Below are 115,407 nucleotides of genomic sequence, written 5' to 3' on the forward strand. Positions count from 1 at the left end.
TTGTCGTTTCGTTAACGACTGTCACGATTCGACCCCAGTATTCGGTTAATTTGGCTATGCGACATCTTCTTCTTTTTGATTGGCGCGATTTTGCCCGAGTTTAACAAAGCGCGCCAGTCGTTTCTTTCTCGTGCTAACCGGCGCCAGTTGGACACACGAAGTGAAGTCAAGTCCTTTTCCGCCCGAACTTTCCAAAGCAGAGGAGGTCTTCCTCCTCCTCTGCTACCACCAGCTGTTACCACTTTCTTTCAGGGCAGAACGTTTGTATCCATTCGGACGATATGATCCAGCCAACGAAGCCGCTGGTTCGTTATTCTTACTTTAGCCTCTGCGTGCGCCTACTGTTGATCACGCAATCACTGTACATATTGAGTTAAAAAAAATGTATGGTATCAAATCCAAAACAATAAAAGTTTTTTTTGTTTTCAAAAGCCATCTATAACTACAAAATACAATGCAAATTTGTTGTTATTAATGTTCAACATAAACAAATAATAAAAAACGTAATTACAAATATTCTTTCACTTTGCCAACTCTCACTATTTCCTATCATTGGCTTCATCACTGCACATGCGCTTTTACTTCTTCTACAAAGTGGGAAATCAAAAGAAAACATCAGTGCGTGATAACTTTTGATTCAAACGAAAATCGTCGTTAATTGAACAGTAACAATTGTTCTGAGCAACTACAAAGCAATCAACAAATACGAAATTGGTCAAACGCCAATTGTCACAAAACGATCAAAAGCGCTGACAGCCATTCACACACAGCCATAAATGTGTGTGTGCAAATTCACTTGCAATAAAAAGCAAATATACGCGAAATCGCACTTCTCAGCGGCAATAAATATTTAAGAGATGCTCAGAATAAACCAAAACAAAACAGTGGCACACGGGCACCGATAATTTCATCTTTTGCGATGTGTGCATACTCACATACCTACATACATACACACATGCCTACATACCATCGCCGCTATTCTGTGTAGGAAATGTGCGCGTCTATGAAATGCAGGAAATGTAGTAAAAGTAAAATTTGTTTTGCTGCTAAATACATTCTTGTTGCGAGCGCTTTGTACTTGTTATTGCCGCAAATATATTTTATTTTATGTTGCTATTTTTGGGTTATTGTCGAGATTCGTGCTGCTCTGAGCCATTTCACGGCTGGCGCTTTCACAAAAGTCACTTTAAATGCGTTGTTGCTGAAACTCAGTAGTAGCACACACGTACATACATGCATATGTATGCGCTCATAAAGGAAGGTACATATATACACACATACGTATATCTTTTTAGGGCTATTCAAGTTTGATTTTTTCCTTTTTTTAATTTCAATTAAACACAAATTTTGTTTACTGACACACATACATACATATGTATGTATATTATTTAGCAGAGGGTCCACAATTTATGAACGACAGATGATAATTTGCATATGCCCCCGGGTGCTCGCTTACAGATTTCGATTCATTTAGGCATAATTTGTGCTCCATCCCTGCAATTTCGCGCGGAATATTATTTTTCAAAGTTTCAATTGAGTCTGTCTTATTCATATAAGCTCTATCTTTGAGATGGCCAGTCAAAAAATATTTCAAAGGTTTTGCATTGCGCGATGCTGGTGGCAAAATTGCTGCGAAATATCTCGAAATCACTCATGCCGGAAATTTCATTTGCAATATTATTTCGTTGGCTGTGTGGCAAGTCACATTCTCTTGTGAAATCACATGTTCTCATATTGAAAATCTCTTGTAACTGCATTTTTGAAGAAAAAGGCCCCAATGAATGACATCGGCGGTTCAAAATGCACACCAAATAGTAACAGGCGAGGAATTGTAATGCATGGCAGATCTCCATGCGGTCCATGCAATTGACAAATTTTTATTTTCTTCAATACTTTCCCTTATAAAGAACTTTCCCTATTAAATTTCAAGGGCTGATGTTGAATGTAAACCACACCTAAACGTCAAGGTTTTTTTTGCATTTCATTTAACATTTTTCAATTTCAGATTAACTCAATTTGAACCATGGAAATTACTATACTTAACTATTAGCTCACACAGTTTTTGCGCGGACTTGGGTCCTTTCGCAAGTATTTGTGGCGAATGGGAAAAGTGAGCCTACTAAAGTGCATATATGGAAATACTGAGTATGATGATGAGGAGCACATCTTCTTTAAATGCGATAGGCGGAGCATAGAGAGTACAGCTGTGCAACGAGCTATTGGTGTTTTTACACCTGAAGAAATAATCGAGAAAATTACGATAGACGAAGAAAAATGGAATGTCGTCTCAAATTTCGTGGAGGATATTATCCGAAAAAAGAAGCGTGAAGTGGAAATTTATGCTGAAGCATATTGAGCATGGGTTTCTTAAAACAGGCGACCCTGGACGCAGGGTGAAAAATCCCGGTGTGGAGGGAAAAATCCAAGATAAGAGAAGGGATATTTTAAGTGGAATCACCACACACCTAGTAGCGACGGTTACTATATGGTGCGAGGCATTTATAACCCAACCTCACCGCTAAAAAAACAAAAAAAAAAAAAAAACAAAAAAAAAGGTTTCTAGTAAAATTTCTTGTAGAAATCTGCGGTCTTGCGGGTACTTTTCGCAACAAAATATAAAGGCTATGAAGAAGAAGATTTCAACTGCAGGCTAAACAAACCAAGTGCAGCGTTTGGTCGAATTCATACAGTATGAGCGAGTTTGCATATCTCAAGGCGCACTAGACTGCGAATACTCAGCTCATGTGTGAATCCCATAATGCCTGTGACCAGGTACCCAATAGATATGCAGCCTACTGCTAGCCTTTCTATGGCCTCCCTGCTCCGTTGAACATTTTTGGACTTAATACAATATGAGCTTATTGCTTTTATTGCTGATTGACTGTAAACGTATATATTAATTGTTAAGTTCTTTCTTGTTCTTGTGTAGGCTAGCTCCGCAGCTTTCCCCACAGCAAAAACTTCCGCTTGGAAAATACTGCTCTGGTCTGGCAGCTTGATAGGTTGCCTAAACCCTGGTTTTGAGCAGTAAATGCCCGTTCCCATTCCGTCTAAAGTTGCCAGGCTTCATGTTTTGTGCGATCCCTCCTCTTCAATTGTAATATGAAACCTTCTCTCCCAATTAAAGTACGGAGCCATCTAGCCTGTGCAACCTGAACTCCTCTTTCCTATTGAGCTACGCCGGTAAGTTTTACAGATTTTCCGTCATAAGGTCAATAGGTAGCATGCTGAGTATCATTTCCAGCGCCGCCTTTGAAGTGGTTTTCATCGCTCCTGTTATGGACAGAGCAGCGAGTCGCTGAATCCTTTCCAGTGCCTATTAAGTATGTCAGTTTTCTTGTCGCAGTCCACCATACCAAGAGCCCATACAGCAATATCGGTCTAACTACTGCTGTGTATTACCAATGCATCAGTGAGGGTGATAGACCCCAAGTATTGCCCAGCATTCTTTTACATGCGTACAGCGCATTACTGGCCTTTTTCACCCTTTCTTCAACATTGTGCTTCCACAGCAATTTACTGTCCAGTATTAATCCGACGTACCTCGCATGAGCTTTGAGAAGTAGTTAGTTTTTGCCTAGCTTCAGGAGGTTCCACGCCGGGACCTCATACTTCCTTGGAAAAAAGCTATCACGTCGGTTTTTTCCGCGTTTATCCCTAGTCCTGCGCGAGATGTCCATTGGTATACCGTTTTAAGTGTGTTGTTCATCACATTACTGATGGTGTCCAGGTACTTTCCCGTAACTACTATAGCTACAGTCACTCACATTCAAAGTCGGGCACGACATAAAAAATCGAAAAAATTTGTACACAACGCAAAATTAATACTTCGTTGCTCCACCTTTTTGCTTTTCAACAGCTTTTAGCCGGCTTGGCATCGATTCCATTAACTTTTTGCAAACATCAGGGCTTATTTTATTCCATTCTTCCTGCAAAGCAATTTTCAAGAGTTGAATTGATATACACTGCCTTGCCTGCATCTGGCTACCTAATTCGTCCCACAAATGCTCAATGGCATTGAGGTCGGGACTTTGTGCAGGGGTTTTTATTACCTTTGGACAGTTATATAACAACCAGCTCTTGACGTCATATGCGGATTGTTTGGGATCGTTGTCCTGGTAGAATTGAAAATTACTTTCGATGCCTAGTTTTCTCACGGTTTCTTTCAAATTTTGTTTCAAAATTGTTAAATAAACGTGTTTATTCATTATTCTATCAATGAAATGTAATTTTCCAACTCCTGACGCCGCCATGCATCCCCAAACCATTACAGATCCACCACCGTGTTTAACCGTTTTTCTTAAATTCTTGCCTTCCAGCTCTTTGTTTGGTTTGCGCCAGACTTTACCCCAAATAAATTAAATTTACTTTCGTCAGTAAATAATACCTAAATAATGAAAATTAAAACCATGAAATTGTTATTTTTCCCCCCACATACAGTGCTCCAAAAATTGAAATCCTTAGTCATATATTGGCGAGCAAAAACAAGGCGGTCATTCTGGTTTTTCTTGCTTATTAGGGGCTTCTTCCACGCACTCGGCCGTGAAAATAATTTTTTCGAAGAAGTCTTCTTATTGTTTCGGGATTTACCTCCACCCCAGAAGCTTCTTTAACCATCGCAGTTAATTTTGAAACAGGAATGAACAGATTTTTCATCACTTCCCTTAGCACCATGCTCTCACCATTTTCATTGTATCTAGCAATAATATCGTTCACTGTTGACTTACTTTTTTTTATCAATTTCGATATTTCTCGCTCGGATTTTCCGTCTAAGTGCAGTTGAATTGCTATTTTGCGTTCCTCCAATGTAGACTGTTTAACATTACGCGGCATTTTGCAAAATACTTTTATAAACTCACCCAATGATTGACAAGGCAACAATGAACAATAACTTTTAAATACACTAAACTTTTAGAAATAACGGTATGCATATTTGCGAAACATGGTTTGCCCGACTTTAAATGTGAGACAGAGAAGTGGCCTTTTTCAGTTTCATATACATTAACATTTTATAAAGCAACTTGGAATATATTTTTTTTGTTGTTTTTAAATAAAACAATTTTTGTGAAAAAACAGAAAAAGGTAGAACGTGTTTTCTTTCATCAAAACATAGATATTATGACTAGAAGTTTTCGTATGCATCTGCCCGACTTTGAATGTGAGTGACTGTATGTCATCTGTATACGCCACTAGTTTTGGTTCCCCTACCGTCAAATTTCTTGTAGCAAATGAACTGCTCAATCTGTATTTCCGGGGTATCATTGGAGTTTTTGATAGTATAATATATCCCTATATAGGTCGCAGTTCGTATATAACCTGAAAGCTTATGTATCTGTGATTTTTGAACGATGAACCTCTCAGATGGTTGGTTTTTTTGTTGGTTTCAAAAACTATTAACTCAATAAATTGAATTTTAAATAATTTTGTATAATCAATTTTTGTATTGTAGCGTTTCAATTCAGTTTCGATTGCAAAAGTCGAGAAAGTAAAGATGAGAAAATTAGTAACCAACTTTGTCGCCTAATGAGTTTTTCGATTTGAAAACTTGAAAAAAGTGTCCATTAGAAAACCAATCACGCCCAACGGAGCGGTCGTTGACCGTTCATTGCAAAAAGTAGAGTGCACGTCTTGCTTAATGACAATTGTGTTGAAACTGCGAGTACAAGAAATCGAGGCTAAATAATTGGTTTTTATAACTTGGACTAATGTGCCAATCGAAAGCCCTCGTACAGTTGCAAATGTAAATAAAATGCATGCAAAAGGTATCATCAAAAAGTGTAGTAGTCATAACTGAGTTCGTACCGTTCATTATGTGCCGTCTGTTTTTCTTTTGTTTTTATGTTTTTTGGCTACTTTCCATCCCGAATGCACACATAAATAATTACATGCTTACGTATGTTGTACATTAATGCATAGCCTACAACTTAGTTGCATTCATAAATAGATATGTACAAGGTGGCGCAAAACTAAGCATCATTAATCATGTTTTTTAATCACTTTTTGCTGAATAACCAAATTATTTTGAATGATGGACATCTTTATTTTGACCTTTACGCGCTCCACTGCTTGTCTGTTTGTTGTATGCAGCAGCTGTCTAGTTCACAAGTGCCAAATATGACTGACGTGCAACGCCATTTGCAAAAAATTTAATCTTCCAAGAGGGTGATTAATTTTGCGCCACCTTGTATTTGTCCGTTGCGCTGCAAACGCGCCACGCCAAAGCGATTTTATCATCCAATTTAATGCTTATAATAACTTATATGCTCCTATTTGGAGGAGGGCAGGAGAGAGGGGGAGCCGTATGTCGGCGGTTACTCGCAAAGTACCACTAATTAACGCCTGCAAGCATATAAAAATACTGGAGTAATTTAAAATACGAATGCAAAAGCAGTCAGCGCATGCAAGCTATGCGCAGCGAGGCGAGCCATAATAGCGAATGAGTGAGCGCTTCAAGCGTTTTAAAGGCGCATGCGTGCCGCTACCATTGATTCGGAGCTTCGTTACACGTTAGAGGGAGGAAGGCGTGCAGGTAGGCAGGCAGGTGCTTGTACGCATTTTCAATTCAATATTAGCTTTTTTACATAAACTCTGCCGTGCAATGCGCACAGTAGCCATGCAACGCAGGGCAACGCAACGGAACGGTATGCGTGCTTCTGTTTTTTTCCAATTCGCTTGCATTTTTTTTCCACTACTCATTTTTCTTTCATAATCATAATTCATGTATGCATGTACCTGCGTACACACCCATGCCCGCATACGTTTTGACAAGTGTTTGCCACAAATACTCGCACTTTGGGTATTTTCGTACGCTCCTCGCCCCACTACTCGATTCAGTGCGGCGTTGATGTTGCAATAAATTGATTTTTTCAGCCCGTTGCACGTCTATTAGCGCTTGTGTGGAGCCCGCGCCTTTTGCAACTCATCCTTCTTCTTCGGTTCACCATTATCAGGGCTTATGAGCATCAGCTTCAGCAGCAGCGCCGGTGTTTCACTGTAAATCGCAGCATGCACTTCGATGCCGTTAAATTGCTCTTCGCTTGCTGTTGGTCACAATTCAATGCGTCTCTGCCTTCTCATTTTAGATATATTTGGTTTTACTCTATTTGCAGACGTTAAAATGGAAAGTAATTGCGTGCTATCCCGGGCTCGTATCATTATTGCGTGCCATCGGTTTATGAGCCATAGTATTAATCTGTGTTTATAGCTTTATTTCGACTGACGCTTTTGTGGCGGCTACTTGCGTGGGTGGTAATTTAATCGTTCACATTTAGAGTTGCCAGTTGCTAAACAAGCGAATCAGATTAGCCATGAAAGTCGTATCACAAACAAAATGGGACAACTTTTTTTCGCAATCGATGATTGTATTTTATTAAAATAAAAACCGTCGATGGTTTATGAGTATGCAAAAAAATGTGTATAAAAGTTGGAAAATGTAGCATTTAATTCGAAAGTGCAGGCAATATTTCTGCTTTCCATATTATAATTGGGCAGTATTGGGTCAAGTAAAAACTTCTGGCCATTTTCTGGCTTTATGATGAATTAATTATTGGGTGCGCAAGGAAGTTCTCTCTTTTTTGATGAAAATACAACTTTATTCTGAGAAAATGGTTCCACGTGAATCACTGAAAGTAATGCCCATCGCTGGCTACTACTTTTTCCCATCTTTCTGGTAGATGTCGTATACCATCGCGGAAAAACTGTTCATCTTTTCAGGCTATCCACGAATTAAGCCATTTTTTAATGTCTTCATATGAATGGAACTGCTGGTCAGCTAGACCATGTGCCATCGAACGGAACAATTGATAGTCGAACGACGCAATATCTGGAGATCTGGAGAATATGGCGGGTGTTGTAGGATTTCCCATTTCGGTATTTCCAGGTAGATTTAAACGGGTTTGGCAACGTGAGACCGAGCGTTGTCATGCTGTAGAATCAATTTTTCATGCCTCTCCGCGTATTGCGGCCGCTTTTCGCGCAGTGCTCGGCTCAATCGCATCAATTAATGTCGATACCGATCGCTTGGTTTTAACAGTTCATAATATATAACACCAACTTGGTCCCACCAAATACATAGCATAACCTTCGCAGCGTGATCGGGCAGTCCCCATGACTTTCTTTTATTTGGATTGCTGTAATGAGACCATTTTTCATCACCCATCACGATGCGATGAAGAAACCCCTTCCTTTTTTGCCGCTGGAGCAGTTGTTCACAGGCAAAACGGCGAAAAAACGACATTCAACATCCCTTGGTTTTAACTCATAACCCAAGTCCCCTGTTTCTGAATCATTCCCAAAGCAGGCGGGTAACTCCTAATACTGAAGCAAGCTCTTCTATATTAAAATGGCGGCCGCCGTAGCCGAATGGAGTGGTGAGTGACTACCATTCGCTGGACTACCACTGGTTCGAGTCTCTGTGCATGAAACATCAAATGATAGAAACATTTTTTTATAATAGCGGTCGCCCTTTGGCCGGCAATGGCAAACCTCCGAGTGTATTTCTGCCATGAAAAAGCTCCTCATAAAAAAATATCTGCCGTTCGGAGTCGGGTTGAAACTGCACGTCCCTACATTTGTGGAACAAAAGCAAGATGCACAACACAAATAGGAGCAGGAGCTCGGCCAAGCACTCGAAAAAGCTGTAAGCGCCAATTCTTCGCATATAAGGTTCTTGAGAGAATTATTTGTTTATTACAGCCTCTTCTTCATATTTCACAGAAGATACAAGTATTTTGTCCACATACTAGGAACTTCAGGAAATCTCGCTTAGCACCGGATACAATCAATTGCGTTGTGGAATTAGTAGCAGAAGCAATTGAGGGCAAGAGCTGGCTTGGCGGGAAATAATAATACTGCGCTATGATAACTCTGGACGTATACTAGAATCCCTCGTAACAGTAGGAGCTTCTACTTATAGTATCAGTAAGTGCTATTTTTCGGAACGTAAACTGATGTTTAGAACCGACAAAGGCATTAAGGACCAAGCCTTGATGCTTGGTTGATGTTCATGAACCTGGAATTAGCTGAGCACAAAACTGATGTGGTTCCAATAAGCAGCAGGAAGGCAGTAGAATCCATGAAGGCAAAAGTTGGGACTGTAACTATCAATTCAAAACCCATCATTAAATACCTTGATTTTGTTTTAGCTGATTGACAGACGTCCAAACTTTAAAACACTCCTAGAATATGCTGTGAAGAGGGCATCGAGTGTGCAATCCTATCTGGAACGAATAATGTTAAACAACGGCGGGCATAGTCATTGCAAAAGAATACTATATAGTAGGGTTGTCAGCTCGGTACTTTTGTACGCGGCCCAGATCTGGGCTGATGCCAAGAACATAAATAGCTACGCAAAAAACTAATAACTGTCTATTGGCTAAGCGCATTGCGAACTATCTAAAGAAATGCAGAGATTATTTATAAGGCTATCCGAACTCGACAATAGAGCAATGCGTAAAGAAATCGTTGAAGAAGAAAGGCGTCCTTCTATCGCCCACTACCAGAACTGGTGGAGCAGGCCACCTAAGTGTAGATGGACGCATGAGCTAATATCCATCCTTCCAACATGGTTAGGAAGAAACCATGGGGGAACAAACTACCACTTAACTCAATTCTTTCAGGGCATGCGAAATTTGAAATTATCTCCATAGAATTGGCCATGAGAGTTCACCAAACTGTCCAATGCCCACGCTATGCTCCCGAAACCAATAAAATATTAAACGAAGCCGGTAGGTAGGTTGGTGAAAAGGTTGAAGTGCCAGTTTGGTACTCCTCAAGTGGCACTAAAGCGCCGTTTTGATACCATTATGAGACCTCCAACAGGCAGATATCTACAACCAGCCAGAGAAGATTTATGGGATTTGGGTTGGCGCACTGCCCCAGGCTGTCGAAGAAAGAAGCACTCAGCGGTTTTAATCGTCTAGCTGCCAAACCCGGGCATTTACTGAGAAAGAGTCACCTTCTCAGAAAGGCCCCTACAGCCTCTGCAATTTGGGTTAAATGGTAACCCTAGCTTTTCCATCGTCCAGTGACCGGTAAACACAGCTACGAGCAGCAATTTCCTTTCCCTCTATGTTCCTGTGTCCTGGAACCAAGGACAAAGAAATGTTACCTACACACCCAATAGATTTGATCTCCTCCTTAGAGGAGCTTACGAAGTTTAAACGAGTTTAAACGAAGAAAATATTGTAAACTTTATGCTGAAGTCAGCTGATAACTCGAAAGGAAACGGTGCGCATGTAACACATATTCATAATGATATAAGACGCGTAGAGTTTCGAAGGCGTCAACAATAATTAGGAGTCTTTGAGCTAACCAGCCTCGCGAGGTAATACTTTTTTGGCAGCTCCGCGGTGTTTAGTACGTAGGTGTAGCTGTGAGGCTAAAAGTCATGCATACTAATTAGACGGTATAGCAGTACTCATGAGAGTTTGTTCTTCACGGGCGTCATCTCAGAAAAAAGTTTCTAGCGAGCGTATTGTGCGAAGGGCTGAAGTCCACCTTATCAGTGTGGCTTTGGACCTGGAAAATCCATAATCGACCCAGACATTCGCAATGCACTAAATCTTGGGAAAAACCCATGAAAGGAGAATCGATACAACCATCTTTCGACAGGAATTGACTATACGCCACGATGTCTGAGTTTGGATTCCCCGCAAAACTCAGAACCGTTTGATACCAAACGAGGTTTCAGGCATCGCTGTCGTGTGACTTCTTTAACCTGATGCTGGAAAAGATTGTGCGAGCTACAGAACTTAATCGCTCAGGCACAATTTTTTATAAGAGCGTACAATTGTTGGCGTATGCCGATGATATTGACATCATCGACTTCAACAACCGCGATGTTAGTTCTGCCTTTTCCAAACTGGATAAAGAGGCAAAGCGGAGGTTCTGGTGGTGAACGTGGACAAAACGAAGTACCTCCTGTCATAAAGTAAACAGTCAGCGGACTCGCGTATCGGCACCCACACCACTGTTGACAGTTATGATTTCAAGGTTGGAAGATACTTCGTTTGTTTAGGAATCAGCATTAATACCGATAACAATGACAGCCTTGAAATCAAACGAAGAATCTCTCTTGCCAATAAGTGCGACTTTGGACTAAGGAGGCAGTTGAGTAATAAAGTTCTCTCTCGACGAACAAAACTGACACTCTACAAGGCTCTCACCATTCCTGTCCTAACGTATGGCGCAGAAGCTTGGACAATGACAATATTCGACGAGGAAAGTGTGAGTGTGTGAAGATAAGATCCTGTGGAAGATTTTTGGACCTTTTCACGTTAGTGACGGCGAGCATCTTAGGCGATGGAACAATGAGCTGTGCGAGTTTTACGACGACATAGACGTAGTGCAGCGAATAAAAATCCAGCGGCTTCGTTGGCTGGGTCATGTCGTCTAAATGAATACAAATACGCCGGCTCTGAAAGTATTCGATGCGGTACCAGCTGGTGGTAGCAGAGGAGGAGGAGGGCCTCCCTATGTTGGAAAGATCAGGTGGAGAAGGACTTGGTTTCACTTGGTGTGTCCAACTGGCGCCAGTTAGTACTAGAAAAAGTCAACTGGCGCGCTTTGTTAAACTCGGCCAAAAGCGCTTCATTCGTTATCGCGCCAATCAAGGAGAAGAAGATATTAAAAGATATATGGTTATGGTTATATATGGTAATAGCTATACTGCCGCATAAAATACAAAATTACCATTCGCATCGCAGTACAGAGTATACCTCCTGAGCTCTAATTGTTGTACCAGAAAAAGTTCCGCTGGCAACGCTATTTTTATGCGCCGAACAACATAAAGTCATCACCAGATCAGTGCAATGCTCACTTCTTATGCAGCTAAAAATTCCTTTCCTAAAAAACAGTGTTTGCGAGCGATTTCTTTACTTTTTCCCTCCACCTTGGTTAGCCAACAGCAGCGCTGCTGCAGTTGTTGTTCATTGATGTGTACACTAAATTTTACCGTTGAATAAATTCACATTATTACAGATGCACATATGGATGTATGTATGTAGGTTTGTTCAAATATGAAATATTTGAAATGATTTACCACTCGACGCCATCAACCACAAACATCACTTTATGCGTCTATTTACCTGTGTGTGTGCGTGTGTGTGTGTACAAGCGCAAATCGGCCACCTCGGTGAGTTGGCACTTTGCTGCTTCTTCTGTGCTGCTTTGGAAAATTAAAAAAAAAAAGAAAAATAGATATAAATAACCACAACTTTGCCACATGCAAGGCGTTGCCGTTGTTGCATGTTGCAAGCTTCATATGAACCCACACATCGCAACGCGCCGTTAATTTAGCTTCGCACTTTCTTTGGTATTGTCTGTTGCCTTACTTAATTCAACGAATGAGTGAACTGACTCACTGGCAGACCGAATGGCTGACTCAGTGCCTTTTTGAGCTCGTTCAGTTGAAGATCTTGTGGCACAGGCTGTATTGATGCGCTCTAATCTAGTCACGGTGTTTCGTGACATAATGAATTTTTCGAAGTGCGGTTCAAGCACGATTTATATTAAAATTAGTTACTTTAATTTATTTAGAATTAAAAACTATGTCAATCTTCTTGTGGCTTATAAAATTAATTTTAGGTTTCCATTGTTTGTTTGTTGTACTTCGAATGTAGCTTTGAATCGTTACAGCTGTAGGTTTGCAAGTTGGCTGCCTTCGAATAATTGACCTACTGCAGAAACTTTCCTTACCAACTAATCGTTAAAATTTATTGTTTCCTCAAGTGACTGACAGTCATAAACTCCTTATGTAGTGCAAAAAACAAATGTTAAAGATACTATTGACCTTCTGTTCTCGAGCGATTACAAACTGAGCAGCGCTAAACGTGCAATATACGAGGGCACAGGTTCCGAGAAACCCAATGAAGGTACAATCTGTGTCAGAAAAAAGGAACCGCGATTATTCATGAAGTATAAAAGATATTTATTTAAACAAATTTTTACATGAAAGTATGAACAAAATTACGTGTCGCAATTACTCAATAAGCCGTGTAGTCTCCGTCGCTGTCGAGTATTGCTTGGCTTCTTCTCGGAATGCTTTGAACCAGCTTTTCTGCGTAGCTCGTCGACAAACAGAACCAGATTTTGCCAACTTGACGCTCGAGCTGCTTGAAATCGTGGATTGGCCTTCCGGCAAGATGCGTTTTCATAGTTCCCCACACATTTTCAATGGGGTTGGCGTCTGGGGACTAGGAAGTCCAGTCCAATATTGCGACGCCATTTTCTTGTTTTGTTGTTTTTCAAAGTGTTTTTCTGAGAGCATTGGTTTTGATGATGTGGGACGGTAAGATATGTTTGCCTCCTTCAGTCGACGTTCGATGGTGTTGATACTCACATCTATTCTCGTTTTAGCAAGAACTGATCGGGCTTGGCGTAGTCACAAAGAAGGGTTCCGCTTAAAAAGTTGGACAATCACTTTATCCTGCTTTTTTGTCGTCACTCGCATCAAGCTGCGCTCGGAAAAGTCATCAGCACTTTTGTCCACATTACACCGCTGATTCCACATCGCAACAATCTTGTTTGATTGTCTAATCAATTTTGAGGCCACAGCATAAGATAATTTCGGCCCTTTCGAATGCGTACATAAAAATACCGCCTCAAAAAGCTTCGCGTACTTCTCACTCATTTTTGATTGGTTGCGTTTACGGGAAAGTTTCGAACGACACTAACCTGAGTTAGCTCTGGCATCGTAGCCCTTGAGTGGGACTATTATGCAGCAATTAGCAGAACGAAATATATCTTGAAGTTATAAGAGAAAAACCGGTTCTTTTCTTCTGACACAGACTGTAAGACAAATTTTAGGAACACCTTCTGCACGCGCTCTATCTTGTCAGTGTGTGGAACTGGTGAAAAGGGCTCAGGCTTATTGTAGTATACTTCAGATGCGAGCGAACAAAAGAGGAATAAACCAGTTTTCAGGTGTACGGATCGGCAGATTCAGTGCTGAAGGGTGATAAATGTAGAGGTATCGGATTTTAAAATGAAATAAATCAACGAAAATGCAAATTGATTGGTAAGTTTTAATATTTTTGTGTAGAACCATTCATGACATTTATTTTTTAAAGAGTAAAAAATCGTACACGGTTCTGTGCTGTTGTTTTTGCACCGTCCCATGATATGTCGACATCTGCTAGTTCGCGTAACATCGTTCATCTCCAAGTGATTTTTGGTCGACCGCGACCTCTCCTCCCTTGCGGGTTCCAGTCCAATGGCATTCTTGGGATGTTATCTGGTGGTTTTCTAAAAGTGTGATCTATCCACCGCCACTTTCTACGTTTGATTTTCCTAAGGATGGGTTCCTCATTCGTTGATCTCCACAGTGCGCCGTTAGTGATGGTGTTTGGCCAGAATATCCTGCAGATGATGCGGAGGCATTTGTTGATAAAAAATTGTAGCCTCTATGTGAGGGTGTTAGGACCAGCCATGTTTCACTTCCGTACCACAACACGGGCTTCCCACATGAGCTGAGTATTCGCAGTTTAGTGCGTCTGGAGATTTGAAATCTCGCCCATGCTGTATGCATTCGTCTGAGGGGAGGCAGATATCATCGGCTAAGTCCAGGGCCTCAAGATGTCTGGTGGAACTCCATACGATGTCTTTTTTGTGCAGCTCATGACGTCATCGAGGTTGATGTCAAAGAGAAAGGGCGACAGGTGACAACATTGCCGTACACCTGCGTTGATAGTGCATGAATCGCTGATATCGTCTTTGTGAGGCGGACTATCTGGCGGGTACCCTCTTTCTTTTCAGTGCCAGCCATATTGTGTCTCGCTTGTGTCTAACGGCTTCTTAAAGTCTACAAACAGCATGTAAAGCGGGGAGCGCCACTCAACTGATTGTTCTACTATAATCCGAAGTGTGTTGGCTTGGTCAACACAGCTTCGGTGAGGGCGAAAACCAGCTTGCTCGTCTCTTAAGGAGCGTTCGATATTTTTTAAAGATATACCCTTTCAAATGTTGGCCGCAACTGCACCGTAATTCGGCCATCTGCACATACCAATTTTCAATCACTCGCTGGAGGACTTCGGTCGGAATAACTTAAGTAATTTTGGCATCAATGCCTCAATCGAAGCTGGTTTAGCTACATAGCATTTAGTCTTTACACACACTCACAAATAAGTGTCCAAAAGAGTGATATCACACGATCTTGGTTGCCAATTCACTGGTCCGAGACGAGGCATAAATTGCTCACCGAAAACCCAACGCAGTAAATCCATTGTTTCACGGGCTGTATGGCAAGTAGCGCCATCTTATTGGAATCAAATGTTGTGGAGACCACGGGTTTCGATTTCCGGTATCAAAAAGTCGTTTACTATGACGCGAGAGCGTTCGTCATTCACTGTTACATTGGCGCCAGTCTCGTTTTTGAAAAAATATGGGCCGATAATTCCTCCTGCTCATGAATGGCTTCGGGTTGCTCTTCAGCCCATACATGGCAATTTCGCTTATTGACGTAGCCATTAAGCCAAAAATGGGTCTCATCGCTTCACTGTTAAATACATAATAAGTTGAGCTGAGCGCGCGATGAACACTTTTCAGAGAGCGTCGATTTTCGAAATACCATTGGACGATTTGTAAACATTGTCGAGGCTTAAGTCTTTCCATGATGAAATGCCATTGAATACTGAAAAATTATGTATTTAGTTCGACAGCAGTCACGCGTGATCTGTCAAAAAACCCTTATTTAAAAAGTACCTCCAATCTGATCACCCTTTACTACATTGGAGTGTAGGTGTAGGTGCATTCATGTGGGTTTGCATTTACTTATCTATTCAACATCATAGTCTCCTTGATCCCGTGTCGATGAAATATTTTGATTTCGTGGTTTTCGCTGAATATCGCCGCACAGTTGTACAATGCAACATTGCTTGAACAGAGCGAACACCAAAAACATAATGCTTGCAGCATACAATTATGCATGTGCATAGGTATGTAATGTGGCTACAAAATATCATAATCATAATTTAAGCAACAACAAAAGCAATACACTTACTTGTTACAAGCGATCAGGAGAAACTGATGTGTATGGTTACGGCGGCTGGATGTGTTGAAATGCATCAGCAAACTTATTTATTTCATGGATTTATTCCCGCCCAACGGACGTTAAGCGGGTGTTGAAAGATGGCGCATTGTGGCGTGAGTGTGCATAAAAACTGCTTACAATGTTGGGCACTAAAAATTACAGTACATAACTTGGATGATACGTGACTTTGGCTTTTTGAGATCCACATAAAGCACATGGATTAAGTGACTTCAAAAATTGCGTGGAAGCATGGAGTCTATTTTTTCAAAAGTTAATTATTGTATTTTACTAAAACTTTTCCAGTGCTTAGAGTGCAATGTTTTTATTGCAATTTCTCTTTTTTATTGCAAGTAAGTGGTGACATGATCCGTTGTAAATATCAGGTGTTTTTTTAGCTGTATGAGAATTATCGATATCCATAATTGTGATTCGGCAGCTGAGAGAGCAAACTATGTTGTCATTTCTGTTCAGTAAGGTTTGGCAATGCCAAATGCATTTAAGGGGACAGATACCTGTAAACTGCAAAATTTTCCCTGATTTTCATTAAAATTATATAAAATGAAGAAGTAAATATATTTTTTTCAAAATTGGCATACAGTTTTTTTAAACATTAAAATAATATACAATTTTTTTTTATTTTAATCATTCAAAATGGCGAATGCACACTCAATTCTTCCAGGAAGGTCGCAGCGGGGCTTCACAATCGGCGGGCATTATAATATCGGCGTCAGTGACCTGAATACAAAAAACCAAAAATTTTTTGTTTATTAATGTGATAATTTCTATTTTTTCTACAATTAACAATAAGTGGAAAAAAGTTCGCGGAATAAAATGCTTAAAAAAATATGAATTTTGGGTCGAATTTTCCTACTATTTTTTCTTCGAAAAAATTATGTTTTTAAAAAATTTTCGAAATTAATAAATTATAAATTCACATAGAAAGTAATATCATAAAAAAGATGTGTTGAAAATTTCAGGGAGATCAGTCAATAACTTTTCCAGTTATGTGTACGCCAATTCGAAAAATATAGTTTTGAAAAAAACGCGTCTAAAGTTTGAATACAACGTAACTATACCTCTACCAGCGCTCGAACGCAAAGAATAGAGTCGTCACGGTTGACGATCTATAATATAAGAATTACTTAAATTTACGTTCTAAAAATTTTTTGACATATTCCTAAAGGATTATATTAACATTTTATGAAAAACAAAAAAAAATGTTGTTTTCGAAATTTTACTGGTATCTGTCCCCTTAACACAACTTGGCATACTGCGCGCTTAACAACCGATTTATTGCATTATTCAAGCCTCCAGTGACGCCATGCACTAGATTTACTGGGAAAAAACAGTCAAAAATTGGACTGATCGAATAAATTATGCATGTAACTGGTATGCACGGCGAACATGTGCCGGATATCATATTCAAAAAGTAAATGCCATGGAATTATCTATCAGATTCGATTAACAAAATTCATTCCCACATTATTTCTGTTTTGTGTTATCATTTTATGTTCTCAAGATTTTAAAAACACCCGCTATCTCACCATTAAAAACACCCGATATCTCTCCATAACATCTCCACAATTGGTTCCAATAAGACGGCCCTACTTATCATACAACTCGTGAACTAATTCTGGATTTACTGCGTCGTTGTTTCGGTGAGCAGTTTATGCCTCGCTTCGGACTAGTGAATTGGCCACCAAGATCGTGTGATACTTTTAGAAGCATTGGAAGCCAAAGTTATTCACGAGATACCAGATATCGACCGAAGTCCTCCATCGAGTGCGAGCCATTCAAAATTGGTGTTTACAGATGGTCGAATTACGGCGCAGTTGCGGCCAACATTTGAAAGGGTTATCTTTAAAAAAATTAATGTCATGAATGGTTTTATGTACACAAATATAATAAAGATTGCCCAATCAATTCGCGTTTTCGTTGTTTTATTTCAATTTAAAATAGGATACCTCTACATTCATCACCCTTTATATCTAGGTATGTATGTATTGATGCTAAAGTCATATTAAAAACGCCAAAACATATTAGTAAACTCTTTCAAAATACTAAAATATCAAATCAAATATCGATAGTAAAAACCTAATTAGATTAGCGAGAAAACAAAGTGTTTTCTATTTTTTGATGACCAGGCACCATCGCCTTCGTACTATGTTCTTTTATGCGTTTGTATCACCATTTCTTCGAACCCAATTTATCTTTTACCTGCAAGAGTGAGCAACTTGTTTAGGAACCGCTAGATGGCGCTCTTAATCAATTGATTTGAGCCCTGTTTTTTTTTGTTTTTGATAAGTTGCCACATCTTCGATTAAAATTTTCCCAAAATTTTATCGCAATTGCGTGACATTTGTAAAAGTTACGCCGTCTTGAGTACGATGAAACTACCATCTGTTTTCGGTGTTTACAGTTTAAAAAATGATTTTGAATTTGTAACAACGAGCTTGCTTTAAATTTTGCGTTAAAAATAGATTCAATGGATACGAAAACCTTAGAAATGTTGAGAAACTCTTTCGGTAATGATACACTAAAGAAAACAGTCGCTTACGATTGGCATGCACGCTCCAAAAGAGGTCGAGAATGACGATGTAGTGATAGACTGCCGACATCGAACACATGATTTCAGTCTGCAACACTCACCAAATGCATCATTAGTAAGTGGCGAGTAAGTGGCGAGCTCCAAATGAACCAAGACCAAAAAGACTACGTCGTTTTCAAGTCAAAGAAGGAAGCGTTGCTCACGGTTATTAAGAATTTCAATGGTATTGTACGCCATAAATTTTTGCCAGAAGGTCAGACAGTTAATAAAGACTATTATTAGGGCATTATGACACGATTACGTGAAGCGATTTGCTAAAAAAGAAAGGATTTGTGTGAAAATAACTCGTGGAATTTGCACCATGGTAGCGCTCCGTGGCGCATTATCCGTGAAGTTTTTACCAAGAACGAAACGAATACCATGGCTCGGAGCAAATGTCTATTTGATCGAGCCAAAAAACCATCACGGAGAAACACCTCGGCATTTTAACAGCCGAAAAGAAGTAATGGAAAATCGAAGATGGCTCTCATACCTATACCGTAAATAGAGTTCCAGGAATGTTTTGAGAGTTGGAATGAACTCTGGCATAAGAGCGCGGCAGTTGATGGGGAGTACTTTGAAGGCGATAGTTTCACTTTTGAGGAATAAACTTTTAATTGGAATTTTCTGAATATATTCCGGGACCTTTTTTATCAAGGTGGTATACATCCGTTTGAGAAAAAACCACGCTCTATATCTGATTATATTTTTTGCCATATAATGTCTTAAATTTATCTTTAACAAATTTTCGTTACATTCTGGGCTATTTTGTAATAAAAGCTATGTGAACTAAAATTCTAAGCTTTGTTCACAGTTCAACTCTTTTATCAGCATTTTTAGTAAAATTTTCCCAAATTAGTCTAATTTATTACAAGAATTTCTTTGACGCTTCAATGAACACCAAGAACGCGGTCACCACATCAAATATAGAGCACCAGCATCAAGCTTGAATAAAATACATTCCTGTGGATTGATGAGCTCAATGAATTTAGTAATTGCTGTTGAAAATGGGTAGCTGCCACAAAATCACGTTCGGTTGCATATTCGAAGCCAAGAAAGTCTAATTATTTGCGTAAAAGTGCACAGGAACGTATCGAAGCGCACTTGGCATTCAATAAAGTACCGTTAACTGCTGTGCTGATAGAAGCATACAAACACATACACATAGTAAAAAAAAATAAAATATAATACCAGTGTTTGCATAAATACTTCTATAAAGATGGATTAAAAAGGTATGCATTCCCAACAACAACTGAGCTGGCATTGAAGCGTAGCTAAGACAAATTGGCTCAAAGCCAGTAGCGTGTCGTAGCGGTTACAAATAATTGTGTATGCGCACGTATGTATGTGAGTAATGTGAATGGATAGAATTAAGAATAGGCCAAGAAGGCATTGAAGCTGAGTATTCTGGTAACTAGAACCACGAAGCCAGTGAGTTCGTATTAGAGAACGCGCAGAAATAAATTTAAGCAAGTAACTGGTACGCTTTGCATTGGGCCGGGTTCTCACACAACAAATAAAGTTTGTAACACCCTCTCTTGTTTGAAAACATATTCCATAAGGATCTGACGTAACATTTTTTACCCTAACTACGTCCAAAAATTGACAAAAATTAGATACTTTTCATAATATTTTTATTTCTCACCCGCCAACGAAATGGGATATATTGTTGAAAATGAATTTTTTATTAAATTAATTTTTACAATACATTAATTTTTACAGAAAAAACTCAATATACTTATTTTTTCGAAACCTAAAATTGTATTTTGTGAGGTGAGATTAGAAATTGAGATATTTACATGGGGTTGCCTTAGGCTGAGTTAATCTTAAAAGCATTTATTTACAATAGGCAAAAAACTGAGACGGTTGTTCTTAACACGCCAAACACCTTTCGAAGGGAGGTAGAAGAACCCTTCTGATTCATCCCCGAATAGAAATTAAAAGTCCACCGTATGAGTACCTTTTGGTCAACGCCCGTTTTACATCGGTTACACAGGAGTTAAAAATTTAGGCTTTGTTGGTTTTAAGAGCTCCCAAGAAGGCCTCTGACCACCTGCGGTCAGAAAGATTTTACCTCAGAGTACCCAAACCTTCCCTTTGACTAGAGAAACTATTACTCGGATTCCGTGCCCGTCCCAGCTGATGAGCAAAGTAGTTTCCTGCAATAGCTCTGTGACTAGGCAACTATATGAGTTTCAAATCAGCATCGCACCCAGGGCTCTGATTGTCGCTTGGGTGCCGAAGTATATGTTTTTATATTCTTCAAATTAGTTACACTCGTGATAACAGCGACCTTTGCTTGGAACCAACTATGGTATAAATATTTAGAGATGATAGGGAACTCTTCTTGACAGAAGACTGTTCCTGGGACTCAGATGAGCATTCCTAGCAAATTTAATTTCTCGGTACACTCAATCCATCTTCCAATTCCATCTTTTGGCCACAACGCCCAGAAAAGGTGTACGCGCCAATTATCAGATCAGTCCATAAGTTCGTGCGTATTTTACCCATAATTTCACTTTTGTACGAATTTTGCATACAAAAAGTTATTCGCGGAATATAACGGAACTATTTATATTTTCTGCGGTGAAAGATCAAAATTAAGAAAAACATTTTTCTAATAGCGGTCGTCCCTCGGCAGGCAATGGCAAACCTCCGAGTATATTTCGTCCATGCAAAAGCTCCTCATAAAAAATATCTGCCATTCGGAGTCGGCTTAAAACTTTAGGACCCTCCATTTGTGGAACAACATCAAGACGCACACCGCAAATAGGAGGAGGAGCTCGGCCAAACACCCAATTATATGTAAATATATTTATATTTTCTTTGACATATTGTGCATTCAACAAGTGATTTTAAGCGCGGATAGAAGCACGTGTTGTTAAAAAATATAACGGAATCTTCGAACGCGTATAAGAGGCATATTTTGCATTTTTTTTTTTTAAGTGGTAAAAATGCAACAACTGCTGCTGCAGAAATAAACACTGTTCACGGAGAGGATACCGTGAGTGTAAGGGCTGCGCAAAAGTGGTTTTCAAAATTCCAAAGTGGTAACTGCGACGTGGAGGATGCCCTGCGCGCTAGTCGTCCTGAAGTCTTAAACTCCGACGCCTTGCTCGAACTCGTGGAAGCTGAGCCAAATTTCACAGTCGATGTTATAGCTCAACGCATGGAACAGTTCACAGGCACCTGGTTCAGCTGGGAAAGGTTTCAAAGCTGGGAAAATGGGTTCCGCATAGATTTTCCGTCGCCAACCTTCAGCAGAGAGTGAATGTGTGTTCTCAGCTGCTGCAACGGCTTGAAAATGAAAGTCTTTTGAACCGTATCGTTACTGGTGATGAAAAATGGGTATTCTACAATAATCCTGTTCGCAAACGCCAATGGTTAGATAAAGATGAAACAGATGAGAACCGACCTCTAGAGATGGCCTTCACCCCAAGAAGATTCTCCAGTCCATTTGGTGGGATATGGCCGGTATTGTTTATGGAACCAAACCAGACGATAACTGCTGGTTATTATTCCCATCAGCTATCAAATCTGAATGAGGCACTTAACAAAAATCGACCGTCTTTAGTGAATAGACGCAAATTTTATTTCACCACGACAACGCAAGACCTCATACCACAAACCAATACCAAACATTAGGCAAGCTGAACGAGCTCGGATGGGAGCTAACGTCGCATCCACCATACTCTCCGGATATTGCACCTTGAGATTATCATCTTTTCCGTGGACTTCAATCCCATATGAGTAACGAGAACTACTCCTCAAAAGAAGCTATAAAAAACGATATCGAAGCGTATTTTGGCTCCAAGGACAAAAAATTGTTTGAGCAGGGAATTAAAAATTTGTCTAAGCGTTGGGAAGACATTGTAAATAATGAAGGAAAATATATTATTGATTACTAAATACTTTAAACATCTTTTTTATTAATTTTAAAACCACCATTAAAAAACGTACGAGCTTATGGACTGACCTGATATATACCTGTACATACATATATACCTATTTATCCGATATAGACGACACCGCTATCTTGTGAGTTGGAAATACGCAGATTGACTGAATTGCAAAACCGTTCATATTGACTTCACGTACAATAGAATGAGATATCTTCCTTGAGAATGAGTGCTCACGTAAAGAAGAAAATAGAAGAACTTGATATTATAATCGGTTCGCTGTAAGTCAAAATTTTCAAAAAAAGTTGTTTTCTTTTGCATTTTCTTAAAGTATAATATCTTAAAAACATTGTGTGAAAATTTAAAGTGAATCCGACAAATACTTTTCGAGTTGTTCAACAATTAACAAAGGGCGCTCAGGCGCACCGGAGCGTTTGAGAGCAAATATCAAAAACTTTGAATGCGTTTTTCTCAAAACTATGTTTTTTGAACTTGTGGGGATCATTGTAACTTAAAAACCGCTTGGTAGATTTCAATAAAATTTATACTGTTTTTGAAAACCATAAAAAAGCTCGTGCCTTATCGCAAGATTTTTTTTTGAAAAATGTCGATTTTTTTTAACAATTAATTGTCGGTTTTTTTCTCGAAAATCTGAAAAAGATTTCCTGAAGTCACCATATTGTTTGAAAAAAAAAAAGATTCGATCAGGCACAAGATTTTCTATTACTAAAACTAATTTCTCTTCTCTGATTGATTTTAGATGAATCTCCAACGACTTGAGCAAGGGGCTCCACACAAACAGCGATAATTTTTACAATTGTAATTTTTTCTTTTTTGAAATTTTGCTAAAGTCAAGTCGAATTATGATATATTAATGCTATGTTTTTATTTTTGTAAAATAAAGCAATTGACAAGCAAAACAAAATGATTAAAAATCATCATTTTTTCGGGCCTCTGCCTACCCTTATTATAAGGGGAAGCAAATACTTCTCCACAATCAAATGCTTAAACCAACTTTAAACGTATGGGATCCAACTATGGGGTTGCTCAAGCACCAGCAACACACTTCAAATCCAAAGGTTCCAACACGCGCAGGTATGTACGCATCAGTGACCTTGAGCGGGATGGCAACTGGCATCGTGATTCGAAAAAATACCAACAGCCCTCACCGACCAACATAAAGGTTGAAACGCAAAAAGCTACAGCATCTCATGCTGTAATCAACTCCTTTGCAAGTCTTGTGAAAAGCATCATCATATTATATTACTTGTATTGCACAAAAACCGAAGAAAATTGTTCGTTAGTTTATTTATTGTTAACCAGTTACAATGCAAATGAAATAAAAAAATATGAAAAAAGTTAATAAAAATATAAACAAATATGAAATACAATCACTCTACCTTAATCGGCATAAATTTGGTGTTATTTTCATTTATCACACGTATTATTATTTTATTGCCCGTGCTCGATATCAGTGACGATTTAGGTCGCTTGGCCAAAATCCAATAAATGTTCCAAATCGAGCAACAAAACGAGACTTGTGTTGGAAATTTATTGGTTGGCACATATCATTCACGCCGCACAATGGGCGGCTAGACAACAATAACATAACACCACTTCGTCAAAACATTGCCCCCTGGCGAATGATGGCACTGGTGGCACTGATGTAAATGTTGGTAATGAAAACTGTGAAGATGACGCTGACAAATCGCCAACAAACGCCAACTTGTTACCCCAGCCGGTTTATTTTGTTCGTTTTTGTTTTTGACTTTGTAATCAAATAAAATGTCTGCATATAAACGAGAAATAAATACTTACATAAATACAGTTGTTTATTGTTGCAATTGCAATGTCAGTGGTAAATCGTTTGCCAAGCCATACCGTCGACGTTAACGCTTTTCTAACAACTCAACAAACATAAATATTGCCAAGTAGCCTCTTAGCCAGACACTCACAGCTGGTAAGCGAGCCTGTTTTCTTGTATGTCTTTGTGTATTTACTTTTTTTGTTGTGTTTAAAAATTAAATATACCCACTTTTTATTGATTAAATTTTCAAAGCCACATCTAATAGTCACAAATGGCTATATCGCCAAAACGCAGGCTGGAAAGAAGTTGTTGCGACTCTACTTTGACGCTGCGCTTGCCATAATCAGTAATACCATAATAAATATAAACGATGTTATTAATAATAAGAAAATGTCTAAATGCAATGTTGCCGTACCACTCCAACACTCAACATTCAACACTCAACTCCACATGTCGGCTTAAAACCGCCCTATCAAGGCAAACTTGTTTTCGCAGTCATAACCTTTCGCGAATTGCATCGTTCAACTGCAATTTTTTTTCTACCCATTGCATTTCTCACTTCATTTGCAGTGCTGTTGCAGTTGTTGTTTTTGTTGTTGTTGCATTTGCGTTGGTTGCTCTTTTATATAATATAATTTCCATGGCTGGCAATTGCAAATTTTCTTACAGCAATATTTTCTAATTCAAGAAATGCTAATGGAGCATTCAGACGTTGAGCAGAATCGACCAGTCGTCACACACACCAATGCACACATATACACTCGTACTAACAATATGGTTTGTACAAATGTGGCTGTCAGCTGAGTCTGGCCATAGCAATAATTTGCATTTTTCAGCAAAGTAGATGCCACTGCTATCTCTATAAGAGTGCAAACGTTGTTGGTGCGCTGCTACCTTTTTGCCGCTATTGCATGTGCGCTTATGCAAGCGGCCTGCGATGGTGTTGTCAGCAGCAATTGGTACATCTTAGCACCAGCATCCGGAAGATTAGCAGCCATTGTAGCATCATCGATTGCATTCAAGTCAGTCTGTGGCACACACACATGCACAAAGTATGGGCGTATGCGAATGCGCTCTGCAAAAAAAAAAATACAAAATACTTGTTTCAAAATGATGGCCTTCAACCGCTGCTCGCTTTCATATACACTTAATGCCATAAGTCTGCGCTACTTCGTTTTTTACAAAAAGATTTTTTATTACTATTTTTTTTTAACTAAAGGGTGATAAAATGGGAGGTACTTTTTCCAATAGAGTATTTTTGACAGATCATGCGTAACTACTGTCGAACTAAATACATTTTTTTTTCAGAATTCATTGAAATTTCTTCATGGAAAGACTAACGTCTCAACAACGTTTACAAACCGTTCAATGGTATTAGGAAAATCGACGCTCTCTGAAAAGTGTTCATCGCGCGCTCAGCCCAACTTATGGTGTATATAACAATGCGGCGATGAGACCCATTTTTGGCTTAATGGCTACGTCAATAAGCGAAATTGCCATGTATGGGCTGAAGAGCAACCCAAAACTATTTAAAAAACATTCATTACATCCATTGTAAAAAACCGTTTGGTGCGGCCTAAGTGCTGAAGGAATCATCGACCCATATTTTTACAAAGACGAGGCTGGCGCCAATGTAACAGTGAGTGGTGGACGATATCGCGCCACTTTTTGATGTCGAATGCCGAAAATTGAAGGCCGCGATCTCCATAACATTTGGTTTCAACAATCGAATGAATGGATTTACTGCTCCGTTGCATCGGTGAGCTATTTATCTCTCGTCTCGGACCAGGTTTCATCTTTAAGATATAAATGTCATGAATGGTTCTAAACAAAAGTATTAAATCAATTTGAATTTTCGTTGTTTTATTTCTATTTAAGATCCGATACCTCCTCATTGACGAAAGAAGTACGTTTACGAATGTGGCTTGAAACGTCCTTGCAAAAATAAAAACTACTTGATTGTTTGATGGAAACTTTTCTGATTTTTCGACATAGTCTTCTTTTAGGCTTATGCACTTCGTCCAAGGCTGTTCTAGTTTGTTGATCCCTTCCTAATAATAGGATTTGTTCAAATCTCAAAAATAGCCATTTGCTTCTGCAATCAGCTCCTCTTTTAAATAAAATCTGTCTCCCGTCAGCCATTTCTTCAAATTGAGGAACAAATAGTAGTTCAAGAATCCGAGAGAGTCAAGTCTGGAGAATAGTGGGGATGTGAAACGTGTTGGAGTTCTACCTCTATTAATTTTGCGACCCCAACTGCTGAAGCATGAGCTGGTGCGTTGTCGTTATGAAAAAGGAAAATTACTGGACTCTTTCGATTCAAACGAATGCCAAACATAAAACAAAAGCCGATCTGGAGGAAACCTGAAGATGCTACTAACTAAACATAACCCGGATACGTGTCAGTAGTGCTATTCCTCTGAGTTCGCACGGGCTTTTCAAACGACCCTACTAAATAGAAGGCTTCTTCCTAGTAACTCTTGCATGAGAGCCTATTTGTCTTAAGGCTCTTCTTTCAGTTGAAGCATTAATATATTATACTTTTCAATTTTTTTACTTTTTCGTCTTTAATTTTTCAAGCAGTTATCTTTAAATATCTCTTCACAAGCCCTATTATATTGCACTCTTCCCTTTCCGTTAATTTACAAGGACGCCATGCTCCTTGGCGTTGAAGTTATAATTCCGGTATTTTCGTAATTTTGAATTACTTGCCGAAGTAATGCCCATGTCTGTTGTTTTTCTTATTTGTAGATAGACGGAAAGGGGATTAATTTTCGTAATTTTATTATGATTTTTCTCTCGCCAGTGCCAATTTCTTTTCACTTTGTTTCCATTGAATTCTATGAAAAACCGATAAGCGAATAAATAAATAAACTTATTAAATAAAAATAATAATTTTTCTTACCAGAAAATTGTCCTAACAACATAAAAATCGAATCCGTGAATGATGAGCGTACACTTCTGACACTCACTTTGCTATGCATTACCGAAAGTAAGTACCATTAGAATCAATGGGGACGCATTGCGGTGGTCATTTTTTATCGCCAGTATAACTACTACGGTAGTAAACGACGAAGATGATGAATTTGAATATGAATTGATCTTACCGATAAATTTTTATTGATAAATAGTATTTAAAAATAGGAGGGGCGTAGAATTATGACCTCAGGTGTATGTGAGCAACTGGTGAATTTTACTCAGCGATCTGCTATGAACTGGGTAATTATTTACCTCTGCTGCTTTGTTCTTTAATAGCTTGAAGGTGCATAAATAGCACTTGATTTGGCAATTTACATGTCTTTTAAGCAGTCGCTATAGATTTCTTAAGTATGGGCATGAAAAGTGTTTGTTGCAAATATCATTCAAGATGTAAAAATGCAAACTAAGGTGAAGTTCACGAACGAGCAAAGTTTGAAAATTATTAATAAATACTGCAAAAAAATGCTGAGTGGTAACTTTAGAAGAAGTTACTCCAATATTTAATTAAATATTCGTCCCACCATCAAACAGTGTATGTGCGCTGGAGTAGAAAAATTCCAGTCATCACACGAAGTGCGGGAATTAAATAACAATACGCGACAAAATGAAACTTTTTCTAAAATAACAAGGTTCTGGCAAATATTAAAACGAGTCCCAAATATGGTATGGTATTTCGGAAACCACATTTAATCAAAACTGACGTCTTGTGGGATACCTACTTCAGTCTCTTTGCACGAAAATATTGTTGAGAATCCCACAGATGTTGCTAATTTATTTGTGAACTACTTTAAGTCGAACTTTGTTCATGACGATACAGAATTTTTACCAAGTTTTCCTTCAGATATTGATTCGCATATTAATTTTGGTTCTTCAGTGCTAACTTCCGAAGATATTGGGAAGGAAATATTATTCCTTAATTATTCCGTATAGATTGATGTGAATGGTTTCTCTGCCAGCTATTGAAAAACTGACCGCCCCTTAAAATTTTTTTTTATAAAAAAATAAAATAAGAGAGGTTTATAGGTGAGCGGAAAATAACGTCCATTACGCCAATTCTCAAGCATGGTAAACAAATTATTTACGAAACTATAGGACCATCTAAAAATTTCGACAGTCTCCAACTTATTCGGGTGTGTTGATTATGAAAAAATTAGTTGAAAGACGAGTTGAATTTTTGTTAATCATTTCGTTTTTCGGGCATGAAAAAGGGAATTTAAAGCGAACAGGCATAAAACCCAGCATCGCATCAAGAAACTACCGAGCAACAAGGCTAATAAATTTATAAAAAGGCTGAAATATACGAGAGCGGTTCAATAAGTACCCGAGTATGATGACAGAGTGAGTTTCTGAGGGAAGTTGGTATTAGCATCGTATGCTGACATCTATCAAGTGACGATAAAACAAATCTCCGACTGATTGATAGATTACTTTGGATTTGGCAGCTATTAGAGTAAGACGTGTTTCGAGATTTTAGCTAAGATGGAAAAAGAGCGGTATTGTTCGGTAATTTGCCCAGGACGCCCAGGACGTGGTCACCGAGGAAATCATTCAAAAAGTCCACGCCATGATTCTCGTTGATCGACGAACGAAAGTGCGCGAAGTAGCAGAGGCCAAAGGAGTGTCGAGCGGAACGGCAATTAATATTTTATAAGATAAATGGCCATGAAAAAATGTTCAGCGCGATGGGTGCCGCGATCGCTCACAAGCAACAACAAGCGGGAATGGCTGTTAATTTCGAAGCAGTGTTTGGAGCAATTAAAGCGAGATTTGAAGGTATTTTTGAGTCGAGTTGTCACCGTTGATGAAACCTGGATTCATCATTACACACCAGAAACTTAACAACAATCAAAACAATGGATTTTTCCCGATGAATCTGCTCAAAAGACAAATCTGTTCCGAGACAAATGCTGGTAATGCATTCACATTTACAAAAATAAGTCATAAACGTCATACGTAGCTACCTTAGAAAGATTTCGGATTTAGGCACTCGAAAATTTTCAGAACTCTTCCCAGAATATATAAGTATAGTAATATACATTACACTGCTCCATAACCCTATTTTAAAAATAATTTCTCCCGCCGAATCTTTGAAAGATTTGAATGCAATAACATTAAAGACTTTGAAACAGGGCCAATGGATACTTTCACTGACGGCTGAAGACTAAATAAAAGGGTCGGGAGTGGCATCCACCCAGGAACAGCACGCTGAATCTAAGTCTAAGGCTTCTTGACTACTTCAGCGTCTTTCAAACGTAGGATGAATTGTAGGATGAATTGTGGGTCAGGGACTCAGCTGTCGCAGCACAACCAATTATAATCTACACTTAGAGTCGAGCCATATTGTAGAACAGCATTCAGACCCACGCCACAAATAGGAGGCTAAACACCTAACAGAAGTCAACCCTCCAATTATTTTATTTATTTATTTATGATATTATGGCAGCCAAGCTGTCGTTAAACTTCTACAGTGCAATAAGACTTCTTATAAAAAATCTATTGAATTCAAAGCTATTCTTAAAAAGCAGGCTATATGTTAAACTATGAACATTGTCTGGGTTCCTAGGCAGAGAAACTTTCATAGAAATTGGATCACGGATGAGCTGGCAAGAAGGTGAACTGATCTTGAGCCACTCAATAGGTATCCTTTTACCATACAGAAGGTTAGTCTACATTACACAGATCCACAGTAGACTGATCACGGAGCCCACTTGTGAGGTAACTTGACAAGTTTAGGCTATGTGAACACAGAACTAGGCCACTCATCAGTCTAGACTAGTCTTCCACTAGCACAGTGGGTGGCTTCATCATCTGCCATTGCCTAATGAGAATAGAGGAGAAACATATGGGGCTCTCGCGCTGTTAGTTCTGTATTTTTCAAACTAGAAAAATAAGCAAGGCGAATGAATGAAGGTGAACGAGGACAAAATGAAGTACCTCTTGTCATCAAACAGTCGGTGAACTCGCGTATCGGCACCCACGCCATTGTAGTGTTACGATTTCGAGGTTGTAAAAGGCTTCGTTTATTTAGGAACCAGCATTAACACCGAGAATAAGGACAGCCTTGAAATCCAACGTAAAATCTCTCTTGCCAGCAAGTGCTACTTTGGACTAAGTAGGCAAATGAGTAGTAAAGTTCTCTCTCGCCGGACAAAACTAACACTCTGCAAGGCTCTCATCATCATGCCCGTCCTAACGTATGGCGCATAAGCTTGGGCGATAGCAACATCCGATGGCACAAGAAAGAAACAAGTGGTGCGATTTGTTAAACTCGACCAAAATAGTGTAACCCCAGTAAGTGGTTATCGCCCCAATTAAGAAGAAGAAGAAGTATGGAGTTTCTCTCTAATGACTTCTGTCGCTGTGACAGAAATGAAGTGAAAGTGAAGAGTGTTAAAGACTTTCTTTGCCACTGTTCTGCTCTTGTCGTCGCGTTCTGATGGTCGCTCCCTGGGATCTGCACTCATCCACGATTGTTCCTCGATTACTAGAGATACCAAATGTTTCACCCCATCGGGACTTAGAGAGGATGACTTGTGTCTAAAATTATCAGAATGGATTTCCAAGTCTTAGATTCTCTTGGATAGTGACAACCTAACCTAAAATCTTATTTAGCTTAAAACATTTTTTTGTGTGTGTATGTTTTTTTATATGAGTACGCACATTCGCGTTACTTTAGGTTTTTCCTAATTTTATGCAAAACTTCAAAGCTTAATATTATTGTAAAATTTCCCACCTCATTTGAAAACAAATAAAAATCTCCCCCCAGGTTTATTGTCGTGGAGTTAAAAATAGCTAATTTACGTGTCACTGACAGTACAATTACGGGTAAAACAATAACAAACAATCATACAATGCCAACAACTATCGCAATTGCAATGCGCCATGCCGTGCCTCGTAATGCCCAGCCGGGCGTGTGAAACGCGTGGCGAGGTAAATGACACGTCTCTGCTATGCACGCAGAAACCGACACAAATGCACTTACATATGCACAATTAAATAGACACCCATACAAATTAATACATTGTTAAGGCCAACAACAGCAAAAACAATAACACTCGACCAAAAATGTGCGCATTCACGCAGTAAATCAATAAACTGCTATGAATTACAAGAAAAGCCACAGCGCCAGCATCAGCAGCACCAACAATTACACAGCAGGTGAAATGAGTGAAAAGCCAAACAATCCGAAATCAAAAAGCAGAAAACCAAAAACGCATGCAAAGAAAAAGCTAAACGGAGGAGGGGCAGGGCAGCTTTGTGCTGAGAAAAATCTCAACGAGCAGCGAAACCATGACAAACAAAAGACTTAAGTAACGAACTTGTTTGGCAATTCGCAAGCGAATTGAGCAGAAATGTACGCCACCTGAATACATATGTACGCCGTACACACATGAAGTGTGCGAATGCATAGAAAGTTACTGCAACAAAATAAAAAAACGCACCCCACCGCCAGATGGCAATAAACATTGAAACATAAAAATTGTTGCTGCAAAGAGAAAAACCTTCTTTTGTATGCAGCGCTGTGCCGCGCACGCCACTCATTCATAATTTCACTACTGTCCATGGTTTCTATATTCGTGTGTTAGATTGTGTTCCAGTTTGAGAATTTTTAGTACACAAAATTTGTATTTACTTTTTCTTCGGGTGGAACTTATTTAGTACATTTGGTGAGCAGAGCTGCACCCAGGAGGCAACAGTGTCCAAAAAACAGCGCCAGCGACACCCTCCACAAAATGAGTTGATCATTGGTCCGAACGCTGATAACCAGTTTCTATAACAACAAAGCAGACAGTGGGTCGTTGTGACTTAAAATGAGTGTAAAATCGTGTGCAGGTATTCGAAGATTTGATATATAATCAATCCACTTATATGTAGTGTAATATGAAAATTTAATCTTGACATGACCGAATTACAATGGGAATTTTTAAAATAATGAGTGGTGCAAAATTAATCACCCTATCGTAAAATTTATAATTTTTGCAAATGGACAAATGAACAAACAAACAAGCAATGGAAAGGATTAAGCTCCAAATAAGGATTTCCATCACTCAAAATCTTAGATTTTTCTTAATTACCAAAAAATTATTCGAAAAAAGTTGTGGTTGTTGTTATTGAAGTTGTTCAATATTTCTACTGAAATAATTCTAATTAGCGACCAGCACCGTTTTACTATCACTGTTCTCTTGTGACGATGTCTTGTATGTGTTTTTTTTCAGATCCATTTTGTGAGGTCCAAGTATATCGATGTATCTCGATGTCGGAGATCTCATTAATTTGTTGTAAGAAAGGCGGGCGAAGTCTTGCCCTAGATAGCCCTGGGTATTCACATAAATAGTGGAAAAGACTTTCATTCACCCCTTCTGCTTGATAGCTTCTGCAAATGGGATTGAAGGGGAGGTTGAGTCTGGCTGCATGATCCCCTAGCTTCCAATGACCTGTAAGGGTTGCAGTAATGCGTGAAAGGTCGAGGGCATCCTAACAGATAATTCGTCCTTTCGATTTTGTACGACGGCCATGCGTTTTTTGTTGTAATACATGTAGTTAATTGCTCCCACCTTCTTTCTGCTAAAGCATCAGTGTGAAGCAATGGATGTTTTTATTGTGTTGAGTGGGGCGACTGCCACCACCTCTACTATGTCTAGTGTCGAGCCGTTTTTCGCTGGTTCATCCACTATCTATGTTCCTATGACCGGGAACCCATATCAGAGTGATTTCAAGCCAATGGCTAAGCAATTCCATCTCCTCTCTACACTGTAAGACCAGTTTATAGAGCTTTAGTGATTTACATGCTTCTTTGATCGCTAATAATTCTGCCTGGAACGCGCTGGCATAGTCAGGAAATCTAATTGACTGAGATAGGTTGAGCGGCTCCGAATGGACGCCAGCTCCCACACCACGGTTCATCTTAGAACCGTCAGTATAGATTTTATTATGATTTTGCCCATTCGGCTCTCAGTGGAAAACGTGCCGCAAAATCTTTCTTGAAGTTGAGGTCGGGAAAATGTAGTCTGATTTGTTTTTGAGCAGTGAGGGTCCCTGTAGCAGGATCTTGCTGTGACCGTACGATCTTGTTATCCAGCTTCCTATAAATGAAAAAACCTTGTACTTTACCAAATTTCTGCATGTGTTAGAGGGTTTTTTCACATAATTATCCGTTTTTTATTGTACCGTATATTCCGTCCAATAATAATAACTGGCGCATACACTTTTTATTGGGTCTTTAGCAGAGCAGCTCCTCCAATTTCTGGTGGGCGTCTTGATGTTGTTCCTTCCACAAATTGGGAAACCAACAGTTTTATGCCGTTTCTGAACGGCAAATGGGTTTTTTTATTAGAAGCGTTATGAAAAGTACGCTCGTAGGTTTACCATTACCTGCCGAGGGGCAACCATTAATAGAAAAAACATTTTTTATTATTTCGTGTTCCACTATAGGAATGATAGTCACGCACCAACCCATTAGTACGGGTTATATTTAACGTGCATATGCAAGTACGAATACCCGAAATATAATTTCTCTAGTTGTAAGTAAATAGGGTTAAAATCTTGCTTGCATTTTTGGTGTAATGTGGGTTATGGGTCAGTTGGAGGATTTCTTAAAAGTTTCTGGTCTCATGCTTAAATTCAACAAAGTCTTGCAAATCACTTCTCACTAACAATTTCTCAAACCTTAGTACAAATTAATGCATTTGCCAACAAATTCAAAAGATTTTTTAGTGGAAACAGGAGAGGAGCAAAACACAGCAATCATATTGGATGAGCAGATAATGGATAAGTGATTGGAGGGAAGACGGAAATTGATGGAGCGTCTTTAAAAGTGTCTATGCAATAAAATTCATTTACATGACTTCTGCAACATTAAATTCGCAAGTAAATTTAGTAATAAAAACTTGAGTAATGAAAACTTGGCGAGCGAAATTAGTTTTTTTTGGGTATCCTAAGTACATTTTTTTCTTCATGAATAAGAAGATAAGTTTTTTACATATGGATATCTGAGGAAATGAAAGGAGGCGGCTTAAAACTGTAGGCTCCTCCATTTGTGGAACAAAATCAAAACGCAGGCCACAAATAAGGGAAGGAGCTCGCTCAAGGTAGGTAAATAGGTAAGTAGAAGTGGCAGTCAGTCTCTAGACCCTCGCCGATCCGTTGTGATACCAAAGTAGAGCGGTTCATCTTCTACTTCTCGTTAAACTGTTTTGGCATCAGTATCATTCAAGGTCGATGAGCCAAAGTATCTAAACTTAGTGACATGCAACGCGGGGTAGTAACAGAAAAAGTGTCTAATGGACTCTTCTTCCTCCTCCTCAATCTTGTAGCTTCGAAGTCGAATAGTCGAAGTGAGGTACGTTCAGTCCTTGTGCATATCAACACATATCAACACACATCAACGCGACGGCTTTTTTCCAAGAAATTTAGAGTTTTCGGTACCAAACGAGATTTGACTTTTCGTAGGCCCAAATGGTCTTTCAAAATGGTTTTCACAGATCCTTCTGATATTCCGATCATATCAGTAAGGTCTTTGACAGTCAACCGACGATTTTTGAGCACTAACTCCTTCACTTTATTGACGTGTTGGTCATCTGTTGACGTCGATGGTTGTCCGGAGCGCTCCAAATCATCAACACGTTCTCGACCCTCTTTGAAGTCTTTTATACTACTTACAAACATTTTTCTGCGACATGGTCGAATCACCAAATGCCTTTTGCAACATGCTAAGCGTTTCCGCAGCCGAAATTTCATTCCGCAAACAAAATTTGATGGCACTTCTCTGCTCAATCAAATCAGACATTCAGAAAAATGCACTCTTGGTCGTTTGGTAAACACAAGTAGGCCACATGAAAGTAGGCCCAGATGTTATTAACAGTGCTGCCAACTTATGAAAAAATAATGGACTATGAATAAGTTCGTGCGGTTTTACAACAGATGGCGTAACTTGATTATTATTCCATCGATCCACATTTCCAAACATTCATTGGAGAGCTACTGTCGTAAGGCACAAACGTCAGTATAAGTTTTTTATTTGAAGCGTAAACAACAATATTTTTACCACACTTGAAAATGTCGAATTTCGTGCCAAATAATGTGTTTTTGCGGGGAATTCTTCTTCATTATTTTAATATGAAGAAAAAAGCAGCCGAAAGTCATCGTATCTTGGTGGAAGTTTATGGTGAGCATGCTCTAGCTGAGCGAACGTGCCAGAAGTGGTTTGCACGCTTTAAAAGTGGTGATTTTGGCTTGGAAGACGAAGAACGCGAGGGTGCGCCGCCAAAGTTCATGGATACCGAATTGGAGGAATTGCTCGATCAAGATCCGGCTCAAACGCAAGAAGAGGTTGCAAAAACTTTGGGAGTTGATCAATCAACCATTTCCAAACGTTTAAAAGCCATGGGAATGATCCGAAAGGTAGGCCATTGGGTGCCGTATGAATTGAAGCCAAGAGACGTTGAACGCCGTTTTATGGCATGCGAACAACTGCTTCAACGGCACAAAAGAAAGGGTTTTTTGCATCGAATTGTGACTGGCGATGAAAAGTGGGTCCATTACGACAATCCAAAACGTCGGGCAACGTATGGATACCCTGGCCATGCTTCAACATCGACGTCGGCGCAGAATATTCATGGCCTGAAGGTTATGCTGTGTATCTGGTGGGACCAGCTGGATGTTGTGTATTATGAGCTACTGAAACCGAATGAAACGATTACGGGGGATGTCTACCGACGACAATTGATGCGTTTGAGCCGAGCACTGCGAGAAAAACGGCCGCAATACGCCGATAGACACGACAAAGTTATTTTGCAACATGACAATGCTCGGCCACATGTTGCACAAGTGGTCAAAACATACTTAGAAACGCTCAAATGGGATGTCCTACCCCACCCGCCGTATAGTCCAGACCTTGCGCCATCCGATTACTATCTCTTCCGATCGATGCAACATGGCCTGGCTGACCAGCACTTCCGTAATTACGATGAAGTCAAAAAATGGATCGATTCGTGGATTGCGGCAAAACCGACCGAATTTTTCACAAAGGGAATCCGTGAATTGCCAGAAAGATGGGAAAAAGTAGTAGCAAGCGATGGACAATACTTTGAATATTAAATTTGTAACCATTTTACGTCAATAAAGTTTCAAATTTCGAAAAAAAACCGCACGAACTTATTCATAGTCCTATTAACTAGAGCGAAATTTAAATCCCGCGGGGTTTGACAAATAAATTCACCTTACTTTTTGCCCACAGGTAGCAAGAAATTGTCAATTTTTTTCCTTTGTTACAAGTAGTTTTTTTACTTTAAACTAAAAAAAATCGCAAAAATTAAAATTTTATAAAAGTCTTACATCAGATAATAGCGAAATATTTTTTGGATATTTTTTAATCAAGCCTCCCAACACATTATTAGTAAAAAAGGAATTGTTTGGGAAATCGTGCTCAAAGATGTTCACCTACATTAAGGAATGTCATCCTGTTATTTTTGAAGCTCTTGAACACCAAAACTAATTAAGAAACCTTTTCTTAAATAGAATTTTTTTGTTTTCGAAAATTTCAATATTTCATAATTATTAGCTTCAAAATTTAATGCCAATTAGTGTTAATATATAATTTCCAGTAAACCACGGATGTATCTACTTTATAAAATCCAACCGATTTCACGATGCTACTTCACGAATTTCTTAGAATACTTCTAATCAGCTGCATTTATACAGACCACCAAAAGTGAGAGAAATGAAGAAACGTAAAAAAATCAGCTTAAAAATTGGCCACGTTAAACTATCTACTCAAAAAACAAAATAAAAAACCAAAAAAAAAAAAAATAACGCCTTTTCAAACAAGTATACATCTCGAAAATATTTTAGGTAGTGCAATTAAAATAGTTAAAACCATTAATTTTTGTACACATGACACAGTGCTTAGATGCCACCTGCCACCTGCGATCTTTAGACAACGCAGAGATAGAGAATTCAGAAACCACGTAGATGGTGTTTTTGAGTCATTTGCAGACTCTCACAACCACAAGCGCGGCCGCAAAAGTGGTTTACACGCTCAAGCCATGACTGGCCACAGCTGACTTGTTGTACTAAATAAGCGAGCACTAGATGATGCCCCAATCGTTGTTGGATGTTGTCGAGCTGTTCAGTTTGCGAGCGACTTTCATAGTGCGAACGACGTCAGCGGGTTGATTAGCAGCAAGGCAAGTCCGATTCAAAGTGGCTGGTGGTTTTTTGTGTTTTCTAGTTGTCTTTTTTTCCTACTCCTTTGATTTTGTTGCAAGCAAAGCAACTGTGGCATGGTGTAGAAGTGGCTGTAGTGATTTCGTGCTTGCAGTGAGACGGGCGCGTAACGCAGGGAAAATCTCTAAAGTTTACTTGCTTGTCTGCATTTTTTCGAGTTCGAGTACGCGCAGGCGACTTTCGTGGCGGCTCAGCGGTGAAGAAGAATAAAAACCTCAAATGTATGAAAAGTAAAGATGCCGAGAAGAAGTATAAGCAGTAAAAATCGTGTTTTGCTCAGCAACTAAGAAAACTAGAAATAAACAAATTAACATAAAATCAAAGTGCAAGAAAAACAAATAAAATAAAAGAAAAGCGGGACAAAAGAGGAGCACCCAAGAATTCTTTGGTAATTGAAGAATCACAAAAAGATCAAAAGGTGTGCAGTGCAAGTGTTAAAATAAAATTATGGGCAAGACGTACTACTTTGAACGAAGAAAAGAACAACAAGGGGCACATAACAGATAAATAAAAATGTATTTATTTACAAATAGTAAAAGAAAGTCGCGCATGAAAAACAGTGGACAACTTTATAAAGCGCAATACTACTAGGGTTACAGCATTGATAAGGGGGTGGGGAGGGAAGTTTTTGTTTTTTATTCAATGGTTAACGGCATGTGATAATGCACGAGCGAGCACGCTAAAAATGATACATATAGCCAGGGTCGTCTAGAGAAAATTCAAGTATTGTAAAGGAAGGTGTAGATGCTGTGCGAATACTAGAGAGCAAATGAAAGATTCAAGGCACGAACTTGAAATGCGAAGAAGACCGTTAATATTGTAGAGTTTGTGTAGAAGTTAATATTTATGAGTAGATGGAATGAAATTTTAATAAATAAAACTTTGCATTAGGAAAGGCATAAAAATATTTAATATTTTTGAATAAAGATTGGATTTAAAGAGTTCAGCTTAAGTTAGGAAGTTACGTGAAATGTTAACTGATAAAGGAGATGGATAATACCTTGTCTCTTTAAAGAAACTACTAAGAAGTGGTGGCTGCTGGGGCTAAGTGTGGCTGCGCATAGTTGCAGTAGATCGCATGTGAAGTATTCAATTTGAAGAAAAAGCTGCTACAAATAATAATCAACACACAGCAGGCAAAGGCAAATTCCCTACAGTTTTTCTGGCAAGAAATAATCTTGTCATAAGCACCTTCTGCTATTCGGATGCAGCGTAAAACTTGAAAAAAATTAATCAAGGAATGTATAGTAAAATAAAGTTTATTTAACCCTTGAGTAAGTCCCTTATTTTCACTTACTCAACTAATACGCTTTAAGCGTCATGGCTACGGATATATAAAGCGATACTTAAGGATAATAAAAAATATAGTACCAAATATAGTACCAAATCAAAAACCATGGTTCGACAGCTGAGAACGGTGAACTGTGTTGACATTTCTTTTCAGTAAGGTTTGACAAATCATCATGAACCGTTTAACGATAGAACAAGGTTTTCAAGTTGTAGAAACTTTCTTTGAAAAAAAAAACTTATTCACGAAGTTATCGAAGAAGACGCCGAAAATGTCGATTCCTCGGCGTTCTTAACTTGATGGTCTTTGTACTTCGAATAAGTGGAAAGTTTTACGTTAAAATCCTTGTTTACGTGTCCATAAAATACAGCTCATGCAAGAATTTAACCCAAATTACCAACATTTTCGTTGCATTTTAGTTGATTGGGCTCATTTAGATTTATTACTCAGATTTATTGGAAAAAGTAGACAAAAATTGGATTGATCGAATGGGCCATGTGACGGATATTATATTCAAAAATTAAATGCCATGAAACTATCTACCAGATTATGATAAACAAAAATCAATCCAAAAATATTTACATTTTGTATTACCATTTTAAGTTCTCAAGCTCTATACCAGTGATATACTACCACCCCTGGGTTAATTATTAGCCTACTTACCTGTGTGGACCAAGCCAATGATTTTCTTTGCGCTATGAATCAACAGTCCTCAAGTACTTGTGCTGCACTGAATATGATGGTGGTGGTGGGGAAGGTGTTGTCTGAGTGACACAGCCCAATCCCAATTAGCACAGGAGATGTAATGTCGAACTATCTTGATTTGACTTTGAATCTGCTTCTGTCCTCTATATCCTTTCTGCAATTCCTATGTCTGGGTACTCTAGACTTGGGCACTTACACAGATAGTGAAAGACTGTTTCTTTATATTGCTCTTGTTTGCAGCTTCTGCACCTATCGTTGTACGGAAACCTCGAGTTCTCTCGCAAAGGCCAGTGGCCGGTTATTGTTGCCGCAATTCTGGATATGTCTGATTGTGCTCTGCTTTCTTAACAGTTCGCCAGTTCTGGATTTGTTGAAATTGGGTTAGGGAATAGCGAGAAGATCTCCCTTTTGTGCACTCCTTGGGAATCGGCTATTTCTAGCATTTCAAATTCGTTATAGGATGCCCCCGTCCTGCTAGTTCATCAGCTTTCTCATTTCATGAATATGCTCAAAACATGATGCCGCTATCAATGATAGAAAAAAATATATAATATATATAAAAAGGATTCCGTGGGCGTGGAGTAAAAAATCTCCCCAGAATGTTACTTAAGGGTTGAACTACGTATAGAATTTAGAATAGAAATTTCTGTCATATTAGCTCTCCAATCGAAAGCTAACACAAGAGTAGGCTTTAATTACTAAAATAATTTATTTCCTATGGTAGTATTCAGCAAGGCACCTTAAAAAGATGGTCTCAGTAGAGCTACTGATTCGATTTTTTCTTATTTATTTGGTCTCTAAATTGTAAAATTTTATTTTAATTCCTCTAAACTTTTAATCTTTGCTTATATCTAGATTTCGAAATTTTTGATACAAAAACAAAATACATTGGCCTTGTTGTGTTTGCTTTACTACCACTACCTTCTCAATGTGCCTGCTGCATACTGAAAATTGAAAATAAATTCTTACAGGCTGCTTGCATGGTAATTTGTTAAAATATTTCTTCAAAAAGAAAGTCAGCAAAAAAAAAAAACAAAAAAAAATATGCACAAAAAGTTCACAGCCTACTTTGATTGTCCAGTTATTCTCAGCCATGCGACTCACTTTTGGCAAAATGGCAAAAATTGTCACACTTTAAGCGACACTAGTTCACATTTCACTCATCAGAGCTGCTCTCGTACGACATAAAATTAACAATTTCATGTGCTTTGCACGTGAGAGGAATAATTGTTCCACGATAAATGTAGATAAGAAATAGAAGTATGTACTCAGACCACAAAATCTATTGTGCCTTATCATTCTTCTATACTTCTCAGAACTAAAGATGATACCAACACTATCATTAATATTGAGTGCTAGAAGGACCTTATTCCTCACTTTTTCGTTCCCCGTATCCATACCAGTCATCTAAGTGCCAAATATTCCCACAAAAGCAGAGTCATATGCCTTGCAACGCGTGAAACTATCACTTTATTGGAACGAACTTTTGCTTATTGAAACATTTCCGAAATGGGCCGGTCAATTGATCAGCTCAGTTGTGCGATCCCAGTCGATTTTGCTAAGGTTTGTAAAAGTATATGCGGCCAAAACAGCAGCGACTGACTAAGGCTAAAGAAATTCGAATACAAAACTGTATGCTAACTTTTACTCCAGCTGTCTAGTTGACAAATGTCAAATATGATAGCCGTACGCCGCCATTTAAAAGTCCTCCGATGAGCTGATTAATTTTGCGTCAGCTTTTATGTGGTACCATAATTCTACATACCAAATGGTTTTATGCTTGAAATGTTTTATTAGCATTAAATACCAAACAAATTTCAAGTCAACAAAGCCAAAATATTAGTCACCCTCTTTAATCCTTTTCTTTTTTTTTCTTTAACAGTTATGCGCATACATACACACCTCTAAAAGTATTAGGAACTGCCAGTCTATTGTTCTAGACACCTAAAGCAGTTAGTGATTAAGAAGAAAAAAAATACTCATAAAAGGTATTAATTTTGTCACAAATATAGTAAAGCACAAAGGCCAATTCTTTGAAGACTTAACGAAATGAGTTACATAAATGAGACAGGAGAAATAGTTAAATTTTAAATTTCAAAAGGCCAATGACTTTATTTTCTTTGGATTGCTGTAATGAATCCATTTTTCATCACCCGTCACGATGCGATGAAGAAAACCTTTCCTTTTTTGCCGCTGGAGCAGTTGTTCACAGGCGAAACTTTGAAAAAACGACGTTCAACATCCCTTTTAACTCATAAGGAACCCAAGTCCCCTGTTTCTGAATCATTCCCAAAACATGCAATCGCTTGGAAATGGATTGGCAGGTAACTCCTAATACTTCTTGCGTTTGACACGGATCCTCATTGAGCAATGCCTCCAATTCAGCGTCTTCGAAGGTTTTTGCCCTTCCTTCACGCGGACGGTCGTCAACACTAAAATCACCGTCTTTGAAGCGACGGAACCAATCTCGGCACTTTGTTTCACTTAAAGCAGCATCTCCATAAACTTTTTGTGGCTCTCGATGCGCTTCAACCGCCGTTTTTTTTTATTCGGCACAAAATCAGACATTTTCACAACACCAAAAGTATATGATACCAAAACAATATTACTAATGAGTCGAAGCGGTTTGTGTACCATATGTCTAAGCACGTTTTATGACTTTTAGGTTATGTTAGAATCGACTAGCACACACTGCTGGCGGCATCTATTGACAAACAGCGGGAACTTAGTTGCGCACCTAATATTTCCTCTAAATTTTCGGGTACACTATTGGAATCTAGCGAACGATATTTTCTTTTACCGCTGAAAAGGTCACTGAGCTTCTTTTGATGTATCCTCATAGAAAAAAGTCCAAAAGTGTAAAATCCGGTCATGTGCGGCGTAACAACATCCTTCTGAAAACATGCCCGTGGACTGAAGATGAGGGATGTTCTCTCATTACTGGTAAAAAATAATCGCCCAACATGCGCCGATAAGAGAAAGATTCGTCCACAGAAATTGGTTGACCTAGACGATTTTCAAAAAACCTACGGTCCACTTCTTGGCGATTCACACTAAAGCGACTGTGAAGTGGATGTCCTTTAGGTGACCAAAAGTGACAAATTTGCTGATTTGCATTTCCATTCAAATAAAAATGTTCTTCATCACCCAAAATATAGTGTTTACCAAACGAAATGGTTCCCACATTATCTCGCAGGAGTTTTCACGCAAATTGCTAGGCTTGAGCGGTTTCACAATTTTGAAGGAGTGAAGTTTAAGATCCTTCCACAATAGTTCATATACACTAGTTTTTGGAAGTCACAGGCTATTGCCGATAATCTTACAATTTTGAAGCAACGAGTGTAATATTTTCATTTGATCTTGACGCCCAGCTGAGTCCCGGCCGTGGACTGTTTACCATCGTACTTATTACCCAAATCTTCACTTGAGGTGTCACATAAGCGTCAAATATTGTAACAAAATCTATGACGAGTAGTCGCACACGCATCATTTCTCTTGAAATACGCTTCGATTGCGAACGCAAAGCACGCCATCGTGACTAAATATCCCACCCGAATAACGGAGCTAATGCGGTTCCCTCCCCACTCACACGTTCAGCGGTCAGGGAAACATATTTAATTTAAAACTTAATTCTGCTAACGGACAGCAAACGCAATTTGGCAGTAGATTCATCAATTTCTTACTATTCCTGATTAATAGTAATACAATGGCGGGTACGTCCTGCGCATTACTACAGGCTGAGTACCTCTCTACTTTAAGGCACATGTGTTGATGATGCACCGAAAAATGGAATGTCCTTTTTTCCCAACGGAGTTGGCTTCAGAGCCCATCTTAGCTAAGGAGTCAGAGGTCTCGTTACCCACGATACCCACGTGTCCCGGGACCCATGTTAGCATCAGGCTATTATGTCTACCGACATAGTTCAGCCTAGATTTACAGGACTCGACTACCCCTGATGTGTTTGGAGGGCTGTCTAAGGCCATGAGCGCAGCTTGGCTGTCGCTGCAGACACATATAGATCTGCCTCTCCATCGGTTTTCCACAACAAAGTTCATCGCTTCTTCAACTGCATACACCTCCGCTTGGAATACAGATGCATGCATTCCAAGAGCAAAGTGCAGTTTTGTTCTACTGGATTCCACGTAGACCCCTGAGCCGGAGCCATGCTCGGCGCTGGAGCCATCCGCGAAAAAGCGAAAACAGTGTTTACCGGGCTCATTTTCTGAGTCTCCCCACAACTGAGCCTCTGGTAACACTACACTGTATCTCTTTTCAAGTACGACCCTTGATGGCGTGGAGTCAAGGGGCATGGAGAGAATCGTTGGATCGATGCCCATGCCTTCTCTGTTTCCAATGCCGGACAGGGGCCGTACCAGTTCCCATTGTGTTTCAGTCTGCAGATGGCCTTCAAGGCCTCTCCTTGGATGAAAGCATCAAGTGGTGGTAAACCAATCAGAGCATCTAATGCCGGACCTGAAGTAGTCGGAAAAGCTCCGGTGCAACAGATGGCCAGAGTGCTTTGTAATCTCGATAAGGTCCTCCTGACGCCCACGAGAGAGAGTCTACTCATCAAGACCACTGATGCATAGGTGATAATGGGTCTTATCATAGCCGTGTAGATCCATAGGACCTTGCTTGGAGAAAGACCCCATGTTTGAACAAAGACACCTTTGCACTGCCAGAAGGCTGTCAGTGCTTTGGATGTTTTTGTTTCAACGTCTGACTTCCAAAGAAGTTTAATATCGAAGATTACTCCAAGATATTTGATGTCTTTGGATAGCTGGATTGTGACTCCGTTTAGCTTAGGCAGAACGAGTCAATCAAGTTTCTCCTTCTGGTGAAGAGGACAATACCAGTTTTGGTGGGGTTTGCCGATAGCCCATTCGCACAGCACCAAGTGTCAATTAGCTTGAAAACAAACTGTGTCAATTATCGAATGTCCTACAAGTTTATGCTACTTTCGATTAGCAGACGATTTTTATGAAAAGTTTTTCCGAGAATTACACGCTGTTGTTTGCCACTACCCGCTGAGGGGAGATCGCTCTGAGAAACCACTTTTTGTTATTTTATATCCGCAAAACCAATCTCTCTATCTATTATACCAAGGTAGCCTAGGATCTACTGCCGATATGGATTAGGCACAAACACACTCGCCTTCAGCAGCTACTATGGCTCTGATTAGTTCATAAAAATTTATTGCGGAGATTGTTTACTAAAAAAACAAAAACAACAAGCATAGAAACATATTAAATAATTACTGAAAAAACATAAAAATCCAAAATGTTGGTATATAAAATTTTAAATAAGCGTAAAAGCATTAAAGTCTATAAATAAATAATTAGTTTCAACTAATATTGGCATAGAGAGAAATAAAAAAATTGCTGCTTACGAAATTGTAATAAAACTTATACTAGGCACCCAAACAGAGAACAGCAGCATTGAATTAAAAATAGCAATTAAAGTGGAAAACAAACCGACCCCTTCTAGTTGGCTACACTCGCTCAGAAATCCATCACAATATTAAACAAAAGCAAATCTGCTCACCAACACCAAACAAAACGAAATTATCAACGATCTATCCATTAAAATTTTGCTGCAGAAATTACTGTTTCAAATCATCAATAAAAATATTGACCACATAAATAAAAGATCATAATATTTTACAGCTTTGCGAGTTAACAAAAAAAGAAACAAAAACAAACATAAAGCAGAAAAAGCAAAGCAACGCAAACCTACAGCCGCGCAAAAGCGAAACAGATAAAAAACGAAAAAATCAACAACTCTTGGACGCAAAGCAATTAAAAGAAGGCAAAAAGGTACACTGACAAAGCGGATTTATTAGCGCGGTAAGTTGCTTGAGCGTTTATTTATACACTACTAAGCGAGCATAGCCAATTATTGACTTCCTTCAACAAAAAGTATTCTTAATAAACTTGGCTATTCAAGCAGTACATGCGCACACACACACATACACTCGCATACACATACACACACACACATACATGCCCACATAAATAGCAAACTGAAGACATTAATGCTGCTTTTGTGTTTGGTGTCATCGCTCCGAAAGAATTCAGCCCGCAGTTATGACAAAAGCCTATGGCAAAAAATTTATTCTCATGCCATTTCTAAGAATTTAAGGTGGTCCCAAGCAAACAAACAGCACTCACACATGAGCAACTTTTTTGTGGTGTGTATCGTAGTGAATACTAAAGCTAATTTAGCGCAATAACAGATATCCGCTAGAGCCAAAAACATAGAACGTACATTCTAAAGTTTCGCGCGCTCCGCAATCAACTCTAAATAGTAGTCTATGCCACTAACCTTGCTTGGAAATCTCGCTACTGCGGGCTTTTCTATATTAGTCAAAAAAATTTCAATATCAACACATTACCGGATTGACTAGTTCGCTTTGAGGCTTCAGGTGCCGCGTTGACATTCAGCTGATTCTTGGTGCTCATTAAATTATTACTTTTTTGTTTATTGTGAATTTTTTTCAAATAAGGAAATCCATACTTACAAAAAATTTATGACTTTTTCATTGAGTTTGACAATAGATTATCATCAACTTTTCCAAAAATTGTTGGAGTATTTAATTTATGCATTAATACGGAGTCTCAACCGATGAACTATGAGGGTGCTATGCCAACACTCAGCTGAGCTTTGTTCTTGGCTACTGAAGGAATTACAGCAAACGAGGTCGCCAATGAGCTAGCAAAAGAAGACCCATCAGCTGCTACATATTGTTGTTGTTGCTGTTTTTATAGCATTATAAGCAGTGATAGTCCGGATATCCTTAGCCGGATATAAATCCGCGTCATTCCGTTAACGTAGTGCCGACTACAGTGGCAACAACGTCATTTTGTGGTCTTAGCTGGTTCACGTCCAGCAGACTACTGGTGTGCGTTGGGGTAGCTTGCACAAGCAAAACTTATTTGATACCCATTTAGTAAAAAGAACGTAACGCTTGAGTAGAGCGGACTAAGGCTCCTTTAAGATCACGCCACTGGTGTTGCGAGCTGAATAGATCTTTTGTGTTTGCCATCAAATTAAGCTCACTCAAAGCATTCAGCTCTAAGACAACTGAGCTTTTCAAAGAGTGTCATGTTTGAGATATTCTATCGCATCATTTTGGAGTATGAAAAGCTCTATATTTTTGATGGAGATGATAGCTGTTTTCCAAAGTGTATAATTCCAAAGGCCATCTTTTGTGAGCAAACAAGTTTGGTGTTTCTTCAAGAGTCCACGAAATCTGCAGAGCATTTCATCGGCAAGTTCCAACCCAGATAGTATCTTAATCTGCAGTCTCCTGCCAAATAAAGGGCAAGCTCTCACGGTTAAGTCGTTCAGATATATTCTAAAAATGAGTCATGAACCGCTTCGCCTTGCTTTGCTTTTGACATAAGTCGGTGCGTTTTGAACTCAGGTTCATCCCATCTTTAAGTCGTTCAGATATCCTCCGAAAAAGAGTCTTGCTTTGCTTTTGACATCCGCTGATGAGCTACAAACTCCGATTTTTCCCATCTTATCTTATCATTTAGTATTGTAGTCTTAACACTTAAATGTCCACCAGAAAGGATTTGGGTCAAAGAAACGTTAGACTTTCATTGCCTTGAAACTCTTCATGCTCTGCGATCTACCAAACTTGTCTAGCAATTCACATGATTCTCGATGTCATTTTAGCTGAGTCTACGGCCTTTAAAGCAGCCCTACACTCAAAGTAGCACCTGTCCACTACGAGACACATGCAGACTCATAGCTTATTGTGATTTCACTTGGAGAACTTGTCTTAATCTCTTTAAAACCAATGAGAACTTCCCAAAAACTTAGGAAAATGCCTTATTTCTACAGTACTGAGATCTTCCCTCACTCATTAAAAAATCTTCTGATTTTGAAATAAATTTGCTAAAAAAGTACTGAGCGTTGAAGATCAAGTTTAAGAAAATTAATTGATGAGAGATAGAGAACAGGATAGTGGCACAGAAGGTGCAAGATCGTATCTCCCTCTTCTTTGTTTACACAGCTTCAGCATAAGTCACGTGTGTACACGCCTGGCCTTTGGGGGTCTGCCTATTTATAAGATAGTGACCCGTTAGAACGGAAATCAGTGTGCTATTGCTATGCTTATTTTGGCTTAGCAGGGATACTGTGCGACTACAATTCTTGGGCAATAGTGCGGGTGGGTTAATGGCGCTATCTTTCATTAGCTTTTCTTAAAAATACTCTCTGAGTTCTCTTACCACCCGTCCTTCTATGAAATTTTTTTCGGATACAGATTTCGGCTACGAAAATCTCTGTCTAGGATGTAATTGAGTAATTACCAATTGACTTTGTGTAAATCCAGCTCTAACCTCCAACTTTCATCTATCAGCATACCAGTTCTGGTACTGGCGTATTATCAACACATCTTCTCCATACACATCGGTTAATTTCTTTCTGGCTTGAACAACATGTTTCCCTTTTTTATAGTAAAAAAGTAAAATATAACAAAATTGCTCTCTCCATATTTCAAGGGCACCGACCCAAAACTACTGCGTTAAACAAATTTAACTTATTCACACACAACCCTTGCTATATCAGTTGTCAAAACATAGAATGACAATGCAACTTAAGTGTGAAGTTAGCTGTGAAAAAATACATTTAAATCTTAAGTCGCGAAAAACCAAAATTTCTTTCCCAACAACCCAATATAGTATTTTTGAATTTTTGTGTTTTGTATAAATTTATTAAAAGTAAAGGGTCTTTCAAGGGTATTTACTTGTTTAGTTGTTTTGTTTACTATTTACTGTTGTTTTAAAATAAAATGTGAAAAACTTAGATTCTTTAAAGTTTCACTATTTTTATCCAAAATGCGGCTCTTAACAATTATTTGTGAAAAACGACATCATTTAAATCCAACGACAACATTGTTGAGAATGTCAAGATAAGTTGTTCAGCTACACTTTGCGTTACAGCAGCAATATTTTTGACAACATTCCCCATTTTTGGTATGACAATCCTTTTTCTATCCTCGACAGAACCAGTTTCTTGAAATTCTTTCACCAAACTTTGAATTGTCGGCTCATTTGGACGATTATTTACCATAAAAAATCACGAATTTTGCAATTTGTTTTTCTAAAAGATCGACCATTTTTATAATAGGTGGTATCGTCTAGGAATTACTCCTAACTAACATCAAGACGTCACTTTTGACAGAACCTTTACTATAAAATAATTTTAAATATATAACTTTTTTTACTTGGAACCGATAAGCTGATTTGTATGAAAATAATTTATTCGGCCTTTCGCTTTACGCCCAACTTTTTGGGGACATATCTAGGCTGTTAACCGAGGTATGTATGGGCGTATTTCACTAACTTACAGCAAATAGGATATGCACCACATGCCTGTCTATTTGTGAGCAAATGAGGACAATGTCTGGATAGCAACTTATTATCAAAATAAATTTTATATGCGGATTTGACCGAATCGATACTGGTTTTCTTCAATAAATGTTTAGCTAATCATACTCTGTTGCGAATGGAAAAACCATGCAATTTTTAGCCTTCACTAGGGAGGGTGAAGATGCGTAATTAAAAAGTCAAATTTCAAAAGTCACAGTTTCCTTTTATGGTTATAGGAGCGTAACTGGTGGTCAAAAGTGAGATATGTCTTGAAAAAGCGACGTCCTATTTTACTTGTAGAGTCAGAACTATACTCCACTTTGCGGTGGTGGCTCATGGTAAAGAAGAAATCAAATCTCAGGGATGAAAATATGCGATGAAAAGGAAAACACTTTAATTTTTAGTGTGCGGAGTTAGCGGTTGTTTCATTAGTTGGAACAGCTGTACAAAATAGCTTTCATAGCTTTCTCATACATTTATTGTATTAATTTCGTACAAAAAGACAGAAAATATTAACAATCAAGAATGCATATTCGTCAAATAAAAGAAAATAATAATAAAATAAACAGCTTAACCCTGCCATTTACCTCAAACATAATTTGCTGTTTCCCATAAACTTATTTTCCATAATTTTGCTTCATCACAAATCAATACCAGCAACAGTAGAAAAATCAATGAAGGGGTTGATAGAACTAACTATCAAATTTACTACCTTTAACAAACATTTCTGAAGTGAAAGAAACTTCGAACTTATATGCTGATACTAAGCCTGAAAATTCATATAAACTAAAATTGAGCCATGAATATTTAACAACTATTTTCCTTGCTTTTTCACTTAAAGAAAAATTATTTTCTATGAAAAGAAAAATTATTTAGACGAATTTCGATTAAAGTCCATATGTACGTAGATTTGAATGATGGTTGCCCTGGTACCCTGGCAATATTAATTGATTGGTGTACTTTCCAATTGTTTTTTTTTTTTTTTTGGAATTCCAAATTTCAATAACCCAGGTATGGTATAACAATAATTACCATATTTCTACCGTGTTTATTTTTTTTTTGTACCACCAAATAAATTCTAAACTTATGAATGCAAACAAAACGAAATGTAAGAAAAATTAATTAATTATTTTTAAAAGCAGCAACGAAAAGACTAAAAACAGTATCCGATTCGTTAAGCTATCGAAGAGCTCAGCAAAGCACTTCATCGAAATGCAGTAGAAAGGCAATGAAAGTGGTTGACAGGCACTCGTTTTCTTGTAAAAGCAAAAAAACAAAAACAATGCCGCAGGCAAAGGTTAAAGAAATGTCGGCAGGCTGGGTGTGTATGCACATAAAGAAGCTCTGGATGACAAGACATAGCATCAGCTCCACTGCGGCATCGATTTCCAAAATTAAACAGCAACAGAGAAAACAAGAAATAACAGAGAACAGGCGATGGAAGATAAAATTAAAAAGAAGGCCGGCTTATCAGCCCAAATTGGGGCGCGTGGGAATTATTAAAGTCTATAAATTGTTGTACAATAAAAAAAAAAACAAATTTTTTTTTTTTAATTTTTATTCACTTAACATTTTTCGGCATTTGCGTGTCTGGATTTTCATTCAACATTTGTTTACTTTAATTAGCATGCAACTAGGAAGTGATAAAATGAAACTTGGCATTGTTAATTATGACCTAATTTACGTACTGATGAGTTGGTATGTATGAATGTGCACTACAGTTGGTGAAGAAAAGAACGCGTGCCGAGTGAGTAGAGAAGTGAAGAATGAGATCCACTTGCTGTGTTCTTTTTATTGGATCGTTAGTAATTGAAGAAAAACCCAGGTCTTCTAAGCCCAACATGTCCATAACGTGTAGAAGATAGAAAGATGAAAAGATAAAAAAATAATAATAATAATCTTGCATCAATCCGAAATGAGATTAAAATGTCTACGCAGAAACAAATTCATGAAAAATAAGTTGTTCTCACAAGATCGATAAGAAATTGATAAATAACGACATTTTCATACTTGAATCTTATAAAAAAAATAAATACATAGTTGGCGCGTACACTTCTATTAGGTGTTTGGCCGGAGAAGGACCTTCTATTTGTGTCGTGCGGCTTGTTGTTGTTCCACAAATCTTATAGATATTTGATATTTGCATCTCACGTTCTCAACAATTAAGCATTCATGAATCTACTGTTTGGCAGATTTTACCTATAGCCATTTAAATTATGTCATTTTTCCCATATTTAATTGTTAGAGCCGTAGTGAAACCGTAAAGAATCTAAATTTTTACATATTTTATTGGGTATGGGAATAAGCTTCCGCCCTCGTAAAAGAGGTGTCGCTGCTGATACTATTTTTGTGTTCGCTCTAGTAATATACTGGTGATTTGAAGGTGTATAGGTATGTGAGGCCTTGATCCCAGTAGTTGACATTCGTTCGAAGCGTAAAGATCTTTTTCTATCTGACGTGAAAAATGTCTACGTTCGTCCCGAAAAAACATCATATGCCGGAAGAAATGGCATTGATTCAATTTTTACGAGTGGTTTCGACATTTCCAAAGTGTTAATTCCGACGTGAGCGATAAAGATCGGGGAGAGGCACCGAAAAAATTCGAAGATACTCAACTACAACAATTATTGGATGAAAACGCATGTCGAACCCTTAAAGATATAGCTAAAGAGTTGGATATTGACTGATCAACCGTTGGTAAACATTTTCATGCGATGGGAATGGTCCAGAAAACAGGAAACTGGGTGCCACATCAATTGAAGAAGAGAGATATCGAGGGACATTTGGTGACTTGTGAGATGCTTCTTGAACGGCAGAAAAGAAAAGGTTTTCTACATTGCAGCGCCACTGGCGATGAAAAATGGATCTATTGTTATAACTCTAAGCGTCAAATATGTTGGAGCCTGCCAGGTAAACCAGGCCCATCAACAGTGAAAAAAAATTCATGCTTCAAAGGTTATGTTGTGCATCTGGTGGGATCAGAAGGGTGTCATCTATTATGAACTCCTTAAACCATCTGAAACCATCACTGGCAATCGTTACCGACTGCAGCTAATGCGTTTGAATCGAGATCTGAAAGAAAAACGGCCGGAATGGGACGGTAGGCTTGACAAACTGATTTTGCTGCTTGAAAACGTTAGGCCACACATTGCTAAATCGGTCAAGAAATATTTAGAGGGACTGAATCTTGCCCCACCCGCCGTATTCCCCAGACATTACACCTTCGGATGACCAACTGTTCCGATCAATGCAGTCAGCCCTTATTGGAGAGCGATTAACTTCTTGCGAGAGCATCGCAAACCGGCTCAATGAATGGATGAAGCCAAAAGAATTCGAATTTTTCGTCAGAAGAATCCGTATGCTGCCTAAAATATGGAGTAAAGTTGTAGCTTCCAATAGAACATACTTCACGTAATGTCAAATTTTATTTCATTGTTTAAATAATTCGTAAATTTAGCTAAGAAAGGGCGGAAACTTATTGCCATACCCAATATTTTAAAACAACATAAAGGCGCGTATTTTGAAAGACCCAAATATGAAGTAAAAAGTTCTGATCTTTTTCCGCCAAATGTCTTGTACCATACATGAGGAGGTATGTATTGCATCAACTCATACTATACGATGACTTAAAATATACATTCCTCGAAAAAACAATAATTTAATCTGATATGAGTGCATCGGGCCAGATCGCAAGAGGGCGAAATTGTCTAGTGATGCTCTGCCGATGCCTATCGAAATTTTTCATTGCTGAAATGAGCTCGAGACGCGCCATCCAGTAGTTAACACTTCTAAGCAAACAGAGTAAATCCTTTTTTATTTGAAGAGAGTAGTTTTATTGAAACGAACGTCAGTCAAATACTTTCCGAAGGGAAGTCTTTCTTTCGAAGACCCAAATGGAAATGGATCGGCATTCACTGCGTAACCCTAGGACGACTTCAATGGAGCTGCGTTGGATTGGAGTCGCATAGGCGGGAAATCAAGCAACACTTCCAGGTGCACACTTCCAGGTGCACAAGCAACACTTCCAGGTGCACAGAAGCATAGAAAGCAATTCACGGAGACAAATAAAATTTCTAGTTTCAAATAAATCAAAATTTAATCTGTTTGTTGAGACCCTATATTTTACCAAAGAAGAACGGAAATATATATATACTAGCAAACCCGGCCCCCTTCGCTGGGCACACTAAAATAGAATAGATATGGTTTAGAACAGAAAATATATGATTTTCATATTATTTATTTCTTTATTCTTTATTCAAGCGCTTTGGCATAAACAATATTTTTTGTTTTTCTATTTGTTTTTGAGTAAATATAAAATATAAATTGAAAATCTGGAAAAAAGAAGATTGTTTTTAAATTTCAAATCAACGCATATGAATAAACAATCGTCTTTTTCCTGATCATCCATGAATTTTTCGTTTCAATTTATATGTTTTATTAAGCATTGGAGCTTTTTTAACCATTATCCATTTATATTTTTCAAAAAAAAAAACGAAAAAAATTGTTTTTTCCACGAACACATAATTTCATTCGGATTTCACATTAAATTCTCAAATTTCGTAAGAAATTATTCACTGTTCCAAAATCCACTCCAAAAAAATTCACAAACAATTTTTACATGTTGCACTAACGTTTTTTCCTTATGGCATCCAAATCAGAAAGAAATATTGACACATTGTAACTCACACTGTCAATTTGACAGTTCAATTTCGCCCCAAGCGTTAAAAAAGTAAGCGACATTATGGCTGGCTCAAAAGAACGCTGTACCCGTTGCCAGTGCTCCGAATTACAACCAAACTTTACGAAACCCATTTTCAATACTTACTTAACAATGTGTGTAAGTTTGGTTTAATTCGGTGCAAAGACACGGCGGGTCCACGTTTTGGCATATATTTCGAGACTCTAGTCATTAATAGGTATGAAAATTACCCCGTATCAACAGCTTTCATTTGATACCCATATTGTACATACACAACCAAAGGTTACCCGGGTCCACGTTTTGACCTATATCTCGAGACCCCAGTCACGTAGCGGCATGAAAATTACTCTGTACTAAGGCATTCACCAACAGCTTCAATTTGATATCCATATTGTACAAACACATTCTAGGCTCCACGTTTTGGTCTCTATCTCGAGACCCTAGTCACGGAGCGGCATGAAAAATACTCTGAACTAAAGCATTCACCAACAGCTTCCATTTGATACCCATATTGTGCATACACATCCGAAGGTTACCCGGGTCCACGTTTTGACCTATATCTCGAGCCCTATCCACCAATAGGTATCCAAACTATACGGAAACCATATTCAATACCTTCTTAGCAATGTGTGTAAGTTTGGTTTAATTCGGTGCAGACACGGCCGGTTAGCGAACACACACAAAAAGTTGACTTTATTTTATATATAAGATTTTTTTCAGTTTGTGTCCGAAAAATCCAAATATCTTACGGAACCCTATTTTTTTCCAAAATAAAATGTAATCCATGTTACTCTTGGATAATGTAGTTTTCGAACGGTGAAAGAATTTTTAAAACCGGTCCAGTAGTTTTTGAGCCTATTCGTTACAAACAAACAAACAAACAAACAAAGTTTTCCTCTTTATAATATTAGTATAGATTTCAAAAGTTACAAAGGGAAGGACCCAGCAATTGGACCAAATGGGCTTAACCTAAGAGCAGTGTTAAAAGAAATGAAAAAATTATGCACAGATGGGTCACCACATTTGGCTATGTCACTGATTCACATCATCATTTTTAAGTAACATCATTGCTATTCTTATATAGTCTTGAAGGAATGGCTGAACGTGAGCGATGCCTTCAAATATTGTCAATGGGCGCTTTTTTCGATATCTTGAAATAGGCCCCAACGCAAAAAGGCTTTAGTACAACTTATTGTAGACATTTTTCTAGAGAAACTTTACCAAAAGATTAATTCTCCTAATTGTACAATGCCTGCAACCAGAAAATTCTAACTCCGCTCGGTCGACACAAAGAAGTAAAAAAAATGTAAATAAAAAAATATTGCCCATTCAAGCGCTTTGGTTGTACATTAAAATTTTATTGTGTTTTGAATATTTCGTACATTGAATAACCGATTGCCTATTTTGTACAAACAAGTTTCCTCATTTCGCTAACAGCATCAACACTCAGTCCGTGCCCATCATTCGTCAGTCACCCAATGGCTAAACTGTAAGGTAAATATTTGTTTACTCCATTAATACCCATGCATAGGCAAGCACACAAATATTTAGGTCGCACAAAAGACGTTCTAAAAGGTTAGAGTAATTTGTTGTTCAACAAATATACGGAAGGTCTACTTAAGCGTGAAAACAAACTGAAGTTGCCGAAGCAAACCTAACACCACAGACAGCAAATACATAAAAATAGGAGTAGAACAAACATTGTAATTACAGTTATACAAAAGTTACAACAATTCTAAAGAGTGACAACAACACTTTTGTGCAGTTATTCAGACAGTCGGTCACCTGAGCAGTAAAATAGAAACTATTTCCAAAAGTCATAAGAAACAAAGTGAAAAAAGGTGACTGAAAAGTGAAGAGTTGGGAGAAGCGGTCAACAAATTGTTGCGCGGTAGTATTTTTGTTATTTTTTTTTTAATTTTTAAGGTTAGGAAAATATGCGCCTTGCGCGGTGTGATGAAATCATATAAATAAATACAAACATACGTACATATTTACTCATACAATTTTCTCATTAGCTAAAGACTTGCGCCACAGAATTGGGCTGTTAAAAAGAGCTAACCTTTTTACTCTTATACATACACACACACATACATATTATATATACAAGTGCCATGTTGTAATTGAGCTGCATACTTGTTTTGCTTTCTTTTTAGTACTTTCAACTAAATAACTTTTAAAATGTCAATTTCTCCAACAGTCACTCAAAAATTTCATGCAAATTTCTATGAAACAATTTTCTTTTAATTTTTTCTTTAATTTCTTAAATTACTTTCATGCTGCTGTGAGTGTGCCATAACTTTTCACCGAAAAATAATTGATCCTTTAGGTTTTGCGCCCGCTTGTAAAGCACATTAAAGCTGCATTAAAAGCTAATTTAAGCTTCTGGTTGCTAAAGAGCGAACAATAGTTGCCAATTGTGTTAAATGCGCCTCATAAAAACAAGTAGCGACAACCATTAAATGCCATTAAATTTAATAGCCAAAAGCGGAAAAGGTTTCCCTTCGCTAATATACACATAACAAACACTTATGTGCTTACGAGGGTCGCTTTTTATATTGTGAGCTTAATATAGAGGGAATTTTAAATTGAGTTTATATTGAAAGATTAGGTTAGATTGACCTGGCTGGCTGAAAGCCGTCACACAGACCTATTGGTCCTTAGTGGTTCCAGATGGAGCTTGACCCTTACGTTTTCTTGTAGTAGGCTTCTTGTAATAAGCCTGCGTCTTTTACGAATCTAAATTAGCTCTGAAGCTCTAACCCCGAGAGATATTCTAACTTCTCATATTGTAGAACTCCTAAGCATTTCATTCGGATTCTAGCTAATGCAGGGCAACAGCGCTTTTGGCAATCTCATCCAGAATTTCGTTTTTCATTCGATTTAACTCTAATTACTAACAAATCTTTGGTAAAGTTTTCCACATTTTACAGAAGCCCAAAAACAGCAAACTGAAAAAGGTACAATGAATGTCTTTCGGCTAAGCTTAATAACAGCGTAAGCAAAATAACATCAACAGAGGAGCTAGAAAAGGCAGTAACAGACATGACTGACTCAATTATAGCCTCATACCAAGACTGTTGTCCACTAAAAATGAAATCCTCCACGAAGAGGGCTCCCTGGTGGAACAAGGAACTTGACAAACTTCGGAAAGCAACGAGGAAACTATTCAACACTGCAAAGAAAACAACTATAACAAAGAACTAAGGAAATCCAAACGAAACTCTTGGAAAAACTTCTGCGAGGATCTAAAAGATATTCCAGCAACAGCTAGAATCCAAAAATTACTCTCCAAAGGTGACTCAAGTCCCATAGGCACACTAAAAGGTCCAAACGGAACTATTACCAACACATTCGCAGAAACACTAGAGCTTCTTCTAAAGACTCACTTGCCAGATTGTAAAAGTCATGACCCATCAATCGACAATAGTCTAGACATGGTAACTCACCATCAACGGAGATCGACGGTCTCATTTGTCAATAAAATCATAAATTTTGAAAGGGTAGAGTGGGCAATTAACTCCTTTAAACCCTTTAAATCACCAGGCCCGGATAGAATATTCCCAGCACTTCTATTCAAAGCCACTGTGGAACTGATCCGAGTCATGGTGAAAATCTTCAGAGCTAGTCTAATATTGGAATACATTCCAAAGATATGGAGGAAAGTGAAGGTAATATTTATTCCGAAGGGAGGTAACAAACCCCCTGATTCTCCAAAATCCTACAGACCAATCAGTCTATCGTCGTTCATGTTAAAAACAATGGAAAAACTACTTGAATACCATCTAAGATAAGAAGTAATCTTCAAAAAACCCCTCCATAAGCTGCAATTTGCTTACCAAAAAGGGAAATCCACAGTCACAGCACTGCACACGCTCGTTGTCAATATAGAAAAGGCTCTAAATCAAAAAGAAATAGCCCTCTGTTCCTTTATGGACATAGAGGAAGCCTTCGACAACGCAAATTACAAATCCATGGAAACAGCACTCGAGAAAAGAGGTGCAAACCCTATATTAACACATTGGATAAGCCAAATGCTTAATCAGAGGATTATTAAAGCCTAGTTAGGCCAAGCTGAACTCAATGTCACAACAGTAAAGGGATGTCCGCAAGGAGGAGTTCTTTCTCCACTGCTATGGTCCCTACTAGTTGATGACTTGGTGCAGCACCTAAACAATAAGGGATTTATAACCATTGGTTATGCAGATGACATATCTGTTATAATAAAAGGCAACCATGAAAGGACACTAACAGACTTAATGCAAAATGCCTTGAACGCAACATGAGAATAGTGTAAAAAGGGTTGATCGACAGCCCCGATCAACCCTAACAAAACCACACTTATCCCCTTCACAAGAAAAAGAAAGTTGGAGTTTCCTACTTTATTGGCCACCAAATATTTATTTTTCGTACTTTTAATTTGTGAACTCCAAGTCAGTTTAATAACTAAAGAACAAATGAAATTATCGCTATCATTTATTTTCCGATATCTCGACCTCAATTGGCAGTCATCGTCAGGAACTCTTGGTTATGTCTGGACGACAGAAGCACAAGCAATTATAATTGAGCGCCAAATCAGAAGTTTACAGTGAGTGACCTATTAACTCGGCCCAAAATCTTTAAGTGGTTATCGCGCCAATCAAGAAGAAGAAGAAGATCTATTAACTCGATGTTGAGCCGTCAAAATCCACATTTCAGCAGGCTTTTCATAACACAGCTTAAATCGACTGAACACGAAAGTGGGCTAATTTTCTGAATTTTTTGGATAAAATAGCTTAAATCGACTTAGTATTTTCTAAAGCACTAAATTTCAGGGTTATATTAAAAAATTTAAATTATTAAATCCAGCTCTATAAAAATGTAATAAACGTATTGTTGTAACTGCTGTAGTAATTGTGTAAAACCCACGAAAAATATATAGCCGCTCAACATTTTGACAAATTTCGGTTTTTCATTTATTTATTTTTTAATTGAAATAATTTTTTTTTTTTTTTTAATTGGGTACGCAGTTTAATGGCACTAGTTTCCGTTTAATTTTTGATACCCTTTTTCTCTGACAGTGCTGACTATTTTCTCACTTTTATCACTCACTTTTGCCTCACATTTTATCACTCTTGGCCGTGATGCCTAGTTTCTCCATATAAAAAATCCAGGATTTTTCTTTTTTATATGGAGAAATTAGGCAACAGCGCCAAGAGTGAGAATCCAATCAACAAAATTAGGATTAAAAAATTATTTGGGTACGCAGTTTAATAGCCTATTCAATTTAGTTTAATAAAGGGTAACTTTGAAGATCTCGAAATTCCATTTAATTTTTGGTGCCTTTTTTCTCGGATGGGGTTGACTATTTTCTCCATATACGAAAAAATTTGTAGAATGTTTATGTGGAGAAATTAGGCAACACCGCGTGGAATAAAAATTCAATAAACAAAATTGTGTTGTAATATCAAAGTTTCACTTAATTATATCATACTAAAATCTAATGGGCTATAAAATTGTGTACCTATTGTTTTTTTTAATTCTGATTAATTCTAATTAAAAATTTTGAAATTTTTAAGAAACTTTTTCCAATTGTACTCATTTTTGTACAAAGTATGGAATTTGGATTAAAGCTGTAGTTCTCCCCATTTGTGGAGTAACATCAAGGCGCACACCATAAATAGGAGAAGGAGTTCTGCAAAACACCCAAAAAAGGGTGTAAGCGCAATTTTTTTATTGATATACATTTTTATTTAGATCTACATGGTTTTTTGTTAGTCACAAAAAATATGAACATTATAAAAAAATAATGAATATTCCAAGAAAAAGAGTCAAACCTGCTCAAAGTGGTAAAGTGCCATATTTTTCTAGCGGCCTGTAAAACAAAACCTTTATATTTCTGAGAAATGCTGATTTTTTTTATCGAATTCCGAGCCGTTTAGATCTCATAAAAAGGATTGTCGGCGGACGTTGCATATGAATATTTGATCTTTTGTTAAAAGATCGTAGTTTATTGGTTCAAAAGTAAAATCAACTAAAGTTAAATAGTTGTCTGTTAAAAGTCCACAGATTAATATAAGTCAATGTGAGAGAGCCGGATTTGTGTTGGTGAAGAATTTTCCATCCTTGGCGATAGGGTTTCCTCTTTTCAATGGCATATGTTGAATGATACTGTTTTATTCATAACTAAGGAATATATAGTGATTTAATGACAATGTTACCATATGATCAGTTTTTCAAAAAACATAAACAGTTAAAACAACAAAGGTCTATATTTCGAGGAGCTTAATATTTTTGGTGTTTTTTGCTCGTTTCGGAAGACTTCTAGCTATGCTTTGTTGTTTGTATTTACACTCAGATGCATAAATCCCTGATCTGTTTCCTTATAAACGATTTTTAAAGCACCTCGTTTAAATTGTTTCAAAACTTTTTCTTTACACTTCTAGACTTTTATCAAAAAATGTGGACAGGAATGATTTGTTTAGCTAATAAGTTATCAAGCTACATTTTATGTATTTACTATATGTATAGCTTCCAAAGCAATATGGATTTGTGTGTGTCTACCATTTGTGAAGCTCTGGACTCGAAACCCACTGCTGACCTACATCTCCTTACAAGAAAGGCTTTTAGAAAGGGGTCGGCATATCTGGTATATTTCAGAGATAAAAAAACTATCTACCTACGTCTGTCTATTTGTGTAACTACAACAAGACTTGCAACACAAAATGAAGAAAACATTTGGCCTTATAAGAGTTGTGGGTAATGAATAAGCCCTTAGCACTAAATACTGAAAAGTAGAATTTGCATTGAGAACCATGAGAAATCATCAAATAAAACTTTTTAGCACTCAGCTCCATATCTTTTAATAAAAATTTAAAAATTTAAAATTTCCATTCCAGTGCTTAACAGTACAAGTAGATAGTTGCCTAGCCTCACAACATAAATAGTCACCCTAGTGTTCGATCATAGTGCAGTGGCCGTAGCAAACAAAAGATTTTAGCAACAAATGTGAATTGGCAAGAAATGACAATTTAATAGTTGCCTTAATTTTATTGCTTTGGCTTTAATGGCTGTCATTTACAAGTACTTTAGCTCATTTTAAACAATACTACAACAAAATGACTGAAAAAAAGGCTTGGGAAAAAATCATTTATGCTAAAACGCATTTCTTTTGCAAATACCCACGCGCCTGTACCTTTACGCGAAATTCGCAGCTGCACTGCTGGTCAGACCTGATAAAAAATAAACGCATATTTCAGCATTTTTTTGTGGTTTGTTTTGTTTTTAGTATGAAAAATGCGCGAAAACTGGTTGTGCTACAAGGCTTGTACATTTTTTCAGATATTTTCGAAAATTATAGCCACAAGCAGGAGATGTGCCAAAGTAAAGCGTAAGCGAGTCCACTGTCCATTACACTTGTTCGACGAGAAATATTGTTGTATTTGTCGAAGCTGCGCTTTGGTAATTTTTATTTTTATTTTTATTTCTGTTTATTTTATTTTTTCTTATTTTGCTGCAATGAAATTACTTTGAAGTGATTTTTTTTTTGTTGTCAATGAAATCGCTTTAAAAATTCCACAGCGAAATGACGGCATAACACAAAAACACAAAAGTTTAAATAAACCATGGCTGCAAAGCGAAAATTAAGTCAATAAAATAAAATCTAAAAACAATAATAGCAGGAGCAAAGATATTTAAAGCAATTACATACATACACACATACAAGCAACCGCAAAGGTACTCAATAGTGACAGCGATTCCCGTCAGCGCCCCCGCCAATACCACCATTGCCATCGTGAACGCCGCCACCAGCAGAATCGCATGCGCAGACTAAACTAGTTTATCAACGCAGCCAACATTCCTCAAGTTTGGCAGCTGAATTGACTGTAGTTGGCGGTCGAATGCGAAAAGAACCGGCTGCGTGGGGGGAAAGTGACGTTGGGGACACGCGAGTGCCTATGTGCATATGTGTATCTCAGTATAGGTGCACAATGACGCGACTTCAACAATGCCATGCTGAAGTAGTTGAAATTCCCATATAGGGGAATGTTGTCGTACAGCGAGATACATACATGCACACACACTCACATATACCCGTACATAGCTACCATATATGTTCAACAAAAAACCCAGTTTTTTAGCCAAAAACTACTTTAAAGCCTCAATGACCACTTTGGCTAGGCCACCTTCTTCTACTTGTTCGTATACTATCACCTCACACTCTTGCATTGCGTTGCACTTTTGGTTGGCTCTTGTTCAGGTATTTTATTTGGTATTTGTTATTTGTTATTTGCTGTTCATTTGCTAATAAACGAGTGTTTTATTTTGAGCCTTTTTTGCTTCAACTTGTTTACAATTATTTGTTTTTTGTTTTGCCGTAATTTGAAATTTCATTAGTGACTTAACCGTTGATTTGTTTACGTTTGAATATCAGCAAATTTTGTGTGGGTGCAATTCCAGAGAGGTATTTTTTAATTAGGTAAACTCAAAAAATTGCATAAATTTTGTCCTCTTCAGAACGTACACTCTTTTACTATTAATTACCCACTGCGAAATAAATAGTTATACTTAAATATAATTACAAATAATTACATATAAATATTCACACTGACTGTGATTAATTTCACAAAGTGGTTATTACACGATAGCATCAGCATTAAGGTGATTTTGTTACATGGACTACATAGTATTCTCTGATTACATAGATTAGCTGACTAATGAGCTTACTCAAAGCAACTTTTAGATTTGCCAATATGAAATGCAACAGTCACTTGCTAGTTTAGCAGATTTTTTCATCGGAATAAAAGACTTAAACAACGAACTTGCTGGGAGGCTAAATGAAGTACCTCACAGAAATAAGTATATGTGCAAAGTTTTTTATACCCATATCTTTGTTGATAGTAACGGTACATTTTTGTTTGGTATGCCAAAGTCTGCATTTGCAGTCCAACTTAACTATTCGGTTGCAAAGTTCTTCTTTAGTCATTATTCTTAGTACCGTTATTACAAATTTGTATTGCGAGATTTGGTTTTCATATGAAATAAGTAGTTATATGTGCAATCAGAGATCACTATTGATTTGGCAAGCACTGAGAGCAAGTTATCAAAAAATTTTGTGTTATTTGCATTGGTATCATAAAGAAAAATCTAATTAAGTAAACTAGATGACTTCTTTTGAACAAAGAATAATTGAATTATTGATGGGTTAATCTGTAGAATGCCCCGTGGAAGACATTTATCAGGTGAAGAGCGTGGTCTGATTAAAGGGCTAAGCCAAAGTGGCAAAATTATTTATGAAATCTCAGTTAGAGTAAATCGGCATAGGAATACCATCAGCAACTTTCTTAAAAATCCAGAAACATATGGTCAACTCAACCGAAGCGCCAGATCAACTAACATCGACAGCACATGCAAACGAGACGACGAATTTCTGGCTGCTCAAAAAGAAACGTCTTGCAAGAAAATCAAACACCATTTAAGTCTTAAGGTCACCGATAGGCGAATGCATCAAGTTTTGGTCGAGGACGGAACACTTAAATATTGTTTGCGCGAGCCGGTACCAAGACTATTAGCACGCCACAATAAGGCTCCTTTTAACATTTGCCGGAAAATATAAATTTTGGACTAACGAATTCCGAAACGTTCTATTTTCGGACGAAAAGAAGTTCAACTTAGATGGTTCAGATGGTTGCCAGAAATATTGGCGGGACCTTAGGCAACCACGGCAAATGCGCCATAAGCGGAACCACGGTGGCTGGTCTTTGATGATTTGGGCCACTTTCGGACATGGTGGAAAGTCTAAAATTTGTTTTATTCCGACAAGAACCAATGCAGAATTTTATGTTGAAATATTAGCGAATGTTCGCATTGAGTTTGCGGGAAACATATACGGAGACGACTGGACTTTCCAGCAAGACAACGCCCCAATCCATACGGCTCGTTTTACTAAGGCCTTCCTATCGTCAAGCAAAATTTCAGTTCAGGAGTGGCCAGCACTAAGTCCCAATTTAAACTCAATTAACGACCTCTGGGGAATATTGTCGGCCCTTATTTATAAAAATGGTCGGTAGTTTGGGACAATCAAAGACCTGAAGGTGCTTTAGTGGAAGAGTGGGATAAGATAGGTGATTCCACTCTTCAAAACTTGACAGACTCTAAGTCTAAACGTATAAATGATGTTCTTTCTCAAAATGAAAAACATATTAATCATTAGAAAATCGAAAGTTATAGAAACGTTGAAAAAAAGTGTAAAGAAAGGCCAATGCACATATACTTATTTCATATGAAGTTATTTTAATTTCTTTTTTAATTTAATAAGTTTCGTCAAGTTGAATTTTTGTTGTATAACTTTTTGTTCCTATTTTTTCCTAAATTTAAACTAAAATTATTGGTTGCTCCTTTCTCCTGCTTCTTTATAGTTTTTCATTTGAAAATACCCTTGCACATATACTTATTTCTGTGAGGTATTAGAAAAGGAAAAATTATATTTGTTAAGAGCATGTGTCGAAACTTGATTGATGTAAACGCCGATTAAGTATTCATTACTCACCACTCTAAATTCAACCCTACTTGGTAGCCAAAACGGGACCAGTCAGAACACTAAAAGGCTAAAGGCAAACAGCAAAAGTAAAAATACTGTAGACGTGAAACTGTGCAAGCAGCTCAAAAGGGCCAATGAATCATATACTAAATTAAACTATGAACATGAACTATAACTCCATTTGTAGAACAACAGCAAGACGCACACCACAAGCAGGAGGAGGAGCACGGCCAAATACCCAGAAAGGGTGTACGCGCCAATTATGTATATATATATAAAGGGTGGTTAAGTTTCAAGGGCCGGTGTTGATTTGAAAAAAAAAAATTTTTTAAGAAATTATTATCATTTCTCCTTTTTAAGATAATACTGGTATTGCTCAATTACGTATAGAAGAAAATATCGGCTAAATAGCCGCCGCGACCTCGGCGGCACACCTCCATCCGATGGTACAAATTTTCGATGACGCTGAGGCATAATTGAGGTTCTATGCCGTTAATGTGCCGAATTATCTCATCCTTTAACTCTTGAATTATTACTGGCTTATCGACGTACTCCTTTTCTTTCAAATACCTCCAAAGAAAGAAGTCCAACGGTGTCAAATCACATGATCTTGGCGGCCAATTGACATCGCCGCGACGTGAGATTATTCGGTCATCAAATTTTTCCCGCAAAATAGCCATTGTTTCGTTAGCTGCGTGACAATTGACACCGTCCTGTTGAAACCACATATCGTCCACATCCATATCTTCCAATTCGGGCCATAAAAAGTTCGTTATCATCTCACGATACCGAACACTATTCACAGTAACTGCCTGACCGGCCTCATTGTGGAAAAAATACGGCCAAATGATGCCGCCGGCCCATAAACCGCGCCAAACAGTCACTCTTTGTGAATCCATTGGTTTTTCGGCAATTACTCTTGGATTATCATTGGCCCAAATGCGGCAATTCTGCTTATTGACGAATCCACTGAGGTAAAAATGTACCTCATCACTGAAGATGATTTTCTTCAAGAAGTGCGCGACATGCATTTTGATTTGAACGCCCCTTTTCATAATAAGCCTGAATAACTTTAACGAGTTGCTCGAGTGTGTATCTTTCCATGGCTCAAATTGAGTTAGTCTGAAATTGAAAAATATCAAATGAAATCCAGAAAAAAACTTGACTTTTAGATGTGATTTACATTCAACATCGGCCCTTGAAATTTATTTATATAGTTATATGAACTATAGAAAAGGATGTTTGTATGTACAGCATAAAACAATGTAACACTTTAACAAAAACACTTTTAAATAATATCTATAAATGAATTTGAATAAAATGTATTTGCTTATTAATATAAATTTAGTCTATGAAAATACAAGACTCTTACAAAGTATAGGCAAATGAAAAGTTTATTACTAAAAGCACTAAAAATGAATTAGAAAAACTTTAGCAAATTCACATTTCTTTAGAAAAAATCAATTGATATAAAACTCGAGATCTTACTTAAGTCACTTAGTTCACGCGCCACTGAGGTTTTACGTACATACTCAGCTTTCCAACTAGCAGCGTGAAAAGGGAAAATAGTACACGTAAGCTTTTTTGCGGAATATTAAAAATGATGCGATCTAATAAAGTAATACAATCTAAAGAGTCAATAACAACATTAAGCATAAAGGACAGTGAGAGTACTGTTCTCCTAGCTTCTTAGGTCTTAAGGCTTAGAGGCAAGCGAGAGTTATAAGAAGACGCCGGTTCAGAAAAATTCTAAGATTACAAAGCACATTTAGAAAGTCATTCTGATGCGATTAATAAAATTACTGTGAGATGATCTCCAAACGAACGTAGCTTATGCCAAATTGGAACGAGCGAAGGAGGTATATAAATACTGCAGCAGTTGAAGTGTAGAGGGGTCAGAAACTGTGACAGTTCCGTCTAATAGCCTACCAATATAACTATTAAATGTGAAATTCAATGAAAGAGTAATGGACATCTTTTTTTTATTCTTTTATTCATCAATTAAAGTACAACTCAAATGGATTACTAATACGAAAGCTTAAATATAAACAATACGGTGAGATACATAAGTTTTGACTTAAGTAAAACTTAAATGCAATTTATTTAATTTTTAATTATTTATTTAATTACTTAAATTAAAATTATTTATTTAATTACGTAAACATAGTAATTTTTTAAACAGGTGGCAACACTCTTAAAAAATATTTTCGAGATTAAGCACTTTTAAAAATTTTTTATTTGCCTCCTATATTCTTAAATTTCATTTCTTATTTACTCTTCAACTTTATTTTTCATGTTAATTTCGGAAATAGGTGGCAGCCCTTTTAAAAAATATTTTCAAAACTAGGCATTTCTAAATCTTTTTTATTTGCCACCTACATTGTTACATTTCACTTATTTAATTATTTATTCTTCAACTTTATTCTTCTAGTTAATTTCTAAAATAGGTGGCAATTTTTTAGAAAATATTTTCGAAATTAAGTACTTTTAAATCTTTTTCAATTCACGCCTTTGTTGCATTTCATTTATGTGATTACTTTTTATTCAAATTTATTTTTATGTTAATTTTTGAAATAGGTGGCAACCCTTTTATAAAATATTTTCGAAACTAAGCACTTCTAAATCTTTTTCGTTTGGCACGTGTATTGTTACATTTCGTTTATTTCATTATTTATTTGTCACCTTAGCTTTTGAAATAGGTGGTAACGTTTTTAAAAAGTATTTTCGAAATTTGACACCTATATTGTAATATTTGAATGAATTTACTAATTCAATTTAATTTAACTTTTTTAACAGAGAGTTGCACTCTTAAAATGATAACATATTTTTCAATCCAGGTATCAATCCAGCTATCTGTGCAAAATTTCATGCAAATCCCTTCAGTCTTTATTCAGTCACAAATAGCTTAACTCACAGGATCACAAACATACAAACTTTCACATTTTTAGCGTTACTAAGGCGACTGTATATATTTATGTACGTACGTAACTTCGCAGGATGTATGTATGTATACTGTGTATGTATGTATGTATGTATTTATGTATTAACTGAAAACGGTATGAAATGTAAAATTCTTCTTCTACTAATTAAATTGAAAACAATTAAAGCCTACTGCGAACTGAAAATGAAAGTTTATTTGTTTTATAAAAAACAAAAAACGACTACAAATAGCATGAATATACTTATATACATACATACGTATGGTGTATACGTACTTGTGTACAGATAAGTCACAATTATAATTGCGGTTTGTAAAAATAGTAAAATTTATTTATAAAATCGATTTTTTTACTTTTAGTTTTGCTATAAATAAAAGAAATAACTGATATTGTAATTAAAATTGTAATTAATGGATTTTTCAATTTGATGGTCACTTTCCAAAGACAAATTGGATTCGTTTATACGTACATACATATATAATATATACATTAAGCCAGGTGAATTGGTTTTCGCTTCTAGCTGCCGCCTTAGCCGAATAGGTAGCTACCATTCGGAATTGCACGGGCTCGAAACCACAGGCATGAAAAAATGTGATTACAGATTTGATAAATAATTACCAACAAGCTCTCAATATCATATGCGAAAAAAATTATCAAAAATCAACACGAACCTCTTCGGAAAGGCTATAATAACACTAAACTGGGGAGGGTGCAAGGGACTGCGTGCATGTGAAACTTGCCCCAGTGCTGCCCTGAATGTCCTTTTGCACTTACTTCCCATCAACTTTTCCGTTATTTCCGTCGCAACTTAAAGTGCAATCAGTTTAAAGCAAATTGGCCTCTGCAGGCAATCCCTCAAGGGACATGGTAGCATTTTCGGGCAGTTAACACCGTATTTCTCCGAAATTCAAACAGATTTCTCTATCCGCAAACTAGAGCTTGAAGGTCGTGCTAGGGCAATCTCTCCAAATAGGCAGGATTGGATCGAGGGGAAGCTTGCACCTCTGTCTTCACTGACGGTTCCACGATGGAATCAGGAGTCGGAGCGGAGGAACAAGGGAGATATTAACATTTTCTCCGATAGTCAAGTCGCGATCAAGGCTCTGACGATGCTATGGTGCAGAGCAAAATTAGTAAGCTCTTGTAAGGAGGTGATCAAATCTCCTGCGTGTGCAGGTAAACATTTCTCTAATCTAGGTTCCAGGACATAGGAACATAAAGGGAAATGAAATTGCTGATGAGCTTGCCAGGAAGGGAACTGAATGGGCCTCAGAGACCCCCTACCCGGTCATCGGCATTCCCCTGACAGTTGTTAAAGGGAAACCGCACAAATTATTTCTCAGGAAAGCGGAGAAAAGATGGCGCTCCATTTCTCCATGTGCTATTTCGAAAACCGTTTGGTTCCAGTACAATATACGAAGGACTCAGAAAGTCCTTTGGACTCTTCGCCATTCAATTTCTAAACTCGTAGCTCTGTATAGCGGTCACTGGACGATCGGTACACACGCGAAAAAGCAAAGGTTGCCATTTATTCTCCATTATAGAAGCTGTGGGGACCTTTCAGAGAAGGAGACTGTAGAGCATTTTTTTCTGTAAATGTCTAGGTTTGGCAGCTAGACGAACTGTGCTCTATAACAATTTGCTCCTTATAATTCCGAATCTTCATGAAACTATGTTGAAAAAAAATTCCATACAAATTGACCTGCCCTAATAAATGATTATATAATATGAATATGCAAACATACATACATACGTATATACATACACAGATATCTATGTGCATATGCATTTTCTTTTTTCAACTTCAACGAAATCAATTCCACTTGAAGCCAAAAACATCCCAAAAAGGACACTCAAATGGAAAGCGTTCATAATCTAATAAATGGGTGCAAATAAATGCAAGTAAATAAATATTTATGAACTACAAAACTACTACTACAAAATACTGCAAAATTAGTCATCCAATTTTATTTTTGAATAGCTTTTTCGTTATTTAAAATAAATAATTTTGTGTAATGGGAATTTTCATTTTGCTCTTTACGCGCTCCATTGCTTGTCTGCTTGCAGTTGTCTAGTTCAAAAGTGCCAAATCTGACTGACGCGCGACGCTATTTGGAAAAACTATAAATCTCCTGATAGGATGATTAATTTTACGCCACCTTGTACATACATACATATCTGTTATACTACCTACATACGTATAGGCACATGCAAGTCTCTATAAATATAATTACGATCAAAAACAAAAATTATTTAATTTATTTAATTTGAAAAATCGAAACATTACACGCAGTCGTTTCCAATTAACCAACAACTTTCTTGATTAATTTATACTTGTCGTAAATGAACATCTCCTTCATTTGAACGTTAAACGAACCTGCGTGCCAAATGGGCACACGCCAACAAAAATATAAATAAAACGGCTATTTAAGTGATTTGTATTAAAAATATTTACACAGACATTTTATATTTATTTTGTTATAGGAAAAAAGAAAAATAACATGAAAAGTCATGTAGGAAAGTGCAAATTAGATTTTTCAATCATGCCAGACAATTAGCAAAATAGAAATTCAAAATCATTTTACGTGACCGCGAAAAATCGTAATTAAAAATAAAAATAATATAAAAAAACACAGAGTTATTTTCAATTTAGCAACCCATTAAAGCATGAAAAATGTGCTAACAAGGGAAAGCAAACAAAATGGAAAGGTGGAATTGTAATGGGTGTTTCTTAAAGGTATAGAATTAAAAAAAAGGCAAAGGTTGAACTGGTTGATTTGCAGTCACTTAGAGACCGATTCGATCCGTACAGACCGGTAAGATAAAAGAAGACAAATGTTAAAAAAAGTTAATGGAACGGTTAATAAGCGGACTTTATAAGCTTGCATTTATGAGGATTATTTCTAAGACAAGTCCACACGCTCAAGCACAGCGCCTAAAGAATTCCAAAAAGGCACTGAGAACTGAACTAATTGTACTAGTTCCAAAAAATCGATGTTCGTTGTATGTAAGCTGAGCCTAGAAAACATAGGAAAAGAGCTGACAAAAAATATTTAGAGACGCTGCTGTTAACCTCCAGGTATGAAGGTCGGATACTCTTAACTTATATGGCTGTAACACCGACAAGTAACTAACAATGTCTGTTGCTGAGAGAACAGATAAATACTGAAAATTTATTGTCAATAAGTAAGGTAACTCTGGATATACTTATGCTGCAAATAACTGGTAAACATGTTGGCAAGGAGGATGTGGCAACAAAATGGTGCGGAAGCGCTAGTTGGATTCTGGACGAATCACCACTTAAACCAACCAACCAAGGTAACCCTGTCATCTGTACAGACTGTAGTGTCGAAGTTATTTAGAGAGAATCCCTTATTCCATTCTTCGTTAGATGGGAAGGGAGTGGCAAAATTCCTATTGAATGTTACCGTCTTGACGATGTAGTCAGTCGTCACCGAGGTTAACTGAGTTTGTCGCAATAGATAGAAGATAGACTGGCGTGGCCAAAAGTTTTTTCTCTCCGGCGATCCGCTTCATTTAACCTAAATGCACTCATGGTTGCCGTCTCCTTAACATGTAGGTCTCTAGGTCTCTTAATAGGTAGGTCATGAGCCTCTCCAGGACATGATCTGATTGCAACGATCGTTCTTGCACAAGCTGATCTTTGTATTTTGCCGAGTAATTTGATATTGTACTCTCTCCCTAGAGCCGACGTTTTTTCAAAACCATGTTTTTGAAAATGACATATAAGAATGAAGTTATTTAGTTCCATGAAAAATTGTCTTTGATTTTCTCAAAAAAATCCGCAATTACTTGGTTCCCAACTCAATATTTTATGAAAAAATTAAGTTATTTTATGACAACATTTTCTTGAAGAAATTAAGTTAAAGTCAATTTTTTTAATATTTTTTCTATTTATTGCTTACTCTCAAATAAATACATACAAGGAATTTAACTCAAACAACAATTTTTTATTTGTTTGGCTTGAGAATCAGTTAATTGCATTTTTCATTATTTGTATTATCTCATTCATTGACGCCTGCACTGTTTAAGCTTCCTCTAGAATCTTGAGTACAGATGGCATTCTAGCATTTGCTTTAATATTATATTTTCAAATGTACGCATGCATACATACCTGCACACATACATAGTTTAAAAATATATTGCCTACATACGTCTGCCAACATTGTCTATTGCCTTCTGTGTGTTGTCTTTGGGTTTTTATATTTCTTTCTAACTAATTTCGAAGTAACTCGATATTCAACTCAACTGCGTGCAAACGAGTGGTCTGCTATTATTTTGTCATCAGTTGACAAACTGCTATGAAATTTAATATTATAAATGACGTTTGTTGAGCTGCAAGTTCAAGTTCAGTATCTTCAAGGTATGAAAGCTATAGAAAGTATCATAGTACCACCTTGATCAAAAAGTTCCCGGAACAACCGCCAGATGACGCTCTAAGTCAACTGATTTGAGTTCTGTTTTTTTTTTTTGTTATGTTGACACAGTTGTGATTAACATTCCCACGAAAATTGTATAGCCATTGCTTGGCATTTGTAAAAGTTACGTCGTCTTGAAAATAAGAGAGTACACTCTTGGTGTGTTTGTGGATATTGAAGGTGCTTTCGACAATGCTACCTTTGACTCTATGTGCTCTTCTATTAGAAGTTATGGAGTAGAAGAAATCATTGTCAGATGAATTCACTCTATGCTATCCAAAATACTACTTACCATGGATAGAGAAAGCGATGAAGGAGTCATAGTTGAGGTTAAGAAGGGTTGCTCACAAGGTGGTGTACTCTCTCCCCTACTTTGGTGCTTTGTGGTGGACTCTCTTCTTAATGATCTGCAGGAAATTGGACACATTTAAGCCTACGCAGACGATGTAAAATTGAGTATTGATGCGAATTGCATGGTCTTTCGGCGAATCCTACAAAAAGTACCTTAGTGCTTTTCACTAGGAAACGCAATATGGAAGGCCTGTTACTACCCACATTGCAAGAAGTAACACTGCAACTGTCTTCTGAGGTTAAATACTTAGGAGTAAACCTAGATAGTAAGCTTACCTGAAAGAAGCACGTCGAGTAGAAGGTCTCTGGAACACTAAAAGTCTTCTGTCAGTGTAAGCGAACCTTTGGCAAGACATGGGGTCTAAGACCGGCGATAGTACACTGGCTGTACTTCACCCTGATTAGACCCATTATTACATACGCCTCTGTAGTATAGTGGAAAGCCACAATGGTTAATTCCAGAGTAAAACCCCTAAGCAGGCTACAGAGAAGTGTGTGCTTGGGCATCACAGGTGCCATGAGTACGACATCTGGTGATGCCCTTAATGCCATTCTGAATTTGCAACCTCTAGATCTTTAAATTCGAAAGGAAGTGATGAAGGTGATGTACAGGCTCAAGTTAAACGGAGTCTGGGGAAATGAAGTAAGCACTGACCACTGTCAAATATACCACCAGTAGTCGGAGCGGTGCACACCGTTCTCGATGCCAGTGGACAATCGGGTGCCTATCGTTAGCTTCGGTAGGAAGGTATGATCCCAGATAGAGATCAATGGTTAAGTCCAGAGAACCTATTAATGGGATATCAGCACACTTTCTACACCGACGGATCCAAAACCAGTGATGGTAGCGGATCTAGATCGTACTTAGACGAAGACACTAAGGACTCCTATGCCACAAGATAGATGGCCACGGTATTCCTTACGGAAGTCTATGCCATCTTGAATGTGGCGTATTGGCTAATTGAGAAAAAGTGGCGGGGCAGCAGTATTGAAATTTGTAGTGACAGTCAAGCTGCGCAATGAGCCTTTGCTAACTCACGCTGCTCTTCGAAGTTAGTAGGTGAATGTAAGACAAAACCGAACACTGTTGCAAAATACAACAAAATTTGGGTGCCTGGACATTGTGGTATTACGGGGAACGAGTTAGCTGATAAGTTAGAAAATGAAGGCTCTGGAATTACGCCACTAGGCCCTGAACCCTTTGTAGGTGTCAATTTCGCATCGATTCAACTAAGGATTGAGGACTTCATGAGGTCTACCCATAGAGGACGTGGCCAGCATATGACTACCATGGGGGTCCTAGACAGCCCGATATGCCTATCCTGTCTTGAGAATGACGACACTGCAGAGCATTTTCTCTGTAGCTGTCCGACGTTTTCCAGAATCAGACCTAGGATATTGGGTTGCGATATACTGAGTATGGATAAAGTTCATACTCTTCCTCTTCCGGATCTCTTAAGATTCAATGAATCCAAGAGATTTGTGGAAGAGTGACCTCAAACAAAATATCTGTCTTACCACCCACTTTTTATCTTCCCTATCTTTATTCATTCAACTAAAATCTATCCGGTTGCAGTACAATGGTCTCCTGACTGAGTGATTGGACTTCCGGGAACTTTTCGATCTAGGTGCTACGTATATAAAATAGCTTATAATTTCTCTAAAATAAAATTAAAAAATAAATAACAGTATTCTCTGATTGGATTAGTCAGAAAAACTAACACCTTTAATTTTCAATGAATTTGATGAACTGGTTCGTTAAATGCGACTTAAGTATATAAGCTCATACACACATATATATGTATTTGTGATATATTTGTATGTAGACACTCAAAATAGATTCACATTTTTAGAGTAGAGCTCTTTTCTTTTCCTTCTGGGTAATTTGCATTCTCTATGGCTAAAGTGATTGTATGCACACCTCGTTATTGAATTAATTATTTTGATTTCAAAATTTCTGCGGCTGAGTCATCACCGCAAAGAATTTGTGCGCGCTTTAATCACGCAACTGATTTTAACAAAAATTAAAAAAATAAGTATGCAAATTGGAAAACTGGTTTCAAGATAACCCAGCCGGATTTTAGAATGCTGATTGTAACTTTCATCGCAAACAAAAACATAAATTAATATTCGGCGTAAATACAATATTCATTGAAAGAAATAATAAATACAATTATAAAGGGTGCTTCAAATACATGTTTCTTTCTAAAAATTCAATTTTAATTAAAAGAATTTTAATTTTTTCCGGTTCTGCGTTGTTTCATTGGAAAATAAAAAATTGAATTGAATTCATGGAGCTTGAGCCTTATTGACAGTTACAGGCTTTATCTAACGAATGTAATGGGCAACACTCGTTTTACGTAGTGATTCGTTTCTGAATTGCATATACAAGGGGCGCAAAATTAATAACCGAATTTTGTTTTTGAATAACTTTTCCCTTAAGTAAAAAAAAAATTGTACGAAATTAAAAATTTTAAATTAAGAATGTAATTGTATTGTTTTATTCATAATTTATTTTCAAACAACTTTTTTCTTTATTTTCTCTTTATAAAGGGTTTCCAATAGGAGGTGTTATTTTGAAAAATGCTATTTTTTAATATAAATGATCGGATGTTTATTTCAGGAAGGTATGGCAAACATAGGGAATTTGGTTGCATCGGGCTTAAGAGCTTCGGCATAATAATCTTCATAGTTTCTTACATCAAAGAGCACAATCTAACTGATCTTATTCACTTTAGTAAGGCGATTTTATAAATTGAGTACATAACGACGTATAAAATTAATGACGACTAAGACTAATGATATGCCCATGACAGTCGGTTATACGTTACCAGAATGACCCTTATTAATATCCGGCCAAGGATTGCTGACTCCACACGTATGGAGAATGCTTATGCTGCTACAACAACAATTAAAGACTATGCAACATTTTCTTACATCTTCCACCTTCGATTGCCTTAAGAGGCCTCTAAGGCTAAAACGATAAATTTGTCTAAATTTTTTTTCTTATATAATAAGTAAAATATTTCATTAAACCTTTTTAACATATCCAAAATAAAGCTGTCACAAGCACTCTTTGTTTTATTTCAATTGCAGTTTTTTTTTCTAAAATTCAGCCATTGAAACCCCTGCGACTACTGCATAAAGTTCACTTGGCTAATTCATGATAAATTCATTGGAAACTGGAAACTATATTATGTTCTTATATATATATATGTCATAGTTCCCCAAACCACTATTAGTTCATAAACAGCATTTACACCAAACTCACTGTGTAGAAGTGTGAAAGCAGCGAGATCGAGTGAGCGAGCAATTGGAAATAAATGCTTCGGAAAAACCTTTATCTCCAAAGCCGTTAGTGTTTAGACTCATATTAAAACCTTTTGTTTCTTTTAGTCTATACTTTCCTAAATATTTTACAATACTTTTTTTTATAACACCCTATATCCAACACGTGCTCAGACGACAAAATTAAATTTGAATTTTTTGCATAATTGTGTACAAAAGCACTCAAGCACTAGTGCGAAAAAGTGTGTAAAATTTGAATAAGAATGGTTCACTTTTGAAAAATCATGTCAACTGATTTCAAAACTAGCGTTTTGATGAAAACGCGTTAAAACGTGAAGTACATACACCTGTGTTCAAAATAATAGTAGTGCGGCAAATTACCAAATTTTGTTTGTTTGTTTATAGTTAATCAAAGTTTAGTGAATTCTACGGCCAGTGACATCTGCCCTACCTGATACCTGGCTGCCTTTGCGAGTGGCCCATTTGTACATAAACGGCAAAAACCATATAACTCAGCCACAGCAAATCAATTAAAGGATGGTATCGGTAAATCAGATGGTTTTTTATTTTTTATTTCGCCGTGTCCATGTGGCTGTCAACCCAGAATGAAACAAGGCGAATTCAATATTTGTTTTTTATTTTGCCAATACTTTGCTCTGACAGTCAAACGTACAAAACTTTGTTGTTAGTCTAGTGCCACCACCTGTAATGAATACGCCTTGAATACAACGCTCAAAATTTTGTAAAAAATTAAAAAAAAAAACAAAAATTGTAAAATTCAAAACAAAAATACATACAAATATCCACCAATTTCTAGAAAAAATCTGGATATGCAGTTTTATAACCCATTCAATTTTAGAAGACTTCCGAACATGTAATTTTCATATATGGAAGGAAACTCTCAACACTTCAACGAAAAAAACTTGTCAAAAATCAAGGCGACTTACAAACAAACTTACACTTTATTACACGAAAATTCAATGAGCTACAAAAGTGCATACTATGAAATTTTTTAAGGATAATAGAAATTTTTATAAACATTTTTTATAATCTTGAGTTCTATTGCTTATGTTGTAAAATACACTAAACTTTTATAAAAAAAAAAAAAATTGTTGTGTATTTTTTTTTTTTGAAATTTTTTAAATTTTTATGAATTTCGTACAAAATTTGGAGCTTTGAGTTACATAGCTTTCGCCGTAGAATTCACACAACTTTTATAAAAACCTAAAAAAATGGCTTAAGTAAAAAAAAATATATAACTTGGAAATTCGTCACGCAGCTATAATTTTGAACACAGGTGTATATACCAGATCAGTATGATCTTCCTTTTGTTCTTGATTGGCGTGATAACCGCTTACGTGACTTCGGTCGGAATAAGCTCTTCTCATCCGAGGCTTTGTTTTCGTTTTCATTGGGGAAGAGTTTTTACGTGGCGAGTCCCAAACCCAGCACAAAACAAGATATCCTGGGATGATTTGCCTTTTCACATTAGCTTGTTCTCAGACGGATGATCGGGAGCTACCCGGAGGATACTTGTGCGAAGCCCGGAAGCTGTGAGCTGCTTGGAGCGTATGCAGAAGAATCGTCCAGGCTACTCACAAGTGAATGGTAATCAGAGACTTTCCCCATTTGCGTGGACTTCTACACACGGAATCATCCAACATTAATATGTCCTAATGAGCGGAAATCCTCAAAGCCGTATCTCCTAAACATTCTTTTCGAATTTTGTTGCTTGCAAAGCCTCCCTGGCTTTTCGCCAAGATACAAGTCGCTCTATAGTCGAAATGTCTGCAATGTGAAGTTCATTCAATACTCAAGTAAATAAGTGTAATTTTCAAAATCATAAGTAGTTTCACAGAAATACAAAAATTGTTTCTTTGTTTGATGAAAAGCTAAAATTAGAACAAAAATATAAAATTTCCCACAAAACTATAGTTACATAACTCGCCATAATGGGAATGTTTAAGACACTCTGCTCTGGTTAGTGCGGAAGTTGATGAATGATAAAAAAAAAGAAAATAATAAGTCCACGACATATTCAAGACAATGCAACTGAAACTGAAATAGCGCAAAGCAAGTTGGACCCAAACAAAAAAGGGCAGCGTCGTTATAACAACTCAAATTATCTGCTTATTTGTATTTTACCTAATTTTTTACTACATTCACTTCTTTGTTTGGGTTTAAAGAAACACTTTTGTTAATTTTAAAATTTATTTTATGTCGGTCAACGGCTTATGGGCAAAATGAATATAATTTTGAGCCACATTTCATTAATTTTTTTTTAAGTAGTACTTTGAAGTTTTATCTAAATTTTTTCTTACAATTTTTATTTTTTTTTTATGCTGCGGGAAATTGTTGGCGTTGGTTGAGGACATTACCTCATCTACGATTATAATTTGCATACAAACTTACTTATTTTTCTCATACTATTATTATGCAGATATTTATTTTGTATGAGTTGTGGTTTGTATCAAAGCTTTTTGCTTTGTTTTCACCCTTAACTACTTACCGAAATATTGTCTGTTCAAAAAATTACTACATATGACTTAATAAATAAATTGGCCAAATTTTTAATTAGTCTGTGAATTTTGGTAAAAATGGAAAAATTAGTTTAATTTGAAAAATTAACAAACTTCAGAAAGGAAAGGTCATTTATATGTAATTAGAAGTGCTTTTATGAACTCAGATGATGCATTTAGATTTATGTGAGGTTTGCAGTTCGACCTCATGGCCTTTTGTGCCCAGATGGTGCACTTACAAAGGCGAATTAGTTGCACGAGCTGTTATTATATTTGTAGTTCTGGCCTTGGGCACTTCTAGTGTTGTCATGTACCATCTGCCATTTTCAGTGGAAAATTTTACATATTTTACAAAAAATGCACACAGAATGTTTTTATGAGTGAGCTGTATTAGTGTTGCTTACAATGGCTTTAAACATTTATTTCAGCAAAAGAAATAGAATTAAAGCGTGAAAATATTGCAAAAATTATAAATCTTCCAATAGGGTTTATAAAAATTTAACTGAATGCGAACAAATCTCGCCATTGCTATCAAGAAATATTAGCGCCCACTTTTTCGGGAGAGGCTTAAAACGACAAAAAATTCAAACTAAAGGCACAAAACACCAAAGACTTCAAAAAATTTCCAAAATAAAAATTCTCAAATTCAAAATCTCCAAGTACGAAACCCCGCATATTGCGATGAAAACGAGCCAGGAGGAATTTCATTTTGGGGAATTTCGAGGCCAGGTAAATGGCATTCTTTTGTTGAAACATATTCTCGTGTGAACATAGTCTGAACAAGAAGCAATGTGCAATAAGTTTTACGGTTCGATAAGAGAGGGCGTTGCGACTACACATTTTGACGTGATAACGTCTTATAATTCGATGTAGCCGGCTGCACGCAGCAAAAAATGTGTCGTTATCTTGCTCATGCGTCGTTACCTTGCTTGAACTGCAAGCGAGAGCGCGGAACGAACGACAAAGAGCACAATCGGCCCGTTCGGCAACGTTCGACATCTGGCTCTCTACTACTTGAGTGAGCATACATAAATATGTATGTATATGCGCATATGTATAATACAGGGTGGCTGATGAATTTTGCTACATTAAGAAACTCAAATAACTTTTTTTTTACTGTATGGAATTCATTTATTTTTTTTCAAGTTGAAGGTCATTAAATTTTATTAAATGTAGCTTAACTAGTTTTAAAAATAATTGAATTTAAATGCCCCCCATGCTCGTTGACACAAGTGCGGCATCTTAGTACAAAGTTGTTCATTGCTGCTTTGAGAGTTGCGACAGGAATAGCCGCAATTGTTGCCCGAATGGATTGTTTTAGTTCATCCAAATTTGTTGGCTTTGTTTTATAAACTTCTTGTTTACATAAACCCCACAAGAAAAAGTCAGGTGCAGTAAGGTCAGGCGACCTGGGGGGCCAACGAAATTCGGAGTTTCTTGAAATCAGTTTATTGGGAAATCTTCGCCGCAACTCTGTCATAACAGTCTGGGCTATGTGAGACGTTGCCCCATCTTGTTGAAACCACACAGAGTTGAAAGGAATTCTCTTTCGGCGTAGTTCTGGATAGAAAAATTCTTTCAGCATTTTCAAATAACGGTCTCCAGTAACCGTAACGGCGTGACCATTTTCTTCAAAAAAATAAGGCCCGACAATACAGCGTGAAGAAACCGCACACCACACTGTCACGCGAAGAGGATGCAATTCCGTCTCGTGGAGTATCTGTGGGTTAGAAGTACTCCATATTCGACAATTTTGTTTGTTCACATTGCCGTTTAAATCGAAATGGGCCTCATCAGACATGAAAAGGCAGTTTAACATGTTTTGGTCTTCTTCCACCATTTGCAGGATCTTCTGGCAAAATTCCAAGCGAATCGGCAAGTCTGCTGCATTCAGTTTGTTAACCATTTGAATTTTGTAGGGAAATAAGTCTAAATCTTTGTGCATTATTGTTTGCAAAGACTGTCGGCTGACACCAAGTTGAGCAGATAAGCTTCTTGTTGAAACCCTGGGATTGCTTTGTATAGCTGCAGCTACAACAGCGATCGTTTCCTCCGTCCGAACTGGTGGGTTTCGATGATAAGGCCTTCTTGCGACTGATCCTTGCTCAGCAAAATTATTCACCAGTCTCATTATGGTCCATCTGCTCGGGGGATCGCCGCCAAACATCCGCCTGTACTCCCTCTGTACCAAAACTACGGACTCCAGTGCGTGATAGCGGCGGACTATCCAAATTCTTGTTTGCGTGTCCCAGTTATCCATTTTAATAAATTTTAAAGATCAATCTACAAATTAAAATAAAAATGGAACAGATAACTTAAAAAGAAAAAAAGTTATTCAATTTTTTTTTGGTAGCGGCTTTCATCAGCCACCCTGTATATAAATTCACATATTTGTATTTGCATATGCCTTCTTCTTGCCTTCTTGCCTGTGTGCATGGTAATGAACCATTTCTCTGTTGAGAATAGGACGATGAGGACGATGAGAAGTAGGAAATATGAAAGGGAGTGTTTCGAGTGTAATGTTTCTTGAAAAAGTCAAATCGATGATGGTGCCTCTTCGTGTTGTTGACTTATTAACGTCTGATGCACAATCGAAATTGAACATATCTTTGATGAATTTGATAAATGTTTCGTCATTTTTCACGTTTGTGTAAATGTAACTTCACTTATTCCATTGCGATTCCATTTACCTCCTTCTCTATATCCATACTAAATATCTATCAAACAAATAAAATTAAAATTTTCTTTTGAAAAATGCAACCATCCATCAGTATTTTCTTATGACGTTGTCATATCATATCGTCAGTAAACCGATTTTACAGACAACCTCTTTTTTTGTTTATTATGTTGCAGTTATGTGAAATTTCATTTCAATCTGTCAATTCATTCCTTGCTTACATGCCATTTTGCATTGACCTGTCACAGTATTTTCTACAATGGAAGAGATCAAGTATCGTGCAGTGATTTTGGAAGGTTTAAAAGCAACGGTAATTTATGAGCAAATATTCAAAGTGTATAAGAACACTAGAAAGATAGGTTGCTGAATTTAGATATGGTCGTACAAGTCAGGTCAAGGAAGTCCAAAAACAGCAGCAACTCCAGAAATCGTTGAAAAAATACCTAATATCGTATTGGAAAATCGTCGAGTGACTAAAAGGCATTTAATAGAAGTTCTAGGTATCTCATTGGGCAGTGTAAGCAAAATTTTATCTGAAGTATTGAGTTCCAGAAAGCTGTCTGCACAACGGACAAGAAGACACTCGTATATTTTTAGCAACAGTTAGAACGTTTTCGAAAGGGTAAAGTGGATTTTCTGCGTTGAATCATCACTATAAATGAGACTTGGGTCTATTACTATGATCCTAAATAAAAAAAATGCCTAAAGAGTGGTGTGAACCCGGTTTTTCGGCTACGAAACGAGTTCATGTTACTTACATGGATTACTTGCAAGCTGACAAAAACCAAAAACAAAACAAAACAATAAAACTAACTAAAGGAAAAAATTTGTAAAACAAATACCCAGTTTGCAAAAAAAAAATTATTTTTCATCAGGACAATGCACCGAGTATTTCACAAGAGCATTTTGACAATGACTATGATTCACCGCGAATTAAAGTTCGAATTGTTGTAGCATCCACGGCATTCACCAGACTTAGCCACTAGCGACTCCATCTATTTCCAGACCTAAAAACATTCATGCGTGGAAATGCATGTTCATAAAATGATGAGGTCATAAGAGCTGTGGAAGAATATTTTGCAGCCCGTTCCAGACGGAATTCATAAATTGGAATATCGTTGGAATAAGTGATTTGATGTTCAGGGAGACTATACTGAATATTTAACTGTATTTCAAATCATAAAATTGTGTTTTTCTTAACGAAACGCAAAACTTATTGAACAATCTAGTATTTATTGCTGTTATGGTGACAATTTTACTTCGTATCCTTTTTTAATTCCAAACTAAATTTATGACCTTTTTAATTGGTTACACTTCGAGTGCCGGACCTTGTACATTAATTTGCTTTCGCATTCAGTTTCATTTTTCCTTCTACGTACATATATTGGTGTGTCGTCTGCTACATTACTATTTTACAATGCTTTAAAACGTTTTCAATATCATTTATGTAAATATACATAAATAGTAGAGCATCTAGGATAGGTTCTAGGTGGGACTCCTATTTCTATAGGGCGTTTTTTTTAGAGGTTAGGTTTTCAAGTTGGCACTACTTTTTTCGTAGATGGTCTTTTTGACAGCTGTCACTTGATTTATGCTCAGTTTGGTTTGCCATTTCATAATGAATAGACTTACACCTGAACAACGTTTGCAAATCGTGCAAATTTATTACGAAAATAATGGTTCGGTTCGCGCGACGCATCGAAGAAAATTTTGTTCAGCGATGAAGCTCACTTTTGGTTGAATGGGTATGTCAATAAGCAAAATTGTCGCATTTGGAGTGAACATAATCCACAAGCCATTGCTGAGACGCCGTAACATCCTCAAAAAGTCACTGTTTGGTGTGCTCTATGGGCAGAGGGAATCATTGGTCCATATTTCTTTAAAAATGAAGCCGGCCATAATGTTACAGTCAATGGAGAGCGCTATAGAGCCATGATTAATGACTTTTTCGTGCCTGAATTGGACGATGTTGATGTGGACGACCTTTGGTTCCAACAAGACGGCGCACCATGCCATACAGCCAACGCAACAATCGATTTATTGAAGGAAACTTTTGGTGAGCGCATTATCTCGCGCCGTGGACCTATGGCGTGGCCTCCAAAATCGTGCGATATAACACCGCTGGACTATTTCTTGTGGGGCTATGTGAAGTCGCTTGTCTACGCAGATAAGCCCGAGACGATTGACGTCTTGGAAGAGAATAATCCGCGCGTTATTGCTGACATACGGCCCCAATTGCTGCAAAAAGTGGTCGAAAATTGGGCCTCTCGGCTGGAATTTATTCGAGCCAGCCGCGGCGGCCACTTACCCGAAATCATTTTTAAAACATAATGGCAAACCCTTATCTTTATAATAAAGCTAAATTCTTGGCCAAAACATTAAATTATATACGTTTTATTTCATCTTGAAAACCTAACCTCTAAAAAAAACACCCTTTACTTTTCCAAATCTATAGAGACGCATCCATTTACTTTGGTTTTTTGAGTCCTTTCAGTTAGATCGGAATTGAGCCATTTTAATTCATTATTCCATAAATTTTTTTAATTTCTCTGACAATTTTCCCTTTCTATTGTTTTGAAAACTCTTTTAAAGTCTAAAAGTCTACAGCCATAATTTTAGTTTCTTTCTCTCAATATTTTTCCACTCGTTTATTAGGTAGTCTACTGCAGCTTCGCATGAATATTTCTTTCTGAAAGGTTATTTTTTCCCCATATTTTTAAAGCTGTTCTTTGAAAACTTTCTCAAGCAGTTTTTCTAAGGTTTCTAAGACATTGATTGGCCTGAATTGAGCGCATTTGTCTGTATCTTTAATTTTTTCTACAGGCGCCATCATTGAATCTTTCCACGATTTTGGACAATCTCCTTTGGATAGTGAACTATTAATGATCCTCAGTAATGTAGGACTTAGCGTAACCCAATGATTTAATAATAATGTTGGACTAATATTATCGAGACCAGATTTGGGAACTTCGAGGCAAGGTAAACGCATTTACTGTTGAAACATGATTCTCGTGTGAACATTGCCTGAAGAAGAGTGGTATTAAAACAAGTTTTGATTTGTACCGCGAAAAATCTATAAATTAAGCTTTTGCGTATCTAATTTTACCCCACTAAATTTAAAAATCTCTGAAAAATTGTTTATCAAGACATAATCTCTGAAGATTATTAAAAATATGGATTTCAGCATAAAAATATTAACAAATTAACGAAGCATGTCGGGCGTTTGTTGATTACAAATATTGAAAAATGTATGCTAAGGTTAGTGAGCTGCTGGGTGTTTTAATCGAAGAAGATTTGGCAAGTAAAATTAATTAAACGCTTTCGAAAGTTTACATTGGCTAGATAATGGTTTTGAGTGTGATGCTTATCGTAGTGGTTGTTAAATAATTAATCATCATATTATAACACAGTTTAATTAAAAAACTAAAAAAAAAACAAATTCTTTACTGCAGTGCATCCAACTGCTCGCACACGTAATTATGTTCACTTTAGTAACTCCTAATTCTTTTATAATCTACTTATAAAGTTTCAATTATTTTTTTTGTTGTGTTTTTTGTTTTTATTAGCAGACGCGCGTTAGTCCATTGCGAATGTGGCGGTCTCACACGTCAGGCTATTACTCGAAACGCTTCAATTGCGAACATCCAACCTGTCATTATTCGCCTATGCCAAGCGCAAAATGATTTGCATCACAATTACTTGCGTGCAAACATATTTACGAGCCCACATATACATATATACACACAAACGTACATACATACAGACATACATACATACATACATAACCAAATATGTTCTCCGCAGCCTGCTAACGAAAAATTGCCTCCAACTAGTTTCCACTTTTGCGGCTTATGTAAATTTCTGAAAGCATCTTCAACTCATAAATGCCGATTGCGTGCCGTTGGGTTTGCTGTATTTTGTTTGGCTTTTTTCACATTTTTTTTTTTTTTGTTTTTTGTATTTTTTTTGTTGCTTTGCATGAATTTGTGCAGACTTTTATGAGTATTTATGTAGGTGCGGAGGCAACACCTGCGCTTCAGCGATTATTTCGGTTACTAAAAATTTTACTATTTGAGTATTTCCTCATCGCTGAAATATTTGGTGCACGATTTACAAGCGTAGACGCCGGCTAGTTTAAGATTTATGCTTACATGTTAATTTTGTTTTTTTTTTTGTTTGCCTTTTTTGGTTAAATTTAAGTGTATCATTTCAACTATGTAACTGGGGCATGCATGTGTGCGCACACATACACATAAACAGTTCTGCTCGAATAGGCCTTTGTAGACGCTAAGTGGAGTTGGTTAAAAAGAAGAAGAGGAAGAAGATGGGAAGCCAGTTTTGTGCACAGTCCAAAAAATAGTTAAAATGAAGAAGAAGGGGAAAAGCCAGTTATGGTTATAGTCCAAAAAATGTTCTATATTCTAAAACAAAAATTTCCGAGACCAGTTTTTCAAATGGTCCATCGCCCTGTATACGCAATTATTTTGAAGAATAGCGTGTTCTACTCTCTATAATTTGAAAAAAAAAAAACATAACCAAAAAACTTAAACAAAGTTGTTTGATATTGCATGCAATAATTGTATTTGAATAACAGAAAGTTATTGCATTGCACGCGGCAAGACAATACTTTTGTTGATCATCTGAAGTCTAAATGATGGAATGAATGGATTTTCCAAAACCTCAGCGGGCAACATTAACTAACTAATTCCAAAACAAAAACCACAGGTTTCTAAATTTATTCGATATAGTTGAAGATACTAGCTTTGAGCTTTCTAGATTTATTATGGTTGTCAGCACAAATATATTACTAACCGAGCAGGAAATTCCAAACGTGTAAAGTATAACAACAGACCTACGAGGTGTGTTCAAAAAATGAAGTGAATTTTAATTTTTTTCAAAGTAGTCCCTCTCAATTATAATACTCGTACACTTCTGTCAGCGTTTTTTCCTTGAAGCTGTTCTGATATGCATTTTTGGTATGTCCTTGAACTCTCTTAGCGATTCGGTTTTTTATCTCCTCAATCGTCGCAAAACGCCGTCCTTTCATGGGTCTCTTCAATTTTGGGAACAGGAAAGGCTAGCAGGGGGCAAATCTGGTGAATACGGTGACTAGGGCATGATAACGGTGTAATCTCTCACAAGCAAAGATGAGTAAGCAGTTGCATTATCATGAAGCAAAAGCCATGCATTTTTTTCACGCAAACCCCTCACAACTTCAAGTTAATACTTCTTATTTACCGTACGATCTTGTGGTAAGAACTACTGATACTCTACGCCATGGTAATGGAAAAAACCAGTGAGCAAACCCCTGAAATTGGTCGAAACTTGGCGTACTTTTTTGGTCTTGGCTCTCCTGGACTCTTCCATTGGGGCGATTGGGCTTTGGTTTCGAGGTTATAACCATATACCCATGATTCTTCACCATGATGACCCTTTTAAGCAAATCTGGATCATCTTTGACGTCATTCAACTATTCCTAAGCGTTGCTCAAGCGACGTTGCTTTTGATCAAAATTCAGCAATTTTGGAACGAACTTCGCTGCCACACGCTTCATGCCTTAAATTTCCGAAAAAATTGCATGGCTTGCGCCAACCGATCTGCCGACATCCTCAGCAACTTCTCTAATTGTGATTCGGCGATTCTTCATAACAATTTTCCTCACTTTCTCAACATTTTCATCGGTTGTTGATGTGCTGGGACGTCCAGAGCTAGCGTCGTCATTCACATCTTCTCGACCTTCTGTGAAAAGCATGTTCTACCCATTAAACATTTTTTGGACTCAGAGTACTCTCACCGTATGCCACGGTTAACATTTCAAGTGTTTTTGACCACTTAATTCCATTTTTTACACAAAATTTTATGCAACTTCTTTCATCAATTTTTTTCGATAGCAGAAAATCGCCGAACTCTCAAAACACTTGTCTTATTTATGCCTCTAACAAGCAAGCTAATATGCTATATTGCTAAAATTGTGATCATATCTTCGAGACGAGTACGAACATAAAAAATAATAAATTTGAAAATTCACCTTATTTTTTGAACACACCTCCTATGTATGATAAGTGTATTATTGGAATTTAATTTTGTACTAATAGTCACTTCGACAATATTATTGAACTTTTTTTCGCTTTCTTACTAGGTAGCTAGAAGTGGTAGTCGGTCTTTGAACCAACTCACTTAGACCCTCACCGATCCATTGTGCTACCACAGCAGAAGTTTGCCTGTTACTCTTCGTTAAACCTTTTTGTTTTAAGTGCAAACCCATTGATCTGGCTGGCACTTATATCCATCTCTAAGAGCATCAGTATCATTCAAGAGCAATGGGCCAAAGTTTCTAAACCTAGTGGCATGCCACGCAGGACAGTGACAAATAAAGTCCGGCATTTTATTATTTTATTTTCTTATTCCTTCTCAATCTCCAGAGTAAATATAGATCTTTCTAAAGGTAGTCACATCTTTGCCTAGCTAGACAGCTGCCTCAATAATGGTTTCATCCTGAAATACACTACAGTGATTAGGAAGACGAGCCGAAACGCTTACTTTTGTCTTCTTACCGCAGACGCCAAAGCCAACTTTATCGTCAAGCTTTGAGCCATCAGTCAAGTACCGTAAGCAGTTTTTCCTACCAAATATATCGTTACCAAAAGCCAAGGTCTACAGAATTCATGCACCTTTTGGAATAGACAGCAGTATTCTTGTAGCAATGACAAGAAGACACATCGAAGATTGCAACTGGATGTTGAGCTCGATTGTCAAATCACTGGAAATCTCACTCGTCTGGGTTATCAGCAATAGGAGCATCATAGTAACGACATCGCTGAAAATTTACCAGAGCCGTAGTTTGTTTTGTTAAAAAATCTAGAAAAGCAGCACTGCGGTTTCTACACGGAGTGACTAACAGGGAACTTTACTTGAAATTCACGAAATGGTTCAACCAAAATGGAACAAAATACCCACCTCGCCTAGCAGATTTTACATAATACAAGTTATGAACAAAAGACCATCTGAAAGATCCAAGAATAGATATTTTCGGACTAGCAGCTACGGTTATAGGACATTGACTGACTTAAGGATAGTAAGGAAAATGTCATTCACTATATCTGACAAGCTCTGCTGATTTATACAAAATATTAAGCTGATTCTAAGAGCAAACTCTAAAGATCTCTAAGTTCTCAATGGCCAGCGTAAATAGATTCATAGACGAGTCTAAAACGATTGCTACCATAAGAATTACCCCTGCATGCATTTGCTGGAGCCTGAGCCACTTCTAAGCGTGTTAGGAGTCACCTCTTTAATCCTCTTCAATCTTCACTGATAAGATCCATGGCAAAAGACATAAGACATTAAATGACATTCATTATGAGACTCTTACCACCTTCCCAAGCTCCCGTATGCCGTTAGCGTAAGGCGACCACCACCTATCGCTGACGAAGAACTTCAGTTGCCTCGCGAGACCTCCATAACTTTGGCTCAATTGCGTTCTGGATATTGTAGCAGGTTAAACTTTTATGGACTTATCCAGAATAGACCCTGGCATACTCAAAATATAATTTGTTCGGCATGTGAGGGCATACCGCATGATGTGCGCATACTCTCCAAAACCCACTCACCTAACACCCCTCTCTCTCTCTCTCTCTGGGTCCAACCTGTCGAAACAGCACGCTTCCTGGGCCTACCGTTAGGTGAGTTAGAGGATGACGATCGATGGCTTCACCGCGTTGGCAGGACCTAGTAAACTGCTACAAGAATGAATCCTAAATACTTAATATATCTATATTTTCTTTTTTAAATACATCCTCGAAATTATTACAAAGCCACCAAATATTGACTGGTATTGACTATTTATTTATTCATTTTTTAATTTCAATTATTTTTTTTTATAAAAATATATATTTGTAGTATATATTTGGGCAGTTTTATAGCTCATAAATTTTAGCATCCCTGAGTGCAAATTTCAAGTCGTTCAAAATTTTCATTGATTTCTGATACTTTTTTTTATTTTTTTTCCATTTCGCATTTTCCCTGTATCAAAAAAACATGCATTCGTTACAAAGAAAAAATAAGTAAACCTTAAGGGAAAAAATTATCAAAAATTATGCAAAATTTTAAGCACCTTCAAGCTCTCATTTTATGAATGAGAAAAAAAGTTGATAACAAATCTTGAAATTTCGATTGAAATCTCTTGAATTTTCATAAATTTCTTGTAAAGTTTGAAATTTGGACTGTTATGGTTTTTGTTATAAAATAAACTGCATTTTTATAAAAAAGAAAAATTATTGAAATTAAAAAATAAATAATTAAATAGTCAAAACTTGCCCACTCGCGTTGCGTCTATAAAAATTTCGAGAGGTGTATGTTTATTTTATGTATACATGCATATTTTTTACAATTTTTATTAAATCGATTAAATCGTGCTCATAGAAATTTGTCTCTATTTACATATCGCATTCCCCATTCCACTGTCACTAAGTCATAAACTTGAACTTTTTTACAAGCAATTAATATTCATTAGCAAATTTCTAAATGATATGAATTTTGAATTAAGTGAACCGAATTTCCTGTGTAAATAATTAAATATAAACATAATTTGCCACGCAATTCATTATAAGCAAACGCCTAACGTCATGTCTTATTTGTTTATAATATTATGGTACATTTACAAATTTCCTTCGGTTTCTTGCAGATGCAGCACCCACACAGCCACATGCGACGAATACGACACTTCAACATCTTTCTGCTGCTGCTGCTCTACTTGTCACAAATCAAAGCTTGGCGACCATGTCCGGAGCTCAGTCCAGCTTTGCGTTTACCCTGCAGGTGAGTCAGCCATATCGAAGACGTGTCTAGCAATATCCGCACACACCTTTGGGAACATAGACACATTTATTTAAGCACCCCTGTAGGAAAATTGATTTTGAGTTAACCTTTAAATTTTAGTTAATTTTTTCCATTAGTAATTGGACAATTGTCTAACGTTTAATTAATTTTTTGATTCGGCACGAAGGTCGTTTGAAAATTCCATGCAAAGTCAGAGAGGTGGCACTACTGGCACGTATCGAGGTTATGTTTAGTTACTAGCATCTCTTGGAAGAACATACACTAAGTTTCAGCCAAATCAGTCTGTTTCTATGTGTTTGGCGTTCGTTTGAATCGTGGAGGTCGAGTGATTTTCCTTTCCATCCTTTCCGTCACGATATGCCACCAACTCACGCCACAGCAGTTGTGGTCACAAAATTAAAGGAAATAGAGTTCCAACTCTATGGACTACAACTCCTTGGACTAATATTTGTTCCCCAATTTGAAAAAATGGCTGGCGAGAAAAAGATTTTATTCAAACGACAATATGATTGCAAAAATAAATGGCAGGCTTGGGCAAAAAAATAAATCTAGGACGAATTTCCCGGTAGCCCTGTAGGTTTATATCAATCTCGCTACCGTTAGACTGTTAGAAATACTCGCCACGTGAACAAAGGTATAATACTTCTTCTTCTTAATTGGTGCGATTACCGCTTACGCGATTTTGGCCGAATTCAACAAAGTGCGCCAGTCGTTTCTTTCTCGTGCTAACCGGCGCCAATTGAACACACCAAGTGAAGCCAAGTCCTTCTCCACCACCTGATCTTTCCAACGCAGAGGAGGCCTTACTCTTCCTCTGCTACCACCAGCTGGTACCGCATCGAATACTTTCAGAGCCGGAACCTTTGTATCCATTCGGACGACATGTCCCAGCCAGCGTAGCCGCTGGATCTTTATTCGCTGCGCCATGTCTATGTCGTCGTAAAGCTCATACAGCTCATCGTTCCATCACCTGCGATATTCGCCGTTGCCAACGTGCAAAGGTCCAAAAATCTTACGCAGAATCTTTCTCTCAAACACTCCAAGAGTCGCTTCATCGGATGTTGTCATAGTTCAAGCTTCTGTGCCATACGGTAGGACGGGCACGATGAGAGCCTTGTAGAGAGTTAGTTTTGTTCGTCGAGGGAGGACTTTACTACTTCATTATTAGTCCAAAGTAGCACTTGTTGGCAAGAGAGATTCTCCGTTGAATTTCCAGGCTGATATTGTTATCGGTGTTAATGCTGCTAAATACACGATAAAGGTATAATACTAAGAAAACGTCTCGCCAGCCTTTCTCGCTTTTTCACTGCGAGAAATCTCCAATTTGCTTCTACTAAATCAAGCGACAGCTAAAGGGGAATGTCGATGGCACACCAATACTGACCGTTAGCTACGCCTCCTGATGCCACCCCTGCAACTCCTTCACAACGATGCTTCTATGCTCCCGGTTCAGGATCACAGCAAAAGGTTCAGTCCTAGAGCCTGGGCCATCTCCGAAAGAAGTCAAGAGACATATTTTCAACTACACTGACGAGGCAAAACACAACGGCAACTACTGTACCGAAGAGTATATAGACGGACGGTAAACGACATTGATCGGAAGACTCTGAACACCTTCCTAAACTACCGGCCCCTGAATGCCATTATCGGGGGACAACCACCACCTATTGCAGAAGAAGAGCTTCAGCTGCCTCGCGGACCCGCGTAAGATTAAACTCCTACTTATCCAGAATAGAATCTGACATACTGAGTGTATATGCCGGACATATGGCATATGAAGGCACACCGCACGATACTAAACACCATTTCACATGCCCTCTCAAACTCACTTACTTAGCACCCCTCACTCGCTTGGCCTTACGTGCCGAAACAGCACGCTTCCTGGGCCTACCGTTACCGCGTCAACGACCATCCTTGAATGGCTTTCATGCAGAGTATAGAGCACGAAAGCAGGAACTGAAAAAAGCAATTAGAGAAAGCAAAAATCGTTGCTTCAAACAAATGCGAGATGGTGCAGATACTGACTCCTGGAGACTGGCGTATAAAACGGTCATGCAAAAGGTGAAAGGCCCAAGAGCACCGCAGCCCACATGTCCACAATTGCTGCAACAAATAATAGTGGCGCTCTTTCCTCCACAGGGGGAAACAAGCGACGAGGAATATGGCTAGATGCAATCCCAAACGTGCAACCGGTGACACCGAAAGTAGTGCTAAACACACTAAAACGTGTAAAAGACTGTTAGGCGCCTGGCTCAGAAGGGGTTCCTAACATTGCACTTAAAACGCGATACGGGCTAAACCCCAGATGTTCACAAGCCTATACAGTGCTTCCCTGGCCAAAGGCACCTTCCCGAAGCGATGGAAATTGCAAGGATTGGTGCTGCTACTTAAACCAGGCAAGCAACCTGACCAACCATCTGCATACAGACCTCTTTGTATGTTGGACACAGAAGGGAAAACTTTTGAACGTATCATATGTGATCGCCTGCAGGAGAGCTTAGAAAGCCGCAGCGGACTCTCTGATAAACAGTTTGGCTTCCGATGAGCAAGGGCAACCGTGGATGCTATCCGAATAGTCACAGACATAGCTCGGGAAACTATCAGTGGGGGAAGCTCCTCCATAAAATACTGTGCAGTCATCACATTGGTAGTAAAGAATGCTTTCAATTCGGCAAAATGGTCTAACATACTGCTAGCCCTAAAACTTTTGAAAGTGCCATGTTATCTCTTATGCATCACCAGAAGCTATTTCAGCAACCGTATTCCAAAAAAAAACGGAATTACTGCTGGGGCCCTTCAGGGATCGGTCCTGGGGCCAACACTCTGGAACGTTATGTACGACGGGGTCTTCAAACTGAAACTTCCCGATAAGGTGGAGATCGTAGGATATGCTGATGATATTGCGCTGGTAGCTGTAGACAAGCAGTTAGATCAGCTGGAAGCAAAATGTAACGATGCAGAAAACCGAGGTCGTGCTTATGACGATCACGGTTGGCGGACACGAAATATTCTCACAGGAGGCGATTAAATATCTCGGAGTCATGCTCAACACGAGGCTAAACTTCAAGCATCATCTGGCAGCAATTAATTGTAAAGCTGCGACTATCAATGGCGCACTAGCGAGAATTCTGTCTAACATAGGTGGCCCGCAAGGAGAGAGGGGACGACTCATATCAATTGTGACAGACTCTATCGTATTATATGCGGCGCCGACGCAGCGCACTACGTACTGCATGCGCTTATAAAACGGTATCAGACGACGGAATATGCGTTATTGCTAGAGAGATACCAGTGGATATTCATGCGATGGAGCTGTGTCGCCTCTATGGAGTAAAAGGAGTGAAACCGACGATAGCAGAAAAGGCTGTGGAAAGCACGCGATCGATGGTTGAATGGCAAAGAAGATGCGATGAGTCAACCAAAGGCCGGTGGACTTACAAACTCATACCATACCTTGAAGGGTGGATATCTACACCGTTTCCAGCTGGCCAACAGCTCTTTTTGCCCGAGTTGCTCGAATACAGCCGAGAGCGCAGAACATGTGGCCTTTCACTGCAGACATTTCAGTGAAGAACGAGCAATACTGGCGAAGGCATCCGAACACCCGCCATCCCACGCAAGACTCGACCAGGATATGTGCTCGACCATCACTAAATGGGACGCCGCAAAAACGTTCGCGGCTACAGTCGTGACGAGGCTCAACCGCATTAACTGGGAAAGGAAAGCCCAGAAACGACAGCGGCAGTTGCTACTCCAGCAACAACAGCGGAAGCAGCAGTAGAAGCGGAAAGATAGACTAAGTATTCAATACTATTAAGATATTAAATTAATTAGGTAGCAAGACCAGCTAGATTATTTCTTATGCAATGTACTTAATCCAGCTAACTCATAATTCGACAGTTCTTAGGAGAAAAGGAAGGAAAAAAACAAAAAAATAGGTGACTACACCGCACAGGCAGGGCCTAGTAAACTGCTACAACAACAATAACAACTCAGTGAGTAAGGCTATAAAAATAGTTTTTCATTGCACCTGTAGATCTGATTAGACTTATTTAGAACTAGTGATTATCGGGGTACAGAGGACTAGTTCGGTTTTGCCGCAATAGTTGATGATATATTTAGTGCTAGCGCTGAATCGGAAATCCAAATCACTTGCTGTCTGCAGGGATGCTACTCTATGCTTGTACGTGCGTATATGTATGTACTCCCATTTATGTGCAAATATAAATTAATGAAAAGCTTAACCGCCAATAACCAGCTTGACAGGTATACCAGCCATCAATTTCCATGTTAATTTGAGCTAATGAAAAAAATTATTCTACACACTCGCACCCATGCTGAGGAGTTTGAAATGGAGAATTGATTTCCGCATTCACTACATATCAAATTTATGCTATCCATATGCACATACAGTGCACTCGCGAAAACTCGAACACACGATAACTCGAACATTCGGAAACTTGAACATTTTTTTTTTCATTTTTCTTTGACTACTTTAAAACTCGAACAATTATTTTCTTTTTTCATGGAAAAACATGTGAGAAACTGTCATTTTGCATGTGCTGTAACGGCCAGTATTCAAATTTTTGTCCTTATGTGCGTCTTTTGTTTCATTCTAAGGCGCCACACTGGCTAGGTTTCTTGCTAATTACGGAACTTTTCTTTTAAATTTATTGATATTTGTCAGTGATACACGGGATTTTGCGCGGTTAAGATCAAATTTATTTGCGTTTTATAATGAGACGAAAACTAAATGTTTTGAGTTTATCAAAAAAGGTTGAAATAATTAACGAGGCCAAGAATGGCGTTAGTATCACAGCTCTATCCAAAAAATATAACACTGCCAAGTCCACAATTTGTGGAATTGTGAAAAATGAAAACAAAATTTTGGAATGCGTTAATAACACTCTATAAGGCCCTGGAAAACGTAAAACGCTTCGCGCTTCAGAATTGCCAAAAATGGAAAAAAAACTTTACGTGTGGTTTTTATTACAACGCAGCAAGAATTATGCTATAAATGGATTAATTTTAAAAGAGAAAGCTAAGGAGTTACATGCCAAATATGGCGAGAATGGCTGAACCTTCTTTGCCAGCGATGGATGGCTACAAAATTAAAAAAAACGGCATGGCATACGATTGATTTCAATCTCAGGGGAAAAACTATCCTCGCGACCAGAGTTAGTGGAGCCTTTCAAAACTCAGTTACAAGCTAAAATTCAGGAGCTTCAACTATGCCCAGAACAAATTTACAACGCAGATGAATCCGGGTTATATTGGAAGCTCCTTCCGGGAAAATCATACGTCTCTAGAATGGAAAAGCAGGCACCGGGAAACAAATCTGAAAAACAGCGCATCACATTTCTGGCGTGTGCGAATGCTACTGGGAAACACAAGGTTAAAATGCTTGTCATTGGAAAAGCCGAAAATCCGCGAGCATTTAGGCATTTTAACTGCCCAGTGGAGTACCGAAGCTCAAAATCAGCCTGGATGACATCAACTCTGTTCCAAAATTGGTTTCACTTTTCGTTTCTACCACAGGCAAGTGGTTTGAGCCGAAGAACAAAATTGCCGATAAATCTTGAAAAAAAAATTTTTCGGGTGAACAAAAAAATACGTGTCTCATTATATTGACCAGAGAGCAACATATTTGAGTTACATCGAAATCGAAGAACATGACCCGAATAGCCCGGTTGAATTGAAATGGAAAGCATCCACTGCTTTGTTTTCTAATAATTTGTAAAAAACATTCATATTTGCTAACATTTTTTATTAAATAAAGTGGCAATGAACTACAGAACATGAAACCAGATAATCTCTTTGATTAACTATGCCATAAAAATGGACAGGGTATAAAAACTGTAAAAACGAATACATATATGTATATTAAAAATACATAACGTTCGAAAACTCGAAATTTTCGATAACTCGGACAGGGCTGGTTTTCATTAGTTCGAGTTTTCGCGAGTGCACTGTACATACATGCATACATACATACATACATACATACATACATACATACATACATACATACATACATACATACATACATACGAATGTAGTTGTTCTTTCAACTTGGCTTATTCTTTTACTTACCTTTATTCTTCAACAATAATCACAAGCTAATCTTATCATTTCGCTTTGTTTTACTGCAGATGCAATGTGGTTCCATTCGCCTCGACGGGGCAGCTGGGTGCGGTAGCAATGGACTGCGATCGCGTCGTCTTCCATGGCGAAGCGCCGCAACTGCCGTATGGCGCGCCGATTGTCTCCTATTCGCAGCGCTACAGCGGCCAGCAAGTTTTGCCATCACAGGTGAGTGGACCGATGATTGAGTGTACGAGTGGAAGTATTGTTGAGCAGCGGCGGCAACAGCATTGCAATTGTCGCTCAACGGCCATTAAAAACTGGTCGATACGTCGTAAACTGAAATTACCGCGCCTACGTGTGTGCGTATGTGTGGATGTGTGCTTCACAACCTGTCAGTTTAAATCATAACATTAAATTATTACAGACATTTTTTCCATTTGTTTTTTTCTACTATTTTTGCTTTTACGATTTTTTTTCTACTAGTCGCTTGGTGATGGGAATTCTTTTAGCGGGCGAAAAAATGCAGGTATTTCATGGAATCGTAAATTCGCTTAAACTTCACAGCCATGTCAGCATGTTGCAATAATCACAATACAATGGCAAAATAAGGAAAAAAATTTAAATTAAAATTGCGTACCAAAAACTGGATTTTTCGACGTTGCGATTGCAATAAGAAATATGGGAGCCCAGCAAAGTGGCTAGATTCCATGTAATGAACTAAGAAAATATACGAAAACAATGCAAAAATGTTGCACGCTCTGTATGAAAAAAAGCACATTTTTCGATTCAAGCCAAGGTTAGACAACCGTTGCCAGTCGATTTCGTTTTTATGCTTTTGCATTGCGCTTTCCGGTGAGTTGAGTGCTCCGCCAATGACCTCAGCAATTAAGTGCTTCTACAAGTGCGCTTAAGTGATGTGGGGCTATGGAGGCAAGGGTATAATTTACTTAGTGGCTGTTGTAAAACTGCAAGCATAATAAGTAAGGAAGTCAAAAGTTGGGGTGAAACTCAGTAATTGTATTTGTATTAACTTGAAAGTCAACGCTTTCAAAAATATCAGCAGAGTAATTCAAGTTTTTAAACCCGCGCACTTATGCCCAAAGGTATTATATTTTTTCCACGCAAGGGTTGTCTGTAACAGCGAAAATAAGCACAGAGATATCAGTTGTCATAAACGAAGCAAAATTATTACAATTTGGTTCAAATGATGAGTCCCGAAAAGAAATATTTGGAAACAATGGACTATGCGGTGACTAGTGCCGATTTTATACAAGGTGAAGTCCAAAATAAACAAGACTGGTGTCATAAATTGGTTTTTTATTGAGTTAGTGCATTGGAAGTAACATCCCTAGCTGACTTCCTGTTGGTGGTTGGTGACATTCGGTTCAGTGGAAGCGAAGTTATTGCGCCTAAAATGTTAGTATGTTTGTCTCATCGGTACAAAAGTGAGTTTCGAACAAAAAAGCTAATATCAAATTTTGTCAGAGATAGTTGTAAGGACACAAATGGCAATGACTCCATCGAAATTCTTCGTAAATTTATCAAAACTTAACCGAAATCATCGTTGAAATTCATAGAATCGGAGTTGAATATCTTCAAAACATCGATTTATTGCATTTTAACTGATAATTTGGGCTTATGAAAGGTCTGAGCACATTTCATTCCGAACAAGTTATTTGAGGACTAAAAATTGTTCAGAATTCAACATTCGAAAGACCTCTTTAAGGAGGCGAGAAAATACGAGAACTTCCTTTACAATATTGTAACTTGTTTTGTGACTGATTTTTTTAACTATAAATCGCATTTTAACCATCAATTACTCACCGAATTCGCCTCCTTGTGACTTCTACCTATTCGGAAAATTTTATTTGCCCATGAAAAGATAACATTTTGCGTCCGTAGAACGTTCGTAGAGCGTCCGACATCCTGAGGGACATTTCGCTCAGTGACCTCAAACACTCTTTCGAAAAGCTCTTAGATCGAGCAGAACAGTGTATTGAGTCCAGAGGGGACGATTTTGAATAAATAAACTCGAAGTTATAAAAACAAAGCTCCTATCGGTTCTATTTTAGCTCAGTCTTGTTTATTTTGGAACTCACCTTGTGGAACTTTTCCAAACTTGGTGCACGCATTCCTCCCGACCTCTTTGTAATCTGGCATAAATATTATAGAGATCGGATGAAAACCATGCCCTTTTTTTGTAGGTTGAGCCTAAATTTCCGTGCGTCCCTCTGATATTACGAGCTTTAACTCTCACTGTGTATTGGTTTTCTTGACTCCAAAACTTTAGAATGAGTCCAAAATAAATTTTACTAAAATGTGCGCGCTTCTAAAACGTTCCCGGAATATATACAGATTATTCAAAATGTAAGTTTATTCCTAAAAAGCAAGATTGGATCGAAGAGAAGATCTGCACCGAAGCATGCGCCTCTGTCTTCACATGAGTTTTCTCTAAATCAGCCAATTCATCTATCTCCTTTAAACTGCCGAACACTGCTAGTGTTTTTCAAGCAGAGGTCTTTGCGATCCTGCAGGCATGCAAAATACTTAGGGAACACAGGAGCGAGGGAGATATTAACATTTTCTCCGATAGTCAAGCCGCGATCAAGGCTCTGACTACGTCATGGTGCAGGGAAGAGATCAAATCTCCTGGGTGTGCAGGTAACATTTCTTTGATCAGGGTTCCAGGACATAGGAACATATGACTGGAAATGAAATTACTGATGAGCTTGCCGCCAAGAAGGGGATTAAATTGGCCTCAGAGACCTCCTACCGGGCATCGGCATCCCCCTGACAGTTGTTAAAGGGGAACTGCACAAATTATTTCTCAGCAAAGCGCAGAAAAGAAGGAGCTCCATTTGTTCATGAGCTATTTCGAAAACCCCTTGGCCCCAGTACAATAAATGAAAGACTCAGAAAGTCCTTTGGACTCCTCGCCATTCAATTTCCAAACTCGTAGCTGTGTTTACCGGTCACTGGACGCCCGGCACACACGCGAAAAAGCAAAAGTTATCATTTAACATCCTTGTAGAAGCGGTGGGAACCTTTCAGAGACCAAGGAAACTGTTGAGGAGTTTCTCTGTAAATCTCCGGGATTGGCAACTAGACAATTGAGATCACTGGGTGCTTCTTTCTTCGACAGCCTAGGGCAGAGCGCCAACCTAAATCCCATAAATCTTCTCCATTATATCCGCAGCTCTGGCTGGCTGCAGATATCTACCTGTTGTAAGGCACTTATGCTAGCGTTTGATCCAGCTCTCAAAACATTTCTGGAATACTATTTTCGGTATAGCCATCAGATTTTTCAGTACTTCCTTTCGGGTGTTAAAACGCGTTCCCCGTAGTGTTTTTTTGGCTTGATCAAACAGAAAAAAATCAAAAGGAGCCATATGAGGTAAATGGCCGTTGGACGGTACTCGTTTCGTTCTTGGTAAAAAATACACAATGATGGCACTGTGCGACGGTGCGTTATCATGGTGCAGAACCCTCGAGTTGTTTTCTCACAATTCTTTTCTGTTCTGGAGAATCGCTTGACGCAAACGTCTTATAACACCCTATTAACAGTCTGATCTTCTGGCGAAAATTCGTGGTGTACAAAACCGTTGTAACGCTTTCTTTTTTTACTGAAAATGACTTTTTTTTGTTTTTGGTGTTGATTCATTCGGAGCTCTCCACTCACTCTCCTCATGTCTTCATTTATGTTGCGTGTGATGAATGTTGGGTCGGAGTCAGTCTTGGAAGTCATATCTTTGGCAACTTTGTAGCAGCACGTCGCAAACCCCAACCCTTAACAAAAATATTATAAACGGATCCGTAAGCTATGCTTAAGTCCTCTGCCAGCTCTCTGGTGGTTAATTTGCGGTTATTGAATAGCTTTTGTTCCACTTTATTGATATTTTCATCAGTTTTCGATGTCGACAGCCCACCACTGCGCATACCGTTGTCATCCTCGATGGACCCACGATCTCTTCTGAAGCATTCATGCCATTCGTGAACGTCTGCTTTCTATAGAGTATCGTAACCGAAACAGTTTGCCAACATTTCCAGGGTTTTTGCACCATTGAACCCATTTCTAACGCATTAATAAAACTCGCTGCAATCGGACGCAACGCGAGCCATGTGGGATCGCTACCGGGAGCTGAAAAAGGAAGAGAAACGTATTATCAGGAGGAAAAGACGAGAGGGACGTGAGTATGAGGAGCTTTAGATGCTGGCCAATAGGCAAAACGCCCAAAAGTTCTATCAGAAAGCTCAGCGACTTACAGAAGGTTTCAAAACCAGGTAAGAAGAAAGACGGCTATCTGGTAACTGCCATCCAGAGTGTACTTAAATTATGAAGGGAACACTTTTCAAACTTGTCAAATAGTGATAGCTGCGCATGTCACAGAGAAAGTGAAGATCCCAATACCACAATCGTTGACGACATGACTGTCGTTGCGCAACATGACCAAGACGAGGTGGGAAAAGCGATAACTCAGCTAAAGAACAACAAAGCCGCGGGCGCCCACGAACTGCCGGCTGAGCTCTTCAAACATGGTGACGAGGAGCTGGTAAGGTGCATGCATTAGCTCCTATACAAAATATGGTCGGATGAAAGCATGCCTGTGGCGCCGATTGGAAATTAAGTGTGCTCTGCCCAATCCATAAGAAAGGCAATCCTGCAATGTGTGCCAATTACCGGGGGATTAGTCTTCTAAATATCGCCTATAATGTTCTATTGAGCGTATTGGGTGAAAGACTGAAGCCCACCTTCAACCAACTTATTGGACCTTATCAGTGTGGTTTTAGTCCTGGAAAGTCTACCATCGACCAAATATTCACAATACGCCAAGTCTTGGAAAAGATCCATGAAAGAAGGATCGACACACTATATTTTTGCCGATTTTAAAGCTACATTCGATAGTACGGAAAGGATTAACCTATGTATATGCCGTGACTTCTGAATTTGGCATGCCTGCAAAACTAATACGGTAATGCAAAATGGCGTTCCTCAATACCAACAGTACAATCAAAAGTCCCTTCCAGACTTCTACGAGCTGTTTGATACCAAACGAGTTTTCAGACAGGGTGACTCTCTGTCGTGTGAATTATTAAACCTGATGCTGGAAAATATCGTGCGAGCCGCAGAACTCAACTCAGGCACATTTTTTTATAAAAGCGTTTTCCAAACTGGATAAAGAGGCAAATCGAATGGGTATGGTGGTGAACGAGGACAAAAAGGAGTACTTCCTGTCATCAAACAAACAGTCGACGCACTCCCTTATCATAACCCACACCGCTGTTGACAGTTATGATTTCGAGGTTGTAAAAGACTTCGTTTATTTAGGAACCAGCATTAACACCGATAACAATGTCAGCCTTGAAATCAAACTTAGGATCTCTCTTGCCAAGAAGTGCTACTTTAGACTAAGTAGTCAACTGAGCAGTAAAGTCCTCTCTCGACGAACAAAACTAACACTCTACAAGACTCTTATCATGCCCGTCCTAGCGTATGGCACAGAAGCGTGGACGATGACAAAATCCGATGAAGCGACGCTTGGAGTGTTTGAGAGAAAGATTCTGCGCAAGATTTTCGGACCTTTGCACGTTGGCAACGGCGAGTATCGCTGGCGATGGAACGATGAGCTGTATGAGCATTATGGCGACCTAGACATGGCGCAGCGAATAAAGATGCAGTGGCTACGTTGGCTGGGTCATGTCATCCGAATGGATACAAACGCTCCGGCTATGAAAGTATTCGATGGGGTAGCAGTTGGTGATAGCAGAGGAAGAGTAAGGCCTCCTCTGCGTTGGAAAGATCAGGTGGAAAAGGACGTGGCTTCACTTGGTGCGTCCAACTGACGCCGGTTAGCACGTTAAGGAAACAACTGGCGCGCTTTGTTAAACTCGTCGCGCTAATCAAGAAAAAGAAGATGGAGCGTGTTTGTAAGTGTGTTTCTCATAAGTTTTAATTTAAATTTTTGGTTCTCACACAAAATCCTAGATTTTTATTTTATTTTAAAATTTTTTAAGAATTTTTTAAATTGTGTACAATAAGCTGCGATCTTAAATATATCAGTAATTTTAGTTTTCTGTATTTTGGTAAAAAATATGAATTTTGTCAAATAAATGAAGTCTGTTAAATACATCGAATTTATCCCTCTCTTAAGTGTCGTTTTAATTATTCCAATAATCTTTTTGGTTTAGAAAATATGCGAATTGAGTTTCACATATCAAATAAACTGTGATCCACTGTATATGCAAAGCTATTTCTGGAGCAAGACTGGCGCAACTGAACAAAACTCGCTTAAATCGATTGGCTTTTAAAATTTCATAGAGAAAATTAGTGAAATTCCATTATAATCACGACTACCGGCCATAAAAACAAATTGCAAATTGCTTCATATACATCAATCACACTTTACTCGAAAAAAAATAAAGTATTTTCACTCCAAGGCTTACAAAAAAACAAAAGAATAGAAATTACCGAAAGTGGAATACCTACACACATACATAAATGCAGATGTACTCATAGAAATATCAAACTGATTTGTAGTTTCCAAAAATACGTTTAGCGCTCGCGGACATCTGATTAGACTCGTAATTACTGCAACCGAATTGTCAAAGATGCCGCTGATGCACTCGAAATCATAATTATCGTACGTTTTTATCTCGAAAGAAAGCAAAAGTTTAGCAATTAAGATCAGCAGCAAAAGATGATTGCGTTGTTACGTGATTGGATGCATCATTGCCGTTTATTTACCACCGGCTTGCATATCCATCGGCACACATCTGTCTACTCACAAATTTCCAAACATATTTACACTTTTACTACATAGCCTACCAAAAGCGAGTGCAATTTTCTTCAGCTTTTTCTCACATTCCAGTGCTTTTGTATGAATAATCTCTCTCGTTCGTGTGTATGTGTGTGCATATGTGCATGTTTCTCATGCAAACATCCAAGCAACAACTACTGCCTTATTACACTTTCACTGATAGCCCATCATATCGGCTACAACAAGAAAGTGCCGAACATCTGATACCAAATAAGAAATTCCAGCAACAATTTAAAATGTGACGCGAAGATTTGCGCAAATGAAACAAAAGTGTTAAGATCGGCAATCAGTATTGTTGTGAAATTGAACAATTCTCAGAGCAACGCGAGCGCCGACGCTGACGTCAACGCCTGCATATGCCATTGCCATTACCCATTTTGCCAGCCAATTTGTTTACTTACAATCCAAATCAGCAGCAAGAGAATCCACAATTGTGTGCCTCGCCTGCTAATGGAGAAGAAAGTTTTTTTCAAGTACATTAACAAAAAAATAATATTTTACAAATTATTGGTAACCATCTCTGCTCACCGCTATGTATTATTTTCGATATTACCATCACTTAAAAGGTACTTGTGTCATTGTTTGCAGTTTCATCTTTTTTTTTGTTGTATTTTTTATTTTTGTATTTTTTTTATGTGTGTTTTCGTATTTTTTATGCCCATGGACCACTTGAGAAATGCCTATGTATGCATGCATTTATATTTAGAGTCAGCGAAGAAAGTGAAATTCGCTTCGAAATGTTTAGCAAAGAAGCTTATAATTTTTGCTTTTCTGTATGTCATTAAATTGTTGTTAGTTTTGTAGCAGAAATTTCAACCAGCGCGCAACGTGGGCGTTATTCGATGATGACAGTAATGAGGTTTGTTATTATTGTGTCGTTATTATTTATTTGCTTCATGCAGCAGTGGAATGGCGTGTGACAATAATTTTCTAACTTCAATTGTTGTTAGTTGGCTTAAAAATAAAAAAAAACTCCCAGCGAAATGCGAAGTATGTCGTTGCATACAAATAACTTCATAAATATTTATGTGTGGTGCAATATTTTTTTTTTCTTTAAAGAAAAAATTAAGGTATGAATTGCCTTTAAATGTCAAAGAGAAAGATGCGAATTTTTAGCATCAATGAATTTCTAAAAATATTTTTTTCTTTTCGGTATTCATAAAAAAAATTGAACAAATCTTTGTAATTTTTGGCCCAACAGCATTTTTGCAATAGAAGAATCATGAGCTGAAAGATGTCTTCCTTTCTCCCAATTTCGTTGTAATTTTTTTGTTATATTTGAAGGTTAGGAGGCTATGAGATGTTTTTGTAACGAAAATGTTTATAAAATCTTGAACAGCTAAAACATTGAGGTCTGAGAAAAGTTGCCTTCTATAAAAAGGCACTTCATACTTGCACTTCGATTCCGGAATTAAAAAAGAAAGAAAAAAGGGACTAGCAAGTAACATATCAAAAGATGATATCCTTAAGCAAACTGGCAAGCAGACATACGAGTAGATCTCTATGCCGAATTCCGTACTGGTTGCAACTTAATCAGATCAAATGCATGCTACGCTGGAAATATTTTACATTTAGGCACTCAAAAGTTCTAGGATCCGAGAATAAAGGGTTTTGCAATAACAGGTGTTAGGTGTTAAACAACGATTAACGATTTTTTATGGCCGGAAACGAAACCATTGATCTTTTACGGGAAAAGTCTCCGGACCATGTTATCTCTCGAAGAGGTGATTACAATTGGCCACCGAGATCTTGTGATTTAACACCTTGTGACTTTTTCTTTGGGTCCACGTGAAAGGAAAGGTCTACGCCAACAGCCCAGGGTCGATTTAAGGCCTCAAAGATGGAATTCGTGAGGCTATCGAAGACATAGGGCAGCCACTTTGCAATTCGGTTATGGAAAATTTCATGAACAGGATATTGTCCTATAAGCGTGGTCGTGGTGGTCATTTGCCTGATGTTGTTTTCCACTGTTAAAGGCATACCTTCCTCTTTATGATGAAGTAAACATTCGATCATTTATATTAAAAAATAGCATTTTTCTTTGAATATCAAAATAACCGCTCTTATTGGAAACCCCTTTACAAAGAAAGGTATTCTACAGTGTTCCACAATTCTCTTTTGAAAATAGTTTTTCTACCCGAATCCCTAAAAAATGTGAATGAGATAATATTAAATACCTTGAAACATCTTCGTGGCTATCTTCACTGACGGCTCTAGACTAAACAACAGGGTGGAATGACAAGCACATAAGTAATTTTTCATTTCATTCATTTGTAGCAGAGCTAAGTGCCAAAAGCTAGTTGAACCCCCTGTCTTACTAGGTAGGTAGGTAGGTAGGTTGGTGGTCGTAGCGACACCTTTCGCAGGTCCATTGTGATACTACTGGAGCTTATCCTTACCCTACGTGTTCCATTTCAAACCATCCGGTAGCTTTAATAAACGAGCAGAGCTTCGTTAGTTTTAGATGCGCTGTATCCGCTACATCGGTTAAAAATGCTGTTTCAAGAGTGCGCAGCCTCCTCATAGCTAAGCTTTCACACTCACGTAAAAGGTATCTGACTGTTTCCTGTTCTTCTGTATTAAGACAGCTTCTACAGCAATCGAAGAACGGGAGTCCGAACCTTATAGCGTGGCTACCTATTAAACAATGACCAGTTAATCCCTGTCTAACTAACTATTCATGAACTTTTTCTGTGCTAAAAATAATCCTTGAGGTCACATCAAAGCCGTTGGTGCGGTGGACGCACAACAGTTGGAGAGTGTAGAGAAATTTTGCTATCTTAGCTGCGTACTGCCCCCTCGCAGGTGGTGGGTACAGCAGTCGAGTGTAGGTTTAGAAAAGCTTTTTCATCTTTTGGCATCGTCGCGACTTTGTGGCAAAATAACAGCATCAGCCTTCATACCAAATTGCGTATATTTAACACTAAAATATGACACTTAAATATCTGTCAAATCTGTCCTCATTTACGGTTGCACGACATGGAAAGTAAGCGTGGCAATCACCGCTGCCTGTGCCGTATTTTACGATTTTTTTGGGCCGCAACAATATCCAACTCAGACCTGCTAAAAAAAGCTAACCAGCTGATTCGCAAAAGGAAGCGGCTATGGATAAGGCATACACTAAAAAAAAGTGATGGCAATATTGCTAGGCAAGCCCTGCATTGTACTGCGGTTTTCCAAAAAGCAGGGCACGTACCACCTAGAGATGCTTGAATGAATCTAAAATGAGCTCTCTTAGGCTTAGGTGGAACGCATTGGGATTCATAGCTCAAAACCATGTCCGTTAGCTGTCCGGCTTAGCTCTCATCTCGAAGCTCTTCCAACTACCAGAAGGAGTTTCACTGGTCTACTGTTCGATAGTGGAGTCTGGTAATAACATCGATGCTTATGTTGTAATGTAAATGTTTACCTCCTCACCCTTTCTCGGTATTTCACTGTGTGGAATCTCCAGCTTTCCTTCAATAAAACCACGACAACCCTCTTTACTACCTGGATGAAGTAGGTCAAAATACAACTAAAGGTGGAAGCCGATGACACACCAATAACGAACGTTAACAGCCCCAAAATTTTGGGTGTCACTCTAGTTTTGCTCCACTTTTCCGCGCATACATACAATTGTCACGAAGGTCAAAAACCGCAACAAGGTCCTCAAGTCGCTAGGTGCCAGCACTTGGGGTAAAAACAAAGAAATGTTGCTAGCGACATTTAAAGCAATTCGCTGGCCAGTTCTGACCTGCCAAAATACTGCTTTCAGGACAGCCACGGGACTCCTTGTGATGTCTTTCCTGAAACACCTTCACAACTAAGCCTCCATTCTCCCGGTCAAGGAGCACAGTAATATGCTCAGCAAGCAATTTCTGCTCGGGTGTTACCTTAGGAATCACCCTTCCTGGCATTTGCTAGAGCCTGAGCCATCCGCCTGGTAGATGGAGACATCTTTTCGACTACACCGACGATATTCGGGACCAAAAATGACTGCAATTACTAGACCGGGCAGTGTATAAACAGAAATTAAACAACATTCATCGCAAAACTCTTACCACCTTTTTAAACTCCCGATCTCCGAAAGCCGTTATCGGAGTCCAAACACCACGAAGGATATTGTAGTAGGTTAAACACCTCTTTGTACAGAATCCACCCCGATATACTTAATATATTTCCGGCATGTGAAGGTACCCTGTACTACACTAACCAACCATTAACATGCCCTTTTACAGCCAGTTACCTAACATCCATTGAGAACATCCGTTTGGTGCGGCCTATAGGCTGAAGGAATCATCGGCCCATATTTCTTCAAAGTCGAGGGTGACGCCAATGTAACAGTGATTGGCAAACGCTATCGCGTCATGACAAACGCATTTTTTGATGCCGGGAATTGAAGCCCGTAATTTCCACAACATTTGTTTCGCACAAGTCGGCTATAGCGGCTACTTGCCATACAACCAGTAAACCATGGACTTACTGCGCCGTCGTCTCGCTTGTTGATACACCAGCTTCAGTTAAGGCATTGGAATCCAACATTACTAAAGTTATTCAAGAGTTACCGACCGAAGTCCTCCAGCGAGTAGCGAGTCATTCAAAATTGGTGTTTACGGTTGGTCGAACTACGGCGCAGTTGCAGCCAACATTTGGAAGGGTTCATCTTTAAAAAAAATGCCATGAAGGGTTCTACACCAAAGTAACAAAGATTTCCAAATCAATTAGAATTTTCTTTGTTTTATTTTTATTTAAAATCCGATACCTCTAAATTGATGTCCGTTTATATAGTGAACTTATCTCAGTGATCTTATCAGTTACTTTTAGGCCGATGGCCTTTGTCGCTGGTGTCTTTTAATTGTAACATTTCTATTCATAGTTATATTATCAGTAAATAAATACATAAACAATCCCTTTTAGAAAATATTTTAATTTAATCCATAATCTCACTTTTCATCCAACAGAGCTTTGGCACCTTAAAACTACCCATTGAAGAGCTGGATCTTTCGAATAATCTTATACGACGCATACCAGAGAAATCTTTCCTCGGACTCAAGGAGTCACTCACAGAGTTGCGTTTGGCGAATAATTTGCTTGGAGACAGTTTGAATCCGATATTCTCAACGGCCGAATTTCATCCACTGAAGAATCTGAAAACTCTCGATTTATCTGGCAACAAAATCAAATCAATCGAAGAGGGTCTTCTCAAAGGCTGTGTAGACTTAAAGGTGGGTGCACTACTGTTATTATTTTCTATATGTAATAATAGATGTATATGTATGTACATGCACATTAGTATGTGTAAACTAAGTTAACAAGCACCAATTAGTTACATAACCGACAAGCGATTGCTTGTAAAAAAGTCACTTGCACATTCCAATCACATTGTTTTCGCAAAAGCTGATGAACTGCCCGTGTCTTTGGCCATTGCAGTGCGTTTGCGCATGTGCCGTCATAAATACCTGATTGGTCAGTTTATTAGTTGACATATTGGTATGAGCAACTATGGTAAGGCGTATGCAGGTGCAATTTCAAGTAGCATTTTTTTAATATAAGTGCAGGCGAGTTTGCGTAGTCGTAACATAACAACATTGGCTGCGTGAGCTGAAGTGCAATACGTACCTCTTGCTAATTTAAATAGCTGATCAACAAGTAGCCGCGGTTGTTAATTTTACATATGTATGTATAAGTATATAAGTCCCTGTTTTGCATAATGTAAGTGGATATTTCTGGCACGCAGTGCAAAATGCCAGCCAGGGGGAAGAGTGCGTCGAAAACTCAAATTTAAATACTACAGCAGGAACTTCGCTAATGCAGAAGACAGTTTTTTTCAAATACTCGCGTTGCGAATAAGAACGACGAACACTGGAGGATGCAGTCAGCCACATATATATATAATTGGGCGTACACCCTTTTTGGGTGTTTGGCCGAGCTCCTCCGCCTTTTTGTGGTGTCCGTCTTGATGTTGTCCGAACCACAGATATTTTTTTATGAGGAGCTTTTTCATGACAGAAATACAATCGGAGGTTTGCCATTGTCTGCCGAGGGGCGACCACTATTAAAAAAAAACTTTTTCTTCATTTTGCTGTTTTACCGAGATTCGAACCTACGTTCTCTCTGTGAATTCCGAATTGTAGTCACGCACCAACCCATTCGGCTACGGCGGCCGCCACATAACTACTGTAATCGAAAAGCTTTCAAACAGGGAGAAAATGTGAAAAATCATCACCAGGTTTGTGAAAAACATATCTCGGATGAAAAAAACGTAACCTGGATGCAGGCGTACAGGCAAAAATCTTGTACTGCGAAATCTAGAATGAAACTCTGATGTAATGCGAATGTGGTTTTAGGGTGGGCGACTCTTCCAAACGAGGGAGATTTCTTTAATTTAGGGGGTTTTTGAGATTATGCAAGCTGTGCATACTGCACTACTGCTTGTCCGTATACGAACCCCGTTGAATTTCTTGTTTCCAAAAGTTAAAAATAAGGCTAGTACAGTTACAAACAACAAATGGAATAGTTTGAACATCTACATAGTATCGTATACCTATGGCATCGGCTCTGTACTAATTAGTCAACTTGGTGCCAAGTCTCGCTAGTTCATCAGCCTTCCAGTTACACTCAATGTCATAATGGCCAGGAACCCAGGTTACTTTTAGGTGAAATAGCTCAGCCATCTCATGGTTTTCTTGGAAGTTATCTACTACTTTGTGAGGGATTTTATTGCCGCCTGGCTGCCATTGAAATTAGCACTCAGACACTACCAGTGTCACGGCTTTTAATATTGGCACCAGTTCAGCCCAAAAAACACTGCGGTAGTCGAACCTTCGAGCTTTGAGTCATCTGTGTATACATCGCGCTCATTTTGGACGGTATTCGATGAATTCGACGAATATGTAGATTTCTGCAGAATACTAATAGGGCAATAAACCGTTGATTATATGGCCGATAGGTTTGAAACCCCTCATAGCAATTTCTGTAGTAGCTATAGAGATGAGAAAGAGGTAGAGTCCACTCAACACTTTCTATGTGAAGGTCTTGCATCTCGAGGAATGCGTATCCGGATATCTGGGGAGCTTCACATTCGAACATTTGGATTCTTTAGACACAGTTTGGCTGGAGATGGGATTCGCCAAGAGATTGAAAGGTTTAGGGATATGTGGAAATAAAACTGGGGAGATCTTCTCTGACACCGTGGATTTTAGCCCACAAATATACGGAAGGCATTGCATTCTATTTAACTAAATTAAAAACAAAAAACTGTTTTTATGTTTTATGCAGATGGTTTCGAACACAGAGCAACTAAATGAAGGTCTCACGCAACAATGGTGAATTTTTGGTTCGTCATAAACTTGTTCCCGGTCAAGGATGTTAGTTTTTGTCCAAAATTGTCATCATCTCCTAGTTTTGTTTTCATTCGAAGAAAACTGCGGCTGAGACTCAACGAATGGTCTTAAATATTTACGGTGAAATTTTAAATAGTGGAGGAATGCTTCAAGAGTGATGATATAGAGTATTGATATAGAGAATCGGCTTAGCGATGGAACATGGCAAATTTTCGAAAACTTATCACAGAGGACAGATATCGCACGCAGGTTGCTAAAATTCATGAATTAAAGTCCGAGTCGAAGGAGCATCCACCGGATTCCTCAGATTGGGCCCATGGCGACTTCCATCTGCTTCCAGGCCTAAAAAATTGCAGCCTTTCCAGATTCACAATTGAGGGATGGAATTCATAAATTGGAATTTCGTTGAAGCAAGTGTATTGATGTTCAGGGAGGCTATCTTCTTCTTCTTCTTAGCGTCGCAGTCCTTGGTGAACCAGTGCTTCCTTTACTGCTTCTTGCCATCGTTCTCGATTTACAGCCATTTCCTTCCAACATTCTGCCAGTCTAAGCAGATCATAGATCTTTCGGAGCCTTCTTCTTTCAAAGCTGTTTTGCTCTTCTGTGTCTCGTTATCTTTCAATTGGTTGGATGATAATCGTGAAGGATTACGCCGTGTAACATGATGGTGGATCGCAAGATATGAAACCTCTCATCTCTCGCAGTCGATCTCCTCTTTTCGCTTTCAAGTGATGATACTGTTAATCGAATGCGGAGATCGAGTAAACAGTTTCCTCGAAAACTGGAAACCTTGATGGAAGCACTTGGATCTAAAGAGCGCAGGTGAGCCCCCCGAAAGGGACTGCTCATTAGGTTGACGCTTTTATATCAGTTTAAAAAATAATTGCCACGAACCCCTCACAGCCTCAGGGTGGCTATGCTGAATAAAACAATGTATTTCAAACCATAAAGTTGTGTGTTTTCTTATCGAACCGCAAAACTTATGGAACAACCTAGTATGCTCATATTTTTGGATTTAACTTTATAAGATGTAGAAATATTGGTGTCTAAATAGCACAACTAATTGATTTTTTTTTTTCATTCACTTGCAGGATTTCTATGTGGATCGCAACTGTCTAACGGCCGTGCCATCCAACTCACTCAATGGGCCAAATGCGTTGCGCCATCTTTCATTGCGGTACAATCATATAAGTAAGTTCAAAATAAATTTAACCTTATGCACACAAACATATGTACATCTATGTATGTATGTGTGCGTACGTGAATTGCAGTTGTGCAGCTGGCACACTTGGCCACTTCAACTGCTTAAGTGCATAATTAAACACATATGCTTACATATGTATGTATGTATGTGTGCACCCTCAAACAAGCAGTCATAATTACCATTTGTCGATTCCCCTAAACCACCTGCAAATGTATGTGTGTAGGTTTATATGTATTAAATTTTGTTTCCTAACTCTTTTCTTTGCCGCTATTTGCTAAATTTCCTGTTCTGACCACCACCACCTTCATTATCATCGTCTACATCACTGCCACTACAATAACAACAACAGCCACACTCCATTACAAAGCATTCGTTGCGCAGCCTCAACTGGAAATCGTCGATCTGCGCTACAACGAAATCAAAACGATCGAGGGTCTGGCATTTCAAGGTTTGCACGCCATACGCGAAATCAAATTGGCCGGAAATCGTATAACGAATTTGAATAGTGACGTTTTCGAGCATGTGCCCACATTGCAGAAACTGGATCTCTCCGAAAATTTCATAAATCAATTTCCAACTGTCTCGTTGACGGCGATCGGAAATCTGAAATCATTGAATTTGTCCTCGAATATGTTGCAGGTGCGTTCGTTGTGCAGCCATAATTGAATTTATAATTTGATATTTTGTTACCACTCCATTATACAGCGTTTAGACAACACACACACGCAGGTGATTAAGACACTGGAGGTATTGGATTTGAGTCGCAATGGCATTACCACTGTACCGCCGGGCACATTCCGCGACTTGACCGCGCTCAAGTATCTTGACTTGAGTTTGAACTCACTGCGTACTGTAAGTGACTGCCTCCGTGCTCCTTTACTTTTCCTCCCACATATTTGTATGTTCTTTATCATCCTTCAGATTGAGGACGATGCACTTGAGGGCCTGGATAATCTGCAGACGCTCATCATACGCGACAATAATATTTTGCTCGTGCCCGGCAGCGCCTTGGGTCGCCTACCCAGCTTGACCACATTGCATTTGGACTTCAATCGTGTTGCTGCATTGTCCACCGAGATTTTGGGCTCCATTCAGGCAGAGGACATTACTACACTAACACTTGCGCGCAATGTGATACGCGAACTGCCCTCCGGCAGTTTTCAGACATTTGCCAATCTGCGTACACTCGATCTGTCGGGCAATTCTCTCGCTGTGATTAGCGCCGACATATTCCTGGGCTTAGATCAATCGCTCAATGAGCTGAAGCTCGCGCAGAACCGCATCACTGGCTTGGGCACGGCACCACTCGCTTTGACAGAGCTGCGCAGTCTTGATCTAAGCGGAAACAATCTTGCCGACCTGCCGCGCAACATATTTCAAGGTCTGGAGAACTTGCAGTATCTCAATCTGAGCAGTAATCATCACTTGGCACCTGTGCCTGCAGCGCTCATTCGTCCACTTTCACGCTTACAAGTGATCGACTTGAGTCAATGCTTGCTCAAGCAGGTGTCCGGTGATCTTTTCGCTACATTGCAAGACCTAAAGCACATCTATCTGAACAACAATAATTTACAAGAAATCAACGATGGCAGTTTTGTCGATCTGTGGAATATATCGTCAATTGATTTGTCCAACAACCAGATCACCTCCATACGCCCAGGTGCTTTCGTCAATGTAATGCACATAAAACGCCTTAATCTGCGCGGCAACCAGCTGTCCGCTTTCAAGGGTGAGTTCTTCAATACCGGCACCGGTTTGGAGGAACTCGATATCTCGAACAACCACCTTAGCTATCTGTTCCCATCTTCATTCCGCATACATCCGCGTCTGCGTGAAATTAAAGCGGCAAATAATAAATTCAGTTTCTTCCCAGCCGAGCTCATTTCAACTCTGCAATATCTGGAATATGTCGACTTATCTCACAACCAGCTGAAGTCGATTGAAGAATTGGACTTTGCGCGTCTGCCACGTCTGCGTGCGCTGCTGGTGGCGTACAATGAGCTGGACATGCTCAGCGAGATGGCCTTCCATAACTCTACGCAGCTACAGATTATCGACTTATCGCACAATCACTTGGATCGCATCGGTGAGCGTACTTTTGAAGGATTGGTGCGTCTAGAAATGCTCAATCTTGAAGGTAATGAACTTACCGAACTCTCTGATTTGATATTTGAACGTTCCAAATTGCAAATGCTGGAGAATATAAACTTAGCTAGAAACTTGTTCGAATATGCACCACTAAATGCGCTACAGCGACAATATTTCTTCGTTTCATCGGTAAATTTGAGCCGAAACAAGATACGCGTCATTCCTGCAGACGACAGCATAATGGTGAATATCAAAGACCTCGACTTGTCGTATAATCCACTGAGCGAGAGCGCCGTGCGCAATATACTCAATGAGCCGAAAACTGTGCGCTCAATTAATTTAGCCGGCACAGGCATTTCGAACCTTCAAGCTTTAGAGACACCATTTTTGCAGTATCTCAATCTCTCCCAGAATAATCTCAAAACGATCGATGCGAACATCTTCCAGCGCACTACGCTACTGGAAGTATTGGATCTGTCCAGCAACCACTTAGAAAACCTCGCTGAACTTGGCGGTGCCTGGCCCAAGCTGCAGTCCCTACACACCCTGGATCTTTCAAATAATAGCTTTGAGGTTATCTCACAGGATAATTTCGAGAATTTGGAAATGCTACGCGAATTGCGCCTCAAGAGCTTACATGAAGTCAACCGCATCGAGAAAAGCGCCTTTAAGCATGTGCCGAATCTCGAAAAGTTGGAAGCCTACGATCTACCATTGCTGGGCTACCTCGATGTGCAGGGCATACTCGAGCTGCTACCTGGTCTAGAGGACATAGATTTGGAGGTGAAGGACTCAACCATTGGTACGGAACAAATTCAGCCCGCTAAACACCCGCGTCTCAAATCGATAGGCATACGCGGTGATCGGCTGAAGACCATATCCTCGGGTACGCTGGCCGGTTTGAAAAGCAGCGACCTCACAATCAAACTACAAAATACCTCACTTACAACGCTTCCACCTGCTTTGCTTTTCCCAGTGCCACGCTCTTCCCACTTGACGCTAGATATCACCGGCTCTAAGGTCACTGTTTTAGTGCCGCAATTCCTCACCGCACTCGAGGACCGCCGTTCAAGCTTGCTGCTCAAAGGACTTGCTACAAATCCCATATACTGTGATTGCAATGCGCGCGCCTTACGTCGCTGGTTACCCAATTCTCACATGACCGACGTCGAGTGCCAGTCACCTGCTTTCCTGGCGGGCAAGAAACTAATCGAAGTCGGCGATGACGAACTCACTTGCGATCCACGGCGCATGACATCCACAACAGCGCGTAGCACCTCACAGTATATGCTCAAATCATCATCACGCCTAGTTACACGTCCAACCATAACCACCACCGAAGAACCAATGATCATCTGGAGCTTGGAGCCCACACAAGCACCACCGATGAAAATCAAAACCAAGGCACCACTTATGAAGGCGCCCATTATGAGTAATGATGACACGCTTATTATCGGTATAGTTGGTGGTGTGGTTGCCTTCATCGCCATATTGATCATCATAATTTGTATTGTGCGTTTGCGCATGAGCAATGTGGAATATCACAACGGGCCGGCAATGATCGGCATACCGCCAATGCCAATGGGGCCGGGGAGTGTGCCGATGAGCTTTAAGGGTGCACCCACTGCCCTCTACGCCGTGCCACCTTACGCCACACAAAGCTATGCCACCTTGCCGCACAAAGCACCGTCCATACATCAATCCAGCCAGAATCTGTCGCAGCGCGCAGCTTCGCAAAATGCACAAAACTCATACTCGACCATGTCGCGTATGTCGTACTTTGGCGGGACGCAACAGCAGGCCTCGCCGCAGTCCAACGGGCAACAGCCGTACATAATCTATTCGGACGACAAAGTCTACAGATAAGGGCGAGAGGTTACTGTGGTGGTGCAAACAAACAATATGGTGTTCAATGGAAGCTGGGCGGTCGGAGGTGTTTAGGGTGGCAAAAACGACCACAGCGACTTACTCGATATAGATACATACAAACATTTTACATATACACATAGTATACACTTTCAGTCAGTTGTGTAACATTTATGCAACGTGTTTTTTCTTTTAATTTCTTTTTTTGTTTTTTTTTTTCTATTACAAAAAAATAAGCATGTAAGCGTAGGCGAGTTTTAAGCTTACACATTAGAATTAGAGGAGGTAATAATAATATATAAATTATATATAAATTATATGAAAGGCCAATGAAATAAAGTAATTTCTTGTATAGTACTTAATCAATAAGAACCGCCGTTATGTTTGATGTTTGGCCCTTATTTATAGACAATTACAGTAGATTAAAATAAATGCTTGACACTTACGAGTATAGACATTAAGGAGGTTCAACTTGTATGGAACGACTTTTCGATGTCGTTCCAACTGGTTCGGATTCTACACAAAAAATACTAAAAAAAAACACCAGTCTAACGGTTAGACGCGATAGAAGTGAAACCTTCCGTAAAACAAACTGAGAGAGAATAAAACGAAAGCAGCATTAGGAGCAAGATAATTATAGGTTCATTATAATATTGCTATAAAGTTCATATTTTATTTTCTTCATTTTATTATTATTCATCCTCAATGTTTTCAATTTCAACAAATGATACGAGTGGCTTATGATAGATAAAATATGATACAAATGCTTTGGTTTCGATGTTGTCAACATGTCTTTGAAATACCGCGTCAATGGTTGTTTTTGATCGTGTTGTCGATTCAGTGCGAGTGTTACACAT

At 38.3% G+C, this 115,407-nt stretch overlaps 1 protein-coding gene across 1 annotated transcript; it reads left to right on the forward strand.

Annotated features, from left to right (window-relative positions):
* Window positions 1-37,470: 37,470 nt before the first annotated feature.
* On the forward strand, window positions 37,471-114,736 carry LOC129241817 (chaoptin). The gene is made up of 9 exons (XM_054878343.1): window positions 37,471-37,744; window positions 45,116-45,362; window positions 89,014-89,147; window positions 95,321-95,480; window positions 107,011-107,274; window positions 110,484-110,583; window positions 110,946-111,235; window positions 111,302-111,448; window positions 111,518-114,736. Exons 3-9 carry the CDS (start codon window positions 89,014-89,016, stop codon window positions 114,548-114,550), a joined length of 4,128 nt encoding a protein of 1,375 aa, XP_054734318.1. The 5' UTR covers window positions 37,471-37,744; window positions 45,116-45,362; the 3' UTR covers window positions 114,551-114,736.
* The last annotated feature ends 671 nt before the right edge of the window (window positions 114,737-115,407 follow it).

Source organism: Anastrepha obliqua, chromosome 1 (genome assembly GCF_027943255.1).
Source record: "Anastrepha obliqua isolate idAnaObli1 chromosome 1, idAnaObli1_1.0, whole genome shotgun sequence".
Lineage (NCBI taxonomy): Eukaryota > Metazoa > Arthropoda > Insecta > Diptera > Tephritidae > Anastrepha > Anastrepha obliqua.

Bases quoted from the DNA above. Each gene is read 5' to 3' on its own strand.
- LOC129241817 (XM_054878343.1), top strand. From the start codon at position 89,014: ATGCAGCACCCACACAGCCACATGCGACGAATACGACACTTCAACATC. The intron at 89,148-95,320 runs GTGAGTCAGCCA...GTTTTACTGCAG, and splicing joins GCTTTGCGTTTACCCTGCAG to ATGCAATGTGGTTCCATTCG. The intron at 95,481-107,010 runs GTGAGTGGACCG...TTCATCCAACAG, and splicing joins AGCAAGTTTTGCCATCACAG to AGCTTTGGCACCTTAAAACT.